The 144179-nt window shown below is 36.1% G+C and overlaps 13 protein-coding genes and 1 pseudogene across 13 annotated transcripts; 4 read left to right on the forward strand and 10 right to left on the reverse strand.

Moving 5' to 3' along the window:
- Positions 1–10495: 10495 nt before the first annotated feature.
- Positions 10496–66687, reverse strand: LOC106986173 (olfactory receptor 8K1). The gene is made up of 3 exons (XM_053203164.1): positions 66547–66687; positions 62578–62788; positions 10496–11721 (listed from the first exon to the last, which is right to left on the reverse strand). Exon 3 carries the CDS (start codon positions 11710–11712, stop codon positions 10753–10755), a length of 960 nt encoding a protein of 319 aa, XP_053059139.1. The 5' UTR covers positions 11713–11721; positions 62578–62788; positions 66547–66687; the 3' UTR covers positions 10496–10752.
- On the reverse strand, positions 15971–16915 carry LOC106986174 (olfactory receptor 8K5). Its single transcript, XM_015084352.2, has one exon. The coding sequence runs from the start codon at positions 16910–16912 to the stop codon at positions 15971–15973; it is 942 nt and encodes a 313-aa protein (XP_014939838.1). The 5' UTR covers positions 16913–16915.
- LOC106986175 (olfactory receptor 1052) lies at positions 31729–32673 on the forward strand. The gene has a single exon (XM_015084353.3). It carries the CDS (start codon positions 31735–31737, stop codon positions 32671–32673), a length of 939 nt encoding a protein of 312 aa, XP_014939839.2. The 5' UTR covers positions 31729–31734.
- LOC106986176 (olfactory receptor 8K3-like) lies at positions 42679–43756 on the reverse strand. The gene has a single exon (XM_015084354.3). It carries the CDS (start codon positions 43633–43635, stop codon positions 42679–42681), a length of 957 nt encoding a protein of 318 aa, XP_014939840.3. The 5' UTR covers positions 43636–43756.
- Positions 59206–60160, reverse strand: LOC106986228 (olfactory receptor 8K3-like). The gene has a single exon (XM_015084401.2). It carries the CDS (start codon positions 60145–60147, stop codon positions 59206–59208), a length of 942 nt encoding a protein of 313 aa, XP_014939887.2. The 5' UTR covers positions 60148–60160.
- Positions 66688–66966: 279 nt separating the features above from the next.
- Positions 66967–67893, reverse strand: LOC106986245 (olfactory receptor 8K3-like). The gene has a single exon (XM_015084418.1). It carries the CDS (start codon positions 67891–67893, stop codon positions 66967–66969), a length of 927 nt encoding a protein of 308 aa, XP_014939904.1.
- A 9321-nt stretch (positions 67894–77214) lies between these two features.
- On the reverse strand, positions 77215–78204 carry LOC106986177 (olfactory receptor 8K3-like). The gene has a single exon (XM_015084355.1). The coding sequence runs from the start codon at positions 78202–78204 to the stop codon at positions 77215–77217; it is 990 nt and encodes a 329-aa protein (XP_014939841.1).
- Positions 78205–84949: 6745 nt separating this feature from the next.
- LOC106986178 (olfactory receptor 8K3-like) lies at positions 84950–86088 on the reverse strand. Its single transcript, XM_015084356.2, has one exon. It carries the CDS (start codon positions 86086–86088, stop codon positions 85147–85149), a length of 942 nt encoding a protein of 313 aa, XP_014939842.1. The 3' UTR covers positions 84950–85146.
- A 9083-nt stretch (positions 86089–95171) lies between these two features.
- On the reverse strand, positions 95172–96205 carry LOC106986180 (olfactory receptor 8J2). Its single transcript, XM_015084357.3, has one exon. It carries the CDS (start codon positions 96203–96205, stop codon positions 95258–95260), a length of 948 nt encoding a protein of 315 aa, XP_014939843.1. The 3' UTR covers positions 95172–95257.
- A 14609-nt stretch (positions 96206–110814) lies between these two features.
- LOC106986253 (olfactory receptor 5T3-like) lies at positions 110815–111795 on the forward strand. Its single transcript, XM_015084426.3, has one exon. It carries the CDS (start codon positions 110830–110832, stop codon positions 111793–111795), a length of 966 nt encoding a protein of 321 aa, XP_014939912.2. The 5' UTR covers positions 110815–110829.
- A 6210-nt stretch (positions 111796–118005) lies between these two features.
- Positions 118006–119013, reverse strand: LOC106986181 (olfactory receptor 5T1-like). The gene has a single exon (XM_015084358.2). The coding sequence runs from the start codon at positions 118996–118998 to the stop codon at positions 118006–118008; it is 993 nt and encodes a 330-aa protein (XP_014939844.2). The 5' UTR covers positions 118999–119013.
- A 1087-nt stretch (positions 119014–120100) lies between these two features.
- Positions 120101–120457, forward strand: LOC106986266 (small nuclear ribonucleoprotein G-like; annotated as a pseudogene).
- An 8278-nt stretch (positions 120458–128735) lies between these two features.
- Positions 128736–129716, forward strand: LOC106986264 (olfactory receptor 5T2-like). The gene has a single exon (XM_015084435.3). It carries the CDS (start codon positions 128784–128786, stop codon positions 129714–129716), a length of 933 nt encoding a protein of 310 aa, XP_014939921.3. The 5' UTR covers positions 128736–128783.
- Positions 129717–138133: 8417 nt separating this feature from the next.
- LOC106986182 (olfactory receptor 8H1-like) lies at positions 138134–139081 on the reverse strand. Its single transcript, XM_015084359.1, has one exon. It carries the CDS (start codon positions 139079–139081, stop codon positions 138134–138136), a length of 948 nt encoding a protein of 315 aa, XP_014939845.1.
- Between the last annotated feature and the right edge of the window lie 5098 nt (positions 139082–144179).

A 144179-nucleotide genomic window follows, 5' to 3' on the forward strand; every position in this document is an offset into this window, starting at 1 on the left:
TGACTCCATTCTTTGTGTGTGAGAGGTGACATGTTATCTGAAGGAAGTTTGCTCATCCTTTGTAGCAGGGAGCCCCATGTGATCAGAAAATAGAAATAAAAGTAGTGTCAAATGAAGCTAACATACGTGAATTTTGGAGTATTTAATAATGTCATCTCTGATCATACTCTAGGCATTTTCAATCTTCTTATGAATACTAATGAGTAACGTGGAGAGTAAAAAGTTGAGCTTTCATTAACACCAATGTTTCATGGCTAATAATAATAACCTTAAAAAGTATATATGGAAATAGTTTCCATGTACTTTGAGCCTTCTTTTACTATAAAATTATGAGGCAGAATTTTTTAAAAAGTAAATTTATTTTTGAACGTCTTATTTTGGGTCATGTGAGCTAAGGGCAACCCAGCAAGTGAACATTTTCTTCCTTGTTATAGAGGTTCTGTCCTATAAAACCAGGGATCTTGGAGTTTGCAGTTTGTTAAAGTCTCACTTCTGCTTATGCAGCGTCTCTCCTCAAAGACAAGTTTTTCTTTATGAGTGAGATCTTCTCAACTATAATATTGGCACATTAGTTTTACTATGAGATAGTATATCTGTATGTTATCATATTCAATGGGAATTTTCTCAAGATAATTTGTGATTTTATATTCTCAAAAAGGAATGCCATTTGGAATTCTTTTTCTCACAGATTGTCAGGGGAAATATGCACTTTTCTTTTAGCTAATATGGAAGAAATAAAACTATGGTATACATAAACTCGGTGAGCAAAAGTTATGATTTCAGTAGGGATATAACTTATTTAGGTACATAAGACATAACAATACCAGCCCTGATTTGGAAACATAATAGCCAGATCATATTTAACAACATGTATTCGCCCAAAGGCTACAAATCTTGGAAACAGATTAACGTATTATCTTATTGGATTATTCATAGTGTCGAGTGCCTTCCAAAATAGAAGTGAAGGAGCTCAGTTTGAGGTTGAGTTTTGGATCTTTCAAAAGCCATTATACAAAAACAAGACAAATATTTTCTACCCACCTCTAGTGGAGAATCTGCTTCAGGCTCTTAGTGACAGTCTCTAAATGCGGTTCAATAAAATACCTAACTCTGAAGCACAGGTGATTCTAGAATCCACAAATTGCCTTTTATATCCTTGGGGAAGATGCCACTTGGAAATAGCTCCTTAACAAGATCTCCCTGCAGGAATTCAACCAGACATCCCTTGAGTGTTGTTTGTGGCACTAGGAACCTCCATTAATGAAGTGAGTTCAGTTCCCTGATATCTCAGAGACACAGTGATTAAAGTGTGTGTGTCAAAGTAACTCATGTGCATTCAGAGATTCATTATTGCAAAAATGCAATATTAAAGAGGTAGAAACCAATGGCCTAGCAGTAAAGTTAGAACAATCTCTATCCATAAATAGTATCATATTATGCCAACTTTTGGGGCACCTGGGTGGCTCGGTCAGTTGGGCATCTGACTTTGGTTCAGGTCATGATCACTCCCAGTCTATGGGTTTGCGCCCTGTGTCGGGCTCTGTGCTGACAGCTCAGAGCCTGGAGCCTGCTTCGGATTCTGTGTCTCCCTCTCTCTCTGCCTCTTCCCTGCTTGTGCTCTGTCTCTGTCTCTCTCTCAAAAATAAATAAACATTAAAAAAATTTTTATTATACCACCTTTTCTTTTTTTCCTTCACTTTTGCTTCAAATAATACAATTAACCATTATTTCATGGGGTGAAGTAGATATTAAAAGGAGAATGTGTCCTCTAAAAACATTCCTCAGGTAGTAAGATTACCATTTTATCTTTTCTTAATGATTATATTTCAGGTGAGGAAAGGTAGAACGTAACTACTAGGGAAGAATCAAACACAGTATTTAAAAAGTCAGCCTTGGGGCACTTGGGTGGCTCAGTGGGTTAAGCGTCTGACTTTGGCTCAGGTCATGATCTTGCAGTTCGTGGGTTCGAGCCCCACTTCGGGCTCTGTGCTGACAGCTCAGAGCCTGGAACCTGCTTCAGATTCTGGTCTCCTTGTCTGTCTGTTCCTCCCCTGCTCACACTCTGTCTCTCTCTCTCTCAAAAATAAATAAAGATTAATTAATTAATTTATTTTTTATTTATTTTATATTTTTTTAACGTTTATTTATTTTTGAGACAGAGAGAGACAGAGCATGAACGGGGGAGGGACAGAGAGAAAGGGAGATACAGAATCGGAAGCAGGCTCCAGGCTCTGAGCCATCAGCCCAGAGCCCCATGCGCGGGGTTCAAACTCACTGACCGCGAGATTGTAACCTGAGCTGAAGTCCGACGCTTAACCGACTGAGCCACCCAGGCGCCCCAAAGATTAATTTTTTTAAAAGGAAGCCTCTTGGTTATATCCATAAATTTCCTGTCACCTACATATATATTTTAACCAGTAAATCTTATATATATATAATATAGGTGTAATAATCATACATACATATTTATGCATGCAATGAACAATAGGATTATGTAGAAAGGAAACTGTCCTGTGAGAACACACACAAAAAAACCAGATAGATATTAAATACATCAGGAAGGTTACCTGCTGGTAGTGGGAGAGGGAACTGAATAAAAAAATAAGGTGAAAGATGTAGAGTTTGCTGGGGCTGCATAACAAAAAAACACAGACTGGGTGGCTTGAGCAACAGAAATGTATCTTTTCAATTGTGGAATCTAGAAGTCCAAAATCACAGGCTTGACAGGTTTGGTTTGTTCTGAGGAGTCTCTTAGCTTGTAAATGGCCACCTTCTTACTCTGTCTTCACATGGTCATTGTTGGTTCTAGGTACATGTCTAGTTTCTCTCTGGGTGTCCTAGTCTCCTCTTCTTATAAGGACACCAGTCACATTGGATAGGGCCCCTATCCAAATGACTTTAACAAGCCATTTTAATCAAATTACCTCTTTAAAGATTCTACCTCCAAATACAGTCACATTGTGAAATGCTGAGGGTTAAGGCTTCAACATATGATTTCGGTGCGACACAATTCAGCGAATAACAAATTGGAATGAAAAATAAACTAAGGAAAGAGAGGGCCTTTGCCTGGCCCAATGATGGTACAATGTCATGAACTGAGGAATATAATTTTTCTAAACATCTTGCCTTAGGTCCAAAAACAGTTGAAAACATACATATGTTCAGTATGTAGAAAACTTGCTTCTGGAAATCTGCTTTGCAAAATAATACAAGTTATTAAATTATATAAAAATCTTCATGAGTATATTATTAGCATGGCAAAATAGTAGAAACTAAGTATTTTGGAAACTTATTAAGTAAATTATAAACATACATAATTAATATAATTTTATATATTCTTTAAAACTTTGTATTTATTATATAGAAATTGAAAAGCTTCTTTATCCATTCATATCCTTGTCAGTGCCTGTTGCTTCTTGTGTTGTTAATATTAGCCATTCTGACAGGTGTGAGGTGATATTTCATTATGGTTTTGATTTGTATTTCCCTGATAATAAGTGATATTGAGCATCTTTTCATGTGTCTGTTAACCATCTGTATGTTTTCTTTGGTAAAATATCTATTCATGTCTTCTGACCATGTCTTAACTATACTATTTATTTTTGGGGTGTTGAGTTTGACAAATTCTTTATAGATTTTGGATACTAATCCTTTATCACATACATCATTTGCAAATATCTTCTCCCATTCTGTAAGCTTCCTTTTAGTTTTGTTGATTGTTTCCTTCATTCTGCAGAAACTTTTAATCTTGGCGAAGTCTCAATCATTCATTTTTGCCTTGGTTTCCCTTACTTCTGAATACATGTCTAGTAAAAAGTTGCTATAACCAATTTCAAGGAGATTGCTGCCTGTGTTTTTCTCTCTAGGATTTTTATGGTTTCTTCTTGCACATTTAGGTCTTTCATCCATTTTGAATTTGTGTGTGTGTGTGTGTGTGTGTGTGTGTGTGCGCTATAAAAAACCTTTATTCTTTTGCATGTTGCTGTCCAGTTTTCCCAAACTATTTGTTGAAGAGACTGTATTTTTTCCAATGGATATTCTTTCCTCTTTTGTTGAAGATTAATTGACCATATAGTTGTGGGTCCATTTCTTGGCTTTCTATTCTGTTCCATTGATCTATGTGTCTGTTTTTGTGCCAGTACCATACAGTCTTGATGTCTATAGACTTGTAATATAGCTTGAAGTCTGGAAGTCCGGAATTATCATGTTCCAGCTTTGTTTTGCTTTTTTAAGGTTGCTTTTCCTATTTGGGATCTTTTGTGGTTCTATACACATTTTAAGATTGTTCTCGCTCTGTGAAAAATGCTGGTGGTTTTTGATAGGGATTGCATTAATTGTGTAGATTTCTCTGGGTAGCATAGACATTTTAACAAGAAAGAAGTCGTGATGTATATACACAATGGAATATTACTCAGCCATCCATAAGGATGAAATTTTGCCATTTGCAATGATGTGGATGGACCTAGAGTGTCTTATGCTAAGCAAAATAAATTAGTCAGAGAAAGACAAATACCATACGATTCCATTCATATGTGGGATTTAAGACGTGAAAGAGATGAACATAGGGGGAAAAGAGAAAGAGTAGCCATAAAACAGACTCTTCACTATGGAGAACAAACAGCATTGCTGGAGGGGGAGGTGGGCAGGGAGAATGGATTAAAAGAGTATTTAGGTTGGGTATTAAGGAGGGCACTTGTGATGATCACTGGGTGTTGTATGTAAGTGATGAATCACTAAACTCTACTCCTGAAACTAATATTACACTATATGTCAACTACCTGTAATTGAAATAAAAACTTGAAAGAAATGTATAAAAACAACTTTTGTTTTCCACTTTTCTCCTTCTGTTTTTTATTCCTGTTTTTATTTTGCTGTCTAATTTTGGACTATAGAAATGTTTCTAGAGTTTTTAAAATTCCATTTATATATATTTAATGGTGACTCTAGGGAACACAATGTACACCACTAATTTTTCACATTTTAATTAGTGTTAATATTGTATTACTTTAAAACGTAGAAACTTTGCCACTGTATAGTCCTATTTAGTACTTCCCACTATATATACATAAAATGTATGTATTGTTTTGCCTTATAGTGCTCAATTGCTAAAGCAGGAAATATTCAATGCAAGATCCTTTTTGAAAATTCTTAATTTTGTTAAAGGAAGAAGGTAGAAACTAAGAAGAAATTGTGAACGAAATAATATACGTAAAATAAGAATTAAAACTGAAAAACAAACAAACAAACAAACCAAAATATTCTGAGAAACAAACTGAAAATAGTATTAAAAAGGCAATATTAAAGCAGTATAGAGGTTCCTCAAAATGTTAAAAATAGAAATATTCTACGATCCAGCAGTTGCACAATTAGGTATTTACATTATATAAAGGATACAGAAATACTAATTCAAAGGGACACATTCACACTGATGTTTATAGCAGCATGATCAACAATAGTCAAATTATGGAAAGAACCCAAATGTCCATCAACTGATGAATGGCTAAAGAAGCTATAGTGTATATATACTTATACACACATATATATGTGTGTGTGTGTGTGTGTGTGTGTGTGTGTATACACACACACATATATATATATGTAATGGAATATTACTTAGCCATCAAAAATAATAAAATCTTGCCATTTGCAGTGATGTGGATAGAGTCAGAGAGTATTATGCTAAGCAAAGTAAGTCAGAGAAAGACAAGTATCATATGATTTCATCATATGTGGAATTCAAGAAATAAATCAAATGACTATGGGGGAGGGCAGAGAGAGGCAATCCAAGAAACAGACTTCTAACTCTACAGAACAAACTGATGGTTCCTGGAGGGGAGGTGGGTGAGGCAGTGGTTGGAATAGGGTGGTGGGGATGAAAGAGGACACTTGTGACGAGCCCCAAGGGTTGTATGGAAGGGTTGAGTCGCTATATGGCACACCTGAAACTAACATTACACCGTACGTCAACTCACTGGAATTTAAATAAAAACTTGGAAAGAAAAAGGAAAAAAATGACCATATTATACTGGTTTCTTCTAAAACGATGTATTTTTTAAAATTAAATAAAAATGTAAATAAGACAATATGTTTTTAAGGTATAACTTAGGGAAAATAAAATGCCGATTGTGCATGGACACCACTTGAAAAATAACATTTCCAGTATTACTCCTGCTTCCAATTAGAGAGAGTTTCATCACCTTAAAATGTGTGTCTGTGCAGCTAATTACCCCACACTGTATCCTAAGCCACAATTACTGTGATTTCTTTCACGATGGCTGAATTTTACCTGTTTCGGAACTTGATGTAAATGGAATAATGTTTATGTCTGGTTTCTTTTGCTCAACGTAATGCTATTGAAATTCATACACTCTGTTATACACATGGACATGTATTCCATGTTACTGTTGAGTTGTACTTCAGTCAATGCATATACTACAATTTATGTTTTATCTATTGATGGACAGTTGAAATATTTCCATGTTGTACTGCCATGAGTAAAGTTATCAGTATCATTAACATACACCTGTTTTGCTGGAGATCTTTTTATTCCTCTCGTGTAAGCATCTAGGAAAAGAATTCCTGGGAGTAACATGTTTAACTTTACATAAAACTGCCAGTCCATTTTCCAAAGTGAAGTACCTTTGTACCTTAAAATCAGCAACGTATGATAATTTCAGGAGCTGAACGTAGCAGCTGATATGATTCTTTGTATATGTGATTCTTTGGCAACCTACTATTTTAAATTGTATCCACCCTAGTGGGTGACAAGTGGTAGCTCATAGTTATTTAATTTCATTTCCCTGGTGACTAAGGATGTTCAACTTTTTATATGTGTGTATTGGCCTTTTATATTTCTTCTGTGAAATGTATTTTCTAATCTTTTTCTCCAGTTTTTGCATAGTGTCTTTTGTTACTGATTTGTAGAATATATCTTGGATCCTATTAAGTCACGTTGGTTTCTTAGCTGATAATTGAACATATATGTGTACATGTTTGGGGCACTCTATTCTCTCGATTACTCCAGGTTGATAGTTGGTCTTTAAATCAATAATGTAAGTTCTTCAACTTCATTCTTTTTCAAAAATTGTTTTAGCTATTCTGGATCTTTTGTGTACTGTATCAAAAGCAGACCTAAAGCCAGATACGCGGGACCTAGCTTGCATACCATGAGGTTAGGTTTAGAACATTCTGCTCTGAAAAGGAACATTTGGTAGCAGTTATTAAATTATTCTCATATCAAAATTTGATCCCAAACTTAACATTGAGTCTTGTTAAAAGTTGTACTTTTGTCTTGACCCTATGATGTTAAGTTAAGGGATGAACTACTTGGATACTTAGGATAACATAGTAAAAGAGATCATTCTTTTTTGAGCCAACTCTCTCCAGTTTCTTGAAGCCAGAATGGCTTTCTGTTCTAAGTGTTTGCAAAAGCCCCTTCAAGAAACAGTATATCTTGTTTTGTTTTGTTTTTTTGTTTTTTTTTTGTTTTTTGTTTTTTAAACAGAGGTGATAGGAAAGGAATTCAAGAAATCAATGTACATTCCATGTAGGAAATCAATCTCAAGGACTTTTAGAAATAATTGGAGCGTGCGCTTTGCAATTGAGACATTAGGGCCTTGTAACTAATTCCATTTAATCATTGATACAAATATATTCCAATTTCCAAACTAAAAATTTGTATGCATGAAGCCATTAATTAGATATGGGGTGAAAATACAAGAAAAACTAAAGGTCCTAACTTTGGGAGAAAGAGAGTGTACAAATACCAAAGGATTTTCATATAGGTTGGTAGCATTCTGGTTTTTTTTTAAATTAATTAATTAACTAATTTATTTATTTACAACATGAGCAGGGAGCGGGCAGAGGGAGTGGGAGAGGAAGGATGCCAAGCAGGCTCCACACTTCCAGAGCAAAGCTCAATGTGGGGCTCAAACTCACGAACCCTGAGATCATGATCTGAGCTGAAATCAAGTCAGACGTTTAACCAGCTGAACCACCCAGGCGCCCCGGTTGCATTATTTCTAAACTATTTACCATTATAATTATGATGAGAATCGGTACTTCGCGGCAATTAGGGACAATAGCCCTAACCAATGAAGTCAGGAATATGATAAATTTCCTGGAGAAAAGAAGGTAATGTTTTAGAGCCATTCCTGATGTAGCTAGAATATCAAATAGCTCACAATATCAGCTAGTGATGATAATAATCACCTGATTATCAGCTGAAAGTAATAATCACCTATTAGTCACATGTTGCAATTTTATCATCATGCAATCACACAATGAAAATGATAAGTCAGTAAATGTTCATATCTCTTAAAAAATAATAAAATAAAAATACTTTTGGTAAAATCACAATGCATAGGACTTTATTCTGTGTTTTTTTTATTTCAAGTTATTATGCATATTTATAAAATGTTTACCCAACATATCATTAGAATGTGAAAAAACCCTGGGCGTTTGGATGGCTCAGGTGGTTAAGCATCCGACTTTGGCTCAGGTCACGATCTCGCAGTTTGTGAGTTCGAGCCCCACATGGGGCTCTGTGCTGACAGCTCAGAGCCTGCAGCTTGCCTCAGATTCTGTGTTCCCATCCGTCTCTGCCCCTTCCACTCGTGTTCTCTCTCAAAACTAAATAAGTATTTTTAAAAATTTTTTAAAAGAATGTGAAAAACTCTAAATATTTACTCTGAAATAAGAAGCGATAGTAATATCAAGCCCTAAGTATAAGGCTATTTTTTTAGGGTTTTTTTTAAAAATAACGATTAAATAAATAAAAAGCTGCAAATAATCAAATGTTCATCAACCAAGGAATGGCAAAGACAAAGTGACTGATGGGTACTTCACAGCATGCTGATATTAAAAATGCTAATATTAAAAAACAGTTATTGACCAAGAAAGATGCTGATGATGAATTGTCAAGTAAGGAAAGTAAGTTGCAGAGGCATGGTGAATTATGATTTTTTAAAATACCGTTCTATAATGGATGGTATTGGAGAAAGCTATTAATATTATTTGATGTTACTTTTTGTTTTGTGAATAACAATGGAAATGAAAAAGACTGTGCAGTACAATATAAACTGTTAAGCTAGAAAATAAAATGCGCTCATAACAACAAATAAGCTGAAGGATAAGATCCAAAGTCAACATGGTAAACAAAGTTGATATCATCAGAGAACACAACTTTGTATTCATTTTATTGTATTGAATTTATGTTTTATTTTAGTCAGTTCACTTTATTTAAAAAATTAAAAAGTCTAGCTTTATTGAGATTATAATCAATAAAAACATTGTATAAAACTAAACTATAAAACAATGGTTTGATATTTGTAATATATCATGGAATGATCGCTACAGTCAGGCTAATTATCATACCCATCACCTCACATAGTTATTTTTTCTATTTGTCATGAGAAAATTTGAGATCAACTCTCTTAACAAAGTAAACTACATTAAAGGAGGAAAGTAAGCAAAATGCATGGATTTAGCACAAGGAAGGCATGGTTCATGTATTGATTTAATTTCCCACAATTTTAACTTTTAATACGAGGGCAGATTGAAACAAACACTAGTGAGGTAGTGTACATATTTTAAAAGTCTAAAAAATATCCATGAAATAACAAAGATAATATGAAAATGTAAGGAGTCCATCCATTCGCTGAGTGAGTGCACAATGTGAATGAAGCATCTCGTTAGCATAGTCCGTGCAAAAGCATCACTGTATATACAGGCTGAGGAAGGGGACCAAATAGACAGGAATGTTTCACAGGCGCCTGGGTGGCTCAGTCAGTTAAGCATCCTACTCTTGATCTCAGCTCAGGTCATAACCTCATGGTTTATGAGTTTGAACCCTACCTGCATAAGGAACATGGAGCCTGCTTGGCTCTTTCTCCCTCTTTCTCTGCCCCAACTTCACTCATGCTCTCTCTCTGTCTCTCTCTCTCTCTCAAATATAAAAAATAAATAAACTTAAAAAAATAGCCTTATTTATCTTTAATCTTTGCTATTACTGCTATAGATTTTTCAAAATCTTGATGTCATTTTGATAGACGACCAAATAACTCCTTGATCTTGAGTTTGTTGATTCTAAATCAGCTTATCAGGAGCCTATGGTAAATCAAAGTTACTTATATAGTATGAGGACCTGTCAAGGGGGATCAAGAATCAGCCAATATTTTTCTCATGTTCTTAATGAAACAATCTTCCCAGATGACCCCTGTATCCTTGAAATAGAAAATATGAACTCAAGCCAACTGATAATATCATTCTGAAGTGTTATGCTTTCTTATTTAGCCTAGATTCTTGAAACGATTTGATCATGTTGTGTTATAATCACACATTTACTTACTTTCTTGCCTCCTGCCTAGCATACACAATCTTACCTATCATCAATACAAAATCACTACTATAAAAAACACATTAGTATTTTCTGGTAAGTTTTATTCCATTTCGACTAAGATTTTTTTTAACTTCTACAAACCCAAGTTCAATATGATTTGCCTACAACCTCCAATATGACCTTGGACATAACTTGGAACTTAAATTATCTGGCTATCATATTAATTAATTCATTCGTTCATTTATTCAGTTGGGATGGAGAAGAATACAGGAAGATATAGGAGGAGTTTTGTCCAAAAAAGGAGGAACGCGATCAATCAGGTAAAACATTCCTACTTTTTGATGCTATAATTGAACTGGCAGAGCATTAAACAAAGACTTTTGGACCCACCTTTGCAACTGAACTGTATGATATTAAGTGGAAATTTTGCATCGGTTGGTTAAAATTCTCTTCAGAGCATCTTTTACTTCTTTGTTCCTTAAGCTGTAGATCAATGGATTCAGCATAGGGATCACCAAGGTGTAAAACACAGAGGCCATCTTATCAATATCAAAAGTATGGCTGGATTTGGGCTGCAGGTAAATAAACAATAATGTCCCATAGAACACGACCACCACCGTCAAGTGGGAACTACAGGTTGAGAAGGCTTTGTATCTCCCCTCGGTTGAGTTCATTCTGAGGATGGCCACAAGAATAAACATGTAGGATATAAGAACAATCAAGAGGGAAGAGAGCAGATTACAGCCTGAAAAACTTAAAATGATCAATTCTAATTCATGTGTGTCTGAACAGAGCATGGATATGAGAGGAAGGCAGTCACAGTAAAAATAACTGATAATGTTGGAGCCACAGAAGGACAATTTAAATAATTTGATTGTGAGAAAGAGTGACACAAATGTGCTGTAGAAATAAGGAATAAGGACCAGCGCCCAACGCACCTTCTCTGCCATGATGACCACATAGAGGAGAGGTTTGCAGATGGCTACGTAGCGATCATAGGCCATTGCTGAAAGAATGAACAGTTCGGTGATGATGAAAATCTCAAAGACTGCCAGCTGGGTGGCACACCAATGGTAGGAAATTGTATTTTTGTGCACCACAAAGTTTACCATCATTTTTGGGCCGATGACAGTGGAGTAACCAAGATCAGTAATTGACAGATGTCTAAGGAAAAAGTACATGGGGGTATTTAGCTTGGAGTCCAAATGGGTCAAGATAACTATGCCCAGATTGCCTGTCACTGTGATCAAATATATGATAAGGAAGATTGCAAGGAGAGGTGCTTGCAGCCCAGGGTTGCTGGTGATCCCCAGGAGAATAAATTCAGTCACCTCAATCACTGCAGAATGATTCTGTTTCTCCATAGGATTCATCTTGGTAACCTGTGTAAGGTACAAAATCACTATGTATTATATTTGAGAGGCTATCTTTTAAAAGAATTTAAAATACTGTGCGTGAGATAGAGATATACTCTCTTTACCTTGAAACATAAATGAAAACTCCTCTTCCCCTCAGGCCCAAACTACACACACCTATACTCACACTGTAGTGCAAATGCCTAACAATCAGCTTTTTTAATTGTAATGTATTATAACGTAAATCTCTGAGATTAAGCTTTTGATTGCCAAGGCATTGATTTCAAAAACATCCCTCTCAGATAAGCACGTTGCCAGGTACACAACTAGGGAAAGATCAGACCACCTCACTCATGAAGTCCCCCTTTTGGAAGGCCCTGGGTGACCTAGAGGGCCTACTGCTGGAGGTACCCTGCATTTCCCTTCCCAAGCTTTAATTCCTGCCTCCTAGGTTTTAAATTCACGGATGACGAGCAAACCCATGAAACTGCAGACATCCCATCCTTGACCCCAATCAAGGCAGAACTCCAAGTCCTTTCCCCCACCTCTCTGAGACCAAGAATAGCATGGGTCCCTGGGCATTCCTAATTGATAGCTTCACTTTGATAGACTGAGACCCACACACAACACATAGTGATGGAAACTTAATTTTTTAATGTTTATTTATTTATTTATTTATTTATTTAATTTTACAAATATTTTTTAATGTTTTTAATGTTTTATTAAACGTAATGTTTAATGTTTTTATTTTTGAGAGAGAGACAGACAGAGCGTGAGCAGGGGAGGGGCAGAAAGAGAGGGAGACACAGAATCTGAAGCAGACTCCAGGCTCTGAGCTGTCAGCACAGAGTCTGACCTGGGGCTCAAACTCACAAACCCTGAGATCATGACCGGAGCTGAGGTCAGATGCTCAACTGACTGAGCCACCCAGGCACCCCAATGTTTACTTATTTTTGAGAGAGGCAGACAGAGCATGAGCGGGGGAGGGGCAGAGAGTGGGGGGGAGACCCAGAATCTGAAACAGGCTGCAGGATCTGAGCTGTCAGCACAGAGCCTGACTTGGGGATCGAACTCAGGAAAGGTGAGCTCATGACCTGAGCTGAAGGCGGACGCTTAACCGACTGAACCACCCGGCACCCCTATATGTCTGCTAAAATTCTGAAGCCCAGAAAACATATACACCTCAACCATAAGCTTTACCTTATTGACAATGATCATATCTGTTTAAAATAACAAGACATTAAAAAAACTTTTCAAATGGTTGACGGAGTGATGCAAAAGGTGATGTTCAGGAAACCTTTGACATTAAATATATATCTCAATATTCTCACATTACTGCTCAGTCTATTTACCCTCTACAAAATCTAATGCTGTACTATATTAATTTCAGAATATTGTTATTTGTATCATGTCCACGTTTGCCACATCTGGTATTTCTGCCTGGCGAATCACTTATACTAATGATCCTCCAATCATACACTCCTTTTGCACTAAAAGGGATTTGGCCAATCTAATTATTTATGAATTCTTCATAGAGATACATCTAAAGAGGCCCAGTGGAAAGAAGAATACAAATGGATATCAAGCACTGATGGAGAACTCATTACGTGCCTGACACTTTTCTGAGCACTTTACATAGATTAACTCATATGATGCATACAGTAATTCTAGAAAATCGATGGTAGGACCATATCCATGTGAACGTCAAGGAAATGACTTAACTAAGGTCACTCAGATAATAAGTGGTGGGGTCAAAATTAAAAAAAAAGTTATTCTGTCTTCAGAGTATATTCTCATAAACACAATAGGAGTCTTTCTCTCTATTAAGGTCACCCTGAGTCAGTAGGAAATGAATAGTTGAACAAGAGGAACATGAGGTAAATAAGGATACAGGAAGATTCTTGTTAAAACAAATGACAAAAGCAGTTAAGTTATTTGACAACAAAGGTGATCTAATAGCACAGCTCAGAGTACCAGAGAGTATATAATAGATCTGTCCTACACATTAATCCTATTGATGGCAGAAAAGTATATTGCAAAGAAAAAAGCAATTTTGCAGAGCATAATGCCCTTCAAGACTTTGGTGATGACCCAGTTTAAGCTGTACGTCCTGACATTTTCCAAGACCAGTGTTTTCTACTTACCTTACTGGAGAATCAACTTTGACTTCCTATTGTTTTAATCCTCACTGGTTGCTGCAGAATGTATTTAAACATTTCTCTGCCCCCTTGAGACTCATTCTGTTAAAGTTTTAATCCGACTCCAGAATTAAAAAAAAAAAATGCATGTAATTACTTGAGCGAGAGTACCATGGGTCTCTGAAATTATTCCTGGAGTATCCCATTGAGAAAGATCAGAAGTGTTTTGTATGGGTGTCTAACTGAATAAATTATACAATATCATTGAACACTGGGAATCATAAATATGCTCAGCATTTCAGTTCATGCACATATTAGTTATATTACACACATACTCTCTCTCTCTCTCTCTCACACACACACACACACACACACACACACAACTATGCAAGGGTAAATGAAAGAATGACTTCCTAGAAAAAGATAATGCGATATTGGATAGTACAGCATCCATTATCCAAATATACTGTTACTAGATATATAATTATGGGCTAACATAAGGCAATGTTTTGTGACATATTGTTTCTGCCAATGCATCAGTGGTAAATCTTTTCTTTCCCTGTTCATGAAGTATCTTTCATCTCTGTTTTTAAGGATTTCTCATTATCATTGGGTTTTGGAAATTTTATTGTAATGTGGGTATACTTTCCTTTCTGTTTACCCTGCTTAGAATATTTTTAGCTTCTTAAATCTTTGGGATTGTAGTTAATGTTTTCTAATGAATTTGGAAAAAAAACATTCTGGCCAACATCTCTTGCAATGGGTTTTCTGTTCCACATTCTCTCTTTTTTCTTCTTAGACCTACATTTAAATGTATAGTATACAGCTTGTTATTGTTCTGGAGATCACTTAGACAATTTTCAAAGTGTTTATTTAATTTTTGTTTTCCCTCTGGCTTCATTTTGGGCAGCCTCTATTGTGATATGCTTAAGTGAAGTTATTTCTTTTTCAGCTGTTGTTACTTTCGTCCAATTTATGTGTTTACGTCTAATATTGTATTTTAATTTATAGAAGTTCCCTTTGGTCATCTTTAAATCTTTCATTTGTGTCCTCAAAAGGTGAGTGTTTTTATTAAATTATTCAATACATTGAGCATATGTTTTCATATGTTTAATATGTTATAAAGTCCTTGCCTGGTAATTCTATCATCACTGTCATTTTAGAACCTATTTTAATTATTTCCTGGGTAGGATCACATGTTTCTTTCTTCACATGCCTTCACTCATATCTAGTACTTGTGATTGGATGCTGAATATTGTGAACTGTCTGTTAATGAAGACTATATATTTTTTATCTTCCTAAGATAATGCTAAGTTATAAACACTGTTAAACAATGTTCATAATGTTATAAACAAGTATTACTTGGCTTTTTTTGAGATTTGTTTTCAAACTATACGAACAGAAATCTGAAGTAGTTTTTACCTCAGATCTCTACTGGATGCTTAGGTGTTAAACATGGACTCTACACTCTGGCTTTCGGAAATTTTCATGTCTTCCTGCCTTATGTGACCCTGGAATTGTTCAGCTCATAATTCCATGCTCGTTCTTTTAATCACTTGTGGACTTTTACTATAAACATTCCTAAGTTAGTGTTGAGCCATAAACTCAAGAAGACCTTGTAATGTAATTACTTTAAATGTAAATAAATTCAATTCTCCAAAGGTAGAAATTGGGGGAATGGATTTTTAAGGAATCATGATCCAACTATACATTATCTGCAAAAGATTCACTTTGTTTATACTTTGTTGTGGGTTCAGAAAATACAGAGTAAATAAGATTGTGAAGATACCTACCCCCTATCCCCTTTGCCCCCCCCCAAAAAAAAAACTTGAAAGAAACAAACACACACTTAGTTTACTGATGCAGCATTTAATAAGGTTTCCAGTGGGAATAATGTAAAGTTCTATGGGATAATTAAAATAAACTTTGAATCAAAAGCAAGGAATGTTTTGGGTGAGTGCATTTAATTAAGATCCAAAATATGAACTGAATATATATATAAGTATATTGGTTAAATAGAAGAGATTACTTTGTACATGATAATTAGTCTTTGTTCTGGAGTCAAAAAGAATTAGATACATTATCAAGTGACATTTGCCTTTATCATTGTTTATTAGAACATTATTCCATGTTGAATATTAGATACAAAGTTTGTGCTGATTCCTAAAGACCCTGCGGAAGGCAATTTTTACCTCTTTGTTTCTTAAGCTGTAGATCAAGGGGTTTAGCATGGGGATCACTAATGTGTAAAACACAGAAGCCATTTTATCAGTATCAAAGGAGTGGGCAGATTTGGGCTGCATGTACATAAATAGTAGAGATCCATAGAACACAATCACCACTGTCAAATGAGACCCACACGTGGAGAAAGCTTTTTTCCTACCCTCTGCAGAATGCATTTGAAATATGGATATCAGAATTAGTATGTAAGACACGAGGACTACCAGCAGGGAAGAGATCAAATTAAATGCTGAAAATAGTATGATCAACAATTCTATTTCTTGTGCATTTGAGCAGAGCATAAGTAACAAGGCAACATCATCACAGTAGAAATGACTGATGACATTAGAACCACAGAAGGTCAATGTAAAAATTTTAATAGTGAACATTAGAGCCTGAAAGGTACTGTAGAGGTATGGAATGCCCACTAGCATGTGACAAAGTCTCTGTGACATAATAACATTGTAGAGCAGAGGGTTACAGATGGCCAAATAGCGGTCATAGGCCATGGCCGACAAGATGAAAAGTTCACTAATGATGAACATAAGGAAGAAAGCCAACTGTGTGGCACATGCATAATAAGAAATGGCATTTTGATCCACAACAAAATTTACCAGCATCTTGGGACAAATGACAGTAGAATTACCAAGATCAATGAAAGCCAGATGTTTGATAAAAAAATACATAGGTGTATGTAAGCGGGAGTCCACCTGGGTCAAGATGATCATGCCCAGGTTGCCTACCACTGTGACTGTATAGATGATGAGGAAGACCCCAAAAAGGGGAACCTGTAGCTCAGGCTGCCTTGTGACTCCTATCAGAATGAACTCCATCTGTGATGTTAGATTCTGTTGGCCCATGTACTCCAGTTAGCTCTTCTGGGAAGACACAGAGAGGTTGCTATTAGCTTTCATGTAGTTCATTTAAATAAATTACAATATTTGTAGACACAATGTAAATATTTCTTTGTAGTGGGGATAGAAGAAGAATTTCCACATCTTATTTTGAAACTAAAACAAATGATAGAATTCTCTACTTCTCAGCAAGAGATCCACATGAAACAAATGTACTGGGATAGCCGATTAAACTTTAAATAGAGCCAACAATATTTGGAACATACCCATTGATTTTTAAAAAGCCATACAAGATTGGCAAAGATATTGGTGTAGGAGGATGCTGGGCTCACTGCGTCCTGCTGATCACTTAGATTCCACCCACATTGGCCTAGATAACCCAGAAAACCACCAGAAGTCTAGCAGAACGGAATCTCTGGAGCCAAGCGTAGACAAGAGGCCTACCGAAGAGGGTAGGAAGGGCAGAAAAGTGTTGAGTGTTACACGGACTGGCGGGAGGGAGCTAGGGCAGTGGAGGGGCATCCCACTGGACAAGGCAAAGCCCCTGAAGTCTGGTTTGCAGAGAGAAGAGGCCGGATTCTGTGAGTTATGACAGCCAGCGGGACTTAACATCTGGAATGTTAAAAGTCAACAGCTCTGCTCTCAGAGAGTGGGGAGGGTGAAAGGACACCGGCAGGGAGAGTTGTTGAGCCCCAGAAGGACAGAACTCAGCAGGGGAACAAAGGCACTGGCAAGTGCCATTTCCCTATCCCATCCCCCAACCATAATTCTAAAGGGAACCAGTTCCCATCACCGAACTTGCTTGCACCCTGCAAACGCCCAATGCTGTGCTTCTGTGGATCCATGCCTCCGATGGGCGTGCCTCCCTCCCAGTGCTGCAGGGTCCCTCCCACAGAGGACCACAAAGGGCAAATCTAGCTAAGCCTGCCCCACCCTCCCCTGTGCAACTTGTGGATCCACCCAGTCTAATATGCCCTTGGCCAAATACCATCTAAGCAGCACCACAAGCCTGGCAGTGTGCAAGCAGCCCAGACAGGGGCCACGCCACTCCACAGTGAGTCCTGCCCCTGGGAGAGGGGAAAATAAGGTACACACCAGTCTGACAGTGGCCCCAGTGGTGGGCTAGGGGCAGACATCAGGTCTGACTGCGGCCCCACTCACCAACTCAAGTTACTCCAGACAGCACAGGGGAAGTTCCCTTCAAGTTGGATCTACCACAGGGACTACCCAAAGGACAAAATGGAAGAATTATCCTCAAAAGAAACTCCAGGAAGTAGCAACAGCTAAAAAATTGACCAAAACTGATTTAAGAAATATAACAGAACAAGAACTTAGAATAATAGTCATAAAATTAATCGCTGGGCTTGAAAAAAAGTACAGAGAACTGCAGAGAATCTATTGCTACAGAGATCAAGGGACTAAAAAATAGTCGTGAGGAATTAAAAAATGCTATAAATGAGGTGTAAAATAAAATGGAGGCGGCCATAGCACAGATTGAAGAGGCAGAGGAGAGAATAGGTGAATTAGAAGATAAAATTATGGAAAAAGGGGAAGCTGAGAAAAAGAGAGATAAAAAAATCCAGGAGTATGAGGGTAGAATTAGAGAACTAAGTGATGCAATCAAACAGAATAATATCCATATCATAGGAATTCCAGAAGAAGAAGAAGAGAGGGAAAGGGGCTGAAGGTGTACTTGAACAAATCATAGCTCAGAAGTTCCTGATCTGGGGAAGGAAACAGGCATTGATATCCAAGAGGGAACAGAGAACTCCCTTCAGACGTAACTTGAATTGATCTTCTGCATGACATATCAGGGTGAAACTGGCAAAATACAATGATAAAGAGAGAATTCTGAAAGCATCTAGGGATAAACAGGCCCTAACATACAAAGGTAGAAACATAAGAGGAGTGGCAGACCTATCTACTGAAACTTGGAAGGCCGGAAAGGAATGGCAGGAAATCTTCAATGTGATGAACAGGAAAAATATGCAGCCAAGAATCTTTTACCCAGCAAGTTTGTCATTCAGAATAGAAGGAGAGATAAAGGTTCTCCCAAACAAGCAAAAACTGAAGGAATTCATCACCAGTAAACCAGCCCTACAAGAGATCCTAAAGGGGACTCTGTGAGTGAATTGTTGCAAGGACTACAAAGTACCAGAGACATCACTACAAGCATGAAACCTACATGCATCACAATGACTCTAAACCCACATCTTTCAATAATAACACTGAATGTAAATGGACTAAATGCTCCAACCAGAAGACATAGGGTATCAGAATGGATTAAAAAAAAAAAAAAAAAGACCAATCTACTTGCTGTCTACAAGAGTCTCATTTTAGGCCTGAGGACACCTTCAGATTGAAAGTGAGGGGATGGAGAACTATCTATCATGCTACTGGAAGTCAAAAGAAAGCTGGAGTAGACATACTTATATCAGACAAACTAGACTTTAAATTAAAGGCTGTAACAAGAGATGAAGAAGGGCATTATATAATAATTACAGTGTCTATCCATCAGGAAGAGCTAACAATTATAAATGTCTATGTGCCAAATACGGGAGTCCCCAAATATATAAAACAATTACTCACAAACATAAGCAACCTCGTTGATAAGAATGTGGTAACTGCAGGGGACTTTAATACCCCACTTACAACAATGGATAGATCATCTAGACACAGGATCAATAAAGAAACCAGGGCCCTGAATGATACATTGGATCAGATGGACTTGACAGATATATTCAGAACTATGCATCCCAAAGCAACAGAATATACTTTCTTCTCAAGTGCACATGGAACATCTTCCAAGATAGATCACATACTGGGTCACAAAACAGCCCTTCATAAGTATAAGAGAATTGAGATCATACCATGCACACTTTCAGACCACAATGCTATGAAACTTGAAATCAACCACAGGAAAAAGTCTGGAAAACCTCCAAAAACATGGAGATTAAGGAATGCCCTACTAAAAAATGAATGGGTCAACCAGGTAATTAGAGAAGAAATTAAACAATATATGGAAAACATGAAAATGAAAATACAACAATCCAAACGCTTTGGGATGCAGCAAAGGCAGTCCTGAGTGGAAAATACATCGCAATCCAGGCCTTTCTCAAGAAACAAGAAAAATCCCAAATACAAAATCTAACAGCACACCTAAAGGAAATAGAAGCAGAACAGCAAAGACACCCCAAACCCATCAGAAGAAGAGAAATAATAAAGATCAGAGCAGAAATAAACAATATAGAATCTAAAAAAACTGTAGAGCAGATCAACGAAACCAAGAGTTGGTTTTTTGAAAAAATAGACAAAATAGATAAACCTCTAGCCAGGCTTCTCAAAAAGAAAAGGGAGATGACCCAAATAGATAAAATCATGAATGAAAATGGAATTATTACAACCAATCCCTCAGAAATACAAGCAATTATCAGGGAATACTATGAAAGATTATATGCCAACAAACTGGACAACCTGGAAGAAATAGACAAATTCCTAAGCACCCACACACTTCCAAAACTCAAATAGAAAGAAATAGAAAATTTGAACAGACCCATAACCAGTGAAGAAATTGAATCAGTTACCAAAAATCTCCCAACAAATAAGAGTCCAGGACCAGATGGCTTCCCTGCAGAATTCTAGCAGACATTTAAAGCAGAGATAATACCTATCCTTCTCAAGCTTTTCCAAAAAATAGAAAGGGAAGGAAAACTTCCAGACTCATTCTATGATGCAAGCATACTTTGATTCCCAAACCAGACGGAGACCCAGCAAAAAGAGAGAACTAAAGGCCAATATCTCTGATGAACATGGATGCAAAAATTCTCAACAAGATACTAACAAATCAAATTCAACAGCATATAAAAAGAATTATTCACCATGATCAAGTGGGATTCATCCCTGGGCTGCAGAGCTGGTTCAATATTTGCAAATCAATCAATGTGATATATCACCTTAACAAAAGAAAAGATAAGAACCATATGATCCTGTCAATTGATGCAGAAAAAGCATTTGACAAAATACAGCATCACTTCTTAATAAAACTCTCAAGAAAGTTGGGATAGAAGGAACATACTTAGACATCATAAAAGCCATTTATGAGAAGCCCATAGCTAATATCATCCTCAATGGGGAAAAACAGAGCTTTCCTCCTGAGATCCGGAACACGACAGGGATGTCCACTCTCACCGCTGTTGTTTACCATAGTACCATAGGTTCTAGCACCAGCAATAAGACAACAAAAGGAAATCAAAGGCATTAAAGTTGGCAAAGATGAAATCAGGCTTTCACTTTTTGCAGATAACATGATATTATACATGGAAAATCCGATAGACTCCACCAATAGTTTCCTAGAACTGATACATAAATTCAGCAAAGTTGCAGGATACAAAATCAATGTACAGAAATCAGTTGCATTCTTATACACTAATAATGAAGCAACAGAAAGACAAATAAAGAAACTGATCCCATTCACAGTTGCACCAAGAAGCATAAAATACCTAGGAATAAACCTAACCAAAGTTGTAAAAGATCTGTATGCTGAAAACTATAGAAAGCTTATGAAGGAAATTGAAGAAGATATAAAGAAATGGGAAAACATTCTGTGCTCATGGATTGGAAGAATAAATATTGTTAAAATGTCAATACTACCCAAAGCTATCTACACATTCAATGCAATCCTAGTCAAAATTGCACCAGCATTCTTCTCGAACCTAGAACAAGCAATCCTAAAATTTGTATGGAACCACAAAAGTCCCCGAATAGCCAAAGTAATATTGAAGAAGAAGACCAAAGCAGGAGGCATCACAATCCCAGACTTTAGCCTCTACCACAAAGCTGTCATCATCAAGACAGCATGGTATTGGCACAAAAACAGACACATAGACCAATGGAATAGAATAGAAACCCCAGAACTAGACCCACACACGTATGGCCAACTCATCTTTGACAAAGCAGGAAAGAACATCCAGTGGAAAAAAGACAGTCTCTTTAACAAACAGTGCTGGGAGAACTGGACAGCAACATGCAGAAGAATGAAACTAGACCACTTTCTTACACCATTCACAAAAATAAACTCAAAATGGATGAAGGACCTGAATGTGAGACAGGAAACTATCAAAACCCTAGAGGAGAAAGTAGGAAAAATCCTCTCTGACCTTAGCTGCAGCAATTTCTTACTTGACACATCTTCAAAGGCAAGGGAATTAAAAGCAAAAATGAACTATTGGGACCTCATGAAGATAAAAAGTTTCTGCACAGCAAAGGAAACAATCAACAAAACAAAAAGGCAACCAACCGAATGGGAAAAGATATTTGCAAATGACATATCAGACAGAGGGCTAGTATCCAAAACCTATAAAGAACTCAGCAAACTCCACACCCAAAAACCAATTAATCCAGTGAAGAAATGGGCAGAAAATATGAATAGACACTTCTTTAATAAAGACATCCAGATGGCCAACAGGCACATGAAAAGATGCTCAAGGTCACTCCTCATCAGGGAAATACAAATTAAAACCACACTCAGATATCACCTCACACCGGTCAGAGTGCCTAAATGAACAAATCAGGAGACTATAGGTGCTGGCGAGGATGTGGAGAAACGGGAACCCTCCAGCACTGTTGGTGGGAATGCAAACTGGTGCAGTTGCTCTGGAAAACAGTGTGGAGGTTCCTCAAAAAGTTAAAAATAGACTTACCCTATGACCCAGCAATAGCCCTGCTAGGAATCTACCCAAGGGATACAGGAGCGCTGATGCATAGGGGCACTTGTTCCCCAATGTTTATAGCAGCACTCTCAACAATAGCCAAATTATGGAAACAGCCTAAATGTCCATCAACTGATGAGTGGATAAAGAAGATGTGGTTTATATATACAAGGGAATACTACTTGGCAATGAGAAAGAATGAAATCTGGCCTTTTGTAGCAACGTGGATGGAACTGGAGAGTGTGATGCTAAGTGAAATAAGCCATACAGAGAAAGACAGATACCACATGGTTTCACTCTTATGTGGATCCTGAGAAACTTAATAGAAACCCATGGGGGAGGGGAAGGAAAGAAAAAGAGGTTAGAGTGGGAGAGAGCCAAAGCATAAGAGACTCTTAAAAACTGAGAAGAAACTGAGGGCTGATGGGGGGTGGGAGGGAGGGGAGAGTGGGTGATGGGCATTGAGGAGGGCACCTGTTGGGATGAGCACTGGGTGTTGTATGGAAACCAATTTGACAATAAATTTTATATTTAAAAAATGAAATAAAATAAAAGTCTATTCATAAAAAAAGTAAAAAGCCATATAAGCATTAATACAGATTTATTAGACTTTATTTCATCTACACAATGGTATCAATTTTCCTTTTGTACACTTCCATTTTTGTATGATAATTCCAGTGAAATTTTGATATTCTTAATGAAAGAAGCAGAAAGAATCTGGAGGCAATGCAGTTTAAGATTTAGGTTCCTCATTTGCATTTTCAAGGCCATGAATGAGGCCTTCGGCATGAACTAACAAAGTAATATATCTTTGTAAATGTTGCAAATGTAAAATATTTTAACCTTGATCAATTAAGCTCATTTTCTCTCTCCATTCCAACTTCTCCATCATCCTTCAGCTAATGTCAAGATAGTTTGTCATGTCTGAGGACATTTGTGGGATCCAGTTAAAGAGAGGTTGAGTAAACAATACTTTATTTGATGGTTACTGAATATATCTCTATGGTTCAAAATCAATGATATTTATCACTGAAAAGTGCCATCCATTTGGTGTAAGAACAGCTGTTAAGAACACTCTTACCACCCAATATGCTGAGATGTATGTCATTAATAAGAACATATTTATGGATATTATGATGCTTTTTTTTGAAAATCAGAGAGAGATAGAGACAGAGACAGCATGAGTGAGGGAGGGGGAGGGACAGAGAGAGAATCCTAAGCAGGCTCTGCATTGTCAGTACAGAGCCCCACGTGGGACTCAAACTCAAAACCCTGAGATCATGACCTGAGCCAAAATCAGGCTTACCTGACTGAGCCACCCAGGCACCCCAAGATTTTATGATGCTTTTGATTATTAGTTTCAGAGCTGAACTTTAAGATTATGTTTCCATTGTAAATAAATATTCACATTTACATTGCAACTTACATGCATAGTTTTATTTCTTCTCTTTTAAATTTTTTTTTTTTAACATTCATTTATTTTTGAGAGAGAGAGAGAGAGAGAGTACAAGCAGGGAAGGGTCAGAGAGAGGGAGACAGAGGATTGGGAGCAGGCTCCAAGCTGCCAGCACAGAGCCCATTGTGGGATTTGAACTCACAAATCATGACGTCATGACCTGAGCTGAAATCAAGAGTCTGCCGCTTGACTGACTGAGCCACCCAAGCTCCCCTATTTCTTTTTTTTTTTTTTTAAAGAACGATCTCAAATTAGCATAAGCCTCAAAATGCACAAGGTTTGGATCCACTCCTGCTAAAATATACAGTTTATATCAATATTCAGGGATTTTGAATATTGAATTTTACATGCTATATTGCCTCTGCTTTGCTTATTTATATGCATAGATTGATTCTTCCACTGTGGATATGATAAGGTCTACGAAACATTTAACAGGTTTATTTGAGTGTTTATTATGTCAATTTATTTCTCAAATTCCACAAAGGGATATACGTAGGGCACAACACTGTGATTTGCAAATACTTCTCTGATAAGTGTCGCCTTCATGTCATAAAATTTACATTGGAAGTCAGTGAAACAAAGTGATTGAAGACAGTGAAACTGCTTTAGCTCAATCCACCTGGATTCCCTTCCTTTCCCACTGTTTTTCAGTGAACATTCGGAACTCTGTTAGCATGATTTTCAAGTGGAGAAGGAATTGGAATGGAACATATTCAGTCAGATAAAATACCGAATAGAATTACTTTCACGTAACAAGATGTGTAGCTTTAGTCAGTACAACTAGCAGTCCAAGGGGGTTAAGGTAGACGCTTCTACCTATCAGATGAAACTCCCGGGAGCCTACCACAGGCCAGCTGGAGTCTGAAGCTACCCGGTGGCAGCTGGCAGATAGAATTCTAAGAATCTGATAATTTTTAGTGTTGAGTCAGCCACTTTGATCCCCGGAGTGGGCATGGACGAGAGAGGCAGTACGGGAGATACCATCCCATCTTCCTGGATGATACTGTCTATTGTTTCTGCCTTGAGTTCCTCCCTGCTTTCAGGGCCCTTCCTCTTGCACGAGTAAGTGCCAAGGGTCGCCGGACCTGCTGTCATGGGTTTTCCCACAGAACGGAAAATGCACCGGCTTAACAAAGGGATTCAGAATTCTGGTACCAATCCCACCACTTTGAAGTCGTCCATGTATTGCTAACTACTAGTCTAGTGTGTATTGAGTTTCTCTCCATTTTCAGTGTCAGTTTTTACCTCTCTCTGAAGATATCTGGATTCTTTCGCCCTGTTTTTTTTCTCTTTTAATTTTTATTTTATTATAAAAATAATTGACATGAGATCTACATAGTTAAAAGATTTTTAACTCTACAACACAGCATTGTTAACGAGGCACGATGTTCTATGATACATCTCTAGATCTTACTCATCTCACATAACTGAAACTTTATACCTGTTGATGAGCAATTCCGCATATGATCTAGGAACCCTGCTTCTGAGTATTTATCAAAAAGAATGGCTACTAAGGTCTTAAAGAGATATCGACACCCTATCCATTCTTATTTTGAAAAGGATATCTGATCAGTTTTGAACATCTTTTTTTTTAATTTTTTTTTAACATTTATTTATTATTGAGAGACAGAGAGACACGGAGCATGAGCAGGGGAGGGGCCGAGAGATGGAGAGACACAGAATCTGAAGCAGGCTCCAGGCTCTGAGCTGTCAGCACAGAGCCCAATGCGGGGCTCGAACCCACAAACCGCGAGATGGTGACCTGAGCCGAAGTCAGATGCTTAGCCAACTGAGCCACCCAGGCGCCCCAGTTTTGAACATCTTGATGCATACATTTTAAATACTTCCATTTAGGGCTAACCATTAAAACAGGATATAAAAAACGACATATTGCAAATGACTTTTCAATCTTCAGACATGGTAATATTAGGTAGGAATTATTTGGGGTTCAGGGCTTTCCCCATAATTCTTAAAAGTCATTCTATTTATTTCCCAGGCTACTCAATTAGTTTATAAATCCCATTCTGAATAAAGAAATCAAGTAGCAAGCAACTCAGTCGGGAAAAAAAAAAAACCAAAACCAAAACCAAAAAACAAAAAACAAAAAACTAACAACTAAATTTTTACAAGCTCATGCCTGGGAGTCCTTATATTAAAATTATTTGTAGTTTATAAAATATTGCATGGGTAATAATATATTTTAAAATATTCTTTTTCAAATATTTCATTGGATATATTCATATTAAAGAATATTATTAAACATTACATAGGACACATACTACAAATTATTTGTTGTTAATATGAAACCCATATGTAACTGTAGTTTATGCAGAAATCCTAACCTTAACAGTTTCTAGTTGATGAGACCAATATTGATGTTTTCAGATACTTTTGACTTCCTCTTCACCTGTAATATCCAAATTCCACTATCAACTCTCACAGATCAAATGGATCTATGACATATAGTCAATTCATAGGATTTAGTGCCCTAAAAAGACAATTCTACTCCAGGGAACCTCAGTTAACAAAAAGTATAATGAATTTTTGTGGTGTGTTAGAAAGAATCTGCTGTCAGTGACCATGGGAGTGTCCATGATCAGAAGCCAGGAATCATGAGAAATTACCAGCGTCCAAGTGATAATCAAAATTAACAAGTCCTATCTACTCACCTTTAATAGACTGGATTTTCTTCTCCTAAATTACTCTTACTTTTCCTTTGGGCAGGGAGAATTTATGTTTCTCCTCTTCTTTGCAATGCTCCCTGAGGAAGTTACATGTAATTCATTCAGATGATGTGCCCAAATCATCTGAGAGATATTTTTAAGTTGCTTTGTGGTACCTACTAATTATTGAGGATATCCTACATATTCCCTAGTGAAAAAATGTAAGGGACAATTCAAGGAAAGGAACAAAACAACGTAAATGATAATGTACAGCTCCATGGAGACCTACATGATATAAATACACTCATTCAGAGTCAGTGATGAAAGTAACAATGGAAAATAGTTTGACATCAGCTTTATCCCAGTAAAACTGGAATAGCTCCAAAAATCATGGATACATTTGACAATAACATTGTAATTGGACAAGAATTTTTCTTGGAATTTATTATTAGAATACAAGCATATCAGTAGGCACTGGGTTAAAATACATCATTTAACCTCAGTAAGATAGATATTACTATTTCCATATTCAAAGGACACCAAACTCAGATAACTTGCCGTAAGTCACATGGCTGACAAGTAGAAGATTTGAAATTAAAGCCTCATCTTTAAATGACTGATATACATGCCTTGACCTTTCATATGGCAAACCTGTGACAATGATTGTAATGCAATGTGTTGCCATAATGATTGCCTCAAGTATAATGTTTTCTGAGCTGAGATCCTACCAATCTTTGATTCCCACGAACTGTACTCATTAAGAGTAAAATCTATTGTCTTTTCAAATTCACTAATTGTTTTTTTATGCAGTATCTAGTTTGCTGTAAAAAAAAATAATGAATAAGAGATGCCTGAGTGGCTCAGTCAGTTAAGCGCTTGAAGCTTGATTTCAGCTCAGGTCATCATCTCAAAGTTTATGAGCTTGAGCCCTGTGTCGGGCTCTGTACTGAGAGCCTGGTTGGGGTTCTTTCTCTCCTGCTTGAGATTCTCTCTCTCCCTCTCTTTGCCCCTCCCCTGCTTGTGGTCTTTCTCTCTCTCTTTCTCTCTCTCTCTCTCTCTCTCAAAATAAATAAATAAACTTAAAAAAAAGAACAATAAAATGCTTATGACTGATATTACCTCTGCCCCTAGTAACTCATTTAGGTTCTCTATCATAATTCCTGTTTCTTTTTTTAATATCCATGTTTTCCTTTAAATTCTTGCAAATATTTGCAATTGTTTTAAAGTCCTAATCTCCTATTTCTATTACCTCTGTTATTTATAGGTCTAATACCGATGATTTATTTTTCCTGGGGTTATGGATAACATTTTCCTGTTTTTTCAACCTGCAGAGAAATATAACTTTAGATGCTAAACCTTGCAAACATTCTGCAGTTGAGTAGAGAATTTTTACATCTTTCTTTAAACAGTGTTGAGTTTTCTTTTGGCAAGGAGTTTGTTTACTTTTATTTACTTGACATTCTACTTAATCCTGTTGAAAGTTAATATTGAGCTGTGTTAAAATGGAGTATAGTGAATCTTTTCCTCTGGGGTGAGTTCTTTTCTCTTTTGCTATCTCCATTGGAAGCCCTAGATAGTCAATAAATTTCCTCACTAAATTTTGGCAGAATTTAAATATATCTGATATATCCTGTGTGAATCAGTAGCTTTCATCATACAGATCCCTGATGATTTCTTTTTCCCTGGTAGTTGTTCCTGATCTGGACTTATGGGGTCTTCTCTTAATATGTGCACTTCGGAAGTCATCCAAAGTCTCAAACGTCATGTCAACATCTTAATCACTTTGCTTAGGCCTTTCTACTCCAGGACTAAGCTCCCACATTTCAAGCACCCCAGCCCTTCCTGATATGATTTTGTCTTTTCATTTCAATGTGACTATTGTGTTCTCCACGTGTTCCCAACCACCACCCCGTGTCAGGAACCAGTAAACGTGCCCCTTACAGATCACAGTAGTGTGCTGCCAATCATCAAATATCTGAAAACATCTGTCACATTTGTGTTCTCCAATTTTCAGTGGTTTTCCGCAGCAGGCTTATTAAAATCCAGATTCCAGTTACAGAGATTGACAAAAGCGCTCAGAAAAGACATGCTACAATTTTCCCTTATCAGTCTGATTTTTAGCATCCTCCTATTTCCCTCCATGATTATCTACTTTCTTTGAACAGATATCTAGATATTCTGATGTAAGTGTCTTTGGGAGGATGTTTATGCTCCAATCTTTCTTAAAACGAATATTCCATTATTTTCGATAACCCCTCATCTCTAGTTTGTACCATAAAGCCTAGAGTGTATCATCCATCAGTAAACATTAGTTTGGTGAGTGTAAGCACTGACTCTAAGCCGGATTTTAAGCAGGATTTCTTCCAAATCGTTCTGCATGTTAAACCAAGAATAGAGATAGGAGTCCTAACCATCAGAAATTTGCTTGTTTACTGTGTGTGCGTACATTGCTTTTAAAGTAGTAACATTTGTCAGTGTCTTGAACATCTGCATAAAGACAAAGTTTGGGGGAACCTGGGTGGCTCAGTTGGTTGAGCAACCAACTCTTGCTTTCTGTCCAGGTCATGATCTCATAGGTCATGGGATGGAGAGCCCTGGGCTCTGCCCTGACAGTGGAGAACCTGCTTGGGATTTTCTCTCTCTCTTTCTTTCTCTTCCTCTCCCCCCTCACAATAAATAAACAAACTTCAAAAAAAGAAAAAAGACAAAGTTTGTAACAAGCCTAGAAACCTCTAACTATCATTTAGGTAATTCACTTTTTTTTTGAACAGATTTATCTTCAGTTATTGTTCCTACTATATGCTACTGAATTTCAAAAATCTCCCCATCTTTTTTTGATGTTTTCTTAAATTATTAATAGCATTTTAGTTAATTATACACTTTATGGAGATAGAGAAATCATGGGAAAGTGTAAATTCCCTTGAGAGACAGTGTCCTAAGTTACTGTAAAACATTCAAGCTGTCATAGATCTCCTTAGAGGCCAATGTCAAGTGTGTGTATATATATAGATGTCCCTTCTGCACAAACTTGTCCTCTTAGAGGAAAAGTATTAAATATGTTAAAACTGTTCATTAGTTTGTTATTCTGCTCCTTGTACATTAATAGATAAAATTTGCCTTCAATTATTTTACCCGGAGTTATCTTTAGATACATACTATTAATATAATAACTCTGTATATCACATAATTATTAACGGAAACTCTTTTTCACCAATAAAAAACATGGAAAAGTACACAGAGTTTCTAAAGCTGAAAGATTAAAATATTTTTGGTAAGTTCAATTAGTTTTGTAAGCTTTTTTTCTTTTTCTTGGAATTTCCTCATAATTAGATTAGTTAGAAAATTTGTTTTAAGTCTCGTAGAATCATATGAGTGCTAAGAATATTAGAGATTATGTCATCTAACTCAACACCTTATCATTCAATTCTGCTTCAGTATCATCTTAAATTTTGCAGAGGATGGGTATCTCTGAATAAGCACTATAATTGAATTTCTAAATTCCATTTGGAAGTGCCGTGTTTTTAAGTATGCTCACGATGAAAACTGTTTACAATAGACAATCTTTCCTTGAGAAAATGTTTTTTAGTTGGTGTTCTGAAAAGAAGAAGCAGACAGTTCCATGAGAATTCTAACCAATGCAACTTTCTGCAGTGATGGAAATGTCTATAATTTCTGTTGTTCAGCATATTGACTACCAGTCACATATGGGTCTTGAGCACTTGAATGAGGACTAGTTCACATAATTTAGATTTAATTCAGTTTCACTTTATGTGTAAATATTTTCATGAAATCACACTGCATAGGATACTTGGGACGTGATAGACTAATGTTATATTCAGTAATGAAAAGTCTGGGCTTAACATCATTTGTTGAAAGCACTCATGCACTGTGGCAAATATATTGATAGTTTCTGAGCAACATATGAGAAATTGTGAAAATTTATGGGCCAGTAATTTATCAAAGGAAATGCTAAACCATCCATTTACATTTACATTTAAATGCCATTTTAAATAAAATGAGCCAGATATTAAAAATTGGGGAAAGGTAAATTGGTTGACTAAAATATTTTTTTCGTGATCTATATTTGTCCACATCTTCCCTTAAAGAAACTCACATAGCAATTGCCTATCAATATATTGCTTATCTACCTACATATCTATCATCTATTACCTATCATCTATCTATCTATCTATCTATCTATCTATCTATCCATCTATCTATCATCTATCATCTGTATCTTTTATCTAATCTACATCTATCATTTTTCTGTTATATGTATCTTACTATCTTTTCTATAATTTGAGTACTTATTATACACTCAAAGCAATATTTAGCATCTTGCTTGCAATATCTCCTATTTTCTTTTCAATAATCATGTGACGTAGATGTAATTATATGCAGTCTGAGAAAAGATAAATGAGTTTGCCAAAGTCAGTAAGTCAGTAGTGATAAGTGATTTCCTGGGTCTCAGAGTAGGTGATTTCACTGGGGGTGTCCTTCCAAGGGCTCATCAGAAGCCATCACAAGAAACCAGGGATCCATGCACTTTGAAGAGTATCATGGCACCAGCTTGAAGGTCAACCCCTGCCTTAGATCTTGTAATTTATTTCTTTCATGTCTAAATAAGAAGAGTTGAGACCATAGCTTAAATTTAACTTTGCAAATTCTTTTCACTTGCCATCAGTGTCCCTCATTCTGGTATCACCTTTCTTTCTATTGAGGTGGGCACTATAGAAACAGACTAAAATTTTTGAGAGTCTAAATGCTTTTTCAATATTTCCTTATTGGATAGAATCATAAGTAGCCCTGAAAAAATTAAGAAACAATTTAATAAAGCTCCAGCTATTATAAATGAGTAGACTTAGATTCAGCAAAATGATTTATTTAAGGACACAACTCTAAACATGTTTCTGTTTGTTTTTACTAAATGCCAGACTGTCCTGTTCATTCTAATTCCTTTATTTTTTTTTCATATCAGACTTCAAGATAAGGAATTAACAAATGGCTGAAGAAAATTTCACAGCTGTTACTGAATTTATTCTTTTGGGATTGACAGATAATGCTGACCTGAAAATCATGCTTTTTGTGTTGTTCTTGGTGATTTATGCAATTACCTTGGCAGGGAATCTGGGCATGATTTTCTTAATCCAAATCACTCCCAAGCTCCACACACCCATGTACTTTTTCCTAAGCTGCCTTTCATTTATAGATGCCTGCTATTCGTCTGTTATTGCACCGAAAATGCTGATCAACTTCTTGGTTGTGAGGGAAACCATCTCATTCTCTGCCTGCATAGTGCAGCATTTGTTTTTTGGGGTGCTTATCACCACAGAAGGCTTCTTGCTGTCATTGATGGCCTACGACCGCTATGTGGCCATTGCCAACCCTTTGCTTTACAGTGTAGTCATGTCTAAAAGGAAGTGTGTAGGGCTGGTCACTGGGTCATTCGTAGGTGGAATGCTCAACTCATTGATACACACAATAAGCTTGGGAAGACTGTCCTTTTGTGGGTCCAGTGTTGTTAGCCACTTCTTCTGTGATGTTCCCCCACTGCTAAAGCTGTCATGTTCTGATACATCCAAGAATGAGTTGCTGCTTTTAACTTTTTCTGGAGTCATTGCCATGGCTACTTTTTTGATTGTGGTCATTTCCTACATTTTCATTTTTATCACTATCCTGAGGATCAGTTCAGCAGCAGGTAGACAGAAAGCCTTCTCCACCTGTGCCTCTCACCTGACTTCTGTGACCATATTCTATGGTACCTTAAGCTTTAGTTACATTCAGCCAAGTTCCCAGTATTCTGTGGAGCAGGAGAAGGTGGTTTCTGTGTTCTATACACTAGTGATTCCCATGTTAAACCCACTTATTTACAGTCTGAGGAACAAAGAGGTAAAGGATGCTGTGAAAAGGGCCATAGAGATGAAACATTTCCCCTGTTAATTTCAAGTCCCTGTGAATTGTACAACAGTCCACCAGTCCCTTCTTTACTTAACTAACTTTCGCATGAATTTAATTAACTGTAGTTTCTTAGTACAAACCATATATTCTACATACTCATTTTCACATGAGAAAACAAAAGTATTTCTACTTTTGTAGAAAGTGATTGAATTCATAACTGCATTTTAGAACAGATAACAAAGCTTAGCTCATGTGAGATATGTATCTGCATCAATTTTAATAAAATTAATTCAACAAAATTTATTTCATCACTTCCTAGAATTGTGTATTTTCTGATGTTTGGAAAACGGAAAGAAAAAAATAGACATATACTGTTGGAGATATAAAGAATTAGGGGTTCTTCTAAGATACTTAAAAATTATTTGCCCAGAAAGGTAACTGCATACATTTTTCTTTTATTTGTAAAACTTGCATTAAATGTATGTATGTATGTATGTATTTTTTTTTCATTTAGAGCGAGACAGCATGAGTAGGGGAGGAACAGAGAAAGAGGGGGGCAGAGGATCTGAAGTGGGTTCTCTGTTGACAACAGTGAGCCCAATGCTAGGCTTGAACTCACAAACCATGACATCATAACCCGGGTGGAAGCCAAGAGGTTCAGCTGACTGAGCCACCCAGGCACCCCAAAACTTGCATTAAATTTTAAATATGGGAAAATCTCCCTGGTGACTAAAAAGACAGGTGTTATTTCAAGTGATATTTTCCAAACAGCAGCTACTTGTCTACTGTTCTTCTTAGATATGAGTGACCTCATTTTGAGAAAATGATAGTTACAATCGTCAACATGCAATAATGAGCTTTCCCTAAATAATTAATAAATTAATTTTAGTTTTTGCATTTATTCATGTATATTTTGTCCTATGTATATATGCTTATTCAAATATCTGAAACTGTTATTGACCTAAATACATATATATTATATGTTTTCTTTCTTTATACTCATGAAGGCTTGCTTCTATGCCTTAACTTTCTCTGGAGTGAATAAACCGGTTTCCTGAGTTCCCTGAGCTGCCCTAACAAATGTATTAACCGTGAGGAATGGGGTCATTGGAAACTCTGATTTGGACTCAGCTGGTCAGTCACAATAAACAACCTGGTCATGGAGTTGGCATCTGAAGTGGGGGACGGGAGGGGGGCGGGCAGTCTGTGGGACTGAACATTTAACCCGGAGGATCTGATACTATCTCTGGGTAGAGGGAGTCAATATTGAGTTGAATTGCAGGACTCCTCTCTGCTGTTAGAAATTTCTTGCCACTAACATCAACAGAGTTAGGCTGGCCATTGCTGCTGCGTGGATTGCAGCATAAAGAGAACAGTAGGAGGGCTAAAAGGAGAAGAGAGGAAAACAGGCAGCCAAGACTTGTTTGTGCAATGCCAGGGGCTGTTAGTTCTCACCAACACTATGTGGTGTTCTGGCTGGAAATAACATAAAGATTTAACTGAGGAAAAAAAATGTGGGAAAACCACATGCACACACACACACACACACGTGCACATGTGCACACACACACACATACACACACTGAAATTTGGGTACAGAATCATTAGTGGTACCTCCATACAAATGTAATGAGAACTTTCCACTCCAAAGCTTGTTATTTGGTCCATGTTTCTTTCTTTTCTATGTCTTAATCTCTGAAGAGGGAAGCTGGCTGCCCAATGACTACTTTTGAGATTATAACAGGAGCCTCAAGATTTCTGCTTCAGGTATTTCAGTTCTAGTCCCCAGTATAGGATCATTTAAAGACTAATTTAGTAGGGGTGCCTGGGTGGCTCAGGTGGCTAAGCGTTTGACTTCAGCCTAGGTCATGATCTTGTTGTTCCCGAGTTCAAGCTCCTCATCGGGCTCTGTACTGACAGCTCCGAGCCTGGAGCCTGTTTCAGATTCTCTCTCTCTCTCTCTCTCTCTCTCTCTCTCTCTCTCTCTGTCTCCGCCCCTCCCCCACTCATGCTCTCTCTCAAAAATAAATAAAACATTAAAAAATTTAAACAAGAGTAATTTAGTAAATTCAAAACCTTCTCTCTTTTTAAGTATCCTCTTTTTCTTCATTCAAGATTTAAAACAAAACAAAAATGCCAAGAAAATACTTCACATACTGGAATCTTACAATTTAGAAAAATTCCATTGAATACATTTAAAAATCAGGTTCTGTAATTTGACACGCACTTACTGGCTTAGTTCGGTAAGTACTCAGTGATTCGATAGTTTTCCTTCATTTAATAATACCAACCTTTACCATTAACAAACAAAAATAAATCTGAGGGAAATATATTTGCATTCACATTAAATTAAGTACAATTTTGTGTATTTTTGAGTTCTTTAAACATTTCTTTTTAATGTTAATTTTTTTATTTAAATTTTTTTTACATTTATTTATTTTTTGAGAGACATAGAGAGACAGAGTACAAGTTGGGGAGGGGCAGAGAGAGAAGGAGACACAGAATCTGAAGCAGGCTCCAGGCTCTGAGCTGTCAGCACAGAACTCAACGCAGGGCTTGAACTAACAAACCATGAGATCATGACCTGAGCCAAAGTCGGATGCTTAACCGACTGAGCCACCCAGGCACCCCAATGTTTATTTATTTTTGAGAAAGAAAGTGCAAGTGATGGAGGGACAGGGAAAAAGAGGGACAAGGGATCCAAGGCATGTTCTGTGCTGACAGCAAAGAGCCCAATGCCATGTTCAAACTCATAAATTTTGAGATCATGATCTAAGCCAACGTTGGATGCTTAACCAACTAAGCCACCCAGGTTCTTCAATGTATTTTTGAGTTCTACTACTGTGAAGGTCAGTAGATGCAATCTGGGATTCTCAAAGCCCATGAGTCATTTGAAAATATATTCCAATGATTTTATTTTTGCTAGTTCATAACTGACAAGCCAGGCATATTCAACTAGTTAACAAAAATCTCTCTACATAAACAGGGATAAACCCCAGGCATTATGAATTTAAAATACATACTACAATCATTCAGAGGGATAAGAAGCCAATGCTATAAAGTTATTTCCAACAATGTAATAATAATTATCATAGTTGTAATATTATTAATAATGCATAAGGTCAATGCCTATACAGAACATGCATAACTCATTTTATTGCATTTCACTTTATTGCACTTTGCAAATACTACTTTTTTTTTTTTTTTACAACTCAAAGGTTTGTGGCAACCCTGCATTGAGCAGTGCATTGGCACTATGTTTCCAACAGCCTCTGCTCATTTTGTGTCTGTGTTGCATTTTGGTAATCTCACAATATTTCAGACTCTTTCATTATCATTATATTTGAACTGCTGCAATCTCATAAAAAAAAGTTAATGGAGGTGAGGTGGGTCGAATAGAGAAATGTTGGCTAACTGCAGAAGGAAGAAGGACAAGGAACTGTATCCGGTCAGCATTTCCTTTTGGATTGCCTCATCCTACTACAACTCCTCCCGTCCTCAGTGTTGGATGAAGAGTTGCTTCTTCTGGATGAACAAAGAAAGTGGTTTCTTGATATGGCATCTATTCCTGGTAAATATGTTGTGAAGATTATTGGAAGGGCAACAATGGATTTAGAATATTAGATAAATGTAGTTGATAAAGTCAGGTCAGGGTTTGAGAGGATCTACTCCAATTTTAAAGTAGTTTTACTGTGGGTAAAATGCTACCAAAAAGAATCACATGCTACAGAGAAATTCATCTGAGAAAGAAAGAATCAATTGAGGCAGTGAATTTCATTGTCATCTTGCTTTAAAAAAATTGCCTCAGCCACTCCAGCCTTCAGCAACACCACCCCATCAGTCAGCAGCGACCAACATAGAGGCAATACTCTCCATTACCAAAAAGATTACGACTTTCTGGAAGCTCAGATGATGATGGTTAGTGCATTTTTTGAAATTGAGATATGTACATTGTTTTTTAGACATAATGCTATTGCATACTTAATAGTATAGTGTAAACACAACTTATATAGGCACTGGGGAATCAAAACATTTGTTTCTCTCGATTTAGTGTGATACAGCTTTATTGTAACACTGGCTTTAATGTGGCAGTAATCTGCACTATCTCCAAGGTATGCCCGTACAATATATTGAGTGTTGTCCCGATTCATGTAAACATCCAAAGGCTGCTGACCACAGTGATTAGACAAATAAAAGGAACAAGGTACAACTCAGGAATATCTATCAACCCCATGAAAAGAACCTTCACAGATCAACCTATATAGTTTGTCATCGAAAGAGCTACTGAAAACCAGAGACGTCAACAGAGACCGAGTGGGGAATCTGGGCTTCTTTTCTCCCTCTGGCAGTCATGAGGCAGTTCCTCCTTCCTCTGCTAAGCACTATCAGAGAAAGGTTATTAAACAGACAAGATAAAAGATGATTCGTTGACTTATAATATAAAACTGTTCAAGTTTCAGATCTGTGAAAGACATCAGACCCAAAGGTACACATATTGTATAAATACACTTATAGGAAATGCCCCAATGGATGAAATCAGGGAGGCAGGAAAGAGATTGTTGGTTGCTTGAGGCTGGGGTTTGGAGGTGTTGATGAAGAATGAGGAGTAACTACTAAGTACTAATAGGCACGAGGTCTCTTTCTGGGGTAATGAAAATGTCCTAAAATTGATTGTGGTGTTGGTTGTACAACTCTGTGAATATCCTATAATCATTGAATTGTACACTTAGAATGGGTGAATTGTATGGCTTGTAAATTATATCTCAATGAGACTGCTATAAAAATAAAAATAGCAACAAGGGGAAAAAAGTCCATTTACGTGACTATTACTAGATCTGAAATCAGGAGGTTAATCTATGTATAATCCACCTTGCAAGAGACAGAAATCACATTTATCTAATAGGTATTAAATTCTTTATGGTAGACAAAACATGTGAAAGTTTAATGACTTTGTAAAAAATTAAAACTTGAAAGAAATCTTTATAATGTTCTATTTCTAAATCAATTTTTTGAAAATAAATCTCTAATTTCTATGGAATCAAGGTGCACTGTGATGACCAAGGAAAAATTTTATGAAGAGGTAAGTTTTAAAAACACCAACATTTTCAGGGGTGCTTGGGTGGCTCTGTTGGTTAAACATCTGAATCTTGATTTTGGATCAGGTCATGATCTCATGGTTCATGGTTTTTTGTCTCACGTTGTGCTCTGCACTGACAGTGTGGAGCTTGCTGGGGATTATCTCTCTCCCCCTCTCTCTGTCTCTCCCCTGCTCATGGTCTCTCTCTCCCTCTCTCTCTCTCTCAAAATAAATAAATAAACTTTAAATAATAATAATACTACTAATAAGCTCTCTCAAAATAAATAAAAAAACTTTAAATAATAATAATTAATAACAACAACAATAATAATAATGCCAAAATTTTCTATGACAGAATAAAATCTGAATTTTTACTTTGTCTACTCTATGGTTGACTGATTTCTATTATTTTGAGCTGTGCATTATATAAATAGGCAGATACCTCTGACCATATATTTTGTTATTATTTTATTTCATGTGCTATTTGATGAAAGTTTGTTGAGATTTAAGGAATATCATCCAAAGTATTTTAATCCTTATCATGAAAGAAACAATCAAGGTAAGACTGAGTGTAACTATAATATGAATTTCTGCTGAAATATAACACAGTAAGGAATAGGAAGGCACACCCTTCGTGCCTTCCAGGGAGTCACTCACACATACTAGAAATTAGAATAGAGTTTCTCCTGTAATATGACTTCTGAGATTTCTCTACCTCATAGCATTCCTGTTCAGCTCTCCAAGTGGTTCCTCTTTCTCCAGGGAATTCTGAGATACACGTGGCACCAGTTGTCAATTCCCATATCCTTCTTCTTTCCCAGTGGGGCCTTTCTCTAATTAAGAAATCATATGCAGATACAATTTGACATCTGGGAATACTATGATTATTGTAGGTCATTAGATATTTAATGAATCATAGATCGTTCCTTATTCCAAATATAATATCATTTAACTTTCATACGCAACATTCTCAGTTATCTCTCTCTCTCTCCCTCTCTCTCTTTCTCATATTTTCAGGAGCTCTTTTGATGACAAACTGTGTAGGTTGACTGATAAAGTTTTTTTTTTTTCATGAGGTGGATAAAGTTATAGCTTGTTCTTTTTATCTGCGTCACCACTGTGCTGAACAGCCTTTGGGTGTTAACATGAATCAGGGCAATATTCAATGCATTCTACTTCATTGGGGAGGTGTTTTTCACATCTTAGTCTATATGAATGGCACACCCTAAAATAACATGGTGCCCAGCCTTCACAACTGCAGGTAATGCTCTACCTTTCTCCATTATATCATTTAGGGATGTTTTTCCCATGCATTTAATGGGTCACTCAACAGATCATGGCTCAAGAAAGAGGGCCATGTTTTTCATTAAAAAAAAAAGTGATGGACTGTTGAACTTCATGGCTTTTCACTAGCTCTGTTGCACAACAACATCAGAGTCAATATATTCTCTTGACCTTATGTTAATTTTCCAAATGAGTGAAGCTTGGATAAAATTTCAGCAAAGCCTAAGGAGTAGAAGATGATTGAGAATAAATAGTCCCCTTACAGGCCTCCCCCACCCCCCCCCAACTTTTTTTTTTTGAAAGAGTATCTATCTCTTATAGTGTCCCTGGCAGAATTCCTACTACAAATTACTAACAATGACATTTGGCTTTTTTTTTTTTTTTTGTAATTCTGCTTCTCCTTATCTTTTATTTCTCAAAAGGAGTCAAACTTTGAACATAAATATAAAAATATAAACCTCCTTGTTTATTTCTTTTCAGGATGTTTCTGATAACTTAATGCTAATTCTTGCCCTCCTCCAATTTATTAGAGATTTGCTCAGGCTTTGTCCTGCATTCACTTTGTTATGGCTGTCTATTTGAGCAAAATCACCCTTACGAGATGCCTGATAGGAGCGACTGGGTGGCTCAATCAGTTAAACATCCAACTCTTGATTTTGGCTCAGGTCATAATCGCACGGTTTTGTGACGTTGACTCCTGCATTGGGGTCTGGGCCTGACAGTGGAGCCTGCTTGGGATTCTTTTACTTCCCCTCTCTCTGCCCCTCCCCCCTCTTTCTCTCTCTCTCTCACTCTCTCTCTCTCAAAATGAATAAACATTTAAAAAACCCCAAATGCCTGATTAATTAATTAATTAATTACTGTGAGTCAGTTCATTTATTTATAATTAACTGATTTTATCGTTCTTGAATTCTTTTTCTGTGCAGACGTGGCTTCCATTATTTTATGAATCTCTCTGCTATTTCTCCTTTTCTAGTCTGACATCAGCTTATGGGAAATTTTACTCTCTGTCATCTCTGGGATGACATCAGTGAAACATAAAAATGACATTAAGAGACAATAAAGAGTACGTCTTAAGGGCATGAAACCTTAGTAATGAACTAGACCACCCAGCTTTGAAGCCTGGTTCTAACACCTAATGAGTTGTGGACTCTGACAGCTTACTTAACCCCTCTGAATCACCATTTTATAAATTAAAAAATAAAAATTCTAATACAATCTATCTCACAGAGCTGTTGTGAGGACAAAATTCAAGACGCGAAGAATGCCTGTCATACAGTACCCAAAGATGAGATAATATTACCTACAAGTCTTTATGACCATCACAAAGATTCCTTTTAAGGACATCAACAGTTTGATAAAATTGATCCTCACATGATACTGTATTATGCAATATAGTTTTTTTCTATTTTGAGACTTTATTTTTTATGAGAATTTTTAGGTTTAGTGTAAACTTAAGAGGGTACAGAGATTTCTCATATATTCTCTGTCCCAACAAATGCATAGCCTCCCCATGTCCCATTATCCACATTCCCCTGTAGAGAGGTACAGTTGTTACATTTGATGAACCTACACTGATACGTCATTTTCACTGAAACTCTATCATTTATATTACAAATCATCCTTGGGGTTGTACTTTTCTATTGCTTCAGACAAATCTATAACATCTCGTATCCGCCATTATACTTTCATGCAAAATATTTTTACTGCCCTAAATTTTTTCTCTCTTCCTCTATTCATCCCTTCTTCTTCCCTAACTCCTGGCAACCACTGATCTTTGTACTGTCTTCATAGTTATGCCTTTTTTCAGAGTGTCGTAGAGCTGGAATCATACTGTAAGTAGTGTTTTCAGATTGGCTTCTTTTACTTAGCAACAGTCATTTATGGTTGCACCATATCTTTCTGTGACTTGATAGATCATTTCTTTTTAGTGCTGAATAATATTCCATTGTCTGCATGTGTCATGGTTTACTTACCCATATACTTACGGAAGGGCATGTTGATTGCTTTGCATTATGTACTTTTCCTTTTTTTTTTTACTTTTTAAAAATTTTGGTTCAAGTTTTTATTAAAATCCTAGCTACTTAATATATAGGGTAATATTGGTTGCAGGAGTAGAATTTAGTGATTCATCACTTACATATAACACCCAACGCTTATCACAGCAAGTGCCATGATCATGCACTTCTTAAATTTTATTCCAATGAATTATTTTATTCAATGTCCATTGGCTAAACAGAGACTTTATTGCATCATGGTGACCAAAGCAACTATCATTAACTCCTAATTTCAGTAAAATCCCAGAAATACTAAGAAGAATAAAAGTAGGCAAAGGGGAAATTAAAAATAAGCACATGGGAAAGTGTGGAGTGACATAGATTACCTATGCATGAGAGGCAAGATCTGTGTGTCCTTGCCATGTATCCATCCTCATTCACCTTAGAAGTATGACAGAGTTTGGGGCGCCTGGGTGGCTCAGTTGGTTAAGCAGCCGACTTCAGCTCAGGTCATGATCTCACAGTCTGTGAGTTCGAGCCCCGCGTCAGGCTCTGTGCTGACAGCTCAGAGCCTGGAGCCTGCTTCAGATTCTGTGTTTCCCTCTCTCTCTGACCCTCCCCTGCTCATGCTGTCTCTCTCTCTCTCTCTGTCAAAAAATAAATAAACACTAAAAAAAAAGGAAGTACGACAGAGTGCAAAAACAGGATTGTTCATTTCCCTTTGCTTCCCACATGTAAGAGAATCAATCAATGCAGGTAAATGGTGATAGTCCATTAACATATGGTGCATAAAAAGTATTGATAAATTTTGGGAAACATCAATCCAAGAAAAGAGAAGCAATACAATTAATTCATTGTAGAATAGTCCTCTTACTCAAGGATACAAAAACAAGTGGAACATATTTTTTAAACATGGGTAATTACTTTTCTTAAAAAAGATAAGGCAATATTATAACATACTAAACCAACAAGCCAGATTACTGAGAACAACCAGTTGAGGGAAAAAGCACAAACCAGGGAGCCCTCAAAACTTTATCTTAATTTGAATATCCTCAGATATCAACCAAAGGGGCTTTGTGAGACAAACCACGGGCCACTCAGATTGCTGGATTGCCAAGTATGTTCAGCCAATAGACTCATAAATTGAGGAGAAGAAAGGGGAATCTCAATGCTTGTAATAAAGGTGTTTGAGCACACTACTATGACCCAATACTTCAAATCATCAGATATCACAGAAACAACCAGTATTAAAATAATTCCAAAACATACCAGGGAAGAGTTTGAAGGCTAACACAGAAGGAAAGGACTTACACACACACACACACACACACACACACACACACATATACATAGGCACTGCATTTTTACAATATATAGGTGAGAAAGACACAGAAAGACTTGATAGTTTTGTGTTTATGTGTCTCTCTGTGTGTATATCCATCTAACACATTCTACTGTACTATAATATTTACTTGATTTACATACACAACCCACCTTTCTCTTGGAAGGCAGGCAACGTTTTTTACTATTTTGCTCACAAATAAATTTACAACAGTCAGACGTGCCTAGCACACATAAGACAATCTATAAACTGTCTTCAAATATGTTGAACTCATTTGTGTTTCCTCTTTTCTTCGGAGGCACAGAGAGAAAAATTTAAAGTCCATAAGCTAGTTTATAGGAATCATGTTAGACAGTGCATTTTAAGAAAAAAAAATTACATATTTTTTTCCACATCCTTTGTCCTGCATATTTTACATCCTTGTTCCTCAAGCTATAGATCAAGGGATTCAACATGGGGATAACAAGGGTGTAAAATATGGATGCCACTTTATCAGTGTCAAAGGAATGACTGGATTCAGGTTGCACATACATAAATATCAGAGTCCCATAAAACACTGTGGCCACTGTCAGGTGGGACCCGCAGGTAGAAAAAGCCTTATGTCTACCCTCAGCTGAGTTCATCCTGACGATGGCTACAAGGATCAGGAGGTAAGACACAATAACTATCAAAAGGGATGAAATCAAATCAAAACCGGCTAAAATCAGAATAATCATTTCAGTTTCATGTGTATTTGGGCAAAGCAAAGATATCAAGGGGAGACTGTCACAGTAGAAATGACTAATGACATTGTAGCCACAGAAGGACGAACTAAAAATCTTTATGGTGACTATAAGAGACACAAATGTGCTGTAGAGATAGAGGATGGCCACCAGCACCTGACACACCCTTTGTGACATGATGACTGGATAGTGCAGAGGGTGACAGATGGCCACATAGCGGTCGTAGGACATTGCTGTTAGAATAAAAAGTTCACTAACAATGAACACAAGAAAGAAAGTGAGCTGTATAGCACAAAAATAATAGGAGATTGTATTTTGATCCACAACAAAATTGACTAGCATTTTGGGTCCTACAGTTGTTGAATAACCCAGATCGGTGAGAGCCAGGTGTCTGAGGAAGAAGTACATGGGTGTTTGTAGCCTGGAGTCCATCTGGGTGAGGATGATCATGCCCAGGTTGCCCACCACTGAGATCATATAGATGATGAGGAAGAGCCCAAATAATGGAGCCTGCAGCTCAGGATGGTCTGTGATTCCCATGAGAATGAATTCATTGATCATTGTTAGATTATGTGTTTCCATGCAGACTTATCAGGAAACCTATTCTGGATAGAGATATCAGCATGGTCAGTAGATTTCATGTACTATCACCTGGGTGAATTTTAGTATGCAAAACTCATGTAAATAAAATACATCCAAACTTTCCAATTTCAGATATTTGAAAATGCAGCCATCTCCCCCAAGGCTAGTATAACATAAACATAGACAGTCAGTGGTCCTCAACTGGAGGCAATTTTATTGTAACCGAATGTCGTTTTATCAATATCTAGAAGACATTTTGGTTGTCACAACTGGAAGGTGGGGCTCTATGGGCTTGTGATGATTAGAGGTCAGTTTTGTTTCTAAACAGCCTGCAATATTCAATATTCAGTTAGAAATAGCAATAATGCCAAGTTTGAGAGACCAGGATGGTATAGATAGATAAGTAGATAAATAAGAGAGAGAAAAATAGATACATAGGTAGATACAAAAACATATACGTATATAAATATAGATATAGATATAGACATAGGTACACACAGGAAAATTTTTTTAAATCAAAACTATGTTAAAAATTTGACTGTAACACATAGAAACCATACGGCACAATGTTTTAAAGTTTTCAATTAGTCGTTGATATAATTGCAATTACACAGCGGCATTTATAAATTGTAGTTAATACTATAACTTAATATACACGTCAATATATAATCAATTATGTTATACAATTATATAATAAATACAATAAAAATTAAAAATCCCCAATTCTCAAAAATATACAGAACCCACTACTTTGATACATATTCCCATAAAATCCTTCACACCTACAGGTGATACAGGCTGACACGGTTGTCACAATTGGCACTGTGTGTGTGGGCACGTGTATAAATTAAAAAAAAACTATAATGGATTACAGCTGAGAATTATTTGTCTTTGTGGCATAAATATATGAGGTAGATTTATATAGATAAGGTCTGTTATACTTCCACTTATGGCATATATGAGGGTTACTCTGGGCCAGTAATCTAACTTAGCTAAAACTCTTTATTCTCATATACAAAACAATACTTCCTTGCGTAGGGCTCTTGAGAGGGATAAATGAAAATTGAATGATTCACTGTGCTGATGCTACTTGAAAATCATGTACGTCGTGTTTGTTTGCTTGTATTATTTTTTTAAGTTTATTTATTTATTTTGAGACAGGAAGAGATAGAGGAGGGACAGGGAGAAGAAGAGACAGAATGCCAAGGAAGCTTCATGTCATCGGACTAGAACTCTGTGTGGGGCTCAAACTCATGAACTATGAGATCATGACCTGAGCCAAGATCAAGAGTTGGACACTTAACCGACTGAGCCACCCAGATGCCCCAGTTTTTTTTTTTTTTTTTTTTTTTTTAATGGTAGCACTAACTTAGCTCAAAGCAGGTCTCCTCACATATTTGTATGTAAACTCTTCTGGACTATGAAATATCTTCTTTGTCCATGCTATGAGGATGAACAGGTGCAGAATAGGTCAAGTACGATCAAATGCAGCTTAATGCAGGCCCTACCCTGAGCCCTTTCTCCGTAACTATATTGGACAGTCAAGGTGCTATTCTTTTAATTACTTGTCTTCTAATTTCCTTAACTGTTTTGACAAAATATAAAAATAAGTTTCTTTTGATATAAATTTTCTTAAAAAAAGTAATCTTCCCCAAGGAACATTTTCATGTCAATTATAGTCATGTACTAACATGCATGTGACAAATCAAATACACTTCATCATGCGAGAACCCAAAGAGATGAGGAAATCTGGGCCCATTGGGAGAATGAGCAGCCGTGGGCATTGTTTTCATATAATAAAGATTCATAAAAAAAACCTCCCTTTGGATAAAGAGACACTGTACTTTAAAAAACTGTTTAAAGTTCCCATGGAAGTGAATTAAATGCACTAAAGATGAGATATACATGGATTCTTTGATATTCCTTTAAGTTCTTCTAGACCTTAAGGCCACAGGGACTTCTCCAAACTATAATATAACACAAAACACAGATATACGTTTTAACCAAATAAAAATGTAACTAAATATCCCTAACAATATACAGATTAGGAATATAACAGTAAGAAGGGGATGGCAGATTAAGGTAAGAGAAGTATTAAATTTAAAATATTGCCAGTATGAATACTTCCTTAAGAAAAAAAAATAGAAATGATACTAGATATAATGAAACATACATTGTGACATAATCGATACATTATAATGTAGTTACATTACATACTTACAGCAGTCTCTGATCTATACGAAAATAAAAACATACAAGTGTAAATAAAACATTAGATAAAAAGTGGGTACATAAAATTTGCGCTTAACTCATTTAAAATATTGCTGCTAATATTGTGACATCCTGATAACCTGCCTTGCCTTGATGCACACACCTTTCTTCCATCATAAAGACGGAAGCATGTATCAGTCGATAGTAATTTTAGAAAAATATCTTCTGCAAATTCAATAAGGCGTGGTATCAATCTTAACTTTTGTTTGTTTTGTTTCGTTTTAAAAATATGAAAGACTAAGAAAAAGCATACGTGGTATGTTCCAAGTTTTCTCTAAGGTAAGGAAAGATCAACACGTTTTGTTTCATTTTGTTTTGTTTTTCTCTAAGTTTTTGAGTTCTAGGGAAAGGACCAAATTGTTCACAGTGTAACATTTTTGTTGAATACCAATTGTTATTTTTTTAAAAACTGTATTCTTTGAGATAATTATATCTGCTTCCCATTAAATTCCACTCACATTGAAGCACATGCTGAACACTGTATCATTGCCATAAAACGGGGTACCTGAAAGTCTGCAAGTCTCCAAACAATGCTTTTCACATGTCAGCGTGAGGTAGAATACCCTCTCTCCCTTTCCTGTCTCATCAAGAGATCTGGAAAGAATCATATTTATATTTTTATTTAAATAATCACTAAATCTTAAGTTATATGGAAAGGGTCACAGAAAAGAGCCTGGGGTCACTAAATAACTAAGAGCTTGGAAGGACCTCAAAACGAAAGATGGAGCACCTGCGGCCTCTTAATTTTGCCAAGTTTTAAAAACGAGTATCTTTAGTTACGCTTCACTTGATCTCTGTTTCGGTCTGCATTGGAGATATAATTAATTCTGTAAAATGAATATTTTGTAAGCAATAGCTTGATGTTTCCATGAATAGTTTGTCGATCCAGGTAAAAATACTCGCACAGTAGGAAGAGAAAAGGGTAGGCATCCTATTCCTGCTTAGGCATTATGGAGTAATAAAAGCAAAAATGAAAACAGAACAAAACAAAATCCCCCCAACCAAACAAAAAATACTAAAACATAAATGGCAACTTGTTGCTACAGCTTTGCTATTGAATTAAAGCCGAACTTTTCCTATGTCACTTGATCATTGTTGGTGTTGGTAACATAAGATACTCCATGAAATCTTCTATCATTTTACCTGGAATGAAGCCTCTGTCTTGACTCCCTCCTGTGTTTCTTACATGGCATATTGAGAGCAATTTATGGCTTTTTTTTCCAGCTTTTGAGACTCTCCCTGAGGAGATTATCCCAAAAGTATTTGTGAGCATAACAAAATGTCTGGAGGTTGTCCTTTAATTATCAGAGAAAATGTGTATTTATTGTCTCTTCTCTCTCTCTCTCTTTTCTTTCTTTTTGACGTCCTTTCTGAATTCCTTCCTTCCTCTCTCCCTCCTTCCTTCCTTCCTTCCTTCCTTCCTTCCTTCCTTCCTTCCTTCCTCCCTTCCTTCCTTCCATTTTTTTACTCTTGGTTACCTTTCCATTTGTATGCATGGGACTCTTGATTAAAATATATCTATAGGGCATCCCAACAGGAATCTGCATTTTCACAATGGTCTCTTGAAATGAATAGCGCAGCATAGAAGTGTTTACACACCGTCCTATGACCTTATTTTTAAGTTTTTAGGGAATCAAAAGAATACATTATGCAAATATGAGATGCTGCTTCTTTGATTGGTGGCTCTTATTGTTTTTACTTTTCCCAAAGGGAGAGAAATTAGTTACTGTTATTCCTCACTTTATTGCAAATTTCCAACTGTCTGTTCATCGTTCTCTTGTATTTTTGCTTTTTTTCCTTTTACTGCATACTGCACCATTTCAGTGATTCCATTCTGTTAACCCTCAACCTTAAATAGATCTATTCCCTTGCCACAAAATTCCATTCAGCTGTCCCCTTATAGTGACACCTCCCACCTCCACTTCTGCCACTGTTACTAATTCCTGGTAACCAATGATCTCTTTTCCATCATTATATTTTTATCTTTTATAAAAATGTTTTATAAATAATATACCATTCGTGGGGTGCCTGAGGGTCTCAATCTGTTAAGGGTTCCATTCTTGATTCTGGCTCAGGTCATGATCTTTGGGTCATGGGAGGGAGCCCTGCCTGGGGCTCTGCCCTGGGCGTGAAGTCTGCTTTAAGATTCTCTCCCTCTGCCCCTCTCCCACTCATGCACACTCTCATGCTCCTTCTCTAAAATAAAAAAAAAAATCCATTTGTAATTTTGTAAAAAAATGTTCATTCATTTTTTGAGAGAGAGAGAGAGAGAGAGAGAGAGAGAATATGTGAGGGGGGGGCAGAAAAAGAGGGGGCAGAGGATTCAAGGCAGGCTCTGAGCTGACAGCAGCAAGCTGGAGGCAGTGCTCGAACCCACCAACCGTGAGATCATGACCTGAGCCAAAGTTGGATGCTCAACAAACTGAGACCCCCAGGTGCCCCTACCATTTTTAATCTTTTTAGATTGAATTTTTTAACTCACCAGAATTCTCTTGAGATTCACTTGTATTTTGTGTATATAAATCATTTGTTCCTTTCTTGTTACTGAGCAGTATTGCACAGTATTGATTAATTTAATCATTCATTCACTGAAAGGCATTTGAGTTCTTTCCAGTTTTCAACTATTAAGAGTAAAACATCTGTAAATGTTCACTTAAACGTGATTATGTGAACACAGATTTTCATTCCCTTGGGATGGGTATCCAAGAGAGAGATTTATAGGTTGTTTTAATTTGGATCAAGTCCAGTTTACCAGTACAGTAAAACCTTGGATTTCAAGTAACCTGTTCTGCGAGTGTTCTCCAAGAAGAGCAAACATTTTAAATAAATATTAACTTGATAAATGAGTGATGTCTTGCATAACAAGTAGTACGTGATGCCACACATCACATGATCACAATTGAGCCAATGGTTCCTGTCTCTCTCTCTCTCTCTCTCTCTCTCTCTCTCTCTCTCTATCTTTATCTCTTGCTATAGGATTGTGGGTGATCGCCTTCCATGCTTGGATGTTCAATCTCAGGCCGTGGTGTTTGGCAGAACATTGGTGATTTTTCAGAACATTGGAAGGTGCCCACAACTGGCTCTAGTGCATTTATTCTCACTTCAAAGACCCTATGGGAAGTTCTTTGCTTTTCCGTACAAGCGTGAGCTTAGGAATGCTTTGCTTCCTTCTAGGTCAGGCTGACTGCAGACCCTTTTCTCTGCTGCCTTGTTGACAGTTATATTAGATACAGTATATGACAAGAGTTTATTAATACTGTACTGTAGTCAATAATTGTGCAAGAGTATACAATAGTCCCCATGCAGAAAAAGTTGGAAAGAAAGGTGGTGAGAAGAAGGAGAAGATCAAGGTGGAAGTTAAGAAGAAAATCATGGAGAAGTACAAATGAGGTATGTGAGTGGCTGAAATTACAAGATTTTATAAGAAGTCTATGTTGACCACTTGCACAATATTAAAGAAGAAAGAAGAAAGAAGAAATAAGGGGGCTAGATGCCACAAAAGGAGTCATGAGAATATTAAAGCAATGTCGATGAGTTCTGGAAGATGTAGAAAAGTCGCTCCTGGTTTGGATGAACAAGAAGCAACTGGCAAGTGATACTATGACTGAGAACTTTATCTGCAGGAAGGCAAAGGCCTTGTACACCAACCTCATGAGTAAACTGCCACGCACATCAACTGAAAACAAAGAAGACTTCAAGGCAAGCAGGGGATGGTTTGGTAATTTTAGAGAGGTGGCATCCATATTGTTGTGAAGCATGGACAGGCTGTCAGTTCAGATGCTGAGGAAGCCTAGGTGTTTGCTACTGAATTCCACAGGTTCATAGTTTCTGAGTGTTACCTGCTGGGGGAAGTTTTTAACTGCAATGAGATGGGACTTTTTTGGAAAAAGATGCCAAAGAGGACTGACCTTACAGAAGAAGAAAATACAGTGCCTGGTCACAAGCCCATGGAAGACCATCTCACCCTCTTGCTCTGTGCTAAGGCAAGCAGGGATTTCAAAGTCAACCCCCGACTCATGTATCATTCTGAGAATCCATGAAGCTTCAAGAAATGCAGGTGCAGGTGCAGGTGCATTCAAGAAATGCAGGTGCAGAAGAGCCAGTCAAAAGTGATGTGGAGGTCCAACAGCAAGGCTTGGGTCATTGCCATCTTGTTTGCTGAGTGGATCAATGAGGTCTTCAGTCCTTCAGGGAAGAAATACCTTTTAGAAAAGAATCTGTTACTCAAAGCCTTGCTGGTTATGGATAATGCTCCTGCTCATTCTCCAGACTTGGATGATGTCTTCCTGGAGGAATTCGATTCATTAATGTCTAGTTCCTTCCTCCCAACCCCACTCCAATCCTCCAGCCCATGGATCAGCAGGTCATTTTGAACTTTAAAAAGCTTTATACCAAAGCACTATTTCAGCAGTGCTTTGAGGCGACCCGAGGAACAAACCTCACCCTCTGAGAGTTTTGGAAAAATCATTTCCACATTGCAAACTGCCTCAAGATCATCGAAAAAGCCTGGGATGGGGCCACCAAGAACCCTCAGTTCTACTTGGAGAAAACTGGCCTGATTATGTTCACGGACATGTCTTAGAGGGGTCTTGCTCATGGATAAGAGCCACCTGTTGCCAGTGAAATTGTGTCCTTGGAGAAGACCAGGGGACTGGAGGTGAATGAGGACGATATTCAGGAGCTGGTGGAGGAACATGGCCAGGAGCTGACCACCGACGAACTGATGGATCTGCACTGGGAGCAACCAGAAGAGGTTACAGAGGAGATCTCGTCTGCAGAGGAGGAGGAGAAAAAGGCGGAGGAATCCCTTGCTTCTAATGAGATTAGGGAGACTTGTAAAATGTGGGAAAGGCTTCAAAATTTTGTAGAAAAGCACCACCTGAATGAGGCTGTAGCAGTGCAAGCGATGGATGTGTTTAATGACAGGGCAATGCCATATTTCTGTGAAATCCTCAAAAGGAGGCAAAAGCAAGTGTCATTGCATAGGTTCATTGTTAAAGTTGCACAGAAAGAAAAAGATTCCATTGGGCCAATAGACAGCAAGGATTCCATCAGTGATAGGAAATGTCATCCTGCACAATAACCTTCCCCTCCCTTGTCTCCCTCACACCAGCCACAAAGGTTTTCAAAAGTAAGTACAGGTTAATTTGTTTATTTTTCTTTACATTTTGTATTTTATTATTTTGTATTATGTTACAGTATGGTAATCATTTTTATATGAATATTTTTGGGTTCTGGAATGAGTCATCTGAGTTTCCATTATTTCTTATGGGGAAATTCACTTTGATATACAAGTGCTTTGGAATATAAGCATGTTTCCAGAAAGAATTATGCTTGCAAGCCAAGGCTTTACTGTCTTTATAGTTTATGCTTTTGATGTCATGTCTATAAGCTCTTCACTGGCCTGAGGTCCCGAACACAGGTTTTCCCCTACGTTTTTATCTAAACGTTTTATAGTTTGTCATTTTCCATTTAACTTGCTATTCATTTTGTTGTTAAATTTTTGTATAAGGTTTAAGTTAACATTATTTGTTTATTTTTTGCCTCTGTATTCCCAAATACAGCACCACTATTTTTTTAAGGCTATTCACTTCTTTTGAACAACCTTTGTATCTTTATAAAATTTTAGCTGAACTTTTGCATCTTTATAAAATTTTAGTTGAACTGTTTAGTTGACAGAATAGAGGTCTAGTTCTGTCCATTTATGTGAGATTCATTTATGTAGTGGTATCTCCACCAAAGTCACACAGACTTGATTATTGTGTCTGTGTAGTAAATCTCTACATGGAGTGGATTGTTTTCTTTCTCACTATGCTACATTTCATTTTATTTTATTGTTATTTTTTAAATGTTTACTTATTTTCAGAAAAAGCGAGAGGGGTGAGAAGGAGGGAGAGAGAATCCTAAGCAGGCTCCATGCTGCCAGGGCAAAGCTCATCGCAGGGCTCTATCTCACAAACCATGAGATCATGACCTGAGCCAAAATCAAGAGTTAGTTTCTTAACTGACTAAGCCACGCAGAAGACCCTCATTATGCTCCGTTTTAAAATGTGTTTCATCTCCGCTAGGTCCTTGAACTGTCATGTAAATTTCAGTATAAAGTTGCTACTACAAAAATCTTGCTAAGTTTACATTAAATCTATAGATTGGTTTGTAAAGAATTGGTATTTTTACTGTATTGAGTCTTCTAATCTCTGAACTCAATGTGCCTTCTAGTTTATTCAGATCTTTTTTTGATTTCTTTAATTACTACTTTGTACTTTTCTGCATATAGATCTTGTACATGATTTGCTTGTTTCTAATTACATATTTCAGTATACGTGATGAATTTTGAATGTTTTATTTTTTATTTAGTTTGCAATATATGTAAATTATAATACTTATTGTATGTAATATATAGTATTATATAATATATAATATTATATAATATATAATATTATATAATATATAATATTATATATAATATTTGTTCATTAATCATATATCATGTTACCTTACTGAACTCACAATTGTTTTAAACTTTTGTTTTTCAGATTCGTGGAGATTTTTTTCATTAGATAACATATCATTTGCATGTAAGGATCATTTCATTTTTTTGTTGTTGTTTTGATTTCCAAGTTGTAAATATTCTATGTGTTTTTCTTGCACTTTCTGGGAATTGTTTGATCTGCTTTATGTAAATATAGGTGATTTTGCATTTTTAGATTTTTTTTGTAAACGTAATTGTAAATTATTTAGCCTTTTTGTTTTGCCATCTTTTACTCAGCAGAAGTATTCTGAGATCATCCACATTTTTGGATGTACCAGTAATTTATTACTTTTTAAAAAAAATTTAAATGTTAGTTAGCATACAGTGCAATATTGGTTTCAGGAGTCAAATTCAGTGATTCATCTCTGACACACAATACCCAGTACTCATCACAACAAGTGCTGTCCTTAATTCCCATCCCTCATCTAGCCCATCTCCAGCCCCCCCCTCCCCCCACCATCAATTCTTTGTTCTCTATTTTTAAGAGTCTCTTGTGGTTTCTTTCCCTCCTTCTCTTCACTGAGAGTGGCATTCACTTGCTTGGATATCCTACAGTCCATTCTCATGGACATTTGGCTTGTTTCTAGTTTGAGGCCATTGCAAATAAAACTTAAAAACTAAAGGGGAAGAAAAATTTCTCGTTTACCACCTTAACGTTTCCACCTTGGCCTGAGATCTAACTGACACAAGAGATAATAGGACACAAGCATACAGATTTTGTTTAGTAAATTTTTACATGTATGTGGGAGTCTTCACAAGAAGTATGAAAACCCAGCGAACTGGCAGGATCAAGTATTTATCTACTAAGTTGAACAAAGAGTGGCATTTGTAGGGGCAGGTACCTGGGTGACTCAGTTGGTCTGACTCTTGGTTTCATGATCAATGGTTTGTGGATTTGAGCCCGGCATGAGGCTGCACACTGACAGTGCGGAGTCTGCTTGGGATCTTCTCTCTCTCTCTCTCTCTCTCTCTCTCTCTCTCTGTCTCTCAAAATAAATAAACATTAAAAAACATAGTGGCAAGGAGTCTGGGTGGCTCAGTTGGCTGAGTGTCTGACTTCAGCTCAGGTCATGATCTCATGCCCTGTGAGTTCGAGCCCCGCATCAGGCTCTTTGCTGACAGCTCAGAGCCTGGAGCCTGCTTCGGATTCTGTCTCCACCTCTCTCTGCCTCTCCCTGCTCATGTCTCTCTCTGTGTGTCTTGCCCTCTCAAAAGTAAATAAATACCAAAAATTAAAACGATAATAAAATAAATGGAAAAAATAGTCGCTATTGTAGAAGATTAAAATATTTAGGGGGACTAAAAACAGGTAGGAATTATTTTATCAAGCTCTGCACAGGTTTCTTCTGGCTTCGAGCCTCCATTTCTGGTGATGAGAATGGTTTTCCTTCTGGTATAAGGTGGTCATCGTTGACATGGGAATTTCATTTTCTGCTTTCAGAGGGAAAAAGGAAGTTCAGAGTGCCTGTCTTGCACTACCTGTGTTTTCTGCATCTTTAGCTCAAAGTAATCAATACGCCAAAGCAACACATTTGGAAGTGACATGTTCTGAATCTTCCAGTTGCTATGGACATTTGGATACAAGTCTTATAAGATGTGTTGCCATTTCTCTTGTAGAAAAAGCGTGAGAGTGGAAAGTCTCAATAATGTGTTAAATTTATGTTTAAGTTTTAAGACACTGATGCTTAAAAGAAACTATTTTCAAATATTGATACTATTTTACTTTTCCATCAAAAATGCATGAAAGATTCTAGTTTTCTGTATACTCACCAACATCTTGGTATTCTAATAGATCTAGACTGTTATCTCATTGAGGTTTTAAATTTTTTGTTGATGTTTATTCATTTTTGAGAGAGAGAAGAGACTGAGAGGGGTAGGGGCAGAGAGAGAGGGAGACAGAATCTGAAGCAGGCTCCAGTCTCTGAGCTGTCAGCACACAGCCTGTTGCATAGCTCGAAGTCACAAACTGCAAGATCACGACCTGAGCCGATGATTAACCGACTGAGCCACCCAGGTGCTATTTGGTGAAGTATTTTCCAAATGTTTTGCCCATTCAGGAGGTCTATTATTATTACCATTGAGTTTTGAGATCTCTGTGTATGTTGTGGAATGAGTCTTTTACGAAATACGTTACTTGAAACTCTTATCTTCCAGAACATAAACACCCTCTTAAGAGTATCTTTTGAAGAGTAGAAGATTTCATTTTCATGTTGTACAATGTATCAAAATTCTATTTTGTTGGTTTTACTTTGGGTGTTGTATCTAAGAAATCTTCAGGCAACCCAAAATTATGAATATTTTCTACTATGTTTTCTCCTGAAATTTTTAGATTTTAGGTATTATATTTATATCTGTGATCCATATTAGGTGAATCTTTATATGAATTATGGGTCAACATTCAATATTTTGTGTATATATAGTTTATATATATATGCATGTATATATATGATGTATATATATACATATATTATATATATATTTAAAATATGTTTTATATATCTCTCTATATATAGTAGATATGTACATATACAGGTATACACATGTATATATATGTATATATAAAATTAGTCCATTATCATTTGTTGAAAGATCTGTTCTTTCTTCAACAAATGGCCTTTTTCTTTGACCTTGTGGAAAATTTGTTGTTCACATATGCATGGGTCCTTTTCTGGTCTATCAGTTTTGTTCCATTGATCTAATCATCAATTTTTATACTAGTGCCAAACCCTTTTGACAACTGTAGCTTTGGAATGAGGCTTGCAATCAGTTAGTGTTTTTCATAATGTTTATATTACAACTCTGTTTCTTTCTTTAAGTTAATTCAGCTATTCTAGGTCTTTGCATTTCTTTCTGTATTTTAGTTTCAGCTTCCCAGTGCTTACCAAAAAATAATGCCTGCTTGGGTTTATATTACAACTCTGTTTCTTTCTTTAAGTTAATTCAGCTATTCTAGGTCTTTGCATTTCTTTCTGTATTTTAGTTTCAGCTTCCCAGTGCTTACCAAAAAATAATGCCTGCTTGGGTTTTTGTGGGAGTTGCCTTGAATCTATAGATACATTTGATAAATTTTTTCAACAACATTGAATATTCCAGAAAATAAACATAGCTTCTCTCTCACTTACTTACATATTCTTTAGTGTCTTATAAGGATGATTCTTTTTTTTTTTTTAATTTTTTTTCCAACGTTTATTGATTTTTGGGGGGACAGAGAGAAACAGAGCATGAACGGGGGAGGGGCAGAGAGAGAGGGAGACACAGAATCGGAAACAAGCTCCAGGCTCTGAGCCATCAGCCCAGAGCCTGACGCGGGGCTCGAACTCACGGACCGCGAGATTGTGACCTGGCTGAAGTCGGACGCTTAACCCACTGCGCCACCCAGGCGCCCCGGCTCAAGGATGATTCTTAATTATGTGTACAAATATTTTTTTCATGTTTATATTTAAGTATTTTATAGTTTTGATATGTTCGTAGTAGGTATTTGAAATTCCATTTCTACTTTTTCCTGGGTAGTCTATAGAAATTAACCATTATTTTGCATACTGGTCCTCTTTTTTGAAACCACAATAAATTCACTTTTCAGTTCCATTACTTTTTTTCTGTAGGCTCCATTAGATTTCTACCTGCACAATCCTGTCATTTGCTAATAAACAAAGACAGTTTTGCTTCCTTCTTTCCTATCTGTAGACTTTCTATTATGTATTTATTTTTTCCTTGCCATGTTGTGTTGAACATGGAGTCCGACACAATGTTGAACAGAATCAGAAAGAAGAGTCCTCCTTGTCTTGTTTGTGTTCTTATGGAAATGTATTTCATTCTTTTAATATGGGATATACTGGTTTATGTATATGTAGGTTTATGTAGGTTTTTCATCAGTGCTCCTTATCAGTTTTAAGAAGTCCCATTTAACACTAGCATGGCCAAAGTTTTTATTTTTAACAGACGTTAAAACCCCATTTAATACTAGTATGGTCAAAGTTTGTATTTTTAATGGATATTGAAACTTTAAAATGTTTTGCTGCATTTATTGAGATGCCAACTTTTTTTTCCTCTTCTCATTTTTAATATGGTGATTTTATTTTTGACTGTCAAATCATCTGTACATTTCTGGGGTAAGCCTAATTCTGCACATGATTGTTTTTACCTACTGCTAGATTCCATTTGCTGGAGCTCTTGGAACCACTGCGTAAGCAATCATAACTTATATTGTTCTGTTGTTTTCTTTCCTTATGATGTTTTTGCTTTTAATATTAAGGGAAAGCACTCCTCAAAGAAAATTGACTTTCACTTCAGTTTTCTAGAAGAAAATGTATGGTAATTGGTTATTTGTTTTACCTAACATTTAGTAGAGTTTCCCAGTCGACTCCTGGGCTTGATTTTGGACTGGTGACAGTTATTTTTCATAAATATTTCCATATTGAGATTCCTTTCATCTTGAATTTTTTAATACAGTATTTCTTAGGGTCCATAAATATGAAAATATATAACACACCTATTCTTAATATCCTAACCTAAAACAGATTTTTTAAAGACACCCGTAGTGTCTCTAAATTTTTTGTACCTTTTATATTCTAAATTTTGTCAATCTTTCTGAATCATCTTTGATTAATATGTAAATTTGTAACATTCTTCATAATATCATATGCAAATTTCAGTTATGTACCAAGCATTGATTTTTTAATTTTTCCATTTTATGGAAAATATTAAACTTCCTGAAATAATTTATAGGTGTACTTAATAGTAAAATATAGACTAATTTTTAAAATAAAATATATTATTAAAATTTGTAAATCTTAATGTATTTTGTTCTGTTTCTGGTTTATCATTTGAGGGAATATGAAAGGTACAAGATTTGTTTTAGATGTGGGATAGCAGGTTATGTAGAGTTAGCTTATAGTTTTCAAATTCAGGTATTGGAGACTTTTACCTTCTTCTATTTCAAAAGTTATAATCATTTACTAAGGATAATATGGGGAAATATATAACCAAAAATATCAGTGTAAGCATTTTCATAATCTTGGCAGCCACCAATAATGAGTTTTTGCCTCTAGGAAACAAAATATTTCCAGTATTTATATTCCAAAATTCATGATCAGTGCATATTTCTTCTTAATAAATTAAAAAAATAATGACATAAATTCTATAGTGTATCCTCAGATAAAGATATACATATAGTGGAGTTTTTTTGTTCCAAAGAGTTATTTTGATTCAAATTTGACTGACTATATAGAACATTTTATTCCATGATGGAGGACAGAGAAAACAGCCCAATCTCTCTGTGATGTAAGTAAATTTCCATGAGTGATAAAAATGCTAGAAGTAAACAAAAAGGTGGAAATTCAGAATGGTTAGGAGGAAGTTTTCCAGAAGATGTAACCTATACTATATAAGTTGTTTCATACCTTACTAAACTTTCACTAGAAATATAGTATAGGCCAAATTATGGGATTATCTCTTTGTGCTTCTTAGCTAGGGATCATCAAATCAATGCAGTGAAACAATGGATCCCAATAAAACTATATTACAAGCTTATAAGAACCAATACCAAAGAAAGTTATCCCATGAAAAAGGCAACAAACCTAATTCAAGATAGAATACGCTTCTTATGCAAAGACACAAAACCAATTAGAAAATGAATTTTAAGCCATAAGTATTTTTATTTTTCAGAGATAAGAAAGTGTAACAACCTCATTAGACAAACACAGCACTTAGAGATTAAGACCCCAATAAACCATAAAATAAAAAAAATTGGAAGCTTCTCTGGGAGACCTCAAGAAATTTATCTTTCTTTTCTCCAGCTTTATTGAGGTATAAAGGACATATAACATTGTGTAAGTTTAAGATGTACAGTGTGTTGATTTGATACACTTATGTGCTGAAATATGACTAAAATTTAACATTGGCTGAAGTCTCCAGCATGTCACATGAGTACCATTTGTTTTTTGCATGGATAATATTTAAGATTTACTCTCTTAGCATCTTTAAAGTATATAGTGGAGTGTTTTTAACTATAATCAAGAAAATTGATCTTAATTTGTATATCTACTGGTATAGAGAAATGGACTGATTAAGACAGATGAAATGCGGCACTGACGTTGTGAGTTACTACATATCTAAGTATGTTGAGTCAATAGACTTACTAGGGCTTATCTATGGAAACAACTGCAACTGATGAGAAGAGCAGGACCTCGAAATCCCCCACGTGGTACTGGGTGTTTGAGCGAATTCACATGACTGATGACTTCCAATCATAGTGCTACTTTGAGCCTCCTTGAAGCCTTGAAGTTTGATTTCAACACATGCCATAAGAGTATAAAGGCTAAAGGAGAAGAATATGCTTACACAAACACATAAGCACAAACACAAACACACACACTGGGAGATTCATTCTATTGGTTGAGAACAACACAAGAATCATTTGAACTCTCTTTTTGTGCCTTCTCTTCTTCCTCACTCCTGCATGGCATACCCACTATCTTACCTGCATGGAATACCATATCCTATGGTATATGGTGTCTTGACAAATTCCACTATACTATAAATTGTACCTAATTATTATACTTATAATGCATCTCTCTCTCTCAAGGAAGGCAACTATTTTTTCTATTTGTATGCTAACGTATTTACAACACATAGAAGTGTGATTGGCACTTAGAACACAACTTCCAAATATATGTTGAACACATTTGTGCTTCCTATGATTCCTTCTAGTGACATACAGAACAGTTTGAAGCCCATATGCTAACTTATGGGGATAATATTGTATCTAAACTTTAAGAAAAAAGATTACATAGCTTTTTCCACATTGTTTGTACTGCACATTTTACATCTTTGTTCCTCAAGCTATAGATCAAGGGATTTAACATGGGGATAACAAGGGTGTAAAATATGGACGCAACTTTATCAGTGTCAAAGGAATGACTGGACTCAGGTTGCACATACATAAATATCAGAGTCCCATAGAACACTGTGGCCACTGTCAGGTGGGACCCGCAGGTGGAGAAGGCCTTGTGCCTACCCTCAGCTGAGTTCATCCTGACGATGGCTGTAAGGATCAGGAGGTAAGACACAATAACTATCAAAAGGGAAAAAATCAAATTAAAGCCTGCTAAGATCAGAATAATCAGTTCAATTTCATGTGTATTTGAGCAAAGCAAAGATATCAAGGGGAGACTGTCACAGTAGAAATGACTAATGACATTGTAGCCACAGAAGGATGAACTAAAAATCTTCATGGTGACTAGAAGAGACACAAATGCACTGTAGAGATAGGGGATTGCCACTAGCACCTGACACACACTTTGTGACATGATGACTGGGTAGAGCAGAGGGTTACAGATGGCCACATAGCGGTCATAAGACATCGCTGACAGAATGAAAAGTTCACTAATGATGAACACAAGAAAGAAAGCGAGCTGTATAGCACAAAAATAATAGGAGATTGTATTTTTATCAACAACAAAATTGACTAGCATTTTGGGTCCTACAGTTGTTGAATAACCCAGATCAGTGAGAGCCAGGTGTTTGAGGAAGAAGTACATGGGTGTTTGTAGCCTGGAGTCCATCTTAGTGAGGATGATCATGCCCAGGTTGCCCACCACTGAGATCATATAGATGATGAGGAAGAGCCCAAATAATGGAGCCTGCAGCTCAGGACGGTCTGTGATTCCCATGAGAATGAATTCTTTCAGCCCTGTTAGATTATGTTTTTCCATGTAGGTTTAGTAGAAAATCTATTCTGGATAGATATATCATAAGAGTCAATAGATTTCATGTATTATCTCCTTGGAGAGGTTTTAGTATGCCAAATTAGTATAAATAAGATACATCCAAACTATCCAATTTAGGATATTTGAAAATAAACTCATCTGTCACAAAGACTACTATGCATACTTAGAGAAACAAAGGGAAATGGAAATAGATGAATGGTTCTCATTCCATTCACATTTTATTCCACAATGAATACTTTCCATTGTCTAGAGACATTTTGGTTGTCACATCTGGGAGTTAGGATTCTACCAGCTTCTAATGGCTAGACACAAGTTAAGCTGCTAAATATCTTAATATATCCAATACCTAGGCCATAACAATATTCAGCCAGGAATAACAACAGTAACAAAATTAAGAAACTCTGATGATATAATTAAATAGATAGATGAGAGAGAGAGAGAACGAGAAAGAGAAATGATAAATAGATAGATAATAGATAATAGATAGATGGATAGATAGATAGATAGATTGATAGATAGATAGAAGTACATAGATATGAATACTAAGGCAAAAATAAAAATCAAGTTAAAAATTTAGGGATCAAAGATATAGGCGATTATTTTACTATTCTTTAAAGTATCATTATTTCTATTATTTATAGGATACAATCACAAGATGACATTTATAAAATACATCAATGATACGGCCTAATACGTATGTCAATGATATAATAAAATTTTTAAACCACAAATTTCCCAAATGCATAAAACCCACTACTCAAAACATGGTTTTATGAAAGGTATTATTATGAAACTGGCTGGAACGTTAACACACTTGACAGATATTTGACAAGCGTATGAATAAGAAAAGTATGACAGATCACAGTGGGAATTATTTTTTATGTGGTGAAACATGCCAGGAGATATATGAGAATAAAAGTCTATATGACAATAAAACTCTCATATATAAAATTGACATTTCCTTGAAGAGCTTTTGTGTAGACAATGGAAATAGTTGGAAATAATTCTCAAATATCAAGTACACTGTGGGTTTCTGTTTGTTTGCTTGTGTGTTTTTTTTTTTAAATTTAAGTTTATTTTTATTTATTTTGAGAGACACAGCATGTCAGGGAAGGGGCAGAAAGAGAGGGAGACAGAGAATCCCAAGGAAGCTCTGCAGTCACAGCACAGAGCCCCAGATGGGGCTTGAACTCTCAAAACCAGGATATCATGACATGAGCCAAGCTGAGAGTTGGACACGTAATCGACTGAGCTACCTAGGTACCCCAGCCGGTGTTTTTAAGAGTGATAGCAACTTACCTGAAATGTTTCTACTTTCCTGACTTATATACCTGTGCATTCTCTGGGCTGGGACTGAAGTTCTTTGTCAAGGCTATCGTAGGAAGAGATGAGGAACTGTTTAAGCAAGACATACCTCACCACTCTTCCATGACAACATTTGAATAATCGTGTTGTGACTCCTTGGGTTACTTACCTTTTAATTTCTGTATCAATTTTAGTAGTGTCTTAATATAAGTTATTTGGGTATGAATTTGCTTAAAATATTATTCTTCCTCTGGGGCACCAGGATAGCCCAGTCAGTTGAGTGTTCAACTCTTGATCTCAGTTCAGGTCACGAACCCAGAGTCTTGGAATGAAGCCCCATGTCCAGCTCCCCACTAAGTGTGGAGCCTGTTTGGAGTCTCTCTCTCTCTCTCTCTCTCTCTCTCCCTCTTTCTCCCCCTCCAACCCCCAGCTCATGCTGTCTCTCTCTCACTCTCTGTCTAAAAACCAAACAACTATTTTCTTTATGGCATTCCCATTAAAATATAGATATACTAACTTGTTTGTAATAAATCATATATACTTTACCAAGCAAGAAAGTTAGGGAACGTGGTGTAATTGGGAGGAGAAAAAAAATTCATGGCAGAAGGTTCGCATAAAGTTTTATGAAAAATCCCTTTGAATTAAAGGGTAGAATGCTTTAAAGAAAAAATGTTGAAAGTCACTGTGATACACAATACCATAGAAACAAAATACAATACACTAAAGGTGAGACATACGTGGATCCCTGGATGTGATTTGAAATCCTTCTCTACATTAAGTCCACAGAAAACCCTTCGAACTATCATAGAGCACACGATGCAGATACACCGGTATATAATCACATAAAATGTATCTAAATATCCTAAACACCCACAGATAAGAAGTTATGCCAGAGTGGGAAGCAGATGGCACGTTAAGGTAAGAGAATGAGGTTTGGTTAAAAAAATTGTGGGCATCAGTGCTCCTGTTTGAAGAAAAAAAAAGGAAACTATATTGTTTGCAATAAAATTGCAAGGCTGAAGTCCCTGAGTGACCTAGAAGCAGACAAAAATATTCAATTTCACAACATAAAATACAAAGGTAATTATATGTAATTTCCCCTTAACTTACCTGAGTCTTCCTTATACCTTTGTGACCTCTTGACACTCTCCACTACACCAATTCACACATCTTTTTTCTGATGGGAATATGATAATGGGTATCAGTAGATGACCATATTAGAGATATATTCAGTAAATGCAGTCCAAATGCAGTATACATCTTGGGTTTTGCTTGTTAGTTTTTTTCTGCTTTGTTTTGTTTCCTTTACAATCATGGAAGCCTAAAAAAAAATAATTAGCACTTTTTAAGTACCAATTTTTCTATGAGGTGGCGGAAGTTAAAAGCATTTCCTCTCACCAGCTTTAGAATTCTATAAAAAGAATCAAATAGGAGTAGCAGTGTGGCTCAGTCAGTTAAGTACCCCACTCTTGATATCACCTCAGGTCATGACCTACAGGTGGAGGATCAAGCTCCGAGTTGGGTTCTGTGCTGAGCAGGGAGCCTGCTTGGGATTCTCTCTCTCTCTCTCTCTCTCTCTCTCTCTCTCTCTCTCTCTCTCCGTCTACCATTCACATACACACACTCTCTCTCAAAATAAACATTTTCAAAAAAGAATCAAATTGCTCTTTCATAGTTTATGATCTCTGCTGAATATTTATTATTTATTTATTTATTTATTTATCATTTTTATTTTAGACAGAGAGAAGGAGAGAGAGCGTGAGCTGGGGAGAGAGGAGAGAGACAGACAGAATCCTAAACAGGCTCCGCAGGGAGCATGATATGGGGTTGGATCTCATGATCCCAGGATCTTGACCTGAGCTGAAATCAAGCATTAGATGCCCAACCAACTGAACCATCCGGGTGCCTGATATTTATTTTTTTACAGTTATATTATTTGAGATAATTATACCCAAACAAAATCAGACAAAGCAAACAAAATCAGACGTAGTTACATTTTGTTAGGGCTTTGCCAAGGAGTTAAAATGGAACTTACCAAACATCACTGAAACATTGTGGATATTTGGCAGTAGGACATGGCACACAGTTTTCTGTCATTTTTACCTGTAGAGAAGCCTCTGTCTTGACTCTCATATGTATTTCTTACCATAGCATATTGAGAACAATTTATGGGTTCTCTTCACCTTTTGAGACTCTCCCTCAGGAGATGATGAGCAATTTGTTTATGATGGCTAAAGCATATGAAGGCATTAAAAACTTCCTGGAGCTTGTCCATTAATAGGCAGGGACAATTCATACTCACCACTGAATAAAATTATCATTTTTCTATCTATCTATCATCTATCTATCATCTATCTAATCTATCTATGCATCCATCTATTATCTATCTATCCATTATTTGTCTATGTAACTAACATCTATCTATCATCTACCTAAAATATACCATCTATCTATTTATTTATCCATCTATCACCTATTTATTTACTTATTTATTACTTCACTCTTATTTTTCACTAATACTTAACTTTTCATTTCACTGCATAGGACTCTTGATTAAAATGTCATATATTTAAGGCTGGCTCACCTGGAGTCCCCATTTCCACAGAGGTCTCCTCAGATTGGTGACATGGTAGATAATTGATAACTTCTGTTGTATTACATTATTTTAAAATTGTACATGGATAAGTATCCTGCATTAAGCAACTGTGACATGCTATTTCCTTGATTTTCATTTTTGTTTTCAGTTATCCTTCTTTCCAAGGCAGAAATTTGCTATGTATCCATCCTTCTCATTGCATAGTCAGTTGCTGTTACTGACCAGTAACCACTTGTTTTGATTTTGTTTTTCTCTTTAATTTCACAGTGCCGTATTTTATTTATTCCTTGTGTCCAAATCATTTCAATGTTTCTTTCCCACCTTGAAACATGCTCTTTTGTACTTGATATATGCCTAATTTATCAAGTTATCCTTGAAAAAAATATAATATTTTACATATGCACAACTATGTATATGTGTTATATTTCTATAAATGTCATTGTTGCATTTGTCACTTTAATTACTTGCTATGCATAGATGATATCACACTTTTTTCTTCTTCCTGTATTATAATCCATGATACAAATTAAACATTTTTCACTTATTTTTTTATTGATATATGTGTGTCTAACCCTCAGCTATCATTAACAACATCATTACATATCCAGCCTCAATGAACAGCCCTGAGTTTGTTCCCTTAAAAGTTATATATATGGAAAGCCTAGGTGGCTCAGGAGGTTAAGCCTCTGACTCGATCTCAGCTTAGGTCATGATCTCACCGTTCATGACATCGAGCCCCATGTCGCGCTAACAGTGCAGAGCCTGCTTGGGATTCTCTCTCTCCCTCTGCCCCTTTTCTCCCCTTGTTTGTGTGTGTGTGTATGTGTGTGTGTATACATACATATATGTGTGTGTGTGTATCTATATCTATATCTATATCTATATCTATATCTATATCTATATCTATATCTATCTATTCCTGATAAGGAATAGAATAGACTCATTGCTTTTCCCAAATATTTCAGATATATTATCCCAACATATTCTTTTATTAATAAATGTAAGACATATCTTGGATCTTCCCTTTCATGTCAGGTGCATAAATTGTACCTTCTTCTTAATTGTACATACATAGCATTATCAGCATCTTTTATATAATTTATTATACTGCTTCTTCCCTTTTATTTACAAGTTTGACTTCATCCTCATTGATTTGGATGTCTTTTATTTCTTTTTTGATGTCTGATTGCTGAGGCTAAGACTCTCAGTACTATGTTAAATATTAGTGGTGAGAGTGGACATCCCTGTCTTTTTCCTGACCTTAGAGGGAAATCTCAGTTTTTCCCCATTGGACCTCTATATCTCCAGTCTTTGAACCCTTCTGGTTACAAAAACTCATGGAAATCAGCCCCTCTGATTTTTCCCAGCCTATGACTTTGGGGAAATATTCTCCTTGTGTGTATACATAGTGTTCTCAGCTCTTGCTCACCTCGCTGGGACCAGGGATTCCTCCCTTCTGCAGCACCTATGATCTGTTTCTTCCCCAAACCATGCCTCAGCACCACATACCTCCCATGATATGGCCTCCTTTTTCCTCTAGCTGTGCAATTTGTTCTGTCAGTCCTCAGGTCAATCTCTTGGATATTCAGAAAGATCTGATGGTCACCTAGTTGTGTTTAAGGGACAAAAAAAGCCTAAGGTCTTCCTACTACTCCACCATCTTCCAAAATGAATATTTTTAAAATGTTATCCTTTTTCTACTGAATTAAATTTTGTACTTTCATGAAAAATTAGTTGCACTTTTTGTAAGTCTATTTTTGAGTTCTGTATTCTGTTCCTTTTCTTTACATGTCTTTTCTTCCCCCAAAGCTACACAGTTTTGATTGGTATAGCTATATGACAAAACTTAACATGAAATGGAATGTTTTCTTCTATGTTATTCTACATTTTTACATGTATTTTAGCTAGGTTAAGTCCTTCATCTTTTATACACGTTTTAGTGTAAAGACAACTATATCTATAAAATACCTTGGTGGGATTTTGTTTGGGTTGTATTACCTATAGATCTGTTTGGGAAGGATTGATACATTTAGTAGGTTGAGTTTTCTAATCTATGAACTCAGTGTGTCCTGAAATTTATTCAGATATTATTTGATTTCCTTAACCAGCATTTTTTTTCAACATTCAGATCCTGCACATATTTCCTGGGTTTAGTTCTAGGTATATTTCATTATACTTGTGTGATTGCAAATGATAATTATAATTAGGTGCTGTGCTGATCTTCTGGATTGTTGAAATGCCAAGTGTGTGTAGTCAATAGACTTTTTGAGGCTCCTAAGTGAAAGTAATGGCACTCATGAGGAAAGACCAGGACATAGACCCCCCTCATGGAATGGAGAGATTGGAGCACATTCAGATGACTGATGACTTCAAGTTAAGGCAATACACTGAACCTGCCTAAAACTATAATCAACTGTGTTTTAGACACCCCATAGAAACCTGTGTAGGCTACATAGAAAGAACATACTTACAGAGAAACTCACCTATATACACAATACATAGACACGGGAAAGTTTATTCTGATAGTTGAGAATGACACAGGAGTTATTTTAACTCTTCCTGTTCCAGGTATTCTTCTTCACTCCCACACAGCATTCCCACACTCCTTGCTTGGTGTTAGAATTATAGGCCCATAACCATTCTATTGTACTAACATATTACCTAATTATGATGCTTATAACTCTTGTCTTTACCTCAAGAATGGAATGTATATGTATTATTTATTCACAGTGTATTTAGAACACTTCAGAGTATGACAGGTACATAGAAGTCAATGTCTAGATACGTATCTTGAACTCATTTATCCTTGATTTTCCCTCTGAAGGAAGGAAAAGAAATGTTTAACGTTGATAATCTAATTCATAGGAACCACGCAGTATGTGATAAACTTAAGAAAAGGTACCTCATAACTTTTTCCATATCCTATGGAAAGCACATTTTACGTCTTTGTTCCTCAGACTATAGATCATGGGATTCAACATGGGGATAACAAGGGTGTAAAATATGGATGCCATTTTATCTGTGTCAAAGGAATGACTGGACTCAGGTTGTGCATACATAAATATCATAGTCCCATAAAACACTGTGGCCACTGTCAGGTGGGACCCACATGTAGAAAAGGCTTTGTGCCTACCCTCAGCTGAGTTCATCCCGACTATGGCTAGTAGGATCAGCAGGTAAGACACAACAACCATCAGAAGGGAGGACATCAAATTAAAAACTGAGAAAGCCAAAATCATCAATTCAATTTCATGCGTGTTTGAGCAGAGCAAGGATAACAAGGGAAGACAGTCACAGTAGAAATGGCTGATGACATTGTAACCACAGAAGGATGAACTAAAAATCCTTATGGTGACTAGTAGAGCCATAAATGTGCTGTAGAGATAGAGGATTGTCATCAGCACCTGACACACCCTTTGTGACATGATGACTGGATAGAGCAGAGGATTACAGATGGCCACGTAGCGGTCATAGGACATAGCCGACAGAATGAAAAGCTCGCTAACGATGAACATAATGTAGAATGCTCCCTGCGTGGCACACAAATGATAGGAAATTGTGTTTTCTTCCACAACAAAACTTGCTAACATTTTGGGTCCCACAGTTGTTGAATAACCCAGATCAGTGAGAGCCAGGTGTTTGAGGAAGAAGTACATGGGTGTTTGTAGCCTGGAGTCCACCTTGGCGAGGATGATCAGGCCCAAGTTGCCCACCACTGACATCACATAGATGATGAGGAAGAGCCCAAATAATGGAGCCTGCAGCTCAGGACGTTGTGTGATTCCCATGAGAATAAATTCATTAAACACTGTCAGATTGTGTTTTTCCATCCAAGTTTACTAGAAAATCTATTATGGATAGATACATCATCATAGTCAATATATATTATGTACTGTCTCCTGAGAGAGGGCTTGGTATGGCCAACTAGTATAAATAAGATACATCCAAACTGTCCAATTTAGGATATTTGAAAACAAACCCAAATCCCATGTAGACCACTATATATGCATAAAGAAATCGAAATAGTGGTTCTCAACTGGAGGCATTTTACTCCATAAAGAATATATTTCAATGTCTAGAGACATTTTGAATGTCATATCCAAGAGTCGGGATGCTACTGATTTCCAATTGTTAGACACAAGTAAAGCTGCTAAATACCTTAATATATCTAATATCTAGGCCATGACAATATTCAGTCAGGAATAACAACAGTAACAATGTTAAAAAACCCTGGTGATATAATTAGGTGGATAGATAATAGACTTATTTATTGATAGATGGAAAATAAATACATAAAGGTAAGTAGATATGGATGCTAAAGAAGAAACAAAAAAAATGAAAACTTCAGGGATTAGATATATGGGTGTTTATTTTACCATTCTTTAAAGTATTCTTTCTACCATATATGATACAATCACAAAATGACATTTATAAGATACGTAAATCATATGACCCAATACATATGTCTATTATATATTATAAGTTTTTTAATGTTTACTTATTTATTTTGAGACAGAGAGGGTCAGAGAGAGCGAGAGAGAGAGAGAATGTCAAGCAGGCTCTTCCCTGTCAGTGCAGAGCTCACTGCAGGGCTTGATGCCACAAACCATGAGATCGTGACCTGAGTCGAAATCAGGAGTTGGACACTTAACCACCTGAAGCATAGGTGCCTGTATAATAAAAATGTTAAACCAGAAGTTCCCCAATTGCATAAAGCCCACTACTCAAGCATGGTCCTACGAAAGGTATGCCTACATGTGAAACTGACTGGAAAGTTAGCATACTTGACAGATATTTGACAGGTGTATGAATAAGAAAAGTGTAACACATCAGAATGGGAATTATTTTGGGGGACATGGTGAAACATACCAGGAGATACATGTATGGGATATACTTTCAGCTGTATTTCAGCTTATAGTATATCCAAAGATTTGATTTGGGCAAAAAAATGTGAGTTATCTAAAAGTCTTTATTCTCATATATAAAGCTGATGTTTCCTTGATGAGTTTTAGATAGGATAAATGAAGTTTAGATACTTTAATATGTCTATGTTACCTGGAAATAGTTCTCAAATATTAAGTACATTATGGGTTTTTATTTGCTTGTTTGTTTGCTTGTTTATGGTTTTTGAAAGAGTGATAGGAACTTACCTGAAATGTTTCTACTTTCCTGACTTATATACCTGTGCATTTTCTGGACTGGGACTGAAGTTCTTTGTCAAGGCTATCATAGGAAGAGGTGAGGAACTGTTCAAGCAAGACATACCTCACCACTCTTCCATGACAACATTTGAATAATCGTGTTGTGACTCCTTGGGTTACTTATCTTCTAATTTTCTTATCAGTTTTAGTATCATTTCAGATAAGTTATTCTGCTATAAACTTGCTTAAAACGTTATTCTTCCCCCTGTGGCATTTTTACTAAAATAGAGATATACTAACTCAAATGTAGCAAATCAGATGCACTTTCTCGAGCAAGAAACTAAGGGAACATGGTAAATTTGGAGGAAGAATAGGTTACTGGCAGAGGTTTGGCATAATGAGGTTTCACAAGAATTCCCTTTGGATTAGCGGAAATCACACTTTAAGGAAAAATAAAAGTTGAAAGCCACTGTGATACACAATAGCTTAAAGACAAAATACAATACACTGAAGACGAGATATATGTTGGTCTCTGGATGGGATTTGAAATCCTTCTCTACACTAAGTCCACAAAAACACCTTCAAACTATGATGTAGCACATAATGCAGACAAACATGTATATAATCACATGACGTGTATCTAAATATCGTAAACACTCACAGATAAAAAATTATTCCAGAGTGGAAGGTGGATGGCAGGTTAAGGTAAGAGAAATATTTTTGGTTTAAAAAGTCGTGGGCATCAAAAGGGAAATAATACTGTCTGCAATGAAATTACAGGTCAAGTCAGAAGTCGCTGAGTGAGCTCTAAGCAGACAAAACATACAACTCCACAACATTCCACATAAAGGTAATTATGTGTAACTTCCCTTTAACTTACCTGAGTCTTAGGTTTGTCACCTCTTGATATGCTCCTCTGCTCTGATGCACACACCTTTCTTATAACAGAAATATGATAATGTGTATCAGTAGGAGAGAATATTAGAGAAATATTCCGTAAATGCAATAAAAACTATAAATTTTGAGTTTTGCTTGTTTCTTTCCACTTTGTTTTGTTTTCCTTTGCAATCATGGAAAGCTGAACAAATAAATAGTACTTTTTGAGTACCAAGTTTTCTGTGAGGTGAAGAAAGATAAAAGCATATCCTGTCACTAGCTTTGGAGTTCTATAAAAAGAATCACATTGCTTTTTCATAGTTTACTGTCTCTGTTGGATGTTTGATATGTAATTGTTTAAAGCTATATCCTTTGAGATAATTCTTCCCGCTTTCTGTCAGATCCTACTGGAAAATGAAGAATACTCTACATCATTCCATTTCCATAATACTTGCTACTTAAAGGTCTCCAAATGTCCAAATAAGGCTTTGCACACCTCATTGTGAGGTGACCACCCCTTTTTTTCCTTATCAAGACCTCAGAGGATAATTGTATTGATATGTTTATTTAAACAATCATTAAATACTAAATTACTTTTGAGAGAATCACAAAAAATGTCCAGAGTCACTAAATAAACATTTGGAAAGACATCAAAATGACAGATACTACCTGAAGTTTCTTAATTTTGCTAACTCAAAAAATTTCATGTCTCTTCGGCTGTGTACCGTTTGCTTTTATATTGCTCTCCGTTTGAGGTAAAACTATTCATATTAAATGGAAGTATTGCATAACTATATAAAAATGAAGTTTCAAAGAGTCACAGAAGCATTAGCCTCTCCACCATGTGAAATCATTCAAAAAATTAATAAGAAGGAAAAAACAAGGTAATTCCCACTCCTGCTCAGGCATTATGGTTACTGGAAAGCAAAGCAAACAAAATCAGAAATGGTCACATTTTGCTAGAGCTTTGCCACGAAGTTAAAGTGGAACTTACCAAACATCACCGAAACATCGTGGATATTTGGTAATATGAGATACCACACAAATTTTCTGTCATTTTCACCTGTAATGGACCCTCTGTCTTGACTCCCATATGTGTTTCTTAACATGGCATATGGAGAACAATTTATGGGTTCTCTTCACCTTTTGAAGACTCTCCCTCAGGAGATGCTGAGCAATTTGTTTAATGATGGCTCAAGCATATGAGGGCATTAAAAAATGTCTGGAAGTTGTCCATTAACAGGCAAGGGCAATTTGTATTCACCAGAGAATAAATTATCTATCGGTTGATCTATCACCTATTATCTATCATCTATCTATCTATCTATCTATCTATCATCTATCATCATCATCGTCATTTACATTCAATCGCCCATCTCTCTATCATCAACATCTATATTCAAACATCTATTATCTCTATCATTATCTATCATCTATCATCATCATTTATATTCAATCACCTATTTATCCATCATCTATTTAGCTTTCTTTTTCTTTCTTTCTTTCTTTCTTTCTTTCTTTCTTTCTTTCTTTCTCTTTCTTTCTTTCTTTCTTTCTTCTTTCTTTCTTTTTTCTTTCTTCTTTCTTTCTTTCTTTCTTTCTTTCTTTCTTTCTTTCTTTCTCTCCTATTTTCACCCTTACTTAACTTTTCATTTACACCACATAGGACCCTTTTTAAATTTTTTTTAAATGTTCATTTATTTTCGAGAGAGAGACAGACAGAGTGCAAGCGAGAGAAAGGCAGAGAGACAGGGAGACACAGAACCGGAAGCAGTCTCCAGGCTCTGAGCTGTCAGGACAGAGGGCAACAGGGGCTCGAAGTCACAAGCCACAAGATCACAACCTGAGCTGAAGTCGGATGCTTAACGGACTGAGCCACCCAGGGGCCCCAGCAATACATAGGACTCTTGATAAAAATGTCGTATATTTAGGGCAGGTTCATCAGGGCTTCCATTTCCATAGAGGGCTCCTCAAATTGGTGACACAGTGGAGAGTTGATAAATTCTGTTCTATTAAATTATTTTAAAATTATATATGGAATAGGGCACCTGATGGCTCAGTCGGTTAAGCATCCGACTTCGGCTCAAGTCATGATCTCACAGCTTCTGCATCTGAGTCCCACATGGGCCTCTGTGCTGACAGCTAGGAGCCTGGAACCTACTTCGGATTCTGTGTCTCTCTCTCTCCCCCTCTGCCCCTCCTCCGCTGCATGCTCTGCCTCTCTCAGTCTCTCAAAAATAAACAAACATTAAAAACTTAATGAAAAGATTGTGCATGGAATAAAATTAATACGTTAAGCAAATGTGGCATGTTGTTTCCTTGAATTTCGTTTTGTTTTTATTGTTATCCTTTCCAAGGCAGAAGTTTGTTATGCGCCCTTCTCATTGCATAGCAAGTTGCCGTCACTGACTGGTTACCACTTCTGCTTTGATTTTGTTTTTCTCTTTAATTTCACAGTGCGGTATTTTATTCTTTTGTGCCCAGATCATCTCAATTTTTCTTTCCTACCTTGAACCATGCTCTGTTGTACTTAACATATACCTAGATTATCAAGTTATCCTTGCAAAACCCTCATATGTTACATATGTGCAACTATGTATATGTGTTATATTTCTATAAATTTCACTGCTGCATTTGTCACTTTAATTGCTTGTTGTGCACAGATGATATGGCACTTTGTGCTTCTTTCTGTATTAGAGTCCATGATACAAATTTCCCAATTTTCATTTATTGTTTTATTGATAGATGTCGTGTGTCCAACCCTCAGCTATCACCATTACATCATTACGGTATCTGGCCTCAGTGAACAGCCCTGAATTTGTCCCCTTAAAATTTGTATATATATATTATATATATTATATATATTATATATTATATATATTATATATTATATATATTATATATATTATATATTATATATATTATATATTATATATATTATATATATTATATATTTTATATATTATATATTATATATTATATATATTATATATTATCTATTATCTATTATATATTATATATATTATCTATATTATATATTATATATAATATTTATATATATTATATATTATATATATTATATATTATATATATAATATGTGTACATATTATATAATATATATAATATATAATATGTACACATATTATATATATAATATATATATAATGTATTCTTGATAAGAGGGAGTTGAATATACTCATTAATTTCCTAAATATTTCAGATATATTATCTCTATATACTCTTCAATAAATGCAAGATAGATCCTCTTCCCTTTCATGTTACTCTATTCATTTTTTCTGCTGAAAAAAAATCCAGGAATATCCAAAAGCATGCTTCTCTTTTACTTTGTATCATGTCTGTGCATCTGCACAATAGTTATTTGTTGCTGTCTGCAATGATGTACAAGGGGCAGCCTTTAAAACCTTTATTCATTCCTACGGAGAGTTTGCCTTCTAATCTGAGCCATACGTAAAACAATAACAGATATTTTTCTCACACCGCACGAATTCTTTTTAAAAATCACTTACATGTGTATTTCCAATGGAGCTTAGCACTTATAAAATTTCTGAGCTTACTGAAAGTACGCTGGTCTTGAAGGGAAGGGACTTGGGAAGTAACTGCGTTTCCCAATTCATAGAACTTGAAAAGAGTAAAACCCTCAATTGAAGCATTTTGTTGAACTTTCTTCTTATTGTCATAAAAGACATATAGCATAAAATGTACCATTTTAATGATTTTAGCATTTAATTTGTAAGTATATATTTGTGTCATTAGATACATACCTACTGTTTTGCAAACATCATGGTTATCTACCTCCAGAACATTCTCATCATTCCAAACTGAAACTCTATACCCATGAAACATCTATACCCATTCTCTTTTCTTCCATCATGTTGCAACTACTGTTTCTGCTTCTATGAATTTTACAATTCTAGCTTCCTCACCTAAAGGAAGTCATACGAAATAAATAAATACATAAACATTATCTCTTTTTCAATTTTTTCTAGTTACATGGGTGGGATATAGAAATAAAGTTGATTTTTTTGTAATTTGTTTCATATCCGGCAAATTTTATAAATACATGTATTATTTTTAATAAATTATTTATAGTTTTTTCTATGTAGTTAAGACATCAAAAAAAATTTTTTTAATGGTAGTGTGTGCTTTCCCATCTATCTTTATACTTTTTATTTCCTAACGTGGTGAACCAGCTACAATGCCCAATATATACTGAATATAAACGGTGAGTCTGGATCTCCTTGTCTTAGGAGTGTTCAGAGGAAAATCTTTAATGTTTCAGTATTATATTACAAGTTTTCTGTAGGTTTTTAAAATGTAATAATATGTACCCATGATTATGATATCATACAAGTATTTTCACCACCTTCAATACCTCTGTGTTCAATCGATTTATTCCCCCACATGCAGGATTTCTTTAGATATTATTTATAACACCAGTTTCTACTATCCTGCTCAGCGAGGCAGTTTATTACAAATCAGCATTGAATTTCATCATAAACCTGTTAAGGATGTTGAATTATGTGATTTATGTAATGGGTTTTCATGTGTGAAATCAGCCTTGCATTCTTGCCTACATGCAGTACTCCTCAACTGTATCAAACATTCTAAACCAAAATGGGTCACTTGTATAAAGTGCCAAGTGAGTACAGCTCAATCTCATTTATATTTTCATAAGCCAGTGTGATTTCGGGAGAGCCTGGTGTCTTTCATTTAATATTATATCCATTCATTCTTCACCTCCCTGGCCTTCTTCGCTTATTCCGAGTCGTGAAGATATTTTCCTTTTGTTCAAGAAATGTGGTTTTGGGGCACCTGGGTGCCTCAGACTGGGTGCCTCAGACTGGGTGGCTCAGTCTGTTAAACAGCTGACTCCTTATTTCAGCTCAGGTCATAATCTCATGGTTCTGCTGGTGAGAAGAAGCCCTGTGTCCATCTCTGCACTGACAGCCGGGAGCCTGCTTGGGATTCTTTCTCCCTCTCTCTCTGCCTCTCTCCCATTCACACATGTGATCTCTTTCTCTCAAAATAAGTAAATAAACATTTAAAAAATAATCTAGCTTTATTAAAGGAAGTTGTACCTGTCATTAGATTCATCTTGTGGGACATTGCCTGGCTATTTTAAATCTCTTGGCTTGCCATATAAATTTTGATATCAACTGAAATATTTAAAAGTACTATTGGGATTGTACTGTTACTGTGTTAAATCTATAGGATATCTTAAGGAGAACTGACCTCATCACAGCATTTACTTCTTCCAAACAATGGACATGATGTACTCCTACATCTATGTTTTCTTTAATAACTGAGCAAGGCTTTTGTAATTTCTAACCACAAAATCATGTAAATTGTTTATTAGATTTTCTCCTAACTATGAGACAAATTTTTTCAGGTGTAATTGATAGTTTAAAATTTTATTTTTAAGCAGCACTCTCAACAATAGCCAAATTATGGAAAGAGCCTAAGTGTCCATCAACTGATGAATGGATAAAGAAATTGTGGTTTATATACACAATGGAGTACTACGTGGCAATGAGAAAGAATGAAATATGGCCCTTTGTAGCAACATGGATGGAACTGGAGAGTGTGATGCTAAGTGAAATAAGCCATACAGAGAAAGGCAGATACCATATGTTTTCACTCTTAGGTGGATCCTGAGAAATTTAACAGAAACCCATGGGGGAAGGGAAGGAAAAAAAAAGGAGGTTAGAGTGGGAGAGAGCCAAAGCATAAGAGACTCTTAAAAACTGAGAACAAACTGAAGGTTGATGGGGGGGTGGGAGGGTGGGGAGGGTGGGTGATGGGTATTGAGGAGGGCATATTTTGGGATGAGCACTGGGTGTTGTATGGAAACCAATTTGACAATAAACTTCATATATTGAAAAAAATAAATTAAAAAAAGGCAAAAAAATAAAATTTTATTTTTACCTGTTTATTACTAATGGATAGCAAAATAATTGATCTTTCATTTGGAAACTTTATATGTACTAACCTTGCAAAATTTAGTCATTATTTTCAGTGTATCAGCTTGAAGATATTTTTGAATTTTTAATATATACAATTATGAATCTTACAAACAATAATACTTTTATTTATGCTTTCCTCAGCATGCATATAGTCACAAATCATAATTTCACAGAAATCTACCCATGCAAGCAATAGTCCAAGGCTGAAACAATGTTAGTTGTTTCATCAGTGGATGAACTCATTGCAGATGTGGTAGACATAGTGAGAGAACTAGAATCAGAAGTGGAGCCTGAAGATGTGAATGAATGGCTGAAATCTCATGACAAAACTTTAATGGATGAAGAATTGCTTCTTATGCATGAACCAAGAAAGTGATTTCTTCAAGTGGAATCTACTCCTGGTGAAGATGCTGTAAGGTTGTTGAACTGGCAACAGTGGATTTAGAATATGGATTTAGAATATGACATACACATGGTCAATAGAGCAGTAGCAGGGTTTGAGAAGATTGACTCCATTTTGAAAAGAAGTTCTACTGTGGTTAAATGCTATCAAACAGCACCACATGCTACAGGGAAGTTATTCATGAAAGGAAGAGTCAATCAATGCAACACACTTCACTGTTGTCTTATTTTAGGAAATCACCACAGTTGGGGTGCCTGGTGGCTCAGCTGGTTGGGTGTCTGACTCAGCTCAGGTCATGATATCGCCATTCAGAGTTTGAGCCCTGCATCAGGCTCTGTGCCTGTTTTGGATTCTGTGTCTCCTCTCTCTCTCTCTCTGTTCCTCCCCTGCTCATGCTCTGTCTCTGTCTCTGTCTCTCTCTTAAAAATAAAGAAACATTTAAAAATTTTTTAATTAAAAAAAAAAACAGAAAATACTACAGTCACCCTAACCTTTGGCAACCACCACCCTGACCAGTAAACAGCCATCAAGATGGAGGCAAGACCCTCTAGGCAAAATATTATGACTTTGAAGGCTCAGATGACAGCATTTTCAAGCAATACAGTGTTTTTTTAAAAGTATACACATCGTATGATTACCTTTAATGCTAAAAAACACTTAACAGACTATAATACAGGGTCAACATAACTTTTATATGTATTGGACAACCAAAAATTCATTTAATTTGGTTTACTGTGAAATTTGCTTCATTGTGTTGGACTGGAACCAAACCCGCAATATCTCTGAGGTATGTCTATGTTTGCACACTTTCTCCAAGTTCTTCGTAGGGCATTTTTCACCTCTTTGTTCCTCAAGCTGTAGATCATTGGATTCAACATGGGTATAACCAACGTGTAAAATAAGGCGGCCATATTATCAGTATCAAAGGAATGAGTAGATTTCGGCTGCACATACATAAAGAATAGAGTGCCATAGAGTAAGACAATCACTGCCAGATGGGATCCACAGGTGGAGAAAGCCTTGTGCCTGCCTTCTGCAGAGTTCATCCTGAAGATGGCAACAGAGATTAGAATGTAGGACATAAGGACTGTGAGAAGAGATGACACCAAATTAAAAGCAGAAAAGATCAGAATTATCAATCTAATTTCATCGGTGCCTGAACAGAGCAAAGCTATCAATGGTAGACTGTCACAGTAGAAATGCCTGATGACATTATAATCACTAAATGATGAAAGGAAAATTTTCATGATGGTCAACAAAGACAAAGAGACACTATAGAGATAAGGCATTACCACTAGCACCTGACATAATCTTTGTGACATAACAGCTGTGTAGAGCAGAGGGTTACAGATGGCCACATAGCGGTCATAGGCCATTGCCGACAGAATGAAAATTTCATTAATGATAAAAATACTGCAAAAAGTGAGTTGGGTGGCACACCCATTAAAGGAGATTGTATGTTGATCTACAGCATAATTTACTAGCATTTTGGGTCCCTCAGCTGTTGAATAACCAAGATCAGTGAAAGCCAGGTGTCTGAGGAAGAAGTACATGGGTGTTTGTAGCCTAAAGTCTATCTTGGTGAGGATGATCAAACCCAGATTACCCACGACTGAGACCAGATAAACAGTGAGGAGTAGTCCAAATAATGGAGACTGCAGCTCAGGGAGTCCTGTGATTCCCATTAGAATGAATTCTTTCAACAGTGTTAGATTGTGTTTGTCTGTGCAGGCCATTCGGGAAAACTATACTGGGAATAAATACAAAAATAATCATTAACTTTCATGACATGACTGAGAGGACCATTTTAATAATGATTAAAGGCCTAAATCTTTCGTTATGGCCTGTGGCCGTAATTGTCTGTTCCAGCACCTGGCAGCTCATTTCTCTCTTTCTCTCCCTCTCTCTTTCTCTCCCTCTCTCAGCTTAACTGAGCTCTTTATAGCTTTCTTAGATACAACAGCAAAATAACAAACAACAAAGTTAAAATCTCCTAAATTGGATTTATCAAAATGTAAAAAACAGACAAGTTGTATGCATTAATGGACATTGTTACGGAATGAAAAATTAACTCATATAATGAAAAAAATTGTCAATCTTCTATCTGGTAAGAGTCTAGTATATAAAATATACAAAGGACTCTTACAGTCTAATATCTAAATGAAAAATTACCCAAATTAAACAAAAAAAAAACAGGCAAAAAAGTTGAAGGACATTTCTTACAGAAAATATGCGAATGGACATCGTCATATGAAAAGATATTCAACATCATTAGCCATGAGGGCAATGCAAATCCATACCACAAGGAGATACCACTTCGCTTGTCCTAAGGTGGCTTAAAAAAGAAAAGAAAAGAAAAAAAAATCACAAAGGTTGACAAGGGTGTAGAGATAAGAATCCTTGTGTATTAATGGGAAGGTAAAACAGTACAGTCACTATGGATGGAGTTTGACGGTGACTCCATACATCAAGCTAAGAATTACCATTCTGATCCAGTAATTCCTTTCCAGATATGTACCCCCAAAGTACCGACAACCACAAGAGTTCATACAAAAACTTTGCAGGTAAATGTTCATGACAGCATTCGTAAGAGTTACACCAGTTCATGATAGTCAAAACTTGGGGACAACCCAAATGTCCATCAACCAATGCATGGATAGCATCTCTGTGGTCTCCACACAATAAGAAATTAGGAAGCCATACAAGGAAAGAAGTATTGTTATATGCAACAACATGGATGAGCCTTTAAAACGTGCTAAGCAAAAGAAGCCAAGTATAAAAGGAAACATCTGTGCGTATTATATTATATAATTCCATTATATGAAATATCCAGAAGAGATGAATCCATAGAGAGAGAAAACAGATTAGCGGTCAGGAACACTAAATTCATTCTCAGAAGACAATACAGTTAGGGACATATTTCGGGTGGATATTAAAAGCATCATAAATCTCACGGAATAAATGAGAATATCAGAGTGTGTGTTCTCTTTTAAATCCATGCTACTAAATACAAGTCCCCTTATATATGAGAAAAGATATGACGTGTTTCTAATTATCTTTAGAGTTCTATGTAAAACACTAAACTTTATTTTACATGGTTCTATTTACATTACTTTGTATGATTATTGAAGGTAACCTGGTTCTTACCTTTTAGATCTGTTTTTTTCCCTCCCAACTTTTCTTCAAACATGTAAAAAACACAATGAGATTAGCGTTGGACCTTCACTATAAAACTACCCTAAGGATAGAGGTGAGAGAACTAAATTATTCCCCAGCCCTGCCCCCTCCTATTGCCAAATACATCTTTTTACACTAAATTAGGTGACAATGAGTATATTCAACATGGAAGGTCAACAAAATATAAATTTAAATATATATACTTACACATCAAAGTAATTTTCAAGGGGGAATAGAGTTTTAGAAAAAAAAACTATTAAATAAGTGGAAAATACACTGTAATTGTAATCAAAATACATATTACTGCTTTAAAATTTTGCAAGAATTCTTCTTTATTGAAATTTGTATGTGCACATATTTTAATCTTAATTCCAATCTACATGAGATGTGCTTTTCGTTATTTAAGGGATAATCTGATGGCATTTCAGAGACTATTCCAAAGCTTACAGGTAAGGAAGAGGGGCAATCCTGTTATTAATCAGATGTTATGGGGTGATGGAGGCATTATGTACTGATATCAATGCTTTAATAGTTTGCTTTCACCTCACTTCCAACTAAAAGGGATGGTTTGAAAAAGACATTGATAAATTTGGGAAACACATGATGTATTTGAAACAGAAATTGCAAGTGTTACAAACACATTGAGGCAATCCTTTTACTTTAGAGGGATTGGAAACCACTATGGAAATGTGTGATTTGAGTTAGAAATTCTGAAAATATCCAACTAACTACGCATAATAGTATCATATTTGACATTTTACTAAGGGTCCAAGTGAAAGAAACTAAACAGGAAAATCTTAAGGTCTTGGGTGTGAATTTCTTAACCAATTCCCTTTTCAGAGATTGCTTTTTTTCCCCCCACTATTCAATGATTACAACCTTGCTGCATCTTAGCAAACATCTAGCTTTCACCAAAAATTATAATAAAGATGTTTACAACCTTGTATTTGCCCAGAAACTTCAGTTAACAAAAGAGAACTGTTAAAGAGATGGTTAAATCATGGAAGCGGGTGGGGGTTTGGGGACAATAATGTAAATGGGAGGTGGGGTCCTGAAGAGTCACTAGACTCAGAGTTAGTCACAGAGACAGCTACAGTGTGCTCACCTGCGAGGTGGAAAATCTCTGGGCTCCCATTTGTTCATGGCACAACCCAGTAAGGATTTATGGATGACTTTACTCCTTTGAGTCTCTCCCTGAGGAGAAAGAATACAAGCTAATTATGCCTCAAGCGTTTGAAAATATCAAACAAAGGCGTGGTATATCTCCTAATTCTACAGGACATCTTTATATTCCCCTGCAAATAAAGTTATGTTAGATACCTTTCCACAATGTCTCCTGGTAAAGTCTTTCTACTGTAACCCAGCGATCTGGAATCAAATCGTTGTATTTATAGGAAAGATGTTTTCATTGTTCTTGCAACCCTTAATGATCTTCTTCTACTACAATGGCTTTTTATGAGTTTATCTCTGGGGGCAGAATGAAGATGATTGAATGATGCTTACTACATCATTAAAAAAATTTACAAGTAAAAGTAAAAATTTACAAGTACTTGTTTTCCCCTTTTTTGTGGTGTTTTAACTTATTTAAACATAATATACTTATTAACAAATGCATGCATCATACATTTTTGCAAATTCAAGACAGCTGTGTAATCAGAATCCAAATCAAACAGCTATGATGATAGTAAAATTGAAACATTACCAAGACCCCAGGAGAATCCTTCAGTCTGCTGTCTGTGATGAACTGTCCCCTTAAACACACACACTCACATGTGCACACACACATGAATAATTCTTTTTCTGCCTGCTAACACTGTGAATTATTTTTATCTATTTTTGTTACCTTTATTTTTTTTAATTTTTTAAAACGTTTTATTTATTTTTAAGACAGAGAGAGACAGAGCATGTGTGGGGGAGGGGCAGAGAGAGAGAGAGAGAGAGAGAGAGAAAGAGAGAGAGAGAGAGAGAGGAAGACACAGAATCTGAAGCAGGCTCCAGGCTCTGAGCTATCAGCACAGAGCCTGAAGCCGGGCTCGAACTCACGGCCTGGGAGATCGTGACCTGAGCCGAAGTCCGACGCTCAACGGACTGAGCCACCCAGGCACCCCTGTCATGTATTTTTTAAGGATAATAATTTATAGTTTATAAAAACATTTTGCCCTGATATAGAGAAGAATTTCTTGAAAATGGTAATTAAAAACAGCTACTCCCACATCTTTGATGTCCACACCAATACCTTTTGTCATCTTCATATTGTATTTCTTGTCTACTCTTTATGGATTTGGAACAGTTACCTTTATATTATGCTTACAAATCCTTTGTCCACGATTTGTCTGATTATGTAGGTCTGATAAAAGTATCCTCTCCCTCAGGCATCTAGGGGTGCCTGGGTGGCTCAGTTGGTTGAGCATATGACTTCAGCTCAGGTCATGATCCCGCCCTCCATGGGTTCAAGCCCCAGGTGGGGCTCTGACAGTTCAGAGCCTGGAGACTGCTTTGGATTTTGTGTCTCCCTCTCTCTCTGCCCCTCCCCCACTCATTCTCTGTCTCCCTCTATTTCTCAAAAGTGAATAAACGTTAAAAAAAATACTCCCTTGGGCATCTGGATGGTTTAGTTGGTTAAGAGTCTGACTCTTGATATTGGCTCAGGTCATGATCTCATGGTTTGTGAGTTTGAGCCTCGTGTTGGGCTCTGTGCTGACAGATAGGGATTTTCTCTTCTCTCTCTCTCTGCCCCTCCACACCCTCTAAAAAAATTTTTTAAAAAAACAACTTTTCCCACTGTTAGAGTTTCCTTCTCATACTATTAATTGTGATGAGCATAATTTCTTAAATCAGTGCAATGAATCATTTTAAATCTTAGATAACCATTGTTTTATGAGGTCTGTTTCAAATGCTTTATATATTTCAATATCTCCAAGATGTTTCACTATTCTTTCCTTTTAGATGTTTGTATTTCACATTGAGATCTTTAATCAAGTAGAATTGAGTCTGTATAGGGACTGGGTACGCGCCCAGATCCTTTTTTTCTCTCCAAATAAATATACAAATTGCCTAAGAGTATTTATGGAAAGTATCATTCTTCCTCTTTGAGAAAATAGTGATGCATCCATCATAAGTTAGGTAACAGTGTATTTGTAGATCTGTTTCTGAAGTCACTATTGTATTCCATCAATCATTTGGTCCGTTTTCTGGACAATGTTCTCTTTCCTTTTTTTTTTTTTTTTAATTGCAGTGTAATTGACACACAATGTACGTTAGTCTCAGATGTAAAACACAGTGAATCAACGTGTTTATCCATTATGTTATGCTAACCACAAGTGTAGCTACCACCTGTCAATACCATTGACTATATTTTCTATGCTGTACCTTTTATTCCTGTAACTTAACTCATTCCATAATTGGAAGCCTGTATCTTCCTCTCCCCCCACCCCCCCACCCCGGCCTTTTTGTCTATCCCCCATCCCCCTCCTCTCTGGCAACCATAAATTTGTTCTCCGTATTGATAGGTCTACATCTAACTTTGCTTGTTTGTTGATTTGATTGTTTGTTTTTAGATTCCGTATATTAGTGAATCATATGGTATTTGTATTTCTCGGTCTGGCTTGTTTCGCTTACCATAATACTTCCTGTGTCTATCCATGTTGGCACAAATGGCAAGATCTCATCCTTTTTTTTTTTTTTTTACATTTATTTATTTTTGATAGACAGAGACAGAGCACAAGTGGGGGAGGGGCAGAGAGAGGTTGAACCAGAATCACAAGCAGGCTTTGTGCCATCGAGCACAACGTGGGGCTCGAACCCATGAACCGTGAGATCATGACCTGAGCCAAAGTCGGATGCTTAACCAACTGAGCCACCCAGATGCCTCAAGATCTCATCCATTTTAAGGCTGAGTAATATTCCATTGTGTATAAATTCCACATCTTCTTTATTCTATCATCTAACAGTGGCTACTTGGGCTGATTCCATATTTTGGCTACTGTAAATACTAGTGCAGTGACTATAGAAGTGAATATAACTATTTGAATTAGTGTTTTTGTATTCTTTTATATTCTTAGGGTAAATACCCAGTGATGACATTCTTGGATCATGTGGCATTTTCATTTCTAAATTTTAGAGGACCCTCTTAAGTTTTTAGAGCCACTATTTCCACAGCGGCTATACCAATTAGGAAAAAAGAAATTGAATTACTATAGCTTTGTAATAGGTCATGAAATCTGGTAGTATAACTCCTGTAACTTTAATCTTTCTTCAAACTATCTTTGTATTTTTGGCATTTTGCCTCTCTTAATTAAGTTTATAATCAGCTTCCATAATTCTAAAATAAAGAAGGGAAAAGAATGAAAGAATGAAGAAAGGAAGATTAAAACATAGTTTCTATAATAATTTAAAACTATCTAGTTTATTAATGTTTACACATTAAAATAATCTTGCTTAATTAAATAAATTGGCATCCGTTATTGGAATGCCTCTGTATTCTTTCTTCTATAATATTCTAGATATTTGGATTTCCATGTAATCTTTAAAATCTACTTGATGATTAAAAAATGCTGCTGCAGTTTTGATCGTTACTACATTAAATATATAGAATAATTTAGGGAGAACTAACCACCATGCAACATTTATTTCTTCTCAGCAATTGTATGGTATATGCTACATTTATGACTTCTTTAATAATTCAGTAATGTTTTTATAGTTTGTAGCAGAGATGTGATGCAACTTGCTCATTAAATTTTCCCTAAGTATTATAGACTTTTCATTTCTAGTGTAATTGATAGTTTAAAACTTTACTTTTACCTTTTTTTGTTATTGTAAAGCAAAAAAACAAATCTGATCTTTAATATGCTGACTTAATGTGCACTAACCTTGCAAAATTCAGTTATTATTTCTAATGTTTCAGCATGAACAGTTTTTGAAATTTTAATGTAAACAATTATGCCGCCTGAAAATAAATACACTTTTATTTCTGCTTTCCCCAAGCATATACAGGTACACATATCGCTTAATAAAAGCTGAGATGCTTCCCACAACAAGAGGATAGAGTTCAAGTGTCATTAAGGTAGATATAATTGATTATTCATTATTGTGTGTATTTCCCCCAACAGGAACAATAGTTGCCATCTTCTATATGCCATATGCCATTGTGGTGGGGACTAGCATTTATTTAACATTTAGGCAAAGACATTAGAAAGCCTTTTAAATAATAATATCTAAGGGGAGATGTATTACAACAAACCCAAGAAACAGTACAAGTTGTCTTCAATTGTAACATAAGTACTTAGGAATGTGAGAACAGTAGTCTGGACTTCAGTCACCTCCACTGAAACCAAAAATGATATCAGAAGGATCATCATTACTGAAACATCTATACATTGAAAATGGGAAAAACAATTCTAGTTTTCCGTGACTTTTATATATTAGTCCTTTCTAAGGCCTATGGCATATAATCAACAATAGTCTATAAACTAATTTATTATATATGTAGTTCACAGTGAACTCTACATAGGCAGTTTGTGCAGATTTTTCCATATCCGATGCAGGGCACATTTTACCTCTTTGTTCCTCAAGCTGTAGATCATGGGATTCAGCATAGGTATTATCAAAGTATAAAATACAGAGGCAATTTTATCAGTATCAAAGGAATGACTGGATTTGGGTTGCACGTACATGAAGAATAGAGTTGCATATAATACAACGACCACTGTCATATGGGATCCACAGGTGGAGAAGGCCTTGTGCCTGCCCTGTGCAGAGTTCATGCTGCGGATGGCCATCAGGATCAAGATGTAGGAGACAAGCACTATCAGAAGAGAAGACACCAAATTAAATGCTGAAAAGATCAGTATTATCAACTCAATGTCACGTGTGCTTGAGCACAACAAAGTTAATAAGGGAAGATTGTCACAATAAAATTGTCTAATGACATTATGGTCACAAAAGGATGACATAAAAATCTTTATGGTGATTATCAGAGAAAGAAAGGCACTGTAGACATAGGGGACAGCCACCAGCACCCAGCACACCTTTTGTGACATAACAACCATATAAAGCAGAGGATGACAGATGGCCATATAGCGGTCATAGGCCATTGCTGACAGAATGAAAAGCTCGCTGATGATGAACAAGATGAAGAAAGCCAGCTGTGTGGCACACCCGTTATAGGGGATTGTGTTTTGATTAGCTATGAAATTGACTAACATTTTTGGCCCTACAGTTGTTGAATAACCCAGATCAGTGAGAGCCAGGTGTCTGAGGAAGAAGTACATGGGTGTTTGTAGCCTGGAGTCCACCTTGGTGAGGATGATCATGCCCAGGTTGCCCACCACTGAGATCACATAGATGCTGAGGAAGAGTCCAAAGACGGCAGCCTGCAGCTCAGGCCGGTCTGTAATTCCCATTAGGATGAATTCTGTTAGCACTGTTTGATTTGGTTGGTTCATCCTGGCCATGAAGGAAGAATGCTGTGGGAGAAACATCACAAGAGTCCTTGAGATTCTGGAGACAGCATCTGTTCCCATTTTAGAACCCAAAGTCATTATGGGTAAGACAAATCCAAGTTTTTAGATGAGGTGACTTAAGGGGCGCCTGAGTGGCTTAGTCACTTAAGCGTCTGACTTCGACTTAGGTCATGATCTCACAGTTCGTGGCTTTGAGCCCTATGTCTGGCTCTGTGCTGGCAGCTCAGAGCCCGGAGCCCGCTTTGGATTCTGTGCCTCCCTCTCTGTCTGCCCCTCCCCGACTCATGCTCTGTCTCTGTCTCTTAATTAAACACTAAAAAAAATTTAGATGAGGTGACTTGAAACAAGACTCACCGCCAACATTGAAGCTGGAACCAAATTTAGAAAGTGTTATAACCTAAGATATATAGTAGCCATTTTTTTTGTGTGCCAAATGCTAGCTACAATTATCAAATATATACAACCCCTTTATGACTCTGTCAACAGTGCATCATTAGAAACGTTTGATCTTGAGTGGAAATCCTGATATCCTTTTTATAAATGTTTTTCACTTAAAAACTGGAAGGAATTATAATAAAAGGAATACCCTCTACTTCTTGCCCTTGCAACCTTAGTCTCAACCTCCAGAGAAAACCGTGATTAACTAATTGAATAGACTTTGATTTACTTTCTCACTATAACTCTGCATACTAATGGCATTCCCATTCCACTGTTCATTTCATTTTTGAAACCATACTATCATTTCACTATGGTTTTATGAGCTTTAAATATTGTTGATGCTTTTTTGAGGATAGACAAGATAGCTATTTTGCAGAAGTCCCCAACATGTGCACTGTAACATACATAAGTAACTTTTATTTTCTCTAGAACAGTGCATGTGAAATTTCAGCACATGTGTTTTTTTTTTCAGTTTATGATTTTTGCTGTGTTGCATACCAAGTGAGACCTGCATTTAGAAGTTACTCAATATGAGAAAAACACTAAGTGTCATTCTCACATTTGCTTTGACCTAAGAACTAATATCTCTGATGTTGGCTTAATGTTGTATTTTCAGTTTTCTAGCACATATTAAAGCAAATAAAAATTATTAAAATGTATTTGCTAATGTACCCCCTAAAATTATCCAGAAAACTGCTATAAAATAGTGATTCAACAAAGAGAAATGTCACTCCAAAGTAGGCAGTGCTATTTCGAATGCCTTAGAGACTGGAAAATAATATTGCATGAAGGACATGAATGAAAGACAAAGATGATAGGGAACAAGGAGAAAGAGATGTGGCATGATTTATTCCATGTACATAAATTTTACCTGTTTAAATGTACATGGACCAGGACAAATGATTATTTGATCCAGATAAAGCCAAAGGACCTGGCATGGACAGAAATGGAATATATTTACTATATTTTAGTTTGAACACAATTCTTACCCCTTTATTTCATCTTCCATAAAAATACATAAAATGGTTGGTTCAAACACATTGAATTTAAGGATTGAACTTTATCTACCTCTACTTTTCCAACTCTTTTCTCCTTCAGATTGTTTTTAAAGGTAGGTGCTTCCAAAGTTTTGTGGGGAAAAAAATCACTTCAAACTCTCCAATATATAAGAAATGAGGACTACAGTGTGACTCATTGTAGGAGGCACAAAATCCTGATTTAAAAAATAAAAATATAATTTAAAAAAACCACAATATATTCAGGCCTATAATTTCACTTATATAGATATAAAACCCTAAACAATACTAATATATTATTGGTATCACTTTTAAAAATGTGTAAGAATTATAAAACACTTGTTCAAGCTGTGTTGATTCCATGTTTGGCTGGAAGGTTTAATTTTGGAAAATCTATGATTAGAATTCACCACATTATCAGAATGAATTAGAAAACAAAATGACCATATGAGTAGATGAGGAATTAATAATATTTAGGATAGATAAAAGCTATAAAACTCAAGAATAAAAAGAAAATTCCATAATTGTAGGATATCTTTTAAAAACTAGGCAGAACCTACTCTTAAAAGGAGAAAAATTAAAATGTTTTATGGAAACATTATAGAAGCCTTAAATAAATTAGTACAAATACTATGTTCCTAGATTGCACAATGCAGTGACAAAATGTCAGTTCTGCTGAAATTAGTCTATTTTATCGATGCCCTTGCAATTGAAATCTAAGGATATTTGTAGAATTTGCAAATGATTTCAAAGGCATTGAGAAAATACAAATTATATGGAATAAGCAAGACATTTTGAAAAGACCAAATGGTAAAATTATAAAGCTGGAATTATTGAAACAATATGGCATACATCAGTGGAACAGAATAAGGACTTCAGGAAAAGATCCATGAATGTATAGAACTATAGTTTATGACTGAAGTAGCATGTTAGGACAAGCATGCAAAATCGAACTATTCAGTGGAGCTAGGGAAAATGTTTATCCCTATATAGGATGAAGAAATCGGATATTTGCTCATCCTTACAAGGTCAAGGACTTAACATTATAAGAAAATGTTAAACTTTTATAACCTTAAAATGTTAACCTTTTATAACCTTAAAAACTAGAACCTCTGGTTGCCCACAAATAAAAAATTCAAGTTTAATTTGGGAGATAAAACTACTTCACAAAATTTGCTTTACCCAAAAATCTATTCAAATTAACAAAATATCAACAGCAAAGCAATAACAAACATTCACTAGCGACAACCAAACAAATGACAAAGTCTAATGCCTGAAGCTACAAAAATTATACCCAAAGAAAGGACTAATCCACAGTAGTTCGTACAGTTGGCCAAACCTCTTCATCCCAACATCCATTTTATTGTGATTTTACAAACCCTGGAAAATCTTCTGAAATTCAATGGAGTATTAAGTGGCCCTCCTCCCACCAGCCCTAACCAAGCACTGCCTGAAAAGAAACAAGGAAATTGAGCATCACACCTGACTCTTATTAGATGAAAGCAGAAACTCGAGAGCTGGAGCAGGACCAGGAGGATGGACATGAGTCCCAGGATGTTCTCTTATGCAAATGTAAGCACCCAATCTCAAGTCGATATTCTGTAACATTTTGCCAATAGCCTCAAATGAAATAAATGGGTTGGTTAAATGGAGAACATTGCTCTCCCACTCAGAGGAGGGAGGGAAAGAGAGAGGGAGGGAAGGAGATAGGGTGACTTTAAGCTGAGCTTGCAAAAAATGCTGACTCCCCCTTCAGGATGTTTATTGTCTAGAATCTCAACATAAATGTAGGAATAATGACAAATAAAAATGATGTTCCTTATCACCTTCAATGAACATAATAATACTGGTAAACATATACCATTACTCCAAAGAAACCTGGTTATGAACAGATGTTATTAATATACCTGATAGAATCTACTGAGTCTGGAATTGGTGACTATATTCATATCTTTCATTTAAATTGGAGACAGCCATCAAAAATCATTGCTGCAGCTAATCTAGCAATCATTATAATCAGTGACATCTACTTACCCTAAGCGAGGACTGGCTTCTTGTTCCCCCATGCGATTATGAGCCTGACTGCTGTGAGAAGAATTTATGAGTGTCCCCTCTCTTCACGACATTCCCCTGGGAGCTTGAATGCACTTCTTGGTTATTCCCAAAGCCTCTGAGAACAGGAAATGATGCCACTGGTGTTTGCCAATTATCCAGATTAACTTTGATTTCTCTATTGAGGAAATGTTTTTTGTTTGTTTGTTTTGTGTGTGTGTGTGTGTGTGTGTGTGTGTGTGTTTACATCTACAATTCACCTGCTTTTATTAGTTGTTATTTTTATTGCATTTACTCAGGTATCTGGATTTAATAGATTATTTCTTATATGTCTTAATCACCTACAAAGTACATATTTTCGGCATTTCCTGCAAAGACTTCTTCCATATTTTATATCTGAGGATAAAGACAAAATTATCTAAATATGGCCTATAGGGTTTTAAAAGATTCAGAAGGAATAAAAGTTATGAATATGTGTGTAACTCCTATATTTATTTCTTTTTCTAACCTCAAGGAGTAAATTGAGTTAATGACACCCTAATTCCACATCCATGTATATCTTGAGTACTAATTTTCCCTCTCCACTCGTATTTCTCTTCTCCACATAGGTCCTCCTTTACAAAAACTAATAAATGTCTTCACAATGGAGTATAGTTTTATAAAATAAATATGACATATGCTTTAAATTGAACAACATATTACATAGCTCATTGATATCTAAGGTTCTCACTCAATTATATGTTTTTGAATTATATTCATTTTATTACCTGAATTCCAATATTTTGTTGATTTCTATTTAAATAAAATTGCTATAACCTGATTCTGTCCTCATTTACAGTAGGTTTGCTCCCATAGTAATAGGCATGTAGTTAGTTACCAACTTTTGATTTTTACATGTCTCACCACAATTAAAAACTTTGTGTGTGTGGTCCCCACTGACCTATGAATGAACATATCTGTGATATATCTTCTGTGTCTCTGACTTGGGAAAAATAGGTACATTTAATTTATTTAAATAAAGATAGTTCTACTTAAAGGTTTCTTTCATTAATATATATTCCACTATCAGTATCCAAGCACATCATAGTCTGGACATCTAATTTATGAATATGTATGACTTGTACAAATGGTAAAAGTTGCAACAAATAATTAAAATCAGATGTAACTTTTTAGAGATAAAATTGTTTTTCTTGGTGTAATACATTATTTTTATTATTATTTTTCAATGTTTATTCAGTTTTGAGAGACAGAGAGAGACAGAGCGTAAGTGGGGGAGGGGCAGAGAGAGAGAGAGAGAGAGAGAGAGAGAGAGGGAGACACAGAATCTGAAGCAGGCTTCAGGCTCCAAGCTGTCAGCACAGAGCCTGATGCAGGGCTCAAACTCATGAACCAAGAGATCATGACCTGAGCTGAAGTCGGCCGCTCAACCAACTGAACCACCCAGGCGCCCCAATACATTATTTTCCTTAAGGAATCCAAATATTGGTCTAGATTTGAAATAGAAACATGCACTAAGTATAATCCATGCCAACAAAGAAGTTCAGAAATTATAACAAAGACAGATACATGTTAATTTTAACTTATTAAATTAAATTTTAATTTAATTTAATACTAATCTTACTACTTGAATGTCTACACCAGTGATAATGCCAATAAAATAGTTATCGAGGTGACAAAACCCTGACACATATCTTGAGGCAGAGGTTGGGGGATGACCTCCAAATCTTGCTTTTCCTCCTGGGCACCCGGCTGGTGGGATCTCAGCCTCCTGGCAGTTAGGAGTGGAGAAGTGGCCAAGTTGTAGCCTGACTCACCTGTGGTAACAGAGCATCTCCGTCTGCAACCAATCTCTCCACCACTGTGCACTTGCCCTGAATGCTTCCTACAGCGCCTTTCTGTTTCAGAGATTGTAGTTCCCTCTGGTGGATCATGCAATGCTGATAAAATGCCGAAAAATCGTGAGAGAGGAAGCCAGCAGAGAGAAAATTTATTACAAAAGAGATCAAGAAACTATTAGTTTTCCCCCAATGTCATATATTCTGTGATCAATATGCAATGTTCTAGGCATCCATATCTTAACATGAAAATATCTTACCCACATATTTCGTAAAGGTTTTAAATTAATGTAATATAATCTCATGAGTTCATGTATTGATCACTTTTTGTGATTGTGCAAACATTCATAACCTTTATCATTCACAAAAACTATTAGATCTTTGAAATAGCCATTTTAAAGTACTTTTTTGGCACTTTATATTTAAAAAATCATTAGTAACTTCTTCTGACAATTATAGCTAAAATTGCTTTTGTAGTCAGATGCTTCTTAAATTGAAATAGAATTAGCATGCAATTTTATATCAGTTTCAGGTGTCTAACATATTGATTCTATAATTCTATACATTACACAGTGTTCACCATGATAAGTATAGTCACCATTATCAACGTTGATTACTATTACAAAATTATTGAATATATTCTCTATATAGTACCTTCCATATCTGTGACTTATTTATTTTATAACAGGAAGTTTGTATCTCTTAATCCCCTCTCTGTATTTTGTTCATGTCCTCACATACCTTCTTTCTGTCAACCACCAGTTTGTTCTCTGTACTTAAGAAACTGTTTGTTGGTCCGTTTGTTTTGTTTGGATAGTCCACAAGTAAGTGAAATCATATAGAGTTTGCCTTTCTCTGTCAAACTTATTACACTATTTACCTATTACTACCTATTACATAGGTCTCTCTATGTTGGCACAAATTGAACAATCTCATCCTTTTTTATGGCCAAGTAATGTTCCATTGCATTTGCTTTTTAAGAACTAGATATACTCATATTTACATTTTAGGTAACTCAAAGTCTTGTATTTTGTGTACTGAGGTAAAAGTTTACCAAAGCTATTCTGTCAATAAAATTTCTCCAACCCAAATAATGATTGTTCGTAAAAATGGCTGTTTAGCTATTGAAAGAGTCAAAACCAATCCTGGACAGAAGCTTAGATAGTGCCACAGGGCATAATTTGTGGAAGAATATCAAGCTTCATAAGTAGTACTTCTGCCTTGCACAGAAGGAAAGAAGAAAAAAAAATATCTGTAGCTTTTATTGAGACACAGAGAGAAAAGAAAGGCGGAACAAAGAGGGAGTAAGACAAGGAACTAGTATAAGGTTTAAGTCTGATGATATAAGAAAAGCAGTGGAGAATTATTTTGTTGGGCTTTAGCTAAGTTTCTCTAAGCAAAAGAAACCTGATGCTATCATAGAAATCTCTTTTTTGCCTCCCTCCACCCATATTTACAGTGAAGTCACTTCTTTTTTGAATGATTTCCTTAACAATATTTTTTCATTGCCATGGAGGTGGCTTGTGGAAATAGCCATTTGAAAAGGAGAGTTGATAGATGTGACCTATGGCATGTTTACATCTGGTGAATGCTTCTGGACTTCCAGGCAGATGACATTAATAGATCAAACCAAACTTATATAAACCTTAAGTGATTAAAAAAAAAATCTCCATTGGAAGACTTACAATTCCTCAATATAACTTTTGCATTGAAAAAAAATTCAGAATCATACCAATCTCTGTTATCTATTAGATTATTGATATAGTTGGCAATATTTAATACTAGATATATGTCTTGGGACATAAGTAAAATATTAAGGTGTATGATCATGGTGATCCAAAGCATAATGAGCTGCTGTGAAAATACTCCTTCAGTAAGTTTTTGGGTTTGAATTTATGAAATGGCATTTGCTCTGCAGAATTTGGGAAAGTTTGATGGTTTTTCTTATTTTCATGGTCTTAGAAGATTCAGGGTGGGCCACCCAAGATTTATGCACTTGAGATGCTCTCTGCCCTGAGCATCCCTACCTATGGAGTCAGGTCAGTCTACTGCCTCTGTGGCAGCTGCAGAATGAGGGGCCTTGTGGTGTCATTTGAAGTTTGTCCTAGCTTTATAGGTGGTCAGACTTTGTCTTATGACTGTCTTGCATCTTCTCTCCCCCCTCACCACTAGGGGGATCTTATTGTCTCTGGACACCGGTGCCATGGAAACTGCAGAGCAGTTAGGTAGGGAGAAGCTGGAAGCACAGGTGACTTAACATCTCACAGGATGAGGTTTGATCAATTGGAGATCAAAGCTGACATATAAATTATTTTCCCTGTCTTATTCCACGGAAGCTTGGTGCTGGGCTGATGTGCCTGCCTGGTTGGTTGATTATGTTGATTCATCATTTCTGATAAATGTGTACAAGTGATATGTGAGTGCATGTGTATGTGCGGATACATTTTGGAATCTTTGAGCCAAATGCTTTGTCGTTTCCTTATTTCAAAGAAGGCTTTGTGTATAGTTTGTTTAGGACAAATTTTGTAGGTAATGCATGCAGAAAGGGTATATAGTATGTAAGCTTTCGTGAGTAATAGTGAATGAGACAGACATAATGTTTTAGAATATGCTCCCACGTACCCACCAAAAATGCCCATGTGCAACCAACCCCCAGAAGTGTGAAGATGTTCCCTGCTATGTAAAATGAGACCAGAAGTATCCATCATACAGGGTGACTTTATGTTTTCAGCTTTGCTCTTTATTCATGACTAAAGGTAGAAATTAGCTCATGGACCTGAGTGTCATGGTTCCTGTATTTGGCTTGTTTCTGACTTCCCTGAAAATTTCCTGAATTTACTTTAATCATAAACATTGCCTGACCTTGCATTCCCTTGCATGCCCTGACCAGTCTTCCTTAGTCTATTGTAAATTAGCAGCATTTTACATGTACAGACAGAGATATGACACATAATGACTGTTAACTGTGTGTGTGTGTGTGTGTGTGTGTGTGGTCATGGTGCCCTTGAGAACTGGTGTCACTTTGAGAACACTGGATTTATTTTTGTTCTAGTAACACTTTACTTCAAAGCACACTAAATAAACATGCTAAAAGATGTGGTGTTTGTTGTTATGGTTCAATAATACAGACAATGAACTCTACATGAGTGTTTGTTATGAGATTATGACATGGAAATATTGATTTTATGTCACATTGGTATGAATATCAACATTTTCCTTTGTGTACATGCACCACATGAGAAGAATGAAAAAGTGGAATCCTCTTGTGTGTTTTCTTTTTCTGTTTTCCCACGTGTCCTATTTCCATGTGTATCTAAGCATTCTTGTTTGGTTTTTATTTTCCCTGAAAGGTGATTTAAATTTATGTTAAGTGCGAGATAAAAATGGATTCTAAAAGGTTAAGAAATTGAACAATAAAATACTGCAACAAGTAAAAATAAAACTTTTAACAGCTGAACAAAACAAATAGTTGGTGAGGAAGATAACGTGACTCTTAACCAACTTCCAAGCTCCCAGACTTTCTCTTCCTTGATTAGAAATCCTAAAAACCCAGTAACAGGTTGTGTTGAGCTCTAAAATATGCTTATTTTCAAATCATTGTTTACTATTTAAATAAATGTACTTTCTTTGGTCAACTAATACATTTTGTATTAGGGAGAGTTGCGTATTTGAAGTTGGGATCGAAAGGGTTAAGATTTTACCATTGAAATTGATAGAATTTTTAACTATTTATTGTCTCTGCATTTAGCAGAGATTAGCTTTTCAGGAGCAAATAAAAACCCTTAAAAGAAGACACCTGTAATTTTAAATTTACATGAATTTGAAAGACTGACATGGCTTATTTAGGAAACTCTTCAATGCATCCTTCACATCCTTGTTCCTTAGGCTGTAAATGAGGGGATTCAGCATGGGTATCACCAGGGTGTAGAAGACAGAGGCCATTTTATCAGTATCCAATGAGTGGTTGCTCCTTGGTTGCAAATACATGAAGAGAAGGGTCCCGTAGAACACAGTGACAGCCATCATGTGGGAGGCACAGGTGGAAAAGGCTTTTTGTCGACCCTCTGAGGAACGTATCCTCAAAATGGCAAGGACGATGTTGAAATAGGAAATTAGAACAATAATCATAGAGAAAAGCAAATTGGTCCCTGAAAAGGTAAACACTGCTGTCTCTGGAATGTAGGTATCAGAACAGGACAATGCCAACAAAGGGACATTATCACAGTAAAAATGATTGATTACATTGGAAGAGCAGTATGACACAGAGAACACACAGGAGGTGACAGTCAGTGCTGTGGTCAGACTGTAGAGGTATGTGAGGGATACCAGCAGCAGACAGATCTGTGGAGATACCACCACCCCGTAGAGCAGGGGGTTGCAAATAGCCACGTAGCAGTCGTAGGCCATTACAGCTAGCATGAAAATCTCAGCCACAATAAAGACTAAGAACCCACCCAGTTGGACTGCACATCCATAGTAGGATATGGTCTTTTCTGAAGCCAAGAAGTTAACCAGCATTTTCGGGGCAATGACAGTAGAATCACCAAGATTGATGATAGCCAAGTGCCTGAGGAAGAAGTACATGGGGGTTTGAAGTTGAGAGTCAACACTGGTGAGGGTGATGATGCCCAGATTCCCTGCCACAGTGAACCCATAGATCACCAGGAAAACAAAGAAGAGTGGAATCTGGAGCTCTGGGAGGTCTGAGACTCCTGTGAGAATGAACTCAGTCACTGGGGTGAGATTCCCTTGGGCCATTTATTTGGTGGTTTTCATCTTCTAAAGGAGAAAATGGAAGGAGATTAAAAGATGATGAGATAGATTTTTCTGGTAGATGCTACAAAGTAAGATGTTTTATTTAAATCGGATTCTTTTGTTCACAAACACTTAAAAGTATCAGATCTTAAGTTTTTGTTCCAATTCTTTCACAAAATTGAAAAATATGAACACTCTGAAAACCAATTTCAGTTTCTTAACACTGTTTTACCAAGCTTTCATTTTTTTATTCAGTGTTAGATATAGCTTATTGGATGAATATATGTAATTATATTATTACATGTATTAATGTTTTATGACTGTATTAAATATATTGATTATAATATTGGAAGAATATGTTTGTGTGTGTCTGTGTGTGTGTGTGTGTGTGTGTGTATTCATGCCTGTATATATTTCCATATACACACAGGCTCTGTGTATATTTCCTATGATAAAAGATAGGTACCTATAAGAAGCTGATGAGCCAGAGTGACTTTCACTAACATTCAGTTAGTTTTTCATTAGCTGCCACTGGTTTTTCTCTTTAGCCCATTCCGTGTCATCATCCTTGGGAATTTCAATATTTCCATAGGAAATATTTTGCCTATGCTGTTTTTCTCTTAACAGTTTCTACCACACCTCACTGCTTCATCTGTCCACCGACAGACTACATCTCAGTAGTCTTCATTCTTAGTGCCATTCTGAAACTTAATTTAAAAAAAATCACATTTCTTTGGCCAAATAAACTAGTCCTTTCTCTCATTCTGACATACCTGCTCTGATGGTTCTCTATTATTGTGCTCTGGCAGTCCTTTCTTTTCCCAGCTTATACCTCTATCCTTTAAATTGTTTAAGGCCTTGGGGTGCCTGGGTGGCTCAGTTGGTAAAGCATCCAGCTCTCGGTTTCGGCTCAAGTCAGGATCTCATGGTTTGTGAATTCGAGCCCCTCATCAGGTTCTGCACTGACAACGTGGAACCTGCTTGGAGTTCTCAGTCTCCCTCTCTCTCTCTGTCCTTCCTTTGTTCATGCTCTTATTTCTCAAAATAAATAAAATTTAAGTCAAATCAATTATTTAAGACCTGTTTTGATGTTTTAAAAAATATTACTTTTGTTTTGCTCAAATTAGATCATTTTGTGTTACTTGTACAGAGAAATATATGGAGAAGATTGCTAACATTATTCAGTATGTAGTGTATGTGCTCTGGACCCAGAACTATGCTATCCATTTCAAAATAATGCTCTCATTATTCTGCAAGAGTGTCCTAGAAGATGGTTGTAATTATTTCTTTGTCTGAAGAGACAGTTGAAGCTCAATGAAATTAAGACTCAAGGAGTCTATATAAGATATTGGCAAATTGTATAGCTTTTCGGTTTTGCTTTATGTGTTTTGTTTGCTTGTTTGTATGGTTACTTGGTTGGTTGGATGTTAGTCCACCAATTACTAGTTTGTGATTTTTATCAAGCATTTATATGCTTTCGTTGTGTAAATGTAATGAGATAATAAGCAAGCACAGGTTACTACAGACACTGATAACAATAAATGCAAAATAATTGGTGCCAGCAATTATTGTTATTAGCATGTTTTGAACAATTTTCTATAGCGGTTTCCTGTTTGTGTCCTAGTAATCCATTCTACCTGACTGAGGAATTCATAGTTGAAATAGGAATAGGAAGTGAATTATTATTGTGCATATCCAAGCAACTGGGACATGTGATTTCTAGCTATCTATTTAACAAACAAATCAGGATGTGTTCTCCCACAACCTTATTCTTTCTTAAATCTGTGATGTTTGTTTGTCTAATGAAAGATACTGTATTCCAGGTGCACCTGAGTGTTTCAGTCATTTGAGCATCTGACTCTTGATTTCTGCTAAGGTCATGATCCCAGGGTCCTGGTATGGAGCCTGCTTAAGATTTCTCTCTCCCTCTCTCTCTTTTTCTCTCTCTCTCTCTGTCTCCCTCTGTCCTCCTCTCTCTCTCTCTCTCTCTCTCTCTTTCCTTATGCCCTTCTCCCCCACTCACACACACTCTGTCTCTAACTGAACAAAAGAATTAAAAAAATTTAAAATTAAAAAACATACTGTATTCCCTAAATCAAATCTATGTCTGATGAGCTTATACGAACAATTGGGTTGCACTAGATACCCCGTATCATTTTCCCCCTACCACCGCATCCGAAAAGAAATGCACAGGCAAGTTTATTGTTGAAAACTGAGTGGCGACATTCACTTTATACAAAACATTTATTTGTTTGCAGCTCAGTGCATGTTTCACTTTGAGAAATAATATATTCAAAAACGTATACTCATATTCACAAAGGCAAAAGAGAAACCACTAACAACATTAATTATATGTTGTCTACTATGAATTCATGCAATTAACTTTTAAACAGATATATTTGCATGCATCAGTAGCTATTATTTTCCTTTTCTAGTGAAATATTATTGATGGCAAAGCTAGGTTTTTGTTTCTAGAGATATAAGTCACTGAAATAAAATATTTTTCTCCCGTTTCTTCAGAAGTGTTTCTGACAAAATTGTTTCTGATTAGTTACATTAGTTTTTTACACATATTTTTTCAAATTTGTTTTTGAAAAGAAATACAGTAAAACCTTGGCTTGAGAGCACAATTCGTTCTGAAAACATGCTTGTAATCCAAAGCACTTGTATATCAAAGCGAATTTCTCCATAAGAAGTAATGGAAACTCAGGTGGTTTGTTCCACAACCCAAAAATATTCGTATGAAAATGATTACAATACTGTAATACAAAATAATAAATAAAAGACAACTTATAAAGACAAATAAACAAATTCACCTGCACTTACCTTTGTAAACCTTCGTGGCTGGTGTGAGGGAGACAAGAGAGAGGAGGCTTATTGTGTAGAACGACTTTCACTATCACTAATGGAATCACTTCTATCTCTTAACTCAATGGAATCTTTTTCTTTTCATGCAGTTTCAACAAAGAACTTATCCAATGGCCTAGAATGAAGCAAAGGATTCCTAAGCTTACTCTTGTATGGAAAAGCATAGGACTTTCCATAGGTACGTTAAAGTGACAAAAAATGCACCAGTGCCAGTTGTAGGCACCTTCCAACGTTCTGAAAATTCCTTGATTTCTGCCAAACACTGTGGCCTGAGACCAAGCCTCCGAGCATGAGAGATGATCACCCACAATCCCGCAGTGAGAGAGAGAGAGAGAGAGACAGAGAGAGAGGGAGGGAGGGAGAAGAGAGAAGAACCCTTGGCTCAGTTGTGATCATGTGATGTTTGGCATTACATACTACTCATATTGCAAGACATTGATTGTTTATCAAGGTAAATTTATTAGAAATGTTTGTTTGACTTGCGGAACACTCGCAGGACAAGCTACGCACAATCCAAGGTTTTACTGTATTTTATAGGCCTAACAAATAATAACACGTCAGTGAAGGAACTTTAAATATGTACCTAATACTAGTCATTTATATCACAGTTTGGCCGAGAAATAATACTGCGAAAGTTGTTTAATTGCTTCTGAAATGATTTCAGTATTGGTCTCTAGCTATACAATTTGTCTTAAACTTATTTAAACTTGAGTTGTGTTGGGAACAAACTGCATCTCGATATGACGTATCAGGGTCCACCAGCAACATAAACCTGCCTGTTGACATCAGGGGATCTTTCCACCAAATGGTTTGTCACCCTGGGCAATATGAAAATCAGAAAGGAGAGTAACTTATTTTTGTTGATGTTAAACAAGTTAGTAGGTATTTCCTAGGGAAGAAATCTTACCTTTCAAAGACACTTCACATGCTGCCTGTGTGGTGTGGAGTGCCTTCAATTCTGCCAGCTCTAAGGCAGAAAGCATTACTCTTTACCCTAAGGTGAAATAGACTCCTCGTAATGACTATTGGTTATTCTGTAGAAATGCTCACACGGTCCAATTTATCAATAGAGATTCTGGAGACCATTGTTTGAGTCATTTCCCTGTCCCTTCCACCCGGCCATCTGGGGGCAGAGATTTGAGTCCTCAGGAGAAGAGAATAGAGCAGATATTTCAGTCCTGAGTCTGATTTGAATTGGTAAACCTCCCCGAGTACTTCGGTCGTCACACCCAGAATGAGCGCTTCGTAAATCGTTGGGTTGAATCTACCTGTGCACAGAGGTCTGCTGAGACCCACTTCTAAGGTTCCGCAGGAGGTCTTTTGAAGAGTGTTACAAGTGTCTGAATTCTCTGTGACACGCACACTGAACTAAGCTGGTTTATGGCTCCATTCCCCACACGTGCACCCAGGAATTCCCAGGGAAAGTTCTGATTCCCCAGGGAAAGAACCTCTCTGAGGTTCAGTCTCCTCATCTCGGCAGCGTCACTTGTTTATATCATGACAAATTAGTTTATATGGGAAACTATAAAATGTAAAATTACACTATATTTCTTGCAAGATACAGTGCATGGACATACAGTCATTCAGAGTTCTTGCATTCATGATGGTTCTACTCTGTTCACATCATCAAGTGCTATGTGTAAAGCGAAAAGGAAAAGATTTGAACTCATTGAAATGGTTATTATTCAAGAAATGAGAAAAATACAAAATGCCATAAGCATGTGGAACGCAAGACGTAGACACTTACAGCTCAGTAAGACTCCAGAAATCATGCAATATTGTGATTCCTGAATACTAATCTATAGCATATTTGGATGACATGGTAATATCTATATATCTATATCTACACACACACACACACACACACACACACACACACACGCCTAGAATCTAAATACAGACATTTAACATTGATAGGCCAAGAAGGCTTATCAAGAATCTTATTTTTCATCAATTCGCCAGACGTTCCCAATGAGCAGCTGGACTGGAAACAATAGATCTAGTGAACAATTTCATCCTTTAAAGATGAACAAATGAACTCTGTGGTGGTAAAATGACCTGACGATCATTCATATATTTACCTGTTCAAAAATAGTTTTGAGGGCTTACTAAGTTGGGAAGAAATAGAAAAACAATGCCGAGGACTATAAACACCAAGGATAGAAACAAAGAAGGTAAAGTGGGACGTCGCAGGGGGGATTGGGAGTATTTTAGAGGTGGTATAGTGTATTTCTATGATGATGTCAGAAACAAATTTGAATGAAGTGATGTAACATGATATTAAGAATTACTTTCAGGGCATCTGGGTTAAGCATCTGACTCTTGATCTCAGCTCAAGTCATGATCTCACAGTTTGTGAGTTTAAACCCTGCATGGGGCTCTGGGCTGACAGTGTGGAGCCAGCTTGGGATTCTCTCTCTTGCTCTCTCTTTCTCTGCCCCCCCACTCTGTCTCTCAAAATAAATAAATACACTTAAAAAAAGAATTCCTTTTAGTTACCTACATGTAATGATGGACAGGCAACATATGTTACCAGACATTTGATTAAATCCTTTACTATGGGAAAGAGAAAAAAAGAAACAAGTAAAAAATTGGTAACTTCGGTTTCTAGCTCCAGAGGTAAAGAGCTTGGAGGGCACAACTCTGTCCTATCAATGAGTAAAAAAAAACTGAACACACTATATGCTTCTCAGATCCTTAACGAGAAGAGGACAGAAAGCAATTAGCAGCCTCCAAGATTGCAGAAACAGGAAAATACAGGGAGTCAAATCTTGCTTGAGCAGAAACTCAGAAGCAGAAAACACCATGGGAACCAGCACCTAGATAAGAAAACCTGAACTAAAACTGACAAATTGTTGAAGGTGGAGTGTGAACAACTCTGAGTCTTAAAGATTTCAGAGGTATCTAGAGGGTGCCCCCACCTCTGCTTTAATTTACCTTCAGAAGCTTGACCTGATTCCCACCAGTAAATACTGAAGAAAACATCCTGTGCTTCCTGTAAAGGGAGACAGAAGGAACTATTTTGAAGTATACATATATATAAATATATATAAATATACATATATATAAATATACATATATAAATATATATAAATATACATATATATAAATATACACATATATAAATATACATATATATACATATATATATATATATATATATATATACACACACACATATATATACCCTTCAAAATAGTTCCTTCTGTCTCCCTTTACAGGAAGCATACACACACGCAAACACACACACACACACACACACACACACACACACACACATATATATATATATAGTAAAAGAAAGCCTGCCCTCAGGAGAAATTAGCTAACCAGTGCCTAGGCTGGTGGGGTATTATCAGAGCCTAAGTAATGAGGGAGGAGGGAAATACCCAACTCCAGATACTCTAGCCATCCAGACACACCTAAGGGAAAGAAGAAGATTAAGAAACAGTTGTGAAGTTCACAATCGTGTGGCACAGGCCCGCTAAAAGACTGAGATCCAATCTTAAGACTAAAGAACACTTCTCTAGCTCCCACACCTGACTACATTGTTACTAAAGGTCTATTTAAAGCAGTTCCTTTTACTCAGTGCATTATGTCTGGCTACCCAAAAAAAAAAAAAATACAGTTCAACTAAAAGGCAAAATAGAGCACTTTGAAGGCACAAAACGAGTACCCGAGCCAGACTTGGCAGAGATTTTGGAATTAAATGTCAGATGGGGCATTTAAAACAGCAATGAGTAATATGCTAAGGGTTCTAATGGATCAAGTAGACAGCATGGAAGCACAGAGGAGCAATGTTAGTAGAGAAATGGAAATCCTAAGGAAAAAAAACAAAAAGAAACATTGGAAGGACAATGACGAAACCTTCTGAAGTGAAGAATGCCTCTAATGGGCTGACTGGTGGATTAGACATGGCAGAGAGAATCTCTGAACTTGAGCATACCTGAATAGAAACTTTGGAAACTGAAAAGTAAAGAGAACGAACACTTAAAAAGAACCCAAACAAAACAAAACAAAACAAACAAACAAACAAAAAAACCCCAGAAAACTAGAATAGAATATCCAAAGATTGTGGAAAAGGAAAGAAGAAGTATTTGAAACAAAATGACTGACAATTTCCTCAAATTAATTCCAGACACTAGACCGCAGATCCAGGTCCAGAAAGTTCAGACGACGCTAAGCAAGATAAATGCCATGGAAATTATACCTTGGCATATCATTTTCAAACTGCAGAAAATCACAAATAAAACAAAATTAAAAACTAAAACAAATTTAAAAAACCCAAAAGCTTCTGAAAGAAGGTAGAGAAGAAAAAAAAACCTCACCTACAAAAGAATGCAATTAAGAATCACATCCAACGTCGTAGTAAACATTCAAACAAGAAGTGAGTGTAGTGAAATGATAGAACAGGAACAATGTACTCGATCATATATGCATATGTATGTATCTTACCTACATATATGCTTATGTGTACTTATGTATAAGGGAAATAAATGACCAGCAATAACAGATAAAGGAGGAAGGAATTACAAAGCCATACATACTCTTACTCTCTGATCCAGCAATCACATTCTTTGGTATTTATCCAAAGGAGTTGAGAACTTAACATTCACTCAGAAGCTTGCACACAGATGTTTGTAGCAACTTTATTTGTAATTGCCAGAATTACATCTAGAAGCAACCACATGTCTTTCAATATATGAATGGATACATAAAGTGTGTTATACGCAGACAATAAATTATTATTCAGTGCTGAAAGAAAAGAGCTATCAAGTCATGAAAAGATAAGAGGGCAACAAATATATTTTAATAAGTGAGCAAAGCTAATCTGAAATGCTACATAACCAGTATGATTCCAACAATATGATGTTGTAGAAAAAGCAAAACTCTGGAGAAAGTAAAATGATGAGTGGTTGCCAGATGTTTGGAGAGAGAAGATGAAAAGACAGAGCAAAGAGAAATTTTAGGGCACTAAAAATACACACACACACACACACACACACACATATATACACACACACACACACACACACGTACCTCTTTATGATAGTCAAAATGCCCATCATATATAAACATGGGGAAAGGGCAATAAAAGAATTAATGAAATATTATAGAGTTGACCCTTGAACAACATGACTAGGGGTGCCACCCCTCCCAGTCAAAAGTCTGTAATTTTGACTGCTTGAAAACTTAACTATTAAGAGCCTACTGTTGACCAGATGTCTTATCAATAACATGAAGTCATTAACACATATTTCGTATGTTATATGTGTTATATGTTGTATCCTTACAATAAAGTGAACTAAAGAAAGAAAAAATGTTACTAATAAAATCATAAGGAAGAGAAAATACCTCTATAGCACTGTACTGTATTTATTAAAAGAAATCCAAGTATAAGTGGACCCACACAGTCCAAACCTGTGTTGTTCAAGGGTCAACTGTGGCACATAACTTGTAAGGAATAAAAGTAAACAATATTCCAAAGTTACCAAAATCCACTAATAAAACAAGGCTTTAGAGCAAGCAAGTTAATATGATAATTCAGTATCTTAGAATAAGGTTAAAGAAAATTTAAAATAGTAAAGTTTTATTGAAATAATAAAGTATATGAATATGTTACAATTGAGAAGGCAAAACATTGAAAGGGTTTGAAAACATGAGTAAGAGAAGAAGGAATTAACTAGAAGTAAAAAAATCATAAATCAAGAATAATTTAGTAAAATACAAGGTAAGTGCATTCTATTAGCTTTTTTCATACTTTTAAAATTATTATTATCAGAGAGAGTACCCACAAGTAGGGAAGTGGGGCATGGGGAGAGAAGATAGAGATAGAGAGAGAGAGAGAGAGAGAGAGAGAGAGAGGAGAGACCCAAGTAGACTCCAAGCTCAGCATAGATCCTGACATGGGGCTCGATCCCACAACCCTAGGATCTTGAGCTGAGCCAAAATCAAGGGTTTGGCTCTTGAATTTGAGCCAAAAAGTTTAACACACAAATGGTGTTAACCTTTTTCATGGTCTTAGTTGCCATCTGTGTATCTTCCATGGTGAAACGTTTGCTCAAATTTGTGCCCACTTTTTTGTTGTTTTTCTTTTTTGTTTTGTTTTGATTTTAGAGTTTGTTCATATATTCTTTATTGGGTTCAGCAAATATTTTATGCAAGTCTATGGTTTGTTTATTTATTCCCTCAACAATATCTTCTTCAGAGCAGAAGATTTTAAATGTGATGAAATACAATTTGTCACTTTTTTTTTTCTCTCATGTCTCGTGTTTTGAGATTTATCTAAAAATCAGTGACTAAACCATGATCACACAGATGCCCAAGTTTTCTCTAGGTATGTATAGTAATAGGACTTATATTAAAGGTGTAAGATTCATTTTGAGAAGTTTTACATATGGTGCAATGAGTCAACATTTCTTTTTTTGTGGCATAAGGCTATTTTACAAATTAAGCACCATTAAAAAATTACTCTCCTTCATAGATTTTTCTTAGCAATTATGGACGAATCTATTTCTTAACACTATTCTGTTCCATTTATCTAGTTGTCTATCTTTTCAATGGTTCATTAAGATTATTTAACTTTACATGTGTGAATATCCCAATTATTTTTATTTTTATTTTCATAATTCTTTCTTTTTTGATAAATATTATAGAATTGGCATGTCAATTCCTGCCAAAATACTTGTTTAGCTTAAATTGGAGTTGTATTAAATTTATAGATAAGTTTAGGATTGCATTTAATGAAGAGATCAATTTTTCACAGTTGAGCTGCCTGCCAATATTATCCTTTTTTTTGAATTCCATTTCTATAAACAATATTGCCCATCTAATAACTTATAATCCCTAAGTGTGGTACCTAGGCATACATATTGTTTCCATAATTTTTCTTTTTTCTTTTTTTAATTTATTTGAGAGAGAGAGGGGCGGTGGGGAGAAAGAGAATCCCAAGTAGGCTCGGTACTGTTAGCACAGAACCTGATGCGGGGCTCAAACCCACGAACCATGAAATCATGACCTGCGCCAAAATCAAGAGCCAGACACTTAACTGATTGAGCCACGCAGGTGCCCCTTTCAATAATTTTTTTAAGAGTACTTTATGTACATAGTAAGTACTCTATATTAGTATATAATATCTCAAATACAAGGCAAAATCCTATAACTCTAATTTTTTCACCTTTATCTCTGCCATTTTCCTATTACATATTTCTATTTTTCTATTACATAGAATATTCCCATTTTCTGTACTCTGTGCCATCTCTCCTGTCAATAATTCCTATTCATGTAGTCACATCTTATCTTTCTTATTTAACTCTCAAGGAGCTTGAATGTATTTCTCAGACCACTTGGAAGAGTAGCATTTTAAAATTTATTGAAAATAAAATAATCTTTATTAAATTATTATGAAGTTTGCCATAGGTTATGCTTTCGTACCACTTCATTATGTCCATGTTTATAGGATTTTGAGGGAAGCAAATGGGTTTCATTTCCAGGAGGATGATATTGGACTTTAGAGAATTTAAGTCATCAACCCAGTGACATACAGCTACTTAGTATCAGAACCGGGACTATCTCCCATTTCATTAGCTTTCTTTTCCTCTGAGGGATCATTTCAAACCAGAGGCCAAAGTGCATGTATGTAATCATTTTCACCATGTAGTTCATCATCCAGAACTATTCACTTGTCTACAATGAAAAAAAAAATCATCTTCGTACTTCTCTGTCCCAGAAAAGATTTAGTGCATTTTCCTCTTGGGGCATCATGGCAAACTTAAAACCTTGAGATGGAACCTAAACACGTTATATTCACAGCGAACCCTAATGGCAATTCATTTCTACAGGTAAGAGGAAAGGTTTTTCATAACTTACGAAATATTTTAGTAATTAGACCTTTGAGTTGGAAACTAGAGTATATGCTTCAGTGTTCGTATTTAAGAGAGAAGATGCTAGTCAATTAGTTAACTCAAAGTTATATTGACAATTGATCACATGCCTTTCAGGGAATATAACAGGAAAAATAGACAGGGCTTCCCACATATTTTGGTCAATAGAGCTGTAAATTAGAAATTTGCTTTAATGTTCTTGATGAAGGATTATGGTCAATATAGGGACAATAGAATTGAGGGGCTATATTTAAAGTTTAAGAAAAGTATTAAATGGAGGTAACATTAACTATTAACCAGCTAATGTATATATACAACTTTGAAATCGCAATGTATTTTTTTTTCCTGATGGACGGTGCAAACAAATTTTAAGTTTTATTTTATTACTGAGTCCACTGATCTAGCAAATTTAGTGGGTTTTTTTTTCATGGTCTATTCATGTTTAATTGCTTAAAAAAAAAAAAAAGAATTCCAATGTGCAAGGATGCTCTCTCATTGATTCTACATGGTAACATTTCCAGAATTATGGCATCTCATAATGTAGTTTTAATATGGCCAAGTAGAAATAGTGTAGAGTCTGAAGTCGTAGAAATTGAGGCTTGAATCCTGTATCTTTTAGAAATTATGAACTTGGTCGAGTTATATGTCTAGTTAGGCTTCAGCCTTTTCATCTATAAAATGACACTGAACTATTCAGTTTCTGGGTTGCTATGTAGATTGTATTAAATACTGTGCACAAAATGCCTAACTCTTGGTAGCCAGGTCATGATATACAGTAGCTAGCGTCGTAATTTTCCTTGTTGTTGAACTGGGTGTTTGTTCCCGTGCGTGTACTTTTTATGTTTGACCATGATTGCGGAGAAACTGATTTTATTTTAGTCTTCCAGATGGATCGTGCTTTGTTAAAAACTCAGGATCTCTATTTTTGTCTTTCTGGCCCCTAGCAAAGTGACATAGCGAGACATCAACACAGTCAGTTCTAGTTTTCCTAAATTTCAGTTAATAGAAGTACCTGCTGTAAAAGCAGTTTGGTATTTTAACGTATTATTACCATGTAACACATATATGCATAACTTGAAGTGCTTTGCTTCTGTTTGGGATCCATTAACTGCAAATGCTTTTATTTATTTATTTATTTATTTATTTATTTATTTATTTATTTAAAGTTTGTTAATTTTTAAGAGAGAGAGAGAGATGGAGTGTGAGAGAGGAAGGGGGAGAGAAAGGAGACCCAGAATCTGAAGCAAACTCCAGGCTCTGAGCTCGCAGCACAGAGCCCGACTTGGAGCTGGAACTCAGGAACCGGGGGATCATGACCTGAGCTGAAGTCGGACGCCCATCTGACTGAGTCACCCAGGTGCCCCAAAATGCTTTTATTTAAAAAAAAAATGATTGTATAATCCTTATTTATTTTGTTTGAGTTAAATAAACTCGGAGGTCACATTTCATTTGTATGCATCTTTTGCGTATGATTAACACCTTAAGGTGATTCAAGATATTTTAACACATCAGGTCAATCAACACTCTGCAGTCATCATACAGAGGTAGTTGAACAAGATATGCCTGAATATTTGGGTCAATGTTAGTTATTCTTTGGTTAAGGAGGAGAAGTAACTTTTCCAAGTTCACATCGTCACCAGGTGGTTTTAGAGTCCATATGTGATGTTCTTAATCTCCCACAATTATCTTATCTCAGGCACATTAGTTAATTAAAGGCTAGAATTGTCACGTTGTTGACATTTCTTCTGTGTATATGAGTCAACATGTATTTTGTGATGGGTACTTTTAGTATACTACCCATTGGTACATTTTTCAAATTTGCTTGTGTGTTTTGTTTTCACTATACTTATTCTTACCTGCTTAACTCCTATTTTGTATCTGACTCTTTTTAGTAAACATTTTTGTTTGTATTCCACGGATTTGAGAGGGAAGAGAGAGAAGAGGAGAACAGTTTGGGAGAGAAAGAGAGAGAATAGGAATTTTTTAAATAGAAATGTATTTTTTGTGCTACTCCAAACACATATGAGAATTATGTAAGTTATCTGAATTTATTAAAAAAATCAGATTTTAACTTAATTATATATTTTTTACTCTCAATTTTTCTAAGAATCAAATGAGCATTTTGGGGTTTCAGAGACTCACCGTAATGAATCTATTCTATATGTCAGAAATATATCTGAAATATATATGTCAGAAATATATCTTGCGGAAGCACAAGAATGTCTGAGAATGTTTCTAGGAAAATAAAGACACGTGCTTTTCTTTTCTTTCTAACAGTAGCCTTAACTTATTTATTCGTTACAGATGTGTGGATATCTCAACATAACAAAACTGTGGCATATTTCATATCATGCCTATAAATCATTTGTAAGTGAGTAAATCCAGCATGGCCTTATGTACTATGCATTTTTTTTACTCTTTTTAAACACTTTTTGGTTATAACATGCCAAAGGAAAAGCAAAAGTCACCATGCTGAAATCTGTCCCTTAAATATGATGAATCCAATAATTAATTGTGTTTCAATAACTGACATTTCAGTCCAGATTACAGGTGTCTCTTTAACTTCTTTTTAAGTTTCATTTATTCGTTCTCCACTTAATGAGAAAGAGTATGATGTCATCAAGAAAACAAAAAAATTATTTTGTGATGCAAAAAGTTCAGAAACAATTTTATTATCTACTGCCTGGTGACATTAATTTCACAGTTATTTTAGGAACTCCATAAGCAGCTATAACATCAAAAAATGGACAGAATTTCTTTTTGATAGAAATATATCTTAAAAATACATCCAAGGGTGGGGCACCTGCGTGACTCAGCTGGTTAAGCATCTGACTTCAGCTCAGGTCATGATTTCATGGTTCATGAGTTCAAGCCTCGCTTCGAGCTCTGTGCTGACTCCAGCTGAGAGCCTGAGCCTACCTCGGATTCTGTGTTTCCTTCTCTTTCTACTCCTCCCCTGCTCTCCCTCTGTCCTATCTCAAAATATAAATAAACATTAAAATTTTTTTAAAAAATATATCAAAGGATTTTGTAGTAATAATCACATAAATTGAAAGATAAAATTTGAAAAAAAATAGCAGTATCATAAGCCACAAAGGTCAAAATGAACAAATTAATGATGTATATTTTGAGAAGAAAAAAACTGAAAGAAAAAAAAAAGACATTGCACTGTTTATGTTTGAAAATAAGGTCCATCTATCTCCAGAAGATTCTGCTATTCTATTCACCCATGCTCTGGAATTGAAACCAATGGAACAGGATAATTGTAAGAAAAAATAAGGTAAACAGTTTTTCTGGGAAAGACAGCCTTGTACAAGTTCAGATGTGTAACTTGTCTCATTTGCTAGTCATCTGGAAACATGTTAAAAATAAATAATTTCCAGAGTATTTCTCACTTAAATTCATCCCAAACTTGTGATAGAATATGCTTACTCCCATTTTAACAGTTGGGAATATTAGAGCAAGGAGTTTGATGTGCATCGTAGCCAATCCAGAACCAGTATTCAGATGTGTACTTTCCATCATGATGTTTTAAGACTCAAATATGCCTGTTTATTAATCATTGTGAATTTTAAGATTATGTGATATGAATAGAAGACCACAAAGAATTTAACTGAAAATGAATTAGACAATAAACCATTTCAATCAACAGAATATTTTCCACTTGATAAATGCACTCAATGACTGAATATAATCATTTCGTCCTTTTATTTAACAGTGAAATGCAACCACTTGGGTACAATATCATTATCACCGCCTATTTTATCACTGCCAAGGAAATCTTTATACCCTGCTAAGAAACAAATATGAGAATATGATTGGGTGGACTCTATCTTCACAAGATATTGCCTTTAGTACCTAAAAATAGAAAGTGAGATGTCAGGGTTCCCATCAGATTTAAATTTACACAGCATTCAGATGGAAAATGTGACCAAAGTCACCATGTTTATATTGACGGGTTTCACAGATGATTTTGAGGTGCAAATCTTCCTCTTTTTACTATTTCTAGCAATCTACCTTTTTACTCTGGTAGGAAATTTGGGACTAGTTATATTAGTCATTGGGGATTCTCGGCTGCACAACCCCATGTACTACTTTCTGAGCGTATTGTCTTTCCTGGATGCCTGTTATTCTTCAGTTGTCACCCCAAAAATGTTGGTCAGTTTCCTCGCAGAGAATAAAGCCATTTCCTATGTTGGATGTGCAGCGCAGATGCTTCTCTTTGTTACTTTTGGGACCACAGAATGCTTTCTCTTGGCTGCAATGGCATATGACCGCTATGTCGCCATCTACAACCCTCTCCTGTACTCAGTAAGCATGTCACCCAGAGTCTATGTGCCACTCATCGTTGCTTCCTACGTGGGTGGCATTTTGCATGCTTCCGTACACACCGTGGCCACATTCCGCCTGTCCTTCTGCGCATCCAATGAAATTAGACATGTCTTTTGTGACATCCCTCCCCTCCTCGCCATTTCTTGTTCTGACACTCACACAAACCAGCTCCTGCTCTCCTACCTTGTGGGCTCCATTGAGATCGTCACTATCCTGATAGTTCTGGTCTCCTATGGTTTCATTCTGTTGGCCATTCGGAAGATTCATTCTGCTGCAGGGAGGCGGAAAGTCTTTTCTACATGTGGCTCTCACCTAACTGGAGTGTCAATATATCATGGAACCATCCTCCTCACGTACGTGAGACCAAGTTCCAGCTATGCTCTGGACCATGACATGATAGTCTCAACATTTTACACGATTGTGATTCCCATGCTGAATCCCATCATCTACAGTTTAAGGAACAAAGATGTAAAAGAAGCGATGAAAAAATTGGTAAAAATTGGTTCCTAAGTAAAATACATTTTCAACACTGAGTTTCATACCAGTCCAAGTCTCTTTGCTCAGAAACTAAAGAAAATGTCTTGATTGCAGTAACAGTGCTTGTATATCCTAGAATATTTTCCAACAAAGCATTTATCAGCCTTCGAACACAGCATTTTACAAATATAGATAATTTTTATAATCTGTTTACTTTTATTGTGTTCAAATGGATTCATATTAAATATTAATTGATGTAAGTGTATTGTTGTTGTCCATCATTGCGGAATGTGATTTGCACTCACTACTACTATGGCTTATGTTCTCGGGATCCCATGGATTAGAACACGTTCACACTGCTGATAGTCCTTAGCACTCATTATGAGGTTACTTCTCCATTCTGGAGTCTTGTGAAGACCTTCTTAATGTTACTTCATTTGCCTTATTTTTTTTTTATTAAAAAATATTTTTTATTAATTTTTTTAATGTTTATTTATTTTTGAGACAGAGAGAGACAGAGCATGAATGGGGGATGGTCAGAGAGAGAGGGAGACACACAATCTGAAACAGGCTCCAGGCTCTGAGCTGTCAGCACAGGGTCCGACGCGGGGCTCGAACTCACGGACCGCAAGATCCGAAGTCTGAGCCGAAGTCGGACGCTTAACCGGCTGAGCCACCCAGGCGCCCCCATTTGCTTTATTTTATAGTAAGATCCATCCAAGCTTATTGCCATGGCATTTCCACTGTTTGGCTCAACATTATATATCTTTATTCCATTATCAGAATCTTTTCTTATTACTGTCCAGTCATAGAACAGTAACATTTATTGATAGCGTATTTATTTTTTAAAAAAATTTTTAATGTTTATTTATTTTTGAGACAGAGGGAGACACAGTGCGAGTGGGGGAGGGGCAGAGAGAGAGGCAGACACAGAATCTGAAACAGGCCCCAGGGTCTGAGCTGTCAGCACAGAGCCCAATGTGGGGCTTGAACGCACGAGCCGTGAGATCATGACCTGGGCAGAAGTCAGACGCTTAACCGACTAAGCCACCCAGGCACCCCCTATTGATGGTGTATTTAAGTGTCGTGAAAGACAAATAGAAATAGAGCTGAGAGAAAAGCAACAACTGTTGAAATATATAAATATATGTATATATAATATGTCTGTGTGTACCTTATCTACATTATATACATACATGATATATAAACATATTATACATACATACATCATATATGCATTTATGTATGTATATATGGTTTGTGTGAGTGTCAGAACAAAAGATGGCAAGTAGTGGGGTGCCTGGGTGGCTCAGTTGGTTAAGCATCTGACTTTTGATTTCAGCTCAGGTCGTAATCTCACAGTTCGTGAGTTCGAGCCCCGCATCAAGCTCTGCGCTGACAGCTCAGAACCTGGAGCCTGTTTCAGAATCTATGTCTCCCTCTCTTTCTTCCCCTCTCCCACTCATTCTCTCTCTTTCTTTCTTGAAAATAAACATTAAAAACATCTAAAAAATAATTTAAAAAAAAGCAAGTAGTGGAGGGATGCCACAAAAGACATGTATAATTTCATTGGATGCATGGAAAGACAGGCTGAATGTCATCACTGTGTGTACAAAAGCATGCAAAATGCCACCCACATAGGAAGAAACACTGAGTGTGTTACATAGACTCTGGGTGACATGATCACTGAGTACAAGAGAGGGTTGTAGATTGCTATATAGCAATCGTATGGTTTCTTGGTTGAGACAGTTAGAGTTGCTCCCACTTGGCTTTTTCCATCATGATAACCCTAACTCACATGTCAGGGAACCAATGTGGGGATTCTTCCAGGGGCTCAGTTGTTTTATTCCAATTAGACATTCTGGAACTGGACAAATAACCAGAGGATGGGCCAGGGACACACTGGCCTCACTGCAACATCGGCCAGAAGTAAAACTCCATTGATCACCTGACTTCCACAAGCCCCTCCCCTGACTCTTGGATCACAAAAACACAAACACACAGTGATATTTTGGGTCTTCTGGAATTATCATCATTAGTCCAGAACTAGTATCCAGTAGTTCCCAAAGACTTGGTTATTTCTTTTTCACTAATGCACAGTTACCCTGGTAAATGTCCAAAGTCCCTTTGGCAAAGGCTTGGAGAAAGATTGATAGTTTAAATTTTTTGGTAATATGCAAGGTTCATCCCTCAAGGGTACCTGACCTCCCTTCACTAAAGAGGTTCTAGGGCTAAAATCTTCCTCAGTTCACAAACTGATTGCTGAGCTCCCACAATGACAGTTTTTATGATTCAAGTTAGACTTTTGTTCACTTAACCTGCTTATACAGATCAAGTCAGAATTTAGTGTTTTTCATCTGTTTCACTTCTAGAAATACCATGATCAACTTGCCATTGCCTTGCTTATAAATGGGCAAGACTATTCTGATTGTTGCTTTGAGTCCACCGTCCTAGAGGGTAACCACATCCTTCTGTCCTTGCAGGTGGATGCCTCCACTTGGACTCTACCTCTCCAGAGTGAATGCTGTCTATGCAAATGGTTACGTAGCAATATCTATCCCAAACAGGAAACTTCTCATACAGGAGATGCAATGAGAGAAATGGAACGAAGCCTGCTAACTTTAGGAAAACTTTATACGCCTGTATTAAATGTTTTCAAGTAAGAAAACTTTAATTAAGCCATAAAGACTTAGGGGCACCTGGGTGGCTTAGTCTGCTAAGCATCAGACTTTGGCTCAGGTCATGATCTCACATTTTGCAAGTTTGAACCCCAGGTCAGGCTCTGTGATGACAGCTCAGAGCTTGGAGCCTGCTTCAGATTCTGTGTTTCCCTCTCTCTCTGCCCCTCCCCACTCATGCTCGGTTTCTCTCTCTCTCGAAAATAAACAAACATTCAAATTTTTTTTAAAACGTACATAAAGACTTTAAACCTTCAATAAGGTTATTTTTGTAGGTAAGTATGTAGAAAAGCTTTGTGATAATTGTCTTTACAAGTGTAGTGCAGCATTTATGAAACCTTCCATACATTAGTGATGACTAAGACCTGAATAAAAAAGTTTCTCAAAATCTCATTCTATTTAGAAATGAAGGACAAATGTAAAAACAAACAAACAAACAAACAAACCTCTCAATGTGTTCATTTAAGCATTTTTGTATGTTACTAAACTATCCTTAAGTCAAAAGAAATGGGATAAAATCAGAAATACTGATTATGAAAACATGAAGTGCTGAAATATGCGTGATTCCACTGACATAATACTCACTGGAAAATTTGTACCCAAATGAGAAAGCTAGAAAAAAATAGCAAAGTGATCGAGAGAGAGAGGATAGATTTTAAAGGAAAAATGTAAATTAGAAAATCTAAGGCAGTACCTAATAACATTCTTTTTCACATGCATCCCTTCATTGAGTTAAATAAAATCTTTTTGACAATTTCTTATATATTTGTTCATTTAGGGAATGTTGATTGAGCCACAATATGTGTGAGATAAAATTCCAGACACATATGTCTGGAAAATAGATCAGACAATAAATCAAATATAAATTAAATGCATGTTATATGAAATTGTGATAAGTGAAAGGAGTGTATTTAAGAAGGAAAGAATATGAGGATATTCAAAGGAATAAATTCTAATTATCATAATGTAGTCAATGAACTCCTCACTAAGAATAGGCACTTAAAAACAGGAGTTATGTGAATGACAGCCCAGAAAACCTTGCAAACAGAAGGAAAAAAATGCAGAAAAGTTGTTGGGGCATATATATTGTGGTAAAAGATTATCTATATTTATACAGTTAAGGTGTTATTTATACTTAATGATCCCTCTTTAGGGAAATAGCCTTAAGTAGTACTCTGTGTTCTAAGGAGATCATCTTATTGGAACCAAAGAGATTCAACACTTAAAATAATAATAATAATAATAATAATAATAATAATAATAATAGGGGCTCTGGGTTGGCTCAGTTAAGTGTCTGACTCTTGATTTTGGCTCAGGTAACTATCTGATGTTTTGTGAGTTCAAGCCCTGCTTGTGGCTCTGCACTGACATTGTGGAGCCTGCTTTGGGATTCTGTCTCCCTCTCTGCCCCTCCCCAGTCTCTCTCTCCCTCTCTCAAAATAAATAAAAAAATAATAGTGATGATGATGATGATGATGATAATGAAATGGAAGAGGGAAGGATGGAGGGGCACCAGGGGGGCTCAGTCAGTTAAGCATCTGACTCTGGTCTCAGCTCAGGTTGCGATCTCGCGGTTTGTAGGTTAGGGCCCTGTGTGGAACTCAGCACTGATGCGTGGGCCCTGCTTGGGATTCCGTCTCCCTCTCTCTCTGCCCTCCCTTGCTTGCTCACTCTCTCTCTCTCTTTCAAAATAAGTAAAAATAAAACTTTAAAAAAAAAAAGGAAGGAAGGATTGAAAAACACAACCACTTACAATTAATTAACTTTGAAGGACACATGTCCTTGCAATTAAAATGAGGTCTGTTGGAAACAGGGCTAAACATGAGTATAGTTGGGATGGTTCTTTAAAAAAAAAAATTAATGTTTCTTAGTTTTGATAGAAAAAGAGAGAGAGAGAGATCAATCACTAGCTGGGGAGGGACAGAGAGAGAGAGGGAGACACAGAATCTGAAGCAGCTCTAAACTGTCAGCACAGAGCCCGATGGGGTGCTCGAACTCACAGACCATGAGATCGTGACCTGAGCTGAAGTCGGTGGCTTAACCAACTGAGCCACCAGGCACCCCTATGCCTTGGTTCTTGGGTCTGGGCACCAAGGAGTAGTGGCGTCTGTAAGACCATAATAAAGTGGTAGTGGTCAGAAGAAAAGAGAGCCAAAGCTGAGTCTATACCAGGTTAGTAGGAAAGCCCATAAAGTTGGGCTGCAGCTTAGCTCAGTTTCCGCCAGCCAGCTATAACTCACTCTCTGAATTGTGCTTGTTTTTTGTTGTTCTTGAGTTTAAGTATAATCTTGATCGGTGCTAACGTCTGGTCTCTGTATTCTGTGAGGCAGAAAAATGGATTTAATGTCCATGCTCTGAATGAAATAACGAAAAGAGGAGAGATGTACTCTCACAAGCAGCGTGGTAGTGATACCAGGGATTTAAATATATTATCTATGGTCCCTGCTGTCAGTGCATGGATTTAACGATGGAGCGGAGTTATTTTATCAGGAGTCAGATACCAGTGACTCAATGGAAGTGGACTGGGATTATGTGAGCTTGTTTTTTTTTCCCAGTGACGTGGTATTTGCTCAAGCTATTCAGATATGATCTTCAAGTTATGTATAATTGCAACTATGGGAGAATATCCAGTTTGACTCATATGAGGATGAAAGGTAATACTATACATTTTAAAGTAAAGATCACATACATATGTGACTCTGTATTTATAAATATACTTACAAATAATAAATATATGTATGTGCCTATATGCAAATATATCTATATGTAATGAATATATGCATGTGTGCACATGTACATGCATGCACACTCACATATATATGTGTGTATATATATGTGTATATATACATGTGTATGTGTATTGGTATATATACATGTGTATATGTATTGGTGTATATACATATACATATATATATATATATATATATATATATACACTCACACACCAATATTCATATGTTGAAAATCTAACTCCCCATACCTCAGAATATGACTATATTTGACAATAAAGCCTTTGAGGAGATAATTAACTTAAAATGAAGTCATTAGAATGGACCCTAATCCAAGATCACTGGTATCATAAAAAGAGATCAGAACGCAGAAACACAGAAAGGAATGACCATGTGGAGACAGAAAGAGAAGACTGCCATCTACAAGTGAAGGAGAGAGGACTAGGAAGAAATTCACTCCGTTTCACCTTCAGACTTACAGATTCTGTAACGGTGAGAAATAGATTGCTGCTGTGAAAGCCACCAGTCTGTGGCACTTTGTTATGGCAGCCTGAGCAAGTTAATACAATCAGCCTCAGCATAGATGCCTATGTATTTACACATGTGTGTATAAATGTATGTGTGCGCCTGTGTGTATTTCCGGATGAATTAAGGAAGAAGCAAAGGAATGACAGAGATTTTCTACATATGTGAAAAATGTACAGGTGAGATGTGACCACAATCTTTAAATAAAAATATATAGCAAGAAGACAAAGACACAAATAAACTAAACCAAAAAATTTCTATTTTAATATTGAGATGATCAATAGCATTCATAATTTTTCTCAATTTAATGGTCAATGTGAAAAGTAGACTTTATTGATATACCAATTTTTACCAAACAGTTTTTTCATCGCTTCTTTTACATCTTTGTTCCTTAAACTGTAGATGATGGGATTCAGCATGGGAATCACAATCGTGTAAAATGTTGAGACTATCATGTCATGGTCCAGAGCATAGCTGGAACTTGGTCTCACGTACGTGAGGAGGATGGTTCCATGATATATTGACACTCCAGTTAGGTGAGAGCCACATGTAGAAAAGACTTTCCGCCTCCCTGCAGCAGAATGAATCTTCAGAATGGCCAACAGAATGAAACCATAGGAGATCAGAACTATCAGGATAGTGACGATCTCAATGGAGCCCACAAGGTAGGAGAGCAGGAGCTGGTTTGTGTGAGTGTCAGAACAAGAAATGGTGAGGAGAGGAGGGATGTCACAAAAGACATGTCTAATTTCATTGGATGCGCAGAAGGACAGGCGGAATGTGGCCACGGTGTGTACACAAGCATGCAAAATGCCACCCACGTAGGAAGCAACGATGAGTGGCACATAGACTCTGGGTGACATGCTCACTGAGTACAGGAGAGGGTTGTAGATGGCGACATAGCGGTCATATGCCATTGCAGCCAAGAGAAAGCATTCTGTGGTCCCAAAAGTAACAAAGAGAAGCATCTGCGCTGCACATCCAACATAGGAAATGGCTTTATTCTCTGCGAGGAAATTGACCAACATTTTTGGGGTGACAACTGAAGAATAACAGGCATCCAGGAAAGACAATACGCTCAGAAAGTAGTACATGGGGTTGTGCAGCCGAGAATCCCCAATGACTAATATAACTAGTCCCAAATTTCCTACCAGAGTAAAAAGGTAGATTGCTAGAAATAGTAAAAAGAGGAAGATTTGCACCTCAAAATCATCTGTGAAACCCGTCAATATAAACGTAGTGAACTCAGTTACATTTTTCAACTTAATTGTGTATAAATCTAAATCCAATGTCAACCCTGGCATTTTAGTGTTTATTTGCAGGTTTTAAAGGCGATATTTTTGAAAATAAAATCCACTTTATGTATTCTCATGTTTGTTTCTTAGAAGGACACGTTGAAATCCTTGTCAGTGAAGGAAAAGGCAGTGATGAAGAAGTTGTGTCCCAGAGGATACATTAATCTGCGTAAATAAAGAAATTATTTTATTAAGTTGTTGGTTAAATTTTTCATGTTAAACAAATTATGCCAATTATTGGGTTAATTTCCAGTTGTTTTCTGTTAAATTTTCTCCCACCTTGCTTCATATTGCATCATCTGAAAATCTTCAAATATGAATGAATATAGAAATTTAAAAACCTGAAAATATTATAATAAAAATTACATACTTGTTACTAGTCCTAGATTTTGTAAAATGTGTGTGAAATTCCTTGTGTGTGTGTGTGTGTGTGTGCATGTGTGTGTGCGTCCAGTTGTTAAAATGGGACCAACTACATGTGTATCCCTGGGATGCATTTAAATGAGAAATACAGTGTGAAAATTATTTAAATTCAAAATATTCACAAATGAGTGCAATATAGGATGTTAGATTTAGATATTAGCCCTTGTCATACAGGGCAGCCCTCTCTGACCATCACAATACTCTATGGTGTCAGGCATCTTGGAAATTCATTGCTCTCATTGCATTGTACTTTGGTCATGTCAGAAAAATGATAGTATGTCTACTTACATCCCCCTGATGATTTTGTCCATAATAATTTTTTTCCTTATCTAGCTCATTTCATCTTAGGAGATAGAGATTAGATAGACAAAAATACAAACTCTCAATTTTAACAAAATAGACCAATCTGGAAGACTAATTTTTTCAATTCTTCACCTGTAATACAGTTAGAAAACATACACAGGGCACATCTATGAGAACAATGTCATAAATGCTAAGCTTGAGAAGGACAGCAATGATAGCTGCAACCACATGATATTAAGTGGCTACTGAGGGTTAAAAATTGTGTGCACATTATCTTATGTCATCTGCATAGCAACCTGCAAACTTAATAATTTAGCATCCTTTTATAGATGAGAAAACTGAGAAACAGCCTGACCTATAACCGGGCCGTAGTCATACCGATAGTTAGAAGCAAAGACAGGATTGAAGACCAGGTTTCTCTGTCCCACACTTGCAGCTGTGTCTAGCGGGAGCATGAAGAACACCATGAATTCCGTTTGGAGGCATCTTTGAGGTGGTCGAGTAGACACCATGAACAAAGCTCACCCTCCCGAGTTGAAAAAAAAAATATGGACAAGAAACTATCACTGAAATCAAATGGCAGACATGTCCAAGGACCATTGCAGGGGTTCAATCCCTTTATGAATTTTGTGATAGATGGAAGTGTGCAAATGGCAACTACTAGTGGGCAAAAGAACAGTATTGGAATGGTGGTATACGAGGAAATAGCATCATCATGTTAGAAGCTTTGGAACGAATATAAACAACGTGTGTGTTCATCAGAAGAAATCAAAATGGCTTCCACATGTCCCCTCTCCATAGCACCTGTCTTACTACAATATAAAAATCAGGTTATGTGCATTTTCATATTGAATATTTGGTTAAATAAACGTTTGTAATGATTAAAAAATAAGCTATGGGCAGTTGACTATGTTGCAATTCATTTTGATATGCCATAATTCTGGAAAGGTTGTCTTCTGGAAACAAAACAAAATAACATCCTCGTGTATTTGAATTCTTTTATAAAGCCATCAAGTTTAAGCAGACCATGACTTAAAAAAAAAGAAAATAAAACTGAAGTGGCTTCTTCAGCAAGCAGCTAACCAGTAAAACAAATTTAAAATTCATTTATGTGTTTGCATTAGAAAAACAAATTATGATCCTCAACTGGCATGTATCTGATGATTGGTTTATAGTTAATTTGCTCTCTATTTAATAATTTTCCTAAATTTGTAATACATCCCTTTATTTCAACTACCTTTATTCCAGCTGTTACATTCCATCAAGAAAGTGAAATAAAATGTCTAATTTCCAAATCTGTTGACCTAAACATGCAAGGAGTCTTTCCTATTATCCTTGTAATGTTCCCTGGAATTTCCTTGTTCAATTTTAATTTAATTCTCAGTTAACTAGAAATTTCCATCTCAGATTTAAATATTATAATGTGGAATCTAGTTTGAGATTCAAGGTTATGACTTCTGAAGAATTCTGTAAGTAATAAGAAACACTTTCCTCTTACCTGTGGAAATGAACTGCTCATTCAGTTAACATACTCTATGATCACTGATCATTTGGAGTTTTATAGCAGACTTTCAAGCTCTTCTTGATGTCCACAGGGATGCTCCAAGGAGAAAATGAGGTAATTATCTTCTGGGACGGAAAAGTCAGATAATTTAATGTGTTTCTTTCATAGTAAATGAGTGGCTCTGGAACCATGAGCTACATGATAAAAATGATCACATGAATACACTTTGGACTCTGGTATAAAATAACCCTCAGGGCAGAGCAATACATAGGGCTAGAAAACAATCTAATGCTACAGGACACAATCCTGGCTCAGATACTAAATAAATATACGCCATTGGGTTTATCACTTAAATTCTCTAAAACCCAGTTCTTTCTTCCTGAGAACATAACCTGTTTACTTGTCTCAAAATAAGGTATGACAAACTTCATAATCATTTAGTACAGATTACTATATTTACTTAACTTTTAAGGTGGCATGAAAAATACTTGAAGCTCACTGAGAGTTTAATAGGGAGAAAATATATGAATACATAAACAGGAAGTATTGAAAGCAGAGATGGGACACTATATAGATAAATTTAATATTCTATGTAATAAACAAAATATGAGAGATCTGGCAGAGATAAAGGTCAAACTTTTTGTGTCGGTCAGGGTCTTGTCTTGGAAATCTTGTATACTCATCTATAAACTAGTTCATGGCTATGTACTTAAATAAATTATTCAAAAATGTGTTTAAAATACATAGGTGCCTGAGCTCAACACCTGGGGAGACTAAATTAATAGATAGGGAATGTCGGTCATGGAATTTGAATTTAAGAACAAAAGAATGAAAGAAAGAAAGGGATAAAGAAGATACTGATCTATTAATTAAATGTAATTGCAAATTATCTATATATTCAATGCAACCCAAGTTAAAACCAAGAAAAGCATTTTTGTAGAAATTAACAAAGGAATTCCACAATTCTACAATATAGAATATTTCTATTGCCCATAATGTGGTTATTGTTACACAGTTGTGTGTGTGTATTCAAATTCATGTAACTGGCACATATAAATGGTAGATTTTCTGTATTTTATTAAAATGCAATAACTCTGTCCTTGAAAAAAACTAGCTATTACATAAATTAGTCTCTGTTTCATACTATGGCTATCTTTACATGGGAGAGAGCGACTGGAAGAATACAGGAGGTTCCCTGGGTTCTGGAAATGTTCTTTTTCTTGGGCTTGTTTATAAGGGTATGTTCAATTTAAAAATTCATCAAGCTATACACTTGAGATGTATGTACTTTTCTATGTGTACATGTTTTCAATAAAATTAAAAAGGAAACTAAATATTTTATTGTAACTTTTCCAAATAAATGTCATAAACCCTTATTTCTTAAAAATTCTATATCTCTCATTTTATTGATATACTCATTGAGATAGTTATAAATTTTTGTATGTCAATTTTATATTTGTATGAGTCACATTTCTATTGTTTTTTAAATTATATCTTAGTACTGTTAGATCTGTCAGTTTCTATCAAATTCTTAATTCTCTTAATTATTTACTTGAAACTGATTTTTCTTCATCTCTCTTTATCTTCTCTTTCTTAATTATGCTTTCAGTAGTGACCATCCACTCTTGTATTAAATTTCTATGTATTAAATTACTCTTGATTACTGAATTTTTGCCTTATTTCCATTTTCTGGTTTATTATTCTGAGTTCTTTGTAGCATATGTCCTCATCCTTCTGATATCTTGTATTCTCATTTCTGATACCTTTGATATTTTTGAGTCATCAGTCATTTAATTTTTTTTGTTTGTTTTATATTAAGATGTATTTGATGTGGTTCATTTGATTCCTTATGGCGTGGGTCGATGCTCTGATTTTGGTAACTTTTGAACATTATTTGGTTATTTTTACCCTTTTGCAATTTAAATGTAATTATAAAGAGTTCAATAATAATCCTTTGATTCATTCAATGTGTCAATAGGATGGGCATTTTGACTATCAGGAGGCGCGTGTGAAGTTGGAGATATATCAAGTAGCTTTTCCAGCTTTGTGTTCAAAGATGACTCATGTTTTTATGAAGGTCTTAAAATATTATTGTACAGCTACTTTAAGTGCCACAGCAGATATTGCCTTGTAAAGGATTACTCTACACTTTAGACTTGTGTATTGCTCTAGCAATCCTTTATAAGTCCTGCATTTTCCAGAAGACCCCTCTCTTGTTGAAACTTACTTTCCTAGTGTATTTGCCTTACTCAATTGATTCTCAGCTTTTCTTCTAAGTGAAGCCCTGTCTTTTCCAAAGCAAGTATGTACGGCATACTTCTGAGATCTATTCCAGTTTTTTATGGACCCTTTGTAACATGATTAAGCCTGTGTAAGAGTGGGGGACACCTAAAAAAATTAAAGAAAAATTAAAAAAAATAAAAATGTTAAATGTCTCTATTTTGGTCCCAGGGGTATGTGTGTGTATGAGTGAACTGCACGTGTATACGTGATAAACATCTGTTTGTCAACCAATCAATAGATATTTTTATTTAATTTGAATAAACACTACGTTCACATTTAGTAGTCACAAAATTACATGATTTACCAAGTCCCACAGAGCTTTAAACTTTTAATGTCTCCTCCACATTTCTATGGGAGTTTTTGGATTTTTCTTATTACCTTGAATAATGATCAATCTTCCAGCAAGCTTAGACGGCACACTTCTAAATGTATTCATCAAACCCATGTACTCCATGATTTGTACAGAGTAAAAGTGTAATACCTTTCATTGACTATAAATCCATCTGCTAGATTCTGCAGGAGATATATTGTAGTTTTACATCATTTTAGTTTACCATGTTTACTGACCTGTCACAATTAAAAAAAATGGCTTATATTGCCCAGATGAGGGAATTGATTCTCAGAGAAGTTAGTTCTAACCCAGTGTCAGAGCTATTATATTAAGAGCATGTCTCAGTTCTAAAGACTTTTTATCTAGTGTCTGTATATATCTTTAGGGCATTATTTTAAACCAGGGATCAAACAACTACTTATTTTCTATAATATTAACATACAGTACATTATTCCAGACTACTTACTTCTTTATTATTGAGTAAATCCTTGTATTGCTATTTTGAACCAGAAGATAATTGGACCTTATTCCCATTAGGGCATCTCCTCTGAGTTTTATCAACAGCTGAGTAAGTGGATATAAGCAATCTAAATGAACTACATTCATAAGGTACCTAAACCTGCCTTTGCTGTTCTGTAGGTAAGAGAAGTTTTCAGATAATTTGCAGAATATTTAGGAAATGAAACCTAAAACATCAAGGTCAAATATGTGATGAAATCCCTAATATTAAAGCTTTTACTTGTTGTCTATTGTACAGGTGAATAGAACACATTCTTCACAAACTGGACTTATGCAAATCTGTCTAAAAATTGGGTAACAACACTTCCTGGAATAAAACAAAAGAAATGGAAAATAATGAATTTGAATTTGTAAAAGCAATTAGAAATCTCCAAATACATCTATATTTTCATTTTCTTGATGTCAGAAGGCAGACCAGTTCAAAGTGAAACAAGATAAAATGTTTCAATCGAGGGCAAGGAAACATTTAACTCATTCAACTCTCTGGGCACTTATATTTTAATATAATAAGGCAAATAATATTTTATATTATATTTTATATTATATTTTAATATAGTAAGGCAAATAATAATTCCTTTCATTTCATTTTGCTGGCCACTTCAGATGACGACTTATTTCCTAGTGTTTCTCTTGTCTTGATGACTTAAAAATATTTAAATACATTTAAAAAAAACACATTTTGTTTTATTCCAATGGAGGTCCTGGGGAGGGAAGTCAATTGCAGAATGAAGCTATGGCATAATAAGAAGCAATGAAAAAAGGTGAAAAGTGGGTGCTCTCTGAAGGACACTTGAGACTGAATCTTGGCTGTGGCACTTGTTATCTGTGAGAGTTATTACAAAAGGGAAATAAAGTAATGTATGCAAAAGTCCATTCCTACACCTCAATAAATGTTAGTTCTCTGTTCTCTACTGCTTTGTGAATTTAGAGCTTCAGTAGTGAGCCCAAAATATTTGGAGTATTCTGCCTTCTATGAAAGTTATATTTTTGGAAGTGACTTTAAATTAATTATAAATGTTGATCATACATTATTAAATTCTTTAAGAATACAGTCTCTCTTCATAAGTCTGGGTCTGATATATGTACTAATATTGATTTAGTTATACTCACCTAACAGAAAGATAGTTTTATATAATATTTAAATTAAGTGTTAAATATTGTAATTTTTTATTATCTTATTTACCCCCCCCAAAAAAAAGAAAATTAAGCCCACTCTAATGTGACACATAGGATTATGGGGATCTGTGTGTGCATTTTTATTTTTTGTTTTTGTTGTTGTTATTAATGGATCATGCAATTCACAAAACTAGTCTCTAACCTAGACATAAATTGTGTGCAGAGGGAAAAACAGAATCATAATATAAATCACTGGATTTAATCTACTGGAAAAATGTTTAACTACATATTAGCAATCAGAAAAAAATGTGTTACATGTAGCTAAAGAATGAAATATCTAGTTCAAGGCTCTGGTCCGTTGGTTTTCAATGATGTAGCTGTAACATTGGTGTTGTGCTCATATATTTACTATTTAAAAAAAATAGTATATTGATGGCAAATTTAATTATATGAAAACCTTAAAATTATTAAAAATGGACGTATTTAAAGAAAATGGCTTGAAATATTTATTGTTTTACATGCTTAGTTATTCTGCCTGGTTGTACATTATTATATCCACTCTGTCACTTAGATTTACTGCTCTTTGAAAGAGGAGTTGAATCACTGTATCTTACACCTGAAACTAACATAACACAATATAACTATACTGAAAATGAAATAAAATAACTTAAAGAAAAAAAAAAGAAGAAGGGTTGCTTTGGAGAGAAAGCCTGGTATCACACATGACTTTTACTAATGGAGCTGAATGAAGAAAACATACCTCCAAATTCCAAATCTATGTAATTGTCCCTGTACCCAGTATATCATTAACCTGATGCCACGAGTTGTATTGGGGTTGAGCTTTTTCATGTGACTCTTTGCTGCATTAAAACATAGATTGGTTTCATCATATTTATGAAAGTCTGTTTTTTTTTTCTTTTCTGTTTTTACCTCATCTATATAAACTCTTATCTGAACCTCCCTTTGGTAAATATTCATGATATTTTTCCCCATGGCGTTTTTTTCCTTTTTAAAATTTTTTAAATGTTTATTTGTTTTTGAGAGAGAGGGAGACAGCGTGAGCACGGAGGGGCAGAGAGAGGAGGACAGAGGATCTGATGCAGGCTCTGCAATGACAGCAGAGAGCCTGATGAGGGGTTCCAACTTAGGAATCATGACATCATGATTTGAGCCAAAGTTGGAAGCTCAATGGGCTGACCCACCCAGGCACTCTTCCTTTTTTCTAACATAAGAAAAAACGTGTTCAGGTTTTCACAGTCAATTCATTAAGGTGTTTTTTGGTTTTTTTGTTTTTGTTTTTTGCGGGGAGGGGAGCCATCCTCCTACTTCTTTTTTAAATGTTCATTTATATTTGAGAGATAGAGAGAATGCCGGTAGGGGAGGGGCAGAGAGAGAGGGAGACACACAATCCAAAGCAGGTTCTAGTCCCCAAGCTGTCAGCACAGAGCCTGACACGGGGCTGGAACCCATGAACTGTAAGATCATAACCTAAGCCAAAGTTAGAGGCTTAACCGACTGAGCCACCCTAGTGCGCCAAGGTTGTTTTTTTTGTTGTTGTTGTTGTTTTTTTGTTTTGTTTTGTTTTTTGTTTTTTTAATGAAATGATATATTTAAAAGCATTTCATTATGTTAAAGAAGCTCAAAAATATTCAGTTAATTAGGATAAGTGGTTTGTTTAAGCGTCTTAATTTGTTTTGTTGTAACTTTTATTTCCAATACATAGGATTCACCTTAAATTTGCTTTTTTTTTTTTGATGTCTCAGATGAGTTTTTCTGGTTTTCTCTGCATTTAATCTTTCCAATAATCTATGAAAATGTTTTCTGCTGATATTGACAATTCTAAGTGATACTGACTTTACTGTTCCTAGAAGGTTGCTGAGATTCACTTTCCTCTTTTTCTATCACGATTTGTAATCAAATGGCTCTCTCTCTTACTGATGGTACCCATGTCAATGTATTGAAACTAAGGCTCGACTTGCATTATGAATTTAAATAATTAACCGAATATTGTCTGCCACAGATTATGTGCCCTCAGGACTGATTCACATGTCATATGGGTGAATATCTAAAAAAAATTTTAAGTGTAATAATTTGAATAAAACCTATCCTCCAACTATTGTTATATTATGGGCAAAGAATGGAACTTTGAATTCAGGTTCAGCTCATACTTTGACTCCTGGTTTGATTAACCATGACACTATGCCTCAAAAGTTTTTTTCTACATCTTCTATCTTTCATTTATTGCTACTATTTCTTCTTTTAAATATTAAGTGTAATGTCTAAGTGCAAAGATTTTTTGTTACATTTTTAATTACTGATTTTCTGAATGTATTTGTTACTTTTATATAATAATTACCTAGTTATTCATTCACTGAATCCCAAATCAACATTATATAATCAAGTGTAATATACTGAAAGAAAAAAAAAACAGATTTCCTATTTTTTATTATAATTCTTTCATTTTCAACATAAAATTCTGAAAGAATAGAAAAACATACATTATCAATAATGTAGACCTCCAAAACCCACACAAATGACCAAATATTTATCTTCCAAAGAATAATATGTATTTCAAAAACACATTGAATGAAACATATGTTGTCATAGAATTTTATATCCAATTATAGTCCATATTCTTGAAAACAGTCTTGGTTTGTTCTGTTCAAAATAACTTAATGGAGTTAGAAAGCTTTTAGATTTAAACATCTAAAATATTACTATCCAATTGACTGTTAATCTGTCAAACTAACCTAATTTAGTATATTCTCTATTTTAAATTAATTTGAATATTTAATGTAATTAACACATTTTCTTCAATATTCGTTCCAATGTTTTGAGATAAATATTAATGTCATAATGCTATAGGTGAGTACATTATAGCAAATAATTTTACACACTTGCTGAAACGTTTAGAATTCTGATGTGAACTCCAGTGTTGTGTTCATTGATATACTATCTTCCGTTTTTATGTTATAAGAAAAACATACATAGCAGTGCACTGTGCTTTAATAGGAAAACAGCTAATAGAAATCAGTTGTAAATCACCCATTTGGCCTCAGTTTTAGAAATGACCTAAGTTGAGCCAGTGAGTAAAATCTCCAATCTTCCATTTAATTCTACAGTGAGTGCATTCAACCTTTGATCCACCATCGTGTCACTGTCTCCTCATCAACTACTGGGATATTATTCATTGCCAAGAAATAAATATGAGGACAGAGTTCACTTTCCATGAGTCATACGAATGGCCACTTTTATCATATTAATATGAATTACAATTATATTAATATCTTCAAGTTTGTTCCATGAGGTTTCGACATGAAGAATCACACGGAGGTCACCATATTTGTACTGAAGGGCTTCACAGATAAGCTTGAGCTGCAGACAATCTTATTCTTCCTGTTTCTAACAATCTACCTCTTTACTATGATGGGGAATTTGGTTTTAGTTTCATTGGTCATTGGGGATTCCCGGCTCCACAATCCCATGTACTATTTTCTAAGTGTGTTATCATCTGTGGATGCTTGTTTTTCCTCAGTTATTACTCCAAATATGTTAGTAGATTTCATGTCAAAAAATAAAATCATTTCATTCCTTGGATGTGCAACACAGATGTTTCTGGCTGTTACCTTTGGGACCACAGAATGCTTTCTCTTGGCTGCAATGGCATATGACCGCTATGTCGCCATCTACAACCCTCTCCTGTACTCAGTGAGCATGTCACCCAGAGTCTATGTGCCACTCATCGTTGCTTCCTACGTGGGTGGCATTTTGCATGCTTCCATACACACAGTGGCCACATTCAGCCTGTCCTTCTGCGCATCCAACGAAATTAGACATGTCTTTTGTGACATCCCTCCTCTCCTCGCCATTTCTTGCTCTGACACTCACACAAACCAGCTCCTGCTCTCCTACCTTGTGGGCTCCATTGAGATCGTCACTATCCTGATAGTTCTGATCTCCTATGGTTTCATTCTGTTGGCCATTCTGAAGATTCATTCTGCTGCAGGGAGGCGGAAAGTCTTTTCTACATGTGGCTCTCACCTAACTGGAGTGTCAACATATCATGGAACCATCCTCTTCATGTACGTGAGACCAAGTTCCAGCTATGCTCTGGACCATGACATGATAGTGTCAATGTTTTACAGCATTGTGATTCCCATGCTGAATCCCATCATCTACAGTTTAAGGAACAAAGATGTAAAAGAAGCAATGAAAAGAGTGTTTCAAAAAAATTGGTTTATCAATTAATTGTATTGTTCCTATTAAATTTACATTAAATTTCACATTAAATTTAAAAAATTAAGAATGACATATATTGTCTCCAGTTGAAGAAGTTAACAATAAGAAATATTTTGTTTGTTTTTAGTGTCTTTCTCTTCTTGGACATTTTCAATAAAGATCATAAATAAAGGCTATATATGTTCTCATTTATCATCTAGTATATGGTACCAGGTCTCCCAGAGCCAGGATTCACAGGTCCAGGAATCCAAAGGTTGAAATGGGAGTGGTACCACTCACTACTATCCTTAGTGACCCCCCCCTACAATTTTGCTTCTATACCTATCACCTTACAGTTCCAGGATCAAACATTGAAAGACGCAATGAAAAGCAATTTCAAAAGAAATTAGTTCATAAAAAAGGATATTTTTACCATTTTTAACGCTTATTTGTTTATTATCTTTTTTTTTTTTTTTTGAGAGAGAGAGACAGAGCTTGAGCTGAGGAGGGGCAGAGAGAGAGAGAGGGAGACACAGAATCCGAAGCAGGCTCCAGGCTCTGAGCTGTCAGCACAGAGCCCGACGTGGGGCTCAAACCCAGGAACTGTGAGATCATGACTTAAGCTGAAGTCTCTTAACTGACTGAGCCACCCAGGTGCCCCAAGGACACTTTTTCCATTAAGCAAAACTGAAAAGTATGTTGGATGTCTGTCCCTGCTTTTAAGCACATTGTGACATGGAATGGAAGAATACACTAAGTTTTTCACTTTGCCAACTGCATTATCTGGCTTCCAGCCCGTAATTTCGGAAGTAGTATAAATCTTCTTTAAGTCATTGGCAGAAATAAAAAGGAATACATTTAAAATGGTTTCCACTAGATTTCAAAATTTATTCCATTTATTGAAACATGTAGAATGTTCAGCTTTTGAGCGTGGATGATTAATAAGATGAAGACAGAATAAAAAGTCAAGGAAAAGAGAGGGGAGAGAGGGAGGAAGAAAGGAAGAAAGGAGATCAGTGTTGTCAGTTATATCTATGCTGATTCTGAAATTTCATTATATATTCAAGGTGCAGAACTGGAATGCCAGGTAAATATTGCACTATACATGTGGCATTATCTAGAAAGGAGATATTTGAAATTACCCCACTGGATGGGACTTAAAAGGGTATATAAATAGGTGAAGGGGATTAAGAGAACACTTATCTTGATGAACGCTGAGTACTAAATGGAATTGTTGAATCGTTATACCCTATACCTGAAACTAACATAACGCTGTATCGTAACTACACTGGAATTAAAATTTTAAATAAATAAATAAATAAATAAATAAATTTCCACTTCCACTTGGGTTTAGAAAGCTGCAAATAATGTTTTTAAAAATCCAGCCAATCTACACAATTATAACTTTTCATGAGTCTATCAGAAAGCAGAATTTGCAAACATCCAAGTAAATCTGAATTGAAAGGGGAGACAAGTTCCTCCAGGAGGAGATGAGACACATGAACTGTTTCACCTTTGTAAAAGGTGGGAGAAAGATATAACCTCCAGGCAAGAAGGTAGGAAGAAAGTAACTAAATTAGGGGCCTAGGTGGGCCTAGGGGGCCTAGGTGGCTCAGTCAGTTAAGCGTCTGACTTTGGCTCAGGTCATGATCTCACAGTTTGTGAGTTCGAGCCCTGCGTCGGGCTCTGTGCTGACAGCTCGGAGTCTGGAGCCTGCTTTGGATTCTGTGTCTCTCTCTCTCTGTTCCTCCCCCACTCATGCTCTGTCTCTCTCTGTCTCTCAAAAATAAATAAAAATGTTATTTTTTTAAATATATGTATGTATATGTGTACATGAAAGCCAGGTTTGGGCGATTAGGAAAAGCAGAGGAGCCTAGAAAGAGAAGTTTTGGCTTCACTGTAGTTTTCTCTGCAGCCTCCAGCCAAAAATAGTAAGAATAGGTCATAAGAATCGTAACAAATCAACTTTTTAAAAGCAGGTGTTGCTGGGGGTCTTGACTAAACATTGAAATTACTAGGTCGAAAGATCTAGTAGAGACAGTAACATTAGATAAGTGAGTATGTATTTCATCAGATGGATGGAAACCATGAAGAAGTGTCCAGTGAAACTCTAGAAATAAACACACACCTACACACTCACAGTACCAGAGACAAATAATTCCTTCAACAGGTTCCTCAGTATATCAAAGAGGTTGAGAAACAGGAAGAAAACTGGAAGATAAACTACAGGAATTAAGCCAACAGAATGAAAGCTATAGAAAAAGTGAGAATAAAAGTATCTAATAATCATGGCACAATGTCAAAGAGTCTAATATCCAGAACAAAATAGAGAAGGAATTAATCAGAAGAAATATTTAAAAAGATAATGGCCATGACTTTTCTAAAATTAAGGGAACATCGAACCATGGGTCCAAGGTCAGTGGACCCTAGACAGGAAAAATACAAACAGCAAACCAATCAACAAACAAAACACACCCAGACTCATTAGTCCCACTGATTAATAATGAAGATAAATAGATAATTATGACAGCATTCAGAGGAAAATGCATGTCACATACACAGTAAAAATTATATGAATTATAGAAGATGCCATCAGAAATGATTCATAACAGATATAATGAAGAAACATTTAAAGTAGTGAAAGATAATCACTGTCAATCAGAATGTAATACGCATGGAAATATTTTAAAAATCTTTAAAAGATAAAAAACAAAATAGAATCTTTCTGGAAATAAATATACACACACTGAAATAATTTATAGCCAGGAAACATGTTTCCACACTTTTCCGGACAATGGAAGCATGATAACAGAAGAAAATTTGTGTCTACACAAGGATATGAGTAATACCAAAAATGTTACAATGAAGATAAATTTAACACATATTGGACACTTAATTATAAGTGCTTTAAAGCATAAATGAGGTAAAACTATGCTGATGCATTATTGGCTTAAACCAGGCATAAAAGTAAAATATGTGACAACAAAAGAAAGAAAAAGAGAGAAGAATTGGGTCTTTACTGCTTTGGGTTTCTGACATTAAAAGTTGTATTTTATATTATTTTAGGTAAACTGTACTATACTAAACATGCATATTATAATTCCCATGGTCACCATTGTAAAGACAGAAGATACATATTACCCACATCAGGAGGGAAAGAAGGGGCACCACTTTGTCCCCAGAAATAGTAAAAGGGTAATGATAGAATAGTATAAACAACTCCATTAATAATTTTGAAAATTAAATGAAGCGTGCAGTTGCATAAAGATAGTCACTGCGGAAGAAACGGGTGACCTGAACAGTCCTATATGTATTAAATGAATTGAATAACTCCTTAAAAGTCTGTATGAACAAAAATAGGGGAATTGCTTTCCCATTGTGAAAATTGCCCCTTTCTCCCAGACCGCAATGTGCAGAGTGCTGGGTGAACCCTCTTCACTGATGCACAAGAGGACAGATCTGGGCGACACCAATTCAACAACATAGAAGAAACCCAGGTCCCAGGATGACCTGGTGAAAAAGAGCCATCCACAAACCTTAGCCAGCTAAACTCTGCAATGTTATAACCGAGGGTACTTGTTTTTGTCTTTGTTGGGACACTTGATTTCTGAATCCCTTCATTACACTACCATAGCCTGTGCCCTATTACAGGTTCTCTCTCCAGAACCATACCATCATCTGATAAATTGTTCTTTCTTTTCCAGAATCTCTCTTTTTGTAAGTAGGACTGTACCCGTTTGAGAAAATTTAGCTAGTATCGTCAAAATCACGCTGCCTTCCATCAGCAATTCTAGAGTGCCTGCAATATACACCTTTTAACAGCTCCTGGTATATTATTTAACGCTTGCTTTAATATAACAATGAATTCTATTTTTTCACCTCTGAGAAAAGTCTCTGAGCTCCAACGTGAGCTTGTTCTTTAACACGGAGTAGTTATGAACCAGTTAGTTAATCTCTTTGTGCTCTAGGTTTATTAGCTGCAAAATGCAGCCTTCAGATACAGCTGTTGAGGCCGTTCCCTAGGTGATGGGGGTATGACATTGAACAAACAAGTAAAAATCCTGTGCTCATAGAGCTTACAGGATGCAAGGGCAGAAGAGGAGGGATACAAGAAAGAAAAAGCATGAGCTAAATACATAAAATGTTAGTTGGAGAGAAAACATTATGGGAAGTAAATGGAGCATGAAAGAGGGCTAGGAACGGGTACAATTTTAAATCGGGTGGTAAGGGATATTCTTCAGAACAGAGTAAGGACCAAGTCATGCAGTTGTCGGAAGTGTCAGGGTGAAGAGGAGAAAAGAGAAAATTCCAGGCAGTATGAAGACTAATGTGTACAAGCAGAGTTAGGAGGGCATGTTATTGAAACAAAGTAAGCATGATGGACAGAACTCTAAGGAATGAGTTATTATATGTAAGGAGTGGGCACAAGATCATTTGGGACCAATAGGTGCTTGTAAAAGTTTTGGTTTTTATTCTTAGTGGGATGAGAAGTCTGGTAGGATTTGTGAAAGTGGGTATGATCCAATTTACTGGTTTAGAGTATCACCCTGGCTTTTACAGCAAGATCAGATGGGTAAGGCCAAAGTGAAAGGCTGCAGCAATAATTCTGAGACCAGGTCCCTTGGGCCAATGTGGTGACAGAGAATGTGCTGAGAGATAGACTCTAGATATATTCTGTATCTAGAGTCAACATAGTATGCAGCTGAACTAGGTGTGATTTTCTACAAAGAAAATTATAGGATTATTCTTACATCTCCACCTGAAGGGATAGAAGGATTGCTTTCAGTTATGTGAGATTAACATTTGGATATTGCTAGTACCTACCTAAAAGTTATCTTGTGAGGATATGTTATATCCTTTGAATATTGTCTGGCACATGATAAGTGCTCAACAAAATATGTTATTACCAACACTATCAATTACCTGGAAGCAGGCACAGCTTTTCATATTTTTGACATGCTCTTTTTTTCTAATGTCTTTTTAAGTTTATTCTGAGAGAGAGAGAGGCAGAGAGAGACAAGGTGGGGGGAAGGATGGAGAGAGAGAGAGAGAGAGAGAGAGAGAGAGAGAGAATCTCAAGCAGGTTCCACACTGACAGCGTGTGGCCCAATTCAGGGCTTGAACTTACAAACCCATGAGATCATGACCTGAGCTGAGATCAAGGGTCAGTCGCTTAATCAACTGAGCCACTCACACACCCCTCATATTTTTGATATACTCTATTCTACTCTTATTTCTTTAACATATTTGTATTAAATAGCATTTTGGCATGGCACCAAAAGCAAAAATAGTATGTCTTAAATTATGTCTAGACCACATTTTACATAAAATATGATATGCACTTACGTAACAGGGAATTTTATAGGGCAAACACAGTCTAAATCTTGCATATTGTGCATAGATTATAGTTACATGTATGTAATACATAATGCTTTCCAAATTATATTATAAAAAATTACAGTAGTCCTAGTTTAATTATAAATTTAATTTAATTTAATTAGCATGTGTTCAACCTAAGTGCTGTCTACACAGTCACAGAATCTATTGGCCATCTTTGCCAATTCAAGCCAGCAGAGTGCATTTCCTAATCACAGAAGTAGACCTAAATGAAAACAAGGTGCAAAGATAGTTTATAAAAAAGATCAGAAAAATGAAAAGACCGGTAAATGTATTAAATGACATAGTGCATGTAAAAGATGAAAGAGCAGCCAAAAAGTATATTATTCAACAATAATATAGTATTTATCATACACTTGTTATCAACAAGTGTTTATCATACACTCGTTACCAATTGCAAACAAAAACAGGTAACAATAGCTCCAAAGAAAGAGTCTAGACCACGTGGATATCAAAGCAAAAACTAAGTCATAATAATTTTAAATGGCATGATATATGAGCAGGAAACTTGTAAAATAAATTAAGGGGACGAAAATAACGCGTATTTAGAAGGTTTGAATAGGTTTTTCAGTACTTTTGAATTAGTGAAAACAATTTTTAAAAATTTTTTAATGTTTATTTTTGAGAGAGAGATGGAGCACGAGCAGGGGAGGGGCAGAGAGAGAGGGAGACACAGAATCCGAAGCAGGCTCCGGTTGTTAACCGAGAGGGACACGGGATTGGAACTCACGAGCCGTAAGATCATGACTTGAGCTGAAGTCAGACGTTCAACCGACTAAGCCACCAGGCGCTCTGAATTAGTGAAAAAATTTTTAACTTTTAACTTCTAAAAGAAAGTTTACACTTTTGCACTTTATTTTGAACACTTAAAAAAAGCATGTAGGAAAAATAATGAATTATAGTTATACAAAAAATGTGATACATTTCAAAAAGTGAAAATGTTATAAAATTATTGCTTGAATGAAAACTATCTAGTTACAAAAGTTTAAACAAAAGAAACAGATACTTGGAAAGTGGAAAAATACATTCTTAACATTTACATAGCAGAGAAAACTAAAATTGTAATTCAGATTATGGAGAGAGAAAATGTAAAAATAAAGGAAATTTCAGCAGTATGACTACAGTTTACGGGCTGCCACAAATTCTGAATTCATTGTCATTTCTTGGCTTTACAGCTTGTCTCTGTTAAAAAATTAAAACAAACGAGTCGAACACTTAATTCAACATTTATTTTTAGTGACCATAGCAAATCTATAAAAATGAGGAGAAAAGCAATGAGTTTTGAGAAAACACACAAAGCTTCAACAAAGCAGCTGTCTATTGAAGCTTATTAAATGTCACAGAAAGGTAAGGTTTTTAAATGTTTAGCAGGTAGCCACCAAAGAGATGTCACTGCATACAGATTTTTAAGTTGATACATTTACATTTCCGATCCAAAGCACTGCAACATGAGACTCTTAATTTTTTCCCAAATATTCAGAACACGTTCATCTCAGATTTCAATGACAAAGGAATTATCAAAAGTTAAACTTTCAAGTGTCTACAGAAAGTGTAGAAAAACACATGGAAAATGACAGAAATTTTGCTTATGTATGTAATATACGCACATGCATACATAACTATAGATCCAGAAGAACACACACAAAACTGTTAAAGACTGTTAAGGTATTTCTATTTCCTTCCTCTTTTCCGTGGTTTCCAAGCATTCTCCAATGTTAACATAAACCATTTTAAATCCAAAACTGTGAAATGCTGAGCTTTTCCTTAGTTGTTTGTCAGTTAAGTTGGCAAAAAGTAATTTATAAAACACGAGTGAATATTCTTTAAGAAAAAGCCATTGTGCATTGAAAATATTGCAGGAATGTAAGCCTTCTAATGATAATGGCCCACATTTATTAGGACTGCCTTGAATGCTTCACATCTATTATCTGATCTAATCTTTATAATTAACTAGATAGCCCTGGAATTATTATTTATCTTACGCAGTTGAGAAAACTGAGGCTTAGATTTTCAGTGATCCATTGAGGGTTATACAGCTAAAAGGGTAGCGTAGAATCCAAATACTTGAATGTTTGGGTTCACAGCAAGTTCTCATAATCACTCTGCTAATTTTTTCTCTATATAATAAACAAAATGATTTCTGAAACTGGTATCATGCCAAAAATGGAGTTCTTTTCCATAATAAAGATCTCTGAAGAACTCTATTCATGGGAATTTGTTTGATTGAGTTTAAAAGATGACAACTATATTGTCTCATTTTGCACATCAGTTGCCCTTAAAACACATGCATTTACCGTAATGTTTATAGAAGCACTATCAACAATAGCCAAATTATGGAAAAAGTCCACATGTCCATCAGCTGATGAATGGATAAAGAAGATGTGGTATATATACACAATGGAATGCTACTTGGTGATGAAAAAGAATAAAATCTTGCCATTTGCAACAACGTGGATGGAACTGGAAGTTATTATGCCAAGTGAAATAAGTCAATCAGAGAAAGACAGATATCATAAGATATGATTCATATGTGGAACTTGAGAAACTTAACAGAAGACCACAGGGAAAGGGAAGGAAAAATAAGATACAAACAGAGAGAGAGACAAACCTTAAGAGACTTTTAAATACAGAGAATAAACTGAGTATTGATGGCAGTGGGGGGTGGGAAAAATGGATGATGGGCATTGAGAAGGGCACTTGTTCTGATAAGCACTAGGTGTTGTATATAAGTGATGAATCCTGGGAATCTATTCCTGAAGCCAAGACTACACTGTATGTTTGTTAACTGACAATAAATAAAAATAAATAAAAACATTCAACACTGAAAAAAAAAAACATGCGGTTAGACCATAGATTTAAAACATATTTCATGGTTTTCAATTACAACATGGAATTTCTAAAGACATCTTCCTGGAAATGTCTGAGATCATATTTGGTCAAGTAAAGAATGGTTCAATGGAAGTACAAACAAATTAAAGTTTTTGGAGAGAGACAAAAGAAATACGCTATATGGAAGAAGAAGAGCAATGAACTGAAAAGTTGAGCATCACCTATTTCAACTGCCCAGAGCCCTCGCCCTTCCGCATGACTCTAAGGAGAGCATTTTTCACTTCTTTGTTCCTGAGACTATAAATGAGTGGATTCAGCATGGGGATCACAATAGTATAAAAAACAGAAGCCACTTGATCCTTTCCCAAGGAATAAGACTTACTTGGCTTTAAATAAGTAAAAATCATAGTGCCATAAAAGATGGCGACTCCCAGGAGATGAGAGGCACAAGTAGAGAAGGCTTTTTTCTTTCCTGAAGTGGAAGTAATTTTCAGGATAGTAGACAGAATGGACACATAGGACACAGATATTGTGATAAGAGACACCATTAGAGTGGAGCCAGCGACAATAAATATCATGATTTCAATGTCATGTGTGTCAGTGCAAGACAAGGCTAAAACTGGGGTTGTGTCACAGAAAAAGTGATGGATTACATTGGAGTTGCAGAAATGCAACCTGCTCATGCAAAGCCCATTGACAAAGGAGTCCACAAAGCCAATCATATAGGACCCAAAGATGAGGTGAGAGCAGAACCTTGCAGACATAACCACTGGGTAGTGCAGAGGATTGCAGATAGCAACATATCGATCATAGGCCATTGAGGAGAGAAGGAAACATTCAGTGGCGCCCAAGAAGACAAAAAAGGACATCTGGGTGAAGCAGCTCGTGTATGAAATATACTTGGTGGAAGTCAGTAAGTTCTGTAAGGTTTTAGGTGTGATGACAGTTGAGTAACTGAGGTCAAGAAATGACAGGTGACGGAGGAAAAAATACATGGGGGTGTGAAGCTGGAGATCCAGGTGGGTGATCAATATCATCCCCGCATTTCCCAGCAGAGTAACCAGGTATATCAGGAGAAACAGCATGAAAAGGACCAGCTGGATCTCTTCAGAATCTGTCAGCCCCATAAGGATGAAGTCAGGCACATGTGTGTTATTCTTTCTACCCATAGCTTTCAACTGCTTTGAACTGTGAAAAAAATCAAAGTTGACCCTTAACAGGAATGACTTCAAAAAGTGTGTTTATGTGAATGACATGGCATATTTACATTAGTGGGGTGTTTCTAGAAATTGATGGTAATGAGTGATTTATAAAATATGACTGAAAAAAATCTTAATTTGATTGCCAAATATAAAAATGGAAATAAATTCACCTTTGAATACAAGATAATGAAAGCTAACATGTTGAATAATTAAAATGAGCCCAGTCTGTTCTAAATGCTTCTTAATGTATTTAGTCCATGTGGCATATTGTACCCCAGGTGCTACTACTCTTAGCCACATTTTTATATGAGAAAAAGTTCAAGAAACTTATTCAGAGTCAGAGCTATTAAATGCTGCTCTGTGATTCTACAAGTTAGATTGACTCCAGAGAGCATGCTCATACTACTATATTCTTGTTTATAATTAATTTCAGCAAACCTGAAAAAAAGTTAGATAAATCATAAATGATGATATAAAAGCAATTTTAAAGCATCATTCAGTGTCCTTTTTTTTTCAATATTATTTAATACAAATAAATGACAAATTTCAAACTTAGAGGACTTTAGTTAAGTGTATTAAAATTGTAGACCCCATATTGGTTTTAGTTTCCAAAAGGTGTGTTTTCCTAATCTGAGCATTTAAAATAAAATTTTGAAAATATATTCATTACTCATAGACCCTGATTCCACTAACTCTATATTTCTGATTCCACAAATCCTGACATTATTTGGGGAAAGTCTAAATGACATGTGTATGCATACTGTTCTGATAATGTCCCCATTATATTTGATCCCAACTAAATTAAGACCTCTAATTTTGAGAGAATAATACTTACTGTGAACGAAAGTTGGAGGGGAAAAAACCTTTCTTCCAACACGATCCACCTAGAAGGTTGTCAACCTCAAGTTCTGCTCACAAATCAAATATGAAAAACATTTGAGCTGAAAATTTCTGTAATATAATATTTGTTTTCTTTAAGTTCTCTTTAAATTTTAGTGCATTCATTCTGAAATAAAAAATAATCAACCTGGAAATTTTGTTCAGGTCCTGGTCAAACAGGAAAATTATTTCTAAAAAGAATATCAGGAATCTATTCTGAACATAAGCAGAGCAGAATATGTCTTACCTGTCATCCTGATAATTCCAGGACACCTCATGTACTGGGGACTGAAGATAATGCAACATTTGGTCATCCCTGTGGACCAATTTCTAAGGAAGATTGCTTGGCATGTCTCCAAGGACAAAAGTTCAAGGACTAAATGTAGCTATGATAGGTTTGAGAAAATAGTTGTCTTTTTCCTTAGAAGTCACACAATGAAGAGTCTGATGGTGTGATTTTCTTTTGGGATGCTCTAAATTTTTGACTGGGATGGTGAAGAAGTTATTTCTATTTTTTCTTGTGTTCAAATACATCAATTTATATCAAAGTTTTACCATTTTATTTCTCCTATTTTATAAGGCTTACGGGCAAGGAAAAATAATTTTTCCTCTACCTTTCTAGATTCTTGGCTGAGACACCCCCTCCTCCCATAATAAAAGACATATTAACAAAAGAAAAACAAACAGAAGTGTAATAACTTGCATATTTATTGTATACATGGGAGATTGTAACCAGAAAGAGTTAGGTGGCCCCAGAAAAAGAGAGAGCTTTCTTAACATAAGAAAAATCATTTTAGGTCCTGGCCATCTTGTGATCTATGCCTGACCAGCACATCTTACCCCAAACATATTTTTGAGTTATTTTTGCAGGATTTAAGTCTCTTTGAGCCCTCAAACACTGGACCAGTTGGAGCCAAGGAATTGATGATACTGACTCTTGCCCGCCCACTCAACTTTGGTCAACTATGACTTTTGCCCCAATTCTATGCTGAATCCCCCATTGTGTCAGCCCCTTCATGAATATGCATGCACCCTTAGCTTAAAACTTCCCCAATTTTGTTGTCTGAGGAGACACTGTTTAGGGAAATATCCCCAGTGTTCTATTTTACTTGTTGCAAGTAAAATCCTTCCTTTCTACTCCTTGACATGGTTGTATCTTTTGGCTCCACACCCACCAAGAGGTGAACCTAGTTTCAGGTGACAAGATGACCAAGAAAACTAACTCCCCAAGTGGCCCAAGTCACCACCTTAAACACTATCTCCTGTTAAACACAAAAGATGGAAGCCAGTTGTAGGAAGTTACTAGGAAAATCACAGAAAAAAAAGGGCATGCTCCTTATTCAGATTTAAATTCATGCCTTCTCCATTCTTGGTAGTTTCTAGAGATTTAGTTCTCTTCTTCCTGGTACAAAGAGGGAGACATTTACATCAATGGAGATTTTCCTTATAAATGTAAATGTCTTTTACAAAACAGTGAGTTCTACTTGGTTTTCAGAGCTTCTGTTGTGTCTACTATTTCTTAAAAATCACCAGCACAAGAAAAACGCTTACGCCAAAGAGACATATTTTGGGAGTGGCAAATTCCACTTCCCTTCAGGTTCAATTAATTTTTTGTTTGTTTTTGCTTCTGCACCTAGTAATGACTTCTTGTTTTATTCACATTTTGCTATCTGTTTAATAATATAGGAAATTAATATTTGCATTATTAATCTGAGTGTTACTTCACTTTTAACTTATATGTAGTGATATTAATTATCCCCATTGTGGCCTATTATTAGATAAGGTAAAGTTATATTTTTTTTATTTCTTACTTGACTAATAATAATTCAATATTTTAAAAAGTCTGTGTTTTTAATTTGCAAGCTAAATGACACATTTTTTTCTTTTTTTAATATTAATTTAATTTTATTTTTTTAATGTTTATATATTTTTGAGAGAGACAGAGACAGAATGTGAGTGGGTTGGGGCAGAGAGAGAGGGAGGCACAGAATCTGAAGCAGGCTCCAGGCTCCGAGTGGTCAGCACAGAGCCTGACGCAAGGCTCAACCTCACGAGCTGTGAGATCATGACCTGAGCCGAAGTTGGATGCTCAACTGACTGAGCCACCCAGGTGACCCTCAAATATTAATTTTAAATTGTGTTGCATGCATGCAGAAAATGTGACCTCTTTTAAGTTAAATGTGTAAATTTATTGACATTTATGGATTAATTGCAATCAATTAGTATAAGCAACTCATATATGCCAGGAAAGAAAGGCTTATATGTTGATATGGAAGTCTGGCTTACCAACTATAGTATTTATAGATTGTAAATTCTCAGCAGGGGGAAACAAACAAAAATACGAAAATCAGTGATACAACATGTTAGGAGGTGAGAAGTGCCGTAAAAAAATAAAATGTAAGACAGCTTAAGTGACGGAGTAGGGGCATGAGGAAGCAATCAGACATAGAGTGGTCAAGGTAGACTTCAATGAAATGTTGGCATTTGAGCAAAGATTTGAAGGAAGGAAGAGTTAGTCATGTAGGTACTTGGACAAAAGTGTTTCAGACCATTGGGAACATCAGTTGATGGACCATGCAGTTGGAGGAATAGCAAATACTGTGTAGTAAGTATCATTCTATTGTGGGAGCAGAGGTGACCAGAGAAATAACAGTGAAGTACCTGGATGTCAATGGTGACAAAGGCGGTGAGGAAGAGCAAAGTGAAGAGAGCATGGAGACAGTTGGACTTACTATCTTCAAATAACCTTTATTCTCAGAGAAACCTTTAGTGATAGGGTCACACTGAAAGATGTGGAGACACACAAAAATATCTGGAGGAAGTGAGGGGCAGGCCAATGGAATAGTAGAAATAATGTTCTATACAATGATTTCCTTCTTCCTGAAGCCAGCGTCCATCTTGTCAGTTCAGATGGAAGGATGAACACCAGAGGTTCTATCAGCTCCAGGTATGGGGCCGGTCAAGGAACACTGAGCTCAACGGGTAAAGACGCTTGCTTATCATTCAAAGAAGCCTATATGTAGGACAAGTACTTAACCAGAATCACCCTAGGGATATAATCATGAGACATGCCTAATGAGCTCTCCAACATAAGGAGTAAAGATATATTTTCACATCCCAAGTCTCAGAGCATGCTAGCATGACCGCATGGGCCTCCGGTCAATGCATCCACCTTCCCAGGGACCACTGCCACAAATTTTACCCTTAAACATCCTCACTTTCAAGGTATCAGCGAGCTCAAGACTTTAGAGCATTAGCTCCCTGTTCTTCTGGGTGGTGCTACACCAATAAATAGCCTCTTTCTCCAGGCAAAGCCTCAGTGTCCATTTTTATTGGCTTGCTGTGCATGAGTTGGAGAAACTCTCCTTTGGTTTGGTTACATTCCTAATGTTTTACCTCACTTAATTTTGGCAAAAATTGTGTAAAGATATACTGGAGTTTGTATTTTGGGTTTTTTTTCCTCCAAATTTTTATTTAAATTCCAGGTAGTTGACACACAGTGTGCTATTGGTTTCTTGTGTAGAATTTAGTGATTCATCACTTACATACAACTCCCAATTCTCATTACAACAAGTGCCCCCCTTAATGCCCAACAACTATTTCCTCAACCCCCCACCCAACTCCCCTCTAGTAACCATCAGTTTGTTATCTATAGTTAAGAGTCTGTTTCTTGGTTTGCCTCTCTCTCTCTCTCTCTCCTTCTCTTTATTTTTTATCCCTGTGTTCATTTGTTTCATTTCTTAAATTCTACATGATTGGAATCATATACTATTTGTCTTTCTCTGACTAACTTATTTCACTTAGTCTAATACCCTCTAGCTCCATCCACGTTGTTGCAAATGTTAAGATTTCATTCTTTCTTGGGGCGCCTAATTGGCTGTGTGGGTTAAGCGACCAACTTTGACTCAGGTCATGATCTCACAGTTTGTGAGTCTAAACCCTGCATCGGGCTCTGTGCTGACAGCTCAGAGCCTGGAGCCTGCTTCAGATTCTGTGTCTCCCTGTCTCTCATCCCCACTCAGACTGTCTCTCTCAAAAATAAAAACATTAAAAAATAATAATACAAATATTTCATTCTTTCTTATGGCTGAATAATCTAGTGTGTGTGTGTGTGTGTGTGTGTGTGTGTGTGTGTGTGTGTGTATACGTGTGTATATACATATGTATACACCACATCTTCTTTATC

Source organism: Acinonyx jubatus, chromosome D1, assembly GCF_027475565.1.
Source record: "Acinonyx jubatus isolate Ajub_Pintada_27869175 chromosome D1, VMU_Ajub_asm_v1.0, whole genome shotgun sequence".
In the NCBI taxonomy this organism is placed as follows: Eukaryota; Metazoa; Chordata; class Mammalia; order Carnivora; family Felidae; genus Acinonyx; species Acinonyx jubatus.

Bases quoted from the DNA above. Each gene is read 5' to 3' on its own strand.
- LOC106986173 (XM_053203164.1), bottom strand. From the start codon at position 11,712: ATGAATCCTATGGAGAAACAGAATCATTCTGCAGTGATTGAGGTGACT.
- LOC106986174 (XM_015084352.2), bottom strand. From the start codon at position 16,912: ATGGGCCAACAGAATCTAACATCACAGATGGAGTTCATTCTGATAGGA.
- LOC106986175 (XM_015084353.3), top strand. From the start codon at position 31,735: ATGGCTGAAGAAAATTTCACAGCTGTTACTGAATTTATTCTTTTGGGA.
- LOC106986176 (XM_015084354.3), bottom strand. From the start codon at position 43,635: ATGGAAACACATAATCTAACAATGATCAATGAATTCATTCTCATGGGA.
- LOC106986228 (XM_015084401.2), bottom strand. From the start codon at position 60,147: ATGGAAAAACATAATCTAACAGGGCTGAAAGAATTCATTCTCATGGGA.
- LOC106986245 (XM_015084418.1), bottom strand. From the start codon at position 67,893: ATGGAAAAACACAATCTGACAGTGTTTAATGAATTTATTCTCATGGGA.
- LOC106986177 (XM_015084355.1), bottom strand. From the start codon at position 78,204: ATGGCCTGCACAGACAAACACAATCTAACACTGTTGAAAGAATTCATT.
- LOC106986178 (XM_015084356.2), bottom strand. From the start codon at position 86,088: ATGAACCAACCAAATCAAACAGTGCTAACAGAATTCATCCTAATGGGA.
- LOC106986180 (XM_015084357.3), bottom strand. From the start codon at position 96,205: ATGGCCCAAGGGAATCTCACCCCAGTGACTGAGTTCATTCTCACAGGA.
- LOC106986253 (XM_015084426.3), top strand. From the start codon at position 110,830: ATGTCAGGGTTCCCATCAGATTTAAATTTACACAGCATTCAGATGGAA.
- LOC106986181 (XM_015084358.2), bottom strand. From the start codon at position 118,998: ATGCCAGGGTTGACATTGGATTTAGATTTATACACAATTAAGTTGAAA.
- LOC106986264 (XM_015084435.3), top strand. From the start codon at position 128,784: ATGAAGAATCACACGGAGGTCACCATATTTGTACTGAAGGGCTTCACA.
- LOC106986182 (XM_015084359.1), bottom strand. From the start codon at position 139,081: ATGGGTAGAAAGAATAACACACATGTGCCTGACTTCATCCTTATGGGG.